We start from the raw sequence: 144,179 nt of genomic DNA on the forward strand, positions 1-144,179 counted from the left end.
TTTATCGGCAGCTGAGAGGAAGAGGTTGGATAAACTCATCAGGAAGGCCAGCTCTGTTCTGGGATGCACCCTGGACCCAGTGCAGGTGGTGGGAGACAGAAGGACTCTGGCCAAAATAACATCTCTGATGGACAGAGTCTCATACCCCATGCATGTAAATGTTGCTGAACTGCAGAGCTCCTTCAGTGGCAGACTGCTGCATCCTAGATGCATGAAGGAGCGTTTCCGCAGGTCCTTCCTCCCTACAGCTGTCAGACTGTACAATCAGAACTGCTCCCAACAAACATAATGTTTACATCAGCACTGTAACTGCAATAAGTTAACCAACCGATTCGCACTACAACCTGGTTTGCCTCTTACTTGTAGTTATTTTTATTTAATTTAATAACTGTACAATACTCTGTATATAGTAACCATTGTCCTTAATGTAAATATTTAAGAAAAAATTGTGTATGTTTCTGTTCTGTGTCCTGTTTGTTTGTATATGTGTCTTTTTGGCTGCTGTTACAACCAAATTTCCCCTTGTGGGACAATTAAAGGATTATTCTATTCTAAAATATTTATTATTAATATTGTGTCAGGTGGATTAGGGGAGTGTGCTTTACTTAGTAAGGCCTTGTATCTATGAACTGGAACAGATTTACTGAGCTTAGTTTAGGCTGGTGGAGTAAGGTGGGTGCATCCCTGATTCTGGGCTGGCTGTGTGGATTTCACCTGTCTGTACTGTAACTGTAACATAGGACAAATGAGAGTGCAGACACACACAGGTAATAATACATTTTAGCTGAATGATTTATTTATTATATATTCTTTTTTATTATTCATATGAAAATACAAAATTAAGATACATGCAATGGTACTGGCATAAATACAGTAAAATCAACATAAAAATCAATTATATAAAAATACTGGATGAATTAAAACACATGAAAGCTTCCTCTGTGACAACTCCATTAGTTTGGTAAAAATATGCTTAGCACGTCATGTCGAAACAGACAATATTCCACTTAAAAGATATTTCAAAGCAAAGAAACCAAATATACATTGTATCACATATGTATAAAGTTTGGTCAACACACAAAAACACAGGAGGCAAGATTATAATTGCAGTTATCAGCGGACAGAAATATGCTAATGCAGTGTGGAGTATAATACACAAAGCAGCATTAGTGATCATAGTGGAATAGTCATTTAAAAAATAAAACACATTAAATTAGTGGTAATAAATGTAATGTAATGAAATGTAGTGGACTAAAGCAGCAGCACAGTAATCAGTCACTTTAGGACAAATAAATGTGTGTACCATAGATTTCGTCTGCTTGACATCTAACAATAAAACTTCATCCTGCTGAAGTTCTTCCTTACAAAAACCATCCAGGACCTCAATTCCACACTAGCGTACTTTCTCACCACTTTGGCGTTTTGTATGTAGATGCATGTAGTGCTAAAAAAATATAGATAAAATGTGATTAAAAGGCACAAACACACATCTTTAGTTGATAATGGATCATACATGTCATAACCTTTAAGAAATTAGCAGGCAAAATGTACAAATACGTTGGCGTTTATTTAACACGTTACCTATGCTGACACTGTTGTAAACCCGGCATCTGCATCCATTCAGAGAGGGGCTGATTAGTTTGGTTTGTGCGAGTGTGGCTTGGAATATTAGTGTCATTTACCGTGTAAGTATAGCACCTTGGAGCTACACGAAAAGCCCACAGAGCAGGCAATTCATCACATGTGTATATATTCACACATGATCATATGATGCATGCATGCACATCCATGCAGATTTAAGACCTGAGAATGCCCCATGAAATGAAATGAATTCATTAAAAAAAATACCTTTAATAGATTATGAGGCATTTCATAATCTAGAAATGCTTTTTTTCCCTGTTTCTTTGGAAATATTGGAAATATGTATACAGTTTGTATAAGATGTTGAACACTGTAGGGCATAATATAGAGGCCAAAGTCAGCTCTGGTTTAACTAATGCTTCAAACTTACATTTAAAAAAAAATCAGAACAAAAAAACTTTATTCTTCTCTGAAGACAGTTAAACTGTTAAACTGTCCAATATCTGCCCGCAATTTCACATGAGAGCTCTGTAACACAACATGAAGTGTTATCTGTGTAACACAAATGCACACAATCTTCATCCAGGAGGAAAATAAGGAGCTGATACTTATATCTTCAAAACCCACAAAGGACTGCAGCATTAAAAAAACATGAGGCCCGTACATCTGCTTCACTACACCATGAACTGAGTGTATCCCTCAGCGCCTGTGACGATCACATCCATCCAGATCCTCATGGCTTCGGGAGAGGGAGCAACCATGTAGTAGACCCTATCGTGAGTCTTCACGCTGAAGGTCAGGGAGGGGTTTGGGCTCTGAAGGAGGGAGAGAGAATGAATGGGGAATGAAGAAGAAAGAGTTATGATGCACTTTTTGTATCAGTGTTGGAGAATGCATACCTTGTGTGCATTCTTCAAGTGATCGTAGTATACTTCTTCAATAGCTTGGAAGTAAATGACTCCTTTCAACTTGACTTCGTGCTTGTCTGGAGAGAACATAAGAGTACATGCCAAACTATAAGAAATACAAAACTTTAACATTCATGTATGTGATTCTATCTACACACACAGGTTTTTTAATTGTTTTAAATCAGACTTTGCTGTGTGTGGTTGCAAGTGTGCGCTGTCCTTACCTGCGTAGTAGGATAGTGTGCGTCTGTTGCGGTCAAAGACGAACCAGCGTTTCTTCCACGTTTTGATTTTGCCTCCCATCTTGACCAAGTAGCCTCGGCAGGTCTTTTCAGAGATGGACAGGTGGAAGCACGTGTCTAGGCTGTGGCCCGCCGACTCAATGTGAGCCCGCAAGTCAAAATCGTCCTTCCTCACAGGCAGATATCGAGTAAGAGGCCGGGACTTGAGGGAGAGGAATCATTTGAGAGTGTAATGACAAAGATGTATTTACAATTTCTTATGAATTCTTTTGTTTTTACAAAATTCCTATAAAACACAAAGATTTACAGAAAGTCATACATTAGGAAACATCAGAGTATGGGACTCTTTGTTCTGCTGCCAACATTTGATGGTCCAAGAAAAAGAACTAAAGATGATAGATGAAACTTACTATGAGAACTGTCAACACAGACATGATTAAAACCATGCAGAAGGAGGTGCTGTAAGTATGTCTGAAATGTATAAAAGTAAGCTACAGAAACAAGACAGAGTGCACTGTCAAAAGAAGGTAAAAGGTTAGCTCCCTCAAAGTTCACAAGTATGTTTTGGATAAAGAACCTCTATTATCCACAGCTCTTCCCAGATGTGAGTCTACAGTTATCAATAATCAAGCTGCACACACTGACGCATGAGCCCGCTCATGGCAAACGTGTGCTTCACTTCATTTTCTGTCTTACCTGCGCCCTCTGCTTTTCTCGAAGCTTCACCTCGCGGTCGATCAGTTTCTGGCGTCTGTTGGTCTCCTCTTGTAACCTTTTCTCCAGCTCCTCTCGTCTCCTCCTCTCCTCTTCCAAGGCCTGCTTTCGAATTTCCATTTCCCGCTCCTTCAGATGCAGCCACAGTTTATTTAATGACACACACATAAAAAACACAACAATTTTGCAGTTTGGGCAAATGAAGTAGCACCTCTATCTTTTAAGGTTTGGAATTATTAGAAAGATACTCAACTGATCTGCATATTGGCTTTAACGCTACATATCTCTCTAACATTAAATAAAATGTGAAAATATGAATAAATCAAATAGTGACCTTGTGTTCGAGGAGGCGGTTCTTCTCGGCCTGCGCCTCTCTCAGCAGGCGCTCCATCTCCTCCAGCTTGGCTACATTTGACGTACTGGCACTACAGCACAAAAAGCACATACAGCAATCATTAAAGAAAACAATGTATCCTTTGCTTTACATCAAACACTTATAGAAAAACAAACAAAAAAACACACTTTGGGATTTTCCAAAAATGCAAGGGAGTAGCTCGCGAGTTAATAAAAAAAAAAAACAGTGGGAAAAGTGGGACATGAGAAAATCAATGAATTTGGACTTTTCTTTGAAATTTGATGAATAGGGCTCCAACTATTGATATTGTTTTAGTACTCGAGTTAATCAAGTAATCGGATTAGAAATACTTTTGTCTTATCACCGAGCAATAGTAAGTCAGTGAAGAGGAGCGAGCATGTCAGCATAAAAGTGACATTCTGATGGTACAACTGTTAATAATTAATAATAACAATTAATGCTAGTAATGATTCAGTGTGCAACTTAGCAGTTTTATTTTTTATATTTTTAAATATTATATACAATACCATTTAATAAATAAAACACTTTATTTATTTTTATATTAATATAAATCTGCAAAATCATGTTACTAAAATCTTCAAATAAATATGGCCTAGTACACCCCGTGCCCACCTTTAGACTCACCCCTGCAGTTAACATTGTGATAAAAAGTGGGACGGCTTTAGTAAGCTGCCTAATTTAAACAGTTCATCTACATCTTCTATTGCAGCTTTATTTGTAGTCTCTAGCGTGGGTGAAACGCTCACATTTTCATGGTGACAACTGAGCCCTAAAGAGTTGTGGATTAAACAAAACATCAAAGTGAAAAACTTGCATCGAGGATTTTTTCATAAAGGAGTTTTTTGAGTTAGTCGATGAATGGTTGCAGCGTGTGTACATACATGCATGCAACACATGTAGATCTACAGCCAAAAAGAAGAACTCTGTTTAACATTCCAAAGTAAACACTAAATTGTCCTGAGAATACTGATTATTCACTGCTTGTGTGTGTGTGTGTGTGTGTGTGTGTGTGTGTGTGTGTGTGTGTGTGTGTGTGTGTGTGCGTGCGCGCTAAATCAAAGAGGAAATCCATTAAGAAAAGAGGCCGCGTTGCCAAGGCAATCTAACAACCAAACCATCTATATTATCTCTTTAGGTCTTTGAGGCCTTGTCTAATTTAGGGTCTCCCAAACTGCATATGGTCTACACATGACACTCACTCCTGACATCACAGCGAAAGGATCTATGTATGTATTTCTCTGTCACGTCAAGCAGTAATTCTTTTTCTCACACTAATTTTCTTGCCAAGTCTATTTACTCTCACAAATGCACTTCTGGTACTACCGCCGTGCTGACTTACATTCATTTTATGAAACGTTACCCAAGCCTTGAACATAACTTGCTTTACCCTAACCTTAAACCAAGTCTGAGCACTACATTTTAAATATTTCTGTTATTGGAATTTGCCTTTTTATACTCAGGGGATGGCCAATTCCCAAAATATGACCGTGTAACCAGATTTAAGCAACATAAGCAATGTACACACACACACACACACACACACACACACACACACACACACACACACACATGTCTGGTTTGCTATCCTCGTGGGGACATCCCATTGACATAATGCTTTCCCTAGCCCCTTACCCTAACCCTAACCATTAAAAATGAATGCCTAACCCTAACCCTTACCCTAAACCTAACCATAACCTAATTGTAACCCTGACAGTAAAACCACATTTTGAGTGTGAAAATTGCTTTCAACCCCGAGGGGACCTGGATTTTGGTCCCCACGGTGCAGAAAGTCCCCACCAGGATAGTAAAAGTCAGATTTTGGTCCCCACCAGGATAGTACGAACCCGTACACACACACACACACACACACACACACACACACACACACACACACACACACACACACACACACACACACAGCTTCTTATCTGGATCCAGGAGGAAATGAATACCCGGTGTTGATGTCACAACAGTGCTAAGAAGAATGGTGCACATCAGACTGAACTATAAACAAATCAGGAAGCGAGACAGGGTGGAGAAATGTGGAGCAGCCCGAGTGCAGAGAGGACAAAAAAGGAACGGGAGGGAGGGCATGAAAAAAACAACAACAAAAAAACCAGAACATTTGCAAAAGGGAAAAAAAACCCTTTTTTTTTTCCCACTCCCTGCTATTTTTTCATTGTCTTTTTCATCAGTTTCCAGATGCTTTTTCTCAACGAAACACCAGCAAAGAATCCAAAAACAGTAACAAGTCGAATCATTTTGAAAGAAATTAGAGCGCTTGTTACTATTAAATGAAAAAGTACTTAATTATGAATGAATATCAACATATCACCAAAGTCAAATATGAATTAAACAGTACCACCGATGGCATTTTTCTTACCTCAATCGACGAGAGGTAACTGCACTCATTTTCAATATACACCCGTGCAGTTCCAAATGTATTTATTCGAGTTCTGGACTACTTGGGAAAAAAATTGTTCTAACACTTCTATCTCCCGAAACAGAACTCATCACTGCAAATTAACAAAAAAAATCCAGCTCTGGCATAAAACTGATCCACATTCCCCAACGTGACTTCCAGTGCAATATAACCTCATGCAGCCTAATCTGAGCCAAAGCACAGTGAGAATAAAAACGCGCAAAACAGAGATGTAACTCTGCAAATGGTTTAAAATCTGCTTGAACAAGACCATACCATTCAGAGAAACAAGAGGAGGGGAGACAAAAGATGTAAAAAGGACTGAGGGAAAGCAGGCACACATGGTTTTACTCCAGTCGGGGGGCTGAACCCCTAAATGGACCTCCACACTCATGCTGGTTTGCTCAGTTAATCTGAACCTGAGGGGGCTGACTGGAAAGGCACCCGCGCACACACCCCTTTATGTTTTCTGTCTTCCGTAAGCTGATCCCTACAACTCTAATCAACAGAGTCCTCCCCCCTTAACTCATGCTACAACGCTCAGTTCTACACATCCTATTCTCCAAGGAGGGAACATGAAAGGCAGGAAACTCTTTTTTTATTTAATTTTTTGCTAGCAAGCCCTCCCCACTTCATCCAACTTTCTGTCCCATTTCAACTCATTCTAAAGACGTCTTTAACAGTTATTTTCACCAGCGCATACACACTGCTGACAGGCCTTTGTGTCACTTACCTGGAGACGTTGTCAGGTGAGCAAGCAGAGATGCTGGTTTCAATAGAATCACTACTATCCACACTCATTGTGTCAAAGGCCTGGTTTTCACGGTACCCAAAGGCATCGAGGTAGACGTTGGTCTGAGAAGCAGCTCGGGAGCTCGGCTGACCTGGATACACACAAACGCAATGAAGATGAAAAAGGATGAATTCTCCAGTAGCAACCAAGGTTACTTACTCCTCCTGCCCACGCATCAACCCGAGTCTTCTACCTGTCGGTGTAACTTCTTCTGGGACAGACTGCCCAGATGGGTTCAAATTTTGATTACAATGCCCCGCCACCGTTACACTGTGTACTCACACGTCCCAGGAAAAAATATATCCAGGCCTTAATGCTACGATTAGGTGAAACTGCGGCCTAACAGTAAGACACTCAAGCACACAAAATAAATGGAAAAGAAAGAGGAAAAAATATTTTCTGTAAAACAAGCACAGAAACAGGTTTTGAGATTTAAAAATGAATAAAAACAGCAGCCTGAAACTGTCCAAAGACTTCTGGAAAGACAAAAAGATATTCTCAAGAAGCTGACGGATGAATGATGACAGATCTACAGTGCGGACACTTTAAAGAGAGACTAACTAAGCCTCCTGGTACAGGAAGAAACACACACACACACAAAAACTGATACCATCAGCTCTGTTTACTAGACCCACCCATCAGATGAGCCAGATCAAGGGAATAAAGGGGCCAAGGCATCAGATACACGTGCCAGTTCCCAGAAAACAACAACAGTACTCTTACAACATGAGACACACAGTACTTCAAAATGATCCCCCAAAATACTGATTTGTTGTCTGAAGGGCAATGAAAAATGTATTTTATGAAAGACTAAACTACTTATTCTTATGTCTAAGTAGGTGCAAATCTAAATTTAATTTATAATAGCGATGCCTATGCAAAAGGTTGCTATGTAGAGGAGGCATGGTGTCCTTGAGGTGGCATCCTGTATCTTTCTGGGCCAAACAGCAATCATCCACACAGAGTGCAAACGCTTTACACTCTGTGGTGTGTCATATTTTCTTAACAGTGAAGACGTTACAACAGCTCATGTAAATCCCCACGAAGTGATGGAACGCTCACATTCCTCCACTATCTCCACTGACAGATAAGCAAATGTGGAATTTATCAAAACACAATGAGGTGCACACCCACAAACAAAGCCTCTTGCTGGGATATTGTCTCCATATAAGGTGCATTTTCAAATCCCAGCTCAGCGATTAATGTGGTTTTGTGTGTTTGTGCGATACATGAGAAAAAAAAAAGAGTAAGATCAAGTGAAGTTAAGTGTATTTGTGTGTGTGTTTTACCTTTATGCAGACGTCGAGATTCACTTTCCTTATTGGATAAACTGAGGATTCTTGGAAGAATACTCCCACAACTTGTACTCTGTACCAGAGGCTGATGGGACTATAAAGAATCAAGAAGACGGAGAAGAAATGGGTGCTTCATATTCTATTTATAATAAACACTATAAGTCAAAGACCAAGTGGTGAGGCCGAAAAGTGATACACAGACCAAATTTGACGTTTAGTGGTAAATTTGTAAACCAATCATTTCCAACATAGTTTTCGTAAAAAAAACCTTTGTTTTCTGACGAGAGCGAGACGATAACTAAACAAAAACTAATGCACAAGGACAAAAACTATGATGAAACATACTGACACATTTGTCAATGAATAAAATGAGATCCAATCAGAACTAATTAAGCTGCGCAGAAAGGCGGGACGAGTTTGGAAGTGATCCAGTCAATTGTGCAGTGAGGTTAGACATGCACATCACGAATAGCTCCCATGCTCCCGATTTCTCATGAAAACGTGACAAAATGTCAGCACTTTGGAGGAAGAGAAGAGCAGACATATGAACACATCTCGCATTTGATGTCAAGGAAAACAAGATGCTCTGTGAACTCCAATCTGTAAAAACACCACAAACCTTCACACTAAATCAACTTTAGATTTAATCTAATATAATCTAATCATATTTAGTCGGAAGTTGCTGTCAATATTTTTTTTTTTAAATACACAATCATCTCTGTTTGTACCTTTGCGGGGAAGCTGCGCCCGAGTGTTGCACACATAAACTGGGGGTTCATGGCGGTCGCGGTTTTCTTCCTAGGTAATGTATCACTTAGATGTGAGCCACTTTCTTTCTCAGACCTCTTCCTCTCCTCCAGCAGACGGAAATGCTGATGAGACACACACACACACAGAAAACATGAACACAATTACCGACTCAACTTCATTTAAAAATGACAATTATTCATTTCACTTTCAGTCATATATCAATCTCCCCATATTTTAAGTGTAATCCAAAGTCTTCGTGTGCAGGATTTAAAATGTCTTACTCTGGCGCCATCTGCTGGTAGAATCAATAAGTCACAGAGGCAGAAATGCATTCTCCCTTTTCTTAACCCACATTCCATAATTTTACTCTTTAGACAGACTGATCTAGTTTCAATGTAATATGCTTGTGATATAAAAATAAAACACAGATGTTCTCACAGAGAGAACACACACACACAGTCGTGTTTTCATATGTTTGTGGGGACATCTAATTGACATGATCTTTCCCCTAGCCGCTTACCCTAACCCTAACCATCGAAAATGAATGCCTAACCTTAACCCTTAGCCTAAACTCAACCATAACCAAATTGTAACCCTGACACTAAAACCACATTTTGAGTCTCAAAAATGCCTTCAAACTTGTGAGTACGGCCATTTTGTCCCCGTAATGGCTGGGAGTCCCCACAAGTATAATAGCATGCCAATTTTTGGTCCCCACAAAGATATGTAAACATGGTATACATATGCACACACACATATTACCTGCCTGTGTTGCTGATGGCGCTTTTTGACAGGAAGGGGAGGTGGGGGGGAGTCAGGGAGAGGAGAAGGGTCTCGATATGTCACCATGTTCTCTGGCCAGTGCACAGAGGGCGTTTTTGGGAGGGGGCGGGGATTTAGACGGGAGGAAGAAGAAGGAGAGGAGGAAGAGGAATGACAGTCGGCAGGTGAGGAAGAAGGACAGAGCTTCGGAAAAAGAAAGGAACATTGTCAGAAAGCTGAAATGAGCGCAGAAACAGGAAGACAAGCTGGGGGAGAGAACCAGCCGCAAACTTTGCACCATCCGCCTCGGCGTACTTATCTACACACGATAAACCTGTCACACCACTACACACACCTCATCCTCCGCTGGTTTGGGGGTGTCCTCATCAGGGGAAAGGGTTGCCTCGGGCTCAGGAGAGGCTTTGGTCAGAGTGGGGGCAGGAGCAGGTTTAGGGTCTTGCCCAAGCTGTGAGTAAAGCTCATTGATTTCACTGACTGTGACATAGCCCTGCAAGGTGTCATGTGGAGAGAGAAGGGGTGAGGCATAGCGGGAAGTGAGTTAGCCGTGGAAATTAGTTGTTAGAACAATGCAAAAATTTAGTGGCAATTTCAGAAATAAGTTATTTACACACAACACTGTTAACATGAGACAAAGGACACACTAAAAAGATTATGTCAGCATTAACATACAGTATGTGGACGTAACAAAATCAGCTTCATCTCAAATTTCTGGAACTTCTAGTCCTGCGTTACAAGAGCTAGCAGTTAGAACAAGAGGCTACAGTGGCAAAACAAAGAAGAAGACTGGGAATAAAGAGAAAAAATGGAAACCGAAAATAAAGTGGAACACAAAAAGGTAAATATTAGCTCAGGAGGGCAAAGTACCTCTGCGTTCTTGAGAAAAATTGAGGAAAGGAGGGAGCGACACACATCAGCCAAGGAGGCTGAATCCTAGCAAGCGGAAAAGGAAATCATAGCCATTAAAATCAGGATATCGCCCGTTCCAGGACTCGTAAGTAACCACAGCAGCCGCCAATCACACCTACCTCTCTCAGGGTGAAACTCCGTCCACCGGTGAGGTCAGGGTATTTTCTTTCCAGCACAGCCAGGCTTTCTTTCTCCTGGCAGACGGATACAGACACAAAAATGAACTTTTCCCTTCATTAATACAGAGCACAGCACGCACATGCAAACATAAAATCTGCCATACTCTCTGCAGCATGGACTCAAGGTTGCTCCTCTCCTTCAAGAAGCTCTCCTTCTCTCGTTGAGCCTGCTGCGTAATCTGCACCGCCTGCTTCTTCAGAGTTAACAGACGCTCCTGTGAGAGGGAGAGTGGAACAAACTTATCAAGCGCCTCTAGCCTACGTAGAAAGTATGAATCAAACATTCCTGCTAACGCTGCAAATCTAAACAAATTTACATTTAAAGAGCAAATTCAGCTTCAAACAGCAGATTAAACAGGCTGGATTTTTAAATCAATTTTAGACATAACAGCCTTGTGAGAGACGACAGTTTTGCCCAAGTTTGACTTCGAAGAACAACTGAGAAGAGAGCTGATACCTTGCGGGTGACGGTGCTGCGTTGGTAGTCTGCAATCTCCCGAAGAAGCTGCTGGGTGTGGGTCTCCTTCTCCTCGTCCTGCCTGCTTTCTCTCTCGAGTTGCTGAAACTCCAGGTCCTCAAAACGCTTTGTCTCTGCCTCAAGCACTTCGCAGTCCTGATACACACAATGAAATAGATAATACAAGTGTACACTACTGCTCACAATTTTTTCAGTGGCCACTGGGAGTAAGTGTATGATTTCTGAAGTCAAAGCAGCACAGTACCCTGGGCAGTACAGCTTAAATCTGCTTGATATAGACCGCTGTGGCGGGCTTTAATTATCTGAAGATCTAGGGCTGGTACCCTAGGATCACATGACCAAGCAGTCAGTCTTCCTTTGCTACTGATGTTTTAATTCTTTTTTATTTATTTTTTGAGTACAGCAATGTACTGTAGCACATCCTGCAGTCTGTCATTGCCCTAATAATGACCTGAAAGTAACACAGGCATAATAGGTGGTAATCTGCATAAATGTAGGAATATGGGTTGTCTTTCATGGCTAAACTTACTTCCAAAGCTGATGCTGCGCTCTCCTAAACCCTTTCACTAAACTTGAACTTCGGAAATTGCAATAAAAAACTAGAAAAACTCCACTAATCCAAAACTTTGCATGCTTTTGTAGCCCCCACATTAGAGAAAGAACATCAAGTATACGTGCAAGTGTCCATAAAAGAAACCTTCTCACATAAAAACCCGCATCTAATAATATTAGCAAAAAAATGCCAACATACTCAAATACGACAAATAATCGTTTATCAAATACGTCTCATTCCATAACATACGTAGACACGGGTGCAAACCAGACTGTGAAATCTCTAATGTGTGTGTCATCAACACTAAACATGCAACAACACATCACTACCGTTTGGCTAAACATGCAGCATGACACACACCATAAGCATTCGCCCCAAAGTGAAGATTATTTAAATGTGCCGCCTCTTTGATAAGCCGTTTCAAAGAACAGTCGCTCATCAAACACAAAAGGTGAAGCCTTTAGACATTACACCCGACTGTCAGAGTGAGTCTGTAAGAACCAAACAGGTACCAAAGCCTGACACTTTAGAGATGATATAAAATATAAAGATAAAGAGGGAATGATTGAGAATGAACGTTAGCTCTGAAAGTGTGCCATGCTCACATGCAAGTAAGCAAACATTATATAAACGAGTCTGTCATGTGAACAAATGTTTAGAGTCAGTGCTAGTATTTACCGATACAGCTGTCCGATTTCCCATTTATGTTGAATATTTTCTCCAATATGCATGATTTCCATTGGCTCTTCCACTATATTTTTCTAAATATATGTATGTGCGTGTATTTGTGTGCATATGTGTGTGTGTTTGTGTGTACTGACCCTGGCTAGCTGCTCCTGCAGGGGCTCCTTGGTGGCCTCAGGACAGCTGTCCAGCTGGGAGCGCTGCTCACACACAATCTGAGCCAACCTTTCTACTCTGCCCTTTTCTGCCTGCAGCAGCTTGCACGCCTGGCAGGCAAACGTACGTACACACAGATGCACACACGCATTCCCACACGAGGACGTACACCATGTACACGTTTGTTTATGTGTACATATAGACACAAAAAGACGAAGACACACACATACACACACACACACAAAGGACAGAGAGGATGGCAGAGTTAGTGGGGATTGGGGAGCAAAAGTTAGTTACTACAGCGACCAGGTCAGTACGGATAGCCTAGTGGGTGGGGAGGGAGGGAAAGCTGGAGGGAGCGCAATGGAAAACTGATTAATGATGTTATGAGACTTCACTTCTGCCATTTTATTTGTTTTTTTATGAATGCAAATGATCGAAATGATTAAGTAAGAAGAGAGAACGGGCATGTATGGAATGGCGCAGCAGAGGTTAACTATCACACTGATGGCCCTTTCTATAAAATACACAAAACACACATTCTCCTAGAATCTGTGCAAGCACTCAACTTCATCTGCTCTTCAACCACAGTTTTTAACACTCGAGGCTACACGCATCTACCCAATCGCTCGCTTTTCTTTCCCTAACTTGAAGATTTACCTTCCGCTGGCAGATGCCGGTGCATGGAAATTTCAGAGTGAGTCCAGGACTCAGTCGAACACAGGCCAAACCAAAGCACGCGCACACACGGATACACACCAGAAATACCGTCCATTTATCCGCTTACACCTCCCACTCTGTCAATAATATCATATGGTGTCATAAATGTAGAAAAAATATAGGCACACTTGCTTCCCTACACTTGCCAAACAGGATCACTTGATGACCGCTACTCCTCGGACAGTCTTAGCAGATATATATTTGGACCAGAGAGAGCATGAGAAGGATTAACACCTACCGCCTGAGTCTCTCAGTTGCCTATGTATTTTTAATGCCATTCAATGCATGTTGCTAGTAAAAATATAGGCTGTATGAGTGAATGAAGATGGCTTTTCAAACACCTAAAAGAATTTTTCCATATGTTAATGTGTATTTCTCCCCCTTTGGATGACCATATGTATTCAAAGGCAAAGTTAAGCATATTCAAAGGGACCTCTAACTTTTAACCCAGCTGGGTTAAAGATGATAAAGAGGTCTGTAAGCATACCATTCTGAGTGTATCAACTTGAATACCTTTTCTTTTTCCTGCTGGGATTGGGTCTCTAGGTCAGCCATCTTGTTGTGAAGCGCTTCTAAAGCATCTTTTTCGTGTTGAAGAGCTGCTATCTCGGACTCCTGCTCAGCTTCAACTAAAGCTCGCTCAACCTCGACCTTTAAAAAAAAAAAAACATACTCAGTTTTAAACCACTACTTTATATCTGTGCTTTCATCAAAACATTTTCATTCATCTTCTATTAATCTTGACAATAACTCAATCAATAAAGTAAATATCATCATCTTCTACGTACCTCTTGGGCAGATTCCTCAATTTGATTGTCCAGCTCTTTGATCTTTTGTTCAAGCTCCTCCATGTTGTTCAGGACCTGGATTCTCTCCTCTTCCACGCGCCTCACTTCCTCCTCTGAAGGGATCGTGTCCTGTCCACGATGGCGAGCTGCATCCTCTAGAGCCTGGTAACATCATCATCAATGTAGTCGCTGATTTAACTCCTGCTAACATGCACTTACATTGACATATCTGCGAGACCTGTAATAATAATCACTGATGCCACAAATGGAAAGGAAAGCGTATGGGCTCCATACATACACACAAATACTAGCTGTCAGTTCCAAATGCTAACACTTAGCCTGCTCTAATCTAATAAATGGACTGTAAATATCTCCCATCTGTGCTTGTGTAGGAGGTTTATGTCAATACTTTCTAAGTATTAGGAGGAGGGATCCTTGTCACTGTTATGTTTTCCAGGATGAATGGGGGGCTAAAACACTTCCTGCATAAATCCTCATTAATATTTTAGTAAGATGACCAAGGTCAAAGGTGCACGGAGAAGAAAAAACATACATCTATCATTTTACCAACTCAACAGAGACTAATGTTACAGAATATTCTCTTGCATGAAGTCTTCAGAGTGACTAAAGTCTGTAGACCATCAGGGCATTGCATATTTCACTGTATTTATTTTATACTACCGGAATATTTTTTTTTAACTTATATTTTCTCCTACTTTTTTGAATGAGGGTCAAAAGTTATATGATTCTACTGAACAAACACAGTTCTGTATACTAGTTCATCTTATACACCAAATAACATTTGTTTTTGCTCTTGATAACACCTCAGTGATACTGCACTCACACATGGAGGGCATTTCTGTGTTAGCATAAAGTTCTAACAGTCACAAAATAAGTGTCCTGTGTCTTATACCTCATTTGTCCTATGTGCACGTGGTGAAGGTGTAGGGGCAAAGCTTCGCAGACTGATGGCAGGCGATTCGGCCCTGTTGTCTCGGTGACCGCTGCTACGCCTCCGTCGTACCTGCAGGTCATCATCATAGTAACCGTTCTCCGATCCAGGGGAGGTCGTGTGCCCGTTTCCGACTATTCCACTAACAGCTGAAGAATCGGAAAAGACAGAAGGCGTGTCATCATCTTCGTCGTTCAGCTGCAGCTTCTCAAGCTCCTGGTTGATCTTCTGCAGGTCTGCAACAGCTGAAGTGGAGCTGGTGGCTGCGGCGCCTCCGTCCCTTTCAGCTCGGCCCAGCTCAGAGCAAAGAGACAAGATGGTCTCGAGCCGCTGTCGTTCCTGAGATGATGGCAAACATAAAGGCACACACGTGTATGGGTTATGTGTATGCAGTGTCAAATACTATTTAAGATCACCTTTTTTAATGTTGACATGTTGCTGAAGTTTTACACAAATATAATGCAACCCTATAGTTATTGAGCTTAGTCAAGTTTTAAATAATAGTATTACCTCGGGAAGCATCACAGAAGTCAGTCCTTCTAAAACTTTTCCGTTTAGTCCAAAATAAAGAAAAGTAGCATTTACTTAGTATTCAGCATGACCCTTTCCTGTATGTGGATCTAATTTGGTCTAATATTTGCAGATTTTAGAAGAAACATTTCTTCTCACTGGGAATCCCTGGAGTGAGCACTTCTCCCTGCCAGTGCATAGCTATATGTGGGGCACTACGGAGGCTGCAGAGAGTCAAAAATGCCCTCTTGCAGGTTCAGCAAATAATTCTCTCGATGGTTACGTATATGAGCCACACAGCCAGCCTGTGTTAGTAATATTAGATACGGAGAGGGGGGGATGGACAGAGGCGTGTGTGTGTGAGTGATAGAGAGAAAGAGTGAGCTAATGAGAAGGTGGTCAGCTGTCAACCATGGTCATAAGTGTGCACAAGAACCGGCTATGACTCCAAAGTAGGAATGTGTCTATGAATGTCACCGTGGAAACAAGATGCTTTCCAGGGAATTCTTCACAAGGAGAGAATCGGATCCAGGTGAAATTTGGATTGTGGAAATCATGAAATAGTTAACTGTGTGTTTAGGAAAAGCATGAAACACTCACTTTATAGTGCTTCTTAGTTAAACAGTTATTTCAGAAGCAACCTATAACAAAGCATTAAACACATTTTACCATACGTAATTAGAGTAAGACTTGTTCAGGGACAGAATCTTTACACAAGCACACATACAATTATAACACGTAACATAAACCAGGAGCTGGCACAAAACGTGTCCGTGTCAGTTTGTCACCTTCCGCTATTCTAATGGGCATAAGCTTCTGTGGAGCCTCTATAGTAATCAGCTGTCAACTAGAGCAAGAGACAGAAAGAAGAGAGGACAAAGACACGGACAGATGAGAGGAAAGCTGGAGAAAGAACGAAAATGAAAGACAGGGACAGTGAAAGACGGTGAAAGAAGCGAAAGACAGGAAATGAGCTGGGAAATTTTCGGACAACATGCCTTGCTTTCCAGTTGAAATAAAACTAAAACCTTTTCCGACGGTAACTGTGAATTCATTTTTAAAAGGTTTGCGTGCCTTTAATTAACACAGACATGAATTTCAGCTTTCTTTTTTAGCATTCTCTTGTTTCAGTTCTGCTCCTTTGTTTATCCCGGAAGCTTCAAAGTTATTTACATGCATTACACAAGCTACTCTGCTAAGTGCAGATACATAGGCATATGTAGTCTCTACATGTGGTTTGAACCTTACTAGTGTCTTCACATATGTTGCTGATAATTAAGATATATTTACTATATTTAATCAACCAAATTAATTTTCAGGAAATATAGAATTCTATTTTCTAAAGATACCACTAGGGGGCAGACAAATACAAGACAATAAGGCTAGACTGAAATGCTACAAATGATGCTACATCTCACCTTTAATTATCTGATTAAGGTAGAGATGCACGTGATTATAACTCCCTGTATAATGTGGCTCATCGATGATATTTAACACCAGGGCACGCACTAAAACAGGGAGTCAAAATAGTTTCAACCCAATTAAGTGCAACACAATTCATTCCCCCATCTTCATACTGGCAAAAGAGAAAATCTTCACATCATGAAAGCTCAAAACCACGCTCATAAGAATTTGGAGGCTTGTCAAAAGCCACCATCAAAACTGTTCTTTAAATCAGAGATACTGAGACACTTTAATTGTGAGAACATGGCTGAGAGAAACAGAGAAATAGAAAGAGAGGGATCACGAGATCAGTTGTCATTATATGTTGATAATATGTGTTTATCCACCTGCTACACTATAACTCTGTAATCTTCTTGGATTCTCTTACCCACATCTGACTGATGTGTTCTGTGGCTCCTTAGCACAGCAAACCACACTGGGTGGACCTCCAGATGACTGACATAAACATGAACCTCATATGAACACACATACACACACACACAATCCAAGTACAGGGTTAAGAATAGTGCTGTTAGTATGGGCTAACTGCCATGAGCACCTGTCAAGTGGTGAACCTCACTGTGCGCCTGTGTTAAGCTCCCTGGGAGAGTATGTTTGAGAGAGCAAGGAGCAGGGAAGCATTCCTACACTCGTTCCATGTTTGGTGTCTTTGAATGCGTGCACAAAATGACATTAAACCTTAAACACCCTGCTCTCCTGCCTATATTCAGTCTATCTGAATAAGCTTAGCTGGAGGATGCACTCTATGTTGATAAGTCAAAGAAAAAGCAAATACTAGATGGCACAGTAAAAACAGCAGCTACAATGGTTTAAATACAGAAGCTAAAAGCAATTAAACTCACCAGTCTCTCCACCTCCTGCTCACGGAGTCTCTCCTCTTTTTGGCGTTGGTGGTAGTCTGTCAGTTCTTCCTTCCCACTTAGGGAGCTGATACTCCCCCTTCTTTCCCTGAACCCCCCTGGCGGAGTCACCCCTGCTTTGCCAAATGACTGCCTCCTCTCCCCCAGACCAATTCCAGTTTCCAGGCCGGCCTTCCCAAATGAAGAACTCCTCTCTCTAAGTCCTAGTCCCGGTGCAACGGTGAGTTCAAGGCCCACCCCTGGTTTTTCTTGCTCCGCCACAGACATTTCTGCTCCTGAGCAGGCTTCATTGCTGCTTAGCCGTTCTTGTTCTGGAGGGCTCGAAGCTATAGAGCTGATGGAGCCTATTGAGCTGGTGGAGGTTAGGCTGAGTTTTTTGGCAACACGAGGAGAAGAGGAGCCCCCTGCCCTGGATGGGATTGTTACATCTGGTGGAGTGGATGTGGATGTGGAAGAGATGGAGTGGGAGGTGGAGCAGGAAGAGGTTCTAGGGGAAGAGAGGGAGATCGACACGACACCTTCACCTTGAGCTGTGGTCTGGCCTTTAATCCTGTTTGCAGCTTGCTGACTGGAGTGACTAGACTTGTGGTTGAGGTCAGCGTTTTGGCCGTTGCTGTAATGCTCTTTGCTAAATTTGTAATCCCCAGCAGTATCAGACCGCCGTGGAGGCAGCGTTGACAAAGTTAGCACTCCATTATTATTGTCACGGGGGGACGGGGAGGGACAGAGGCGTGGCAGTGAGCGGCTGTGTCCTCCTGCTGTCATCCCACTCAGCGAACCTGCTGAGTATTTCCTGGTTCGACTAGTGGGTGTCGGCTCCTGGTTCCCCTGGTTCCCATAGGTGCGGCGTCCTAGACGGGGGCTAGAGGGCATGCTGGCAGCGCCCCCAGAAGATGGAATGTGGGATGAGGAACAAGATGGAGGAAGAGAGAGGAGATAGTTCTCACTACTGGCAACAGAAGTGGAAGATCCCCCACCATTCCAGGTGGAGAGTAAAGGAGAGGAGCTCTGACTGTGCAGTCGTCGGCTATCGCTGTTGCTAAAATTGTCCTGACTGCGGCCAACTGAAGAGCGCGAGGCCAAAGAAGAAGAAGGGTCGGAACGTCGCCCGGGGGAAAGAGGGGGAGCAGATTTTAAAGACAAAGAAGGACGATCGGAGCTATAGAAACGCCTTGCCTGTTCCTGATAGGCTGATGAAGATGTGGCAGGACTGGAGACAGGTGTGGTGGGGGGAGACTGGGAGACAGAAAAGAAAAAAATGTATGATTAGAAATATATAAGAATTCAGTTTTCCTGTGGAAGCTATAGACAGAAACAAATGAAGAAATGGAAATACACAAATATGATCATTTTGAGGCTTTATTAGATTCAAGCATTTACACTGTAATATAAATTACAGAAACACTGATATTGATGTATGTGTTGATGAATATGTGCAGCATTGTGTTTGGAGAACACAACGATGTAACAACTGGTTCATGTAATGAGTGAATATCAGTTAGAATCATTCACAACCCCTGTTAAAGTGCTCTATAGAGAGGTAATGTAGGACCTAAAGGATGACCGACCTGTGTCACACTGAAGTAGGAGGGGTTGGCATTCCCGTTGGCTCTCAGGCTGTTTTCAAGGGCAATTTTCTTACGCTGCAGGGTGTCCATCAAGTCCCGAAGCTCAGATGCTGATCGCATGCCCCTAGCACTACTGGTGCCACCCACAACTGCATGGCTATAGTCACTGCTAAACTTCAGGTAGTCTGGATGGGGAGAGAGATTAAATGGAAAAGAAAATGAATCTATAACATGGGAAAGCTAGGTTAAACATAAACATAAGCTATCGAATGACTAGATAGAAAAGTAGATACAGAAAGGGGAAAGAGAAACAGGGAGAACAAATATGGAAATTATGTGTGAAGAGCCAGGTGAAGACAGAGGAAGGAAAGAGGGAGTGGCGAATGAAAATAAAGAGAGCGAGAGCGAGAGAGGGGGAGAGATTTATGTATAGTTAAACCTGCAGCTATTCATAAATGGGACCCTTGGCAGAACAAACTCAAACCAAACAATCCACAACTAACCCTATCCCCGAGAATAGGAAACAATCCTGTCCCACACACACACACACAAACTGCATGCAAATACACACTCACACAAAACCATCCATTAGATCCAAGACAAACAGTTTAACTTGAGTTCAGTTCCTCAGTATAGGATTTTGTAGATGAGATAAACCACAAAATATTCTGGAATACCCTCATGAGGCTCCCCCCGCCCTTCCTTAAGTCTTGTATTTAAAGTAGCTTCAGCAGTGAGGGGGTCTTTTTTTCTCAAAACCTCAGCTGAGTCAATTTTTACTTCCTTCCTGCTGGATTTACAAATAAACTATCATTTGCTTTCAATAGCATAGCTAAGATTGGCAGCAATGCTAAGTATAAGTATGTCTGCCTGATAGCTCCGGTACTATTTTGGTGCAAAATCCCAAAAAGAAAACAGTAAATATCTTCTGAAAAAGGCCAAGCAGGTGAAAACACTTAGGGTAAAGCAATGTGCTCAAACCTTGCCCAGTTTTCAAAATTATCTGTGGCTTTATGTGGAAAAGGAGCTATTACAATGTTCAAGCTTAGACCACCCAGTGTTTAACAACCACATACACCCACGCACACACATATACACTTTCCTGCAACTGTTGCTCTGCCTGTATGTTCCATGTGTAAAAGAAAGCGAGAACCTGGAGCACCTAAAAGTGCATAGACAGATTATAAATGAATATAAGCCTGTGTGAGAAAATGTCAAACCCTTACATGGTGGAGTGAACTGAGGCAGAAGGTGAAAGACATCATAAGATCTAGAAACATGCAGACATGCTCACACACACACACACCCAGGGTGTTTGTGTCCATACATGGGCAGATTTACACCGGAGGGCTGGTGTGCATCAACTCTCTCCTTTCATGATTGTTCTGCTCTAACATATTCAGTTGTGTTTGTGTGGGAGCCCTGTCTTTAGTTGGACGTCTTTAAAATAAGGGTTGGTGACGTTGAAGAATATCTCTGCCCATAATAATAATCTGTCCTAACACACGTGCGTGAAGCTGTGGAAGAAATGAGCACCTTCCTTGTGTCTGCCTGTTTAAAGAGCGGGATTTCCACTGAATACAGCAGCCTCATGCATGCGCGCACACCTCGGGCACTGCTCGATAAATCGCCTAAGAGACAGCAGAGTCCAGATGTATCGCTGTGGCAATGGACAGACACCATATGACCAAAACATTCCAATATGCTTTGAATTTTAGGTTTTGGAATGTGCGTGAAAGTGCATTTGGGAAAGACATATGAGAAGACTGAGAGAAACACCTGCCCCCACCCTAACACTGACTCTTTCCTCCCACCACTTTCAGGCAGCAGCCATGGTTAATGTGATCAGAAGAGTTGAGCTCACATGCATTCTCCACTTTTTTTCCCCTTGCCAGTCAGTTAGATGACATCCAATCTTTGAAATCTGAATTTATTTACATTCTTTATGGTTCAACCAGGTCGTTAAATTGGGTCAGTGTGGTCCTCCAATTGGATGTAACCCGTCTGGAGTGTGACTACCTGTAACTCCATACTGACATAACAGTGAAGTGACTAGTGAGAAGAGCAGCAGATGTTACATCAGCAGCTGGATCTAATGGAGCACTGAAGATGGCAAAGAAGTGAAAAGGTAGTAAAGTGATAATCAAAAAGGCCTACATGTATATTCTGGAATGGCAAAACTAAGACACAGAGGAGACAAACCAAAGAGGGATCAAGCACAGCTTAGGGTCAGCCCCTTGTGTGTTGTACCTGTGTTGTAGGCTAAAGCCGATACAGGACTCTTTTGGGGAAGCATGCTCTTCATTCTGCTGGCTTCCTCAGGATGGTTGAACCGGAACAAATAGGATTTTCCCAGACACAAAGAATAACCTGAAAGGGAAAACACAAACAGACTGCTCAAATTCCTTAGACGAATGATTCAAAATCTACAGGTAACCAGGTAACATGTGAAGCTAGTTGATACAGAATACACCATTACAACATCCACATTACAGCACATATGTGAAGAGGTAAGTCTTAAGTAGAGCTTTAAATTCATAAACATCCTGGTGTTTATTCACAGCTAGGCACACTTGCGCACGCTCACGCACAGCAGACGACTGTGTTTGCCCTGGCCATCAATTAGCCTGAGAGGGCCAGGTATTAAACAAGATCTCAGGGTCACAACCTCTGTAATACACACAGGCAGCCACAGCTGTCCAAATACTTGAGATGGCAACAGAGAGGAAGAGCGGCGCTGACACAGATACAGGAGGTCTTGTGTGGGAAAAACAGAGAAAAAGAATAAAAGAATAAAAACACCGAACTGATGCACTTTTTGAGCCAAGGAGGAAAGAAATGCTGAGGGCCAGTTTTCTTAAATCAACAGGTCAACGCGGGTCTTTCTTCTACTTCCATTGTTGAAAAGCCCTGTTACAGTAAAACCCCCATAACGTTATGTGTAAGAGGCTAAAAAAGCACCTCCTTAATAGCTCCATTTCAGTTACATCAGATTCTTTGGACCTGAAGTCAGACGTAACCACTGAGGCAAGAGGAGGGGGGTGTGGAAAAAGACTGAATGGAAAAAATCCAGATTGTTTTCATCCTCTCGTTTTCTCTCGTTCTCATTTCATTTTTTGTAGCCTTTTCTTTCTAACACTTATGTCAAGTCTCATAAACATCTCAGGCAGAAAAGCTGCATTTATAGCCGAATTCAGCATTACAGTTGAAATGAAAGAGGTCGAGCCAGTCTAGATATTACCTTAGAGCATTTCACAAGCATCCCCCCCCCCCCCCCCCCCCCCCCCCCCAATACACCCAGTTCTCAGCATAGTGGGGAGATCCGATTGCGGCTGTGATGTGAAGTGGGCAACACAGGCACACACACACCCGAAAACAGTGTAAGAAATGTTTAGTCTGCACAGCTGGACTGTGAAGCTCTCAAATCCATACTTATATAAACATGAGCTTGCAGGTTTGGCCACAACCTGTGAGGAAGTGGGATCATGACCGATAAAAGATGTAGGGCCTCCGTGAAGAGATTGAGGGCAACACACACACACAGACAAACGTCACTGTGTCAGCGAGTATGAGTAAGAGCTAATAATAAGCGCTTCTCCTTGCCAGACGTGAGTAAAGGTGTAAATCTTCAAAACGTCTATCTATCTGTGTGTGTTGGAACATGCCTTGTAACAGGGTCTGCCTAATGAATCCCAGTACCTCTCAGTATTTAGCGTAATGGCAAACACAGACATGGGCTCACAAACAAACACACGTACACACAGCAGTCAGTGCTTGTAAAAATCTAATTTCCTACCCTCAATAGCCACTTTTAAAGTGTATGGTAACGTGTGACGTCTTGATTTGTTAACAGGCCCCGACCCTCCCGTCTTTCTAATTTCCTCTCATGTCCTTAGCTAGCAAGTAACTCTTAATTATTCTCTCCTCATTTCGACCCCCAGCATAAACAAATAGCTATGAAGATATGAGTCTACGCAACAAAGGCAAACAAACTCCATGTGGAAAAAAAAATCACATCTAAATTCATCTTTGATTCAAGTCTGCTGTCTTTAATAACTTCGGTGGGGGGGTGCACTATCGACAGAGACACCATCCACAACAAAAACTGCTCTAATCTCATTCACGTGTTCACTTGTTTACCAGCAAATTAAGTTTGCCCCCCCCCCTTTCCCCCAATGCATGCACTCTTCCCCGCGCACACACATATGAGCAGACCCTTTCCAACAACAACAAAAGCTGAAATTAGCCTGTATATACATTTATGGGATAATTTAAAGTTTGCAATCTACAAAGTCAGACCTCAGAGTCTTTGAGGACGCAGATGGAGCCTGAGCTGTACGCCTGGAGCCAATTTCTGTCTCCATGTAGATCTGCGCTCTCTCGCCACAATGTTATGGGAGGAGAAACTTAAATCTGCTTCTCTGTTTGGTTAACATCAGAGACGGAATTGCCAATTTGAGACCATTAGGCTACAAGGAAAAATAAACCAATTTCAAAGGTGCAAACACATGCCCGGATGAAACCCAGCTACCTGCTACTTGATCAGGTGTGACATCCATGGCAATCATACCCGACAATGGTGATGCAAGGTCAACTAAAACTATCCCCAAATTTGAAAGATATTAGAAAAATGCTATCTTGGTTATGATCCCTAGATTATGCACGGTGTTGACATTAAATCTCAGACTGAATGTATTCACTCATGAAATGAATACACACACAAACAGGTCCCAGTGGGAGAGGAAATTGTCCTCAAAACCACAAATTAACCCTCTCCCAGGCACAAGGGCATAGTGGTAACACCATGAAAAGACAGACTGGTGTTTCTCAGGAGAGTCAGAGCAGATTAGTCATTCCATCTCTCACATGCTCACACTCACGGGCCTAATTTGTCTCCTCACAAACTCTGGATTGTCTTCTGTCTGCTCTATCTCAAATCTTATCAACAAATAATCAACTTCCCTCAAGCAAAGGATGCAGACCTGTGAATAACCTCTTAACAACCCTCTAATTAACTGTATTTCTCACCAAGTATTTAAAGAAAAGAATAAAGTGAACAAAAAAAAAGGATACGTTTCATCCATTTTACGGTGTAAAACTGGAAAAAGACAAATCCAAATGTTCTGTGGGTGGGCAGGCATGAGAAAGATTTGTGAGGATAATAACATCCGTGACAAAGAGGGAGGTTTTATTTTCAGGTGTCAGGTATCCTGACCACTGAGTCTGCCTTTCTAACCATGAACTACATTACATCTGCACTGGCACATGCGCGTGAACTCACCAGCTAACTTATAACCACGAGACAGGCACACAAAGTTCATTTACATTAAAAAGGTGCAGACAAAACGCTGTGATGGAACACTGCCAGAATCTGGCTAAAAATAAGAAAACAAACCACCAAGTGAGCAACACGGGTGAATCACACCTCTAACCTGCTGTAATAATGATGCACGTGATTTACTGACCCGTGCAATAATTACAGTGTTTCGCCATTTCCAGCAAGCAACAAGCAAAGATCAGCACATCAGGTAACAGTTCAGTAACAGTGTGAATACGATTGACCTTTAGACTAAAAAAATCAAATTGAATTGAATCATTTTAACCAATCGGAAGGACTTTTTACCTTTATATCAGCTGCTGAGCAAATGCTGTTTATCCTGGCTGGTACAAGTGCTCACTAGTGTGCTTTCTGTAAATAAGCCAGTACACAGATCGATTGATGATAACTTTAACGCCGGGATCACTGGTCATTCAGTCCAAAGAGCATGCTGCATATGCATCAGAGTAAGCAGGTATTTCCCTTAGCACATACATAAACAAACAGATGCCCAAGCAGTATGATGATATTATAAGTGAAAGTGGAATATAAGCTATGAATTGCATTTCTCATCCTCACATTAAATAGGCTAGATATACAGAGAAACAGCCTACGTCATAGTTTAAAGCTCGACGTGTGTTTTTCATTCTAAAATATTTCCCAACTCTTACGACAGTTTCTGAAACATTGTGTAACACAAAGTGCTTCAGATGGATAAAGTTCAGTAAAGCAGAGGTTTGCCAACACAAAGGCTGAGTAAATTACAACGTTACTTTGCTACTAAAGCAAATAAAATCCGTTACAAACCTTTTCGAGAAAATTTGTTTTCCTTCAGCGTCTTATCATGACAAGAACTATAAGAACTTCTCCCTCACGGGCAAAACAGATACAGACAGATTATATATCAGCACCACTGTCCGCCTCTGTGCTGCCTCCCTCCTCCGTGATGTTCCGCCTCCTCTTGACTCCGTGTGGAAGAAAGTTGGTTCACAGATTTACCATCCACTAGAGCCCGGGACTGTACCAAATGTCGGTAAAAAGGGGGAGGAGGAGGAGGACAGGTCAATAAATAACCACAGGGAATAAGTTATAACACGGTAAATATAACGAGTGATGGCTTCTTACACCGAAGTGACACTGTAAAGAGCAAACTGATGAGTGCACGTGACTAAAGACCAGCTTTAATGTAACAGCATTACCCGCCACGACCCCTGTGTGTAGTCGGTTAGTTCAAAGACAGTTCGGCAATGAGGTATTTGGTAGACACCCCCCTCCACCCCCACCTCTAAAGCTTTCTTTGTCTACCTACCTCTTCAACAGCTCTTTGCTATGAAAAACACTCAGCTGGTTTATCCTTAAAGCAGGTATAGTGTGTAGAGTCGGACTTACTGAGTCTAAAATGAAGAAGTGACTGCTTAGACTTTATGATAAAACAGCATAGAAACGGTATGCAGTAGGCAAGTGGAAGGTATTGACTGAGAAAGATAACGCCAAAAAGTAAATAAGAAAAAAATAAAATAAGAGGGAGGACTGTGCCTTCCTGTCTGGGTTAAAGGTTGTTCGTCTGTTTTGCTTAGATGCTTCATTTGCAAGCATTTCTACCATGACACGAACCTGTGGACAGCTACTTTGCCCTTTATCCTGTGATCATCCTGTGCACACAGTAAAATAAGATAAAACAAGAGAGCAGATATTAGAGCATCATGTGTTTTGTGCAGCAGCATAGATGTGCCATAGATTTGCATCTGCTCCCTTCCAGTGTAAATGTTGAGAGACTTAGTTTTATGACTACAAATCCACTGAAATGTGAACTGAAAAACTAACAACGTGGAAATCTTGTACAAATGGAAAATAAAAAAACACGGAACAGATCTAAAGCAGTAATGTTCCAGTTAACAGATCTTATGAATAAACTAACAATGTACTTGTGGAGTTTGTTTGTCAGCGGCTTTCTTGCTCAACAATGATTTCCTTTGTCATTTCCACCTCTGTTGAATAAACATATTGCTACTCTACAAGTGTCCTCCAGCTGATGTGATTCCAGATCAAGCTCTGAATTCCAAAATACAGAACAGATCATTTCCTAAACACAGCTAATCATCTCCAGACTAGTGTGCATGAGTGTCTGTGTATGTGGTTAGACCAACTCAACCCAGAGCAACTGAGGCCAGTGGATAAAAGATGCTCTCAATCTTTTTCCTTTTTTACTATCGTTTTCCTACGCATACTCTTCTGACTTTTTAACCCTGTCTTGTTTTTTTAGTCTCTTTTCCCCACCTCTGCTATTTTGCTGTGCCTCAGCCTTGTGTGTGGACCCACCAAGATGATGTCAATATTTGACTCAGCCAGGCACAGCGGGAAGTTAAATAGGCCTGTCAATGTTTAACTTAAACCGTCCAGGCCTTTTCCAGGGCACAAGAAAAAGGAGAAAACTGTAAACAGAAAGGACAGACAAGTGAGTGTGCTGCTTGTCATTTTAAGTAGGACAGGGAAAGGTGAAAGAAGGACAAAGCTGTGGAGAAAATGGGAGAGCATACTGTGACTGAATAAATGACGGAGCAATTCAGAGAAGTGAAAAGAATAGAGGGAAGAAAGGCCAGAGATAGACAGATTAAGATACTCACAGACAAAATATAGACACGTCTACGTAGGCAGGCATGAAGAGCAAGATAAGAAGAGAGATCCATTTAACTTTGGGTGACTACACTTTTCTTTTGGTTTTTTTTGAGAACATTCTGCAGTCTCCAATAACAATCCAAAGGGTTGTGCATGCTCTGCAGTTGCTGGAAGCTGTGACTCATTGTAAGAGCTAGCTGTTCCAAACCACTACGAATTACCCAAAGATACACACACAGACACACACACACAAACATACCAAAATGCATCAATACACTCACATGACTACATGTGTGTAGCTGTACATGGACACAAACATATTGCACACCCTGTTGTTTGCATGAAGAAACTTAACTGTGCCCATATGAGTCACACAGACAGACTGGAATGTGAGTTAATCAATCCAAAAAAGAAAAAAAAATATCCCCCCCGAGAAAACTAACCACTGTCTCACTGTTGCACACCAGTTATGAAATGCTAAGTATCTACAGTCAGCAATGAAGTCAACTTTCAATTAACTCCAGTACTACTAAGGACCAGTAGATGGCAATATCTCAAAGTGTGTGTATGTGAAAAGACCTGTATCCTGATGTATGCTGATACCAATGTGCAGTATACAGGCTTTTTCTGAGAGCAGGCTGACCTACACTGTGTGCATGTGTGCGTGTAGAGTTTACCCTGAGTGAGTGGTGTTGGTACAGTGACCTGGACTCCATCAAGACTGCAGAGGTGGCCACAGGGGTCCAGGGTCACCACCCCTCCTGTTGATAATGAGGAGATAGTCAGGGGAAATGAGTAACAGTGAACTACCATTCACTACAACATTACACTCCAACATGAGATAACTGCCTTAATCATCCCGCTCCTACACAGCATCCTCTGAAAGCATGCAATTTCCCCTGTTAATAAAAGGTACTCACTATTCAGATTTACTGTAATTAAAACAAAGCTTCACACAAGAACAAAAACAACAGCGTAATTAATCATCCAGTTCCTCCCTTCTCCTCACAGCTATTCTATCAAAAGCCCAAAACGCCACAGGCTAAACGCACCAACAGGTATCCAGCTCGATGGCTTTCTCAGTCTTATATTCATTTTGAAACAGTATATTTCTTTTCTTACATTATTAGAATTTTAGGCTTTAGAGGATTGAGAAAGTTTATTATTCTTCCGCTGCTGTTTTGTCAGAATAATCTTCTAAAAACAAAATAACAATGATTGCACTTGGGGATGGTATTAAGCAGATCTTCTAAATGCCAAATATAATCACATATTTGATTTCATTGGATTTTACTCGAAGTAATATTTTAGGATTCAAAAACAAAGATTAAAAGCTTGCTAATGAAAGGAGGAGTCATTTTCCCTTTCCCACGACATGATGTAAAGATGTAAGCACTCTTGCCAGTGTGGAAAAGACAATAGAGCTGTGTTTATTCTGGGGCCTGCCAAAATTATGACGTCATTTCAGAGAAAGTGAACCAACACAGACCTTCACTGATGATTAGACAATGCTCTGCCTCGATGCCAGGTCCTTGAATGGTAATATCCTGAGGAATTGGAGCATCTTCTGTGCCTATGCGCGTTACCCCTGAAACATAAAGAAACACATTTTTTTTGCAATCAGCAGAATATATAAATATAGGGGATAGAATTAGATTTATCATGTCTATATAGGTGGTGTGAGTCATAATTAAAGGGTCTTATATCTAATGCTGTTATTATGCAGACACATTGTGGAGTACAAACTCAGTTTTCCTAAAAGGTCTTATTCACATTCTTAGCATTCTTCAAAGTGTGTCAAAGCAGTGGGCAGCGATGATGAAGTGGAAATGTCACAAAGCTGACTCTGACGTCAAGGTCTGCCCTTGTACTGTTTGTAAGTTTATTTCTGCATTAACCCCGACTAAGGGTTAAGTGTCAAATCCATTCATATAAAATGCAGTGTGCACTGTTCTCATTGCAAAGAGAAGACAAGACAAGTAAAAAGACATCTCTGGCTCACTGGGGTATAATCAGAGCCTTGTGATCTATGCAAGACACATGAAAACTACAAGTTTATGAATGAGAGTTATCACTGTAATGCTTGTAAGGGCAGATATTTGCTGTCTTTTAAAGCTTTTAATATAATGCCTGTCAGTTTGTATTAGTATTCAGTGTCCTGTCTTCAGGCTACTAAATAATAATCACTAGTACAAGTGTGCCTCTCACTTTGATTTATAATACTACCCGAATGAGTAATGAAGCTGTGAAACCTGTGGCTTGCTGAACTGATGTGTGTGTGTGTGTGTGTGTGTGTGTGTGTGTGTGTGTGTGTGTGTGTGTGTGTGTGTGTGTGTGTGTGTGTGTGTGTGTGTGTGTGTGTGTGTGTAAGAGGGTGAGAAATTCTAGAAACCTGTGGATAGCTGATAGTAGAGGAAGTATAAATAACTATAATACTCCACCCTTACAGTACAGGAAATAATATAATGTATTTATTAATTGTAGTCAGTTGTTTGTTATGAAAAAACAACTGTATACTGGCCTGATATAAATAGCAGTGAACATTCCAAATAAAATCTCTGGATTTAATAAAGCAAGTGCGCTCGCTCTGCTGCATGAAACAGAGTCATGAAACCACGCGATGTGTGTCATTTGTGTTACTGTTGTTTGGGTTGTACTCTGTTGCCAAAGCATTCTCTTCATTTTTTCATGGCTAACTGTGGGTTCAGGCTGTGCCTTAACCAACACATGACAATGAATGAATGTTAATAAGCAACAGTAACCATGGAATTGGATTGAATAACTTGTATAAATATGCACTGGCTCAATGTTTGACACAGTATCACTTTTCCACAGCATCACCCCCCAACTCACTTCTGCAGTAACCACAGAAATGAAGTGACTTGTCCTGGGAAAAGGGCCAATATTTGGGAGAAAAAGAGTGGGGAAAGGTGGGCAAAGGTAGGGATAGAACTGTACTGACCTGGTTTCATTTCAGGTAACAATTTAAAGTAACTAATGAGAAATAAGCAAGAGTGCTGACAGGGACTAGAAAGAGAGGGCATATTTCTCCCATAGCGGCTTCTCTTCATTAGCTCTCTGCTAAATTCAGAATCAAATTCAAAATCCTTTCTCTCACAAGCAGGGTCTTGAATAATCACGACACATCTCATCTTAAAGATCTGATAGTGCCATATTGACCCTCATTGTACCATAACAGAGCACTTTGCTCTCAGACTGCAGGTTTACATGCTGTTCCCTTCAGCTTTCAAATGGACTGATTCTTATATAGCACTTTTCTACTCTCCCAGAGTACTCAAAGCTCTATACAACATGCCATATTCACCCAGTCACACCCATTCATACAAGCACTTTCTCTATACTTAGTGCTGTCTAACTACATTCACACACATTCATACTGCGACGGATGCATCGGAGAGCAACTTGGGGTTAGTATCTTGCCCAAGGATACTTGACATGCAGACTGGAAGAGCCAGGGATCAAACCACAAACCTTCCGATCAGTAGGTGACCTGCTCTACCTCCTGGGCTACAGCAACCCAAACAGGCCCCTCTTCTATGGAACCAGGTCCCAGTTTGGATTCAGGAGCCAGACACCCGGTCTACTTTTAAGATTAGGCTTAAAACTTTTCTTTGTAAAGCTTAACATATAGGCTGGATCAGGTGATCCCAAACCTCTCCTTAGTTATGCTGCAATAGGTCTAAGCTGCTGGGGGCTTCCCATAATTGTACTGAGTGTTTCTTCTTCACTCACCTTTTTTTAAACTCTCTTTTACTTCTCTAATGTGTGCCTTTCTCTTATTTTTGTATATATTTCTCTTGGTTTGTATATATCCCTCTTGATTGTATATATTTCTTCTTTTTGCTATTGATTGCTGCTGTCTACTACTTATATTTTATTCTGGCACAGTTGATGTGGAGCACCCACAATTTTGTTGTACATGTATAATGACAATAAAGGGCTTTCCATTTTATTCTTCTATGTAATCATTAGTCAATATTAATCTCTGGCTTTCTTCCACAGTGTGTCCTTGTGTGTCCTTTGTCCTGTCTCCATGCCCTCATCCTTAACCGGTCATGACAGACAGACAGCCCTCCCTGAACGTGGTTCTGCTGGAGGTTTCTTCCTGTTAAAAGGGATTTTTTCTTTCCCACTGTCCACCATGTGCTTGCTTATAGGGGCATCTGATACAAAACACCTTGAGATATCTGTTGCTTTGATTCAAAGCTATATAAATAAAATTAAGTTGAATTAACATTTGAAGATGTGAGAATGTGCTACATTAGGAATGAATGTGTAAAATTGTGGCTACTGACTTAATAACCTGCCCATGCTGAGTTTGTGTATTTACTGTAAATTGTGTCTGGGTTTTTTTGTGTGCGTTACCCTCTTTCAGCGGCAGAACAGTAATAGCCACACTCAGTCTCCCACTGCCCAGGCTAACCAGATGAGGAGTTGCTGTCTGGACTTTTAGTCCTTTCCCTGTGTCGATCAGGTCCAGGGGCGGAGACTACAAGCAAGAGTCAGTGCAAAGGTCATTTTAAAAACACAGTTTATAGTCATAAGACTAAAATGAATGTGCCATTGTGCGACAGTGTTCATGCTGGATTTGTTCAAAAACCACATAAAACTTGTGAATGTGTGTATATGTGTTTTCCTGTGTCTGTGTGTATTCTGACCTTAGGTTCACCTGGAGAGATCTGATCAGACTCTGGTTGAAACATCATCTCCGATTCCTGTGTACACATTCAGGCAGACACATAAATGTAAACACAAACAATGCAGACATGTAGTAGTGTACACAATTATGACAAAACTTGGGAATGACCTGCGTGGAATGACCAAACATAGAAACACTCAAATAAAGAAACCACACAAAAAAAGAAAAGAAAAAAATGAAAAGAAGGGGAAAAAACTGCCCACAGCTTACCCAGCTGCCACGTGAAATGAACTCTGATTCTGAAAATGTTCCAAGTAGAAAATGAGAGGAAAATAGATTTTTATTTTTTTTTGCAGTGGGGAGAAATGAGAGAAATGTTTCATGAAAGCAGACTTCCCACAAACTGTTAAAGTCTGCCATCACTCTGCTGCAATGAATGTGTCTGGATAAAGAGAGATACAGAGTAACTAATAAGGTAACTGAGTTTCTGTGTGCATGCTATGAGCAGTATACTACTTAAAGTAAATACACAGCAAAGCTTGTGCTTGTGCACGGCCATGGCGGTGACAAAGCAAGTGCACATCATTTACCCAGGTTGCATGACTTTAAATCTTGACCATGACTTGGGTGGATATTCATGGCGGCCAGTGAATAATTCTTCTTAATTTTATGTCACCTGAAATTTTTATTGTCACCAAAAAATGTTAACATGCAAATAAGCATGCCGATGAGAAATATTCAGAATGTGCTCCATTAAAATATAATATATATGTAATTGAAGCTGCAATGTCTTCCTGCACAGAAAACCCACTTCTTACCATTTTCTAAGTCCTGTTCAGCGTTTATCAAACAGTATGGCACAGTTCAAATTATGTCATAAGCAAGGCATCTCCTAATCTAACAGGCAGATTGAGCTCAGCTATGCTCCCAGGGTGATAAACTTTTTATTTGGGCATATTTCCTCAAGCATCCATCTCACAGCAAAACTGCAGTGACTGTGAGAGTGGTTTAATTTTGACTGTTCTTATTTTGTATGGACTCAATGTTGAAGTCCAAGCATTCCCTAATGGTGGGAATATGCGTGATGCAATGGAAAAAAAAACAAGGTAAAGTACAAAAAAATAAAGGAACGCTATGACAAACTGTGAAGTGGAGATAAAAGAAAACTAAATCAAAAATGCCCAAAATATGTGAATGTGTATGTTTGAGGAAACACACTCAGATCTTGTGCCAAAAACAGCCCATGGAGTACTCTGTAATTTAACAGAGAAGAAGAAGAAAAAAACAGTCTTGCTACTACTGTATTTGTGTCCACACACACAATCAAAAACACAAACATGCACGCACACACACACACACACACCAGTGGATGACTTAAATGCTTCTCACCATACAGAGATGATTACAGCATATAAGAAACTATCACAACCACATGTCATTTTCCTGCTCCTGTCATTTCCTTTTCTCCCTTCCTCTTTCAAATCCTAATGTGTCATTGCTTTAATGATTTCAGTGATTCCTTCCTTTCTCTCGATTCCCCTTTTGGATTTAATCTGTTTTCCATACTAGGTGGCCTTCTTGGCTTCTCCTCTTCCTGCCTGTCCTTTTTGCATTTCTTCTTTCCTCCTGTCTTTTCGCCTTTTCCTCCAATCACCATGAAGGGAAACACAAATCAAAGTCAGCTCTGCACTTCCTCTAATTCAGCGCTAAGTTTCCGCCCTGAGATCACTTCCTTTACTGCTTGGACACCCTCATTGCTCCCACCACACACACACACACACACACACACACACACACACACACACACACACACACACACACACACACACACACACACACACACACACATACATTCTAGCAGTTCAGCCACCCTTACATCCCCTATCCACACACAAAAATCTACAAATAACGTCACACACCAGCTCTTTTTGCTATCGCACCAAGGTATCGGCCCACATTCTACCGATTTTTGTCACTGCTGTAGACAAAGCAAGTACTCAGTGTGTGATGGCAACATCAGCTGAATAAAGGTCACAGAAGCTTGCTGAAAATTAGGCAGAAGTGCATTTCAAAGACCCTTTTATGTATAAAGGCCTCACTACCTTGCATTCCTACACACGCTCCTTGAAGTCTATTCCCACCTCCTTGACTCTCCCTTGACTTGTTCTTTCAGAAATGGCTCACTCTATCCCATCATTCCTCTTCTTTGACTTTCTGTGGTTCTTTTTGTTTTCAAAGCCCCCTTCCGCCTTCACCTTCTTTTACCAGGTGAGCTCTGGCTTAGGCGGGTCAAGACATGTCTGTGGCCCTGTTTACTCTAGTTAAAGCAGAGCAGTGAAGTGTGTCAACCCCCATTCTGAGTATCCAGACTCCAGCGCTTTCATCTTCAAGGTGTTTGATTCCAACAGCAGTCACTTTGCTATCAGGGAATTAACATGTGAAAGCTAAAGTATGGGATTACCGAATGATATAAGTATTTGTACAGAGACAGAGTCCCGTAAATACTGAGCATGGAGGATGAAAACTAATGCTATGCAAAAAAAAGCATGATGGTTCTTTATCCTTAATTAAACAATCTTAACCAACATTTCCCAAACTGTTCTCAAACAAAACAAGCACTCAGTGTTTAAGTGTCCTCGTTTGTTTCCTAATTCTTTGTTGCATACATGTCTCTGCTCCTTGTCTTAACAGTACATCACATTTTCACCCATATTTGTATAATGTTTGGTGTCAAGGCAAAGACTTGTTCATTTCAAATATAACTTTAAAAAAAATAAATGTTTATCATGTTTATCAAACTACAAAAAAGTCATGTAAGGATGGATATAAAGTTCTCTACTCAGCCATGGGATGTGATTGAAACCAGATTCATTTTCCAACTTAAAGGACAAATTTTCTGGTGTTTTTGTTCCAGGTCTTCTGCCAGAATCCAATGTGGGAAATACAGAAATACATACCAAGCTGACTCAAAGAAAGTCTAATACAGTAAATGTATAAGTCGAAGATTTCTACACAATGATATGAAACACTGAGAAAATATTGCCCAAAGGAACATATTCCAAGCACACATCCTCCCACTTACTTTTTAATACAAATTTTAATCCCAGATTTAAAATAAACCTTCTATTGGAAAATAACTGAACTGACCTCACAAATACACAATATAGCGTGCACAAAATGGAAGAAAAGCACAAGCACACACAATTTGTCTTTGATCCCATCTGTAAAACAGCTGAGTCTCCCCGAAATGCTTTGTTTGCCCTACATCTGGAAACAGAAAAGGAGATAGAGGGAAAGAGAGGGTAGTGTGGGGTAATGAAAAAGAAGATAGCAGTGGAAGGTAGAAGAGAGAGAGGACTCATAAAACCAAGAGGAAAGACCCAGCATTCTCAGACTGTTTCAGCTGGGTCATTTTTATTTTCTCCATCCCATCCTTGCTTTCCTCCGTCAACTTCTTCCTCTTTTTGTATTTGCTTTAAACGGTTTTTGCATTTCCTTTTCTTTCAGTTACTTTCCTCATCACAGCTGCTGTATGTTACTGCAGACAGCATTCTCAAACCCACATTCACAGGAAAGGTCCTGCTCTTAAAAATGTTCCCATGTTAGAACAACTCTTAATGCACTAGTTGGAAAAATTAGTGCATAATATGTCTCTTTGAAAAGGCCAAATCAAATGTTATGATTTTCATAGTATTGTGAATATTGCCATCATGAACTGGCTTGGGCAATTTAGATAGGGAGAACCATAACATTACATTTTTTTCTCAGGTCCTTTGGCTCAGTTGAATGGCAGTTGGAATATTAAAAAAATTATTATTATTTGCATCTATGAAAAAGCAGTTTGGGGTAATTTACAGGCTTTTGCTTTCTAGCTGAAAACTCCAAAAACGGTGGGAGAAGTGTGCCATCAGGATGGTTCTTTCATCATTTTAATGCATATATTTGTTTTTGCCATCTTTTTCTTCTGTGTATAATTTTTTGAAGTGGTAGTGTTGGCCTTAAAGACAGGCAGCTTGTGATGGCTACAGTCTGTGGTACAAACTTGACCAAAAAGTGGAGCTGAGGGTGGTCTCAGTCTTACACAAGTTAACATCAGCTATGTTGTATTTGTCTAAAAATGCTGTCTTTCAGTGCTTTGCCTAGTTATATTTCTCTCTTCTGTCTTTCTCCATCCCCTCCCCTTACATTCCAGCATGACCCTCTCCTCCTCCCACCTGACAAAGCCAGCATTGTATCACAGATGCTATTTAATATGGAGTCCCTCTCTCAGTGTCCCTCATATGGGGCAATTCAGGGTTATCTTCCTCCCTTGTCCTTGGTAAACAGTATGTTTGCAGTAATGTCTTCAATAACATTTTAAATCAGATTAAAATGTCCCTCATACATTCATATATACATGGCTTTTCAAAATACTGTATGCTTAATAATGTGCATCCCTTGTCCTTGGTTGTGCATTGCTGTTGTGTGTTTGCATTTGTTTTGGTTAAAACTGCTGAAAGCCGATTAAAACGTGTCTGTGAACCGCTTGTTAAACAGCACAAATATCTGTCACGCTCAAACTCTCTCACATCCCTACTGGCAGTTTTTCAGTCATTTAGCAAAGTGCTAGATGACAGGAAAAAAGTCCATTGTTTTTGCAGCTGACTCAAAGCTGGAGGAAATGTAAGTTGAATTTCTAGTGAGGGTGTGTGTGTCTGTGGAAAAGCCCAGATTACTTTAACTGCCACATGCAGGGGATCAACTCATGTTTGGTTTCCACAGGGCCGGATATGACAGCGAGACAAGGGGAGACAGTGAGCTGGTGGACGGGTTTACTAAAGCACACATATCTTCTTGTATGGTGAAGTGAGCTGTGACTGCTGGAAAAGGAAAGAAAAGATGGAGTTCGAGATAACAAAAGAAACAAACTATGTGTGTGTGTCTGTGTGTGTGCTTGTGTATTGGGGTATGGGGGGGGGGGGGGGGGGGGGGGGGCAGGTAGACACAGATTAAAATGCAGACTAAAGAATTCAGATATGAGGAAAAAAGATTAATGGTGAAAAATCCCCAAGTTGCACCAGTGGCCTCCAAACATAATATGAGCCTACACAGCACATATAATTCAAGCAGTTACCTTCATAAATCAGCATTACATACTGTTTCCAAAAATCTTTGTTTTTCTTAAGCTATTGGCCACTTCTGTGCTCTCCACACTGACTTCTGCTTTTCCTTTTTCCAGCTGGCAGATACCCAGTGAAATAAAAAGCAATCATATAAAAGATGTTTTCAGTGTTACGGTTGGCAACAGTATGTCAAAAAAATTGTATCCACCAGTTGTTTTGCATCACGATAGATAGATAGATAGATAGATAGATAGATAGATAGATAGATAGATAGATAGATTTTGTGGCCTTGCCATTAAAGGACATGTAGCCATAGGGCTTCAATATCACTGCGTACTCTGCGGACTGATATTTGCAAAAAATCTTACAAAACGATATCTTATCATTTCAAATTTCTACAATATTCCAGTTAGAGCTGCCATCATCAGCAGCGTTATTTTTGTAGTCTGTGTTTTAATCCTCGGTGGAATCACGAAAAGTACACCTACATTTTCACGTTGTACCTGCCCGCTAACAAACAAAAAGGTAATCTGCGTTTGATGTTGCCGAACAAAATCCTCAATTGAAGTCAGATAACGTTACAGCTTACTTTGAAAGTATTACAGCGCTGTGAAGCAAAGCAAAAATAAACCTAATTTACAAGAACACATTTTGATAATTAACATACATTCTTCCACTTTTTAAATTCACAGCCTATAGGTACAAAAACTCACTCACCATTACTGAAGCGGGGCTGGCCACTTCTGTCATTGTGCAGGAAAGGACGCAATTGCGAAACAGATCCAAGATCGAGAGGTATGTTGTTTGCACAAAACTCCCCCAAATAGAGTTTTTAGCCTATTTCTGCCTTTGCTGTAGTCGCAGCTTCTGTCTTGACGGGCGATACATTCCATGCACAGCACAGGCAACGTGCAGATCTCTAGGAAAGACTTTTGATCCCGGTTGTCACATTCACAAACACACGCACACACTCCAAACACACACACACGCGTAAAAAAGGCCGTCGGCTTTCCGACGGGCATAGGAATGCAGCAACAGCTGGAAGCAGAAGTGGATAAGGAGCAAGGGGAGGGAGTCTCTCTCTCTCTCTCTCTCGCTCTCTCTCATTCACTCACACACGCTGAGTTTAATGTGCAGGTGTTAACAGACTACAGAAAAGTACACTTGACCTTTCATCAAATGGTTCAAGCCTCTAACAAAGAGAGGGGAGTGAAGGATAGAAAGATAAAGAGAGAGCGCATTATTTCAGCCTTGGCAGCTGATAAGGATATCTAATGATTTTACAACATGCATGCATGCAGTCTCATTTCACTCCTAATACTGAGAGTTTATCTCTATGAAGAAAAAACAAACTCGGGGGGATGTTAAACGTGGTAAATGGTTCATATATTAAAAAACATTTAGGCCTTACAATAAAGGAATATAATGGTATTTAGTGAATAACAAGCTTATTATATAAAGTCATATAGATATAGGGATTTATGGTAGGGTTGACCATGAGTCACTCATATAGTGTGACACTGTAAATATCCACACTCAAATCCACTACACAAGCATATCCATCTTGCATAGAAAAGTGATAAAGAACACTGAAGGTTTTCTGGAGGTTAAATTCATGTTGAGGCATATTTCTCAGCTAAGTAAAGCTATTGTGGTTTTTATTTCCATCATTAATTGCAACAATATATTTGTGTAACCATAAAAAAACCCTGGCATACCTCATGGATGCAGGTGTAGTAAAGAAAGAAATGTGAACGCCTCTTGTGTGCACTTAATCCTTAAGTCCTTGTTTCCTCTCTGACAAAATATTGCTCGTAGTTCTCTGTGTAAATCTACTTCTAGATAATCTTTTATTATTTGATCTACACATCTGGAACTGCAAATGTCTAATAGGCTGCTGTTTGCATAAGCTGTGTGCACCACTTGAAAAAATTCAGCTACATGTCCGGTCATGCAGCTCTCTGAAGACATCACGAGGCACAAGAAGATGCCATCAGTTCTCGATCACACAAAAGCAGTTTTACTTGGCAGGATTCTCTGCATTCGTTACAGTTCATAACAATGATTGCATGAAGCAACAACAGGAATGATCCAGAGCCATAATAAAACCTAAGTCATGCAGAACTTTGCTGAGGACAGAATGCATGAGGTATTCTTTTGGTTAGAAAACGATAAATATAGAAGTGAAAATGGTCCTCTGGTTTAGACTAAGGTCAAGGAAAGTTTGCTGACACACACACACACGCACACACAAAAAGTCCATGCTGACATAGGATATTCATGGATTCTAGATTATCTTATCTCTCAGGCACTGAGTGGACCCCTTAATGGATAAACAGGAAGAGAACTTGTGCACCCAGCTTGCTCCACTTTCTCCACTGCTTCCTAGCATTCCACGACACCTCGTATGTATGACACTCTAACTGACCAAAAGCACACTAAAGAATCTAAAATATCAGGTTTACTTTACATTAAATTAAGTTCATGGACTTTTTAAAACTTTTGTTGGTACCAGCTAATGCATCCATCAGTCCTGAATGAGAAAGAATTTAAAAAGGGAACAGCTAAAACCTTATCTGGGTAATACTGCCGGAAAATTGCTATTCCTTTTAGCTTTCTTTCTTCTCAAGTATTTCCAGAAGCTCTTAAGTGATTATGTCTGCATGGTTGCCTAGAAGCAATGAAAGCTTCTAACCTTTCCCAGTGATATCATCCCAGAGCATGTGGGTTTCAGAAGGCCACCAAATGTTAGACGGCATTCCTGGATGGATTCCACAATTCTCATGTGACCCCAGGAGGTGTAGCTGGAGCACTGGAGCTCTTTGGAAAGTCATCACACTCTCCCAATTTTGACAAAACCTGAATCTGACTTTTTTTAAAAAGTCCGAGCTGTCAGCTGTCATTCAACCCGAACTTCTATAGGCATTAGATACAGTGTCAGATGCATTTTACGTGTGTTTTAGCACTCTAGTCCAGGGGTGTCCGGAGGCCTGAATCCATCTGGCAAAGACTCCGATCCAGCTTACCGGACGTCTTTGGAAAACGCAAAAGAGGGCATAAACTTTTGGATTTGTAACTGTATATTTAGGAGTTTTACAGCTTTTACTGCTGATAATGACCCCTCCCCCATGGCCATTCATATTACACCAAATTAACAGTAATAAGCCATTAAATGACAGAAAAGTACCAGGTGTTTCACCATTTACTATAGAAATGTCAGTTTGGGGATTTGTTTTTTAACAGTGGTTTCACAATTTAAAAAAAAAACAAACTTGTGAATTAATAAAAACTTTCTTTGTTATAATTACAGGACAGGATGGGCAATGAAATACCAGAATTTCTTTGGTAATATTTCACATTTATTTCTCACAGTTAAGCCCAAAGAGTGATGCTGACAGATTTCTTTATCTTTATCATATAAGAAAACTGAGACATGCTGTCTTAATCGAAGCAATTTATGTTATATTAAGATATGTCAGAGATTAAATTTGTAGTTGAACCTCTGTGCACTGACAGAAAGGGGGTGTTTCACTGGTCTGGCCCACTGGAGATCAAAGTTGGCTGTAAGTGTCCTACGATGTGAAATTAGTTTGACATCCCTGCACTAGTCATAGTGGTTTTAAGGAGAAAATTAGCAAACGGGAGTGTATAAGGCTGGTTTTGGTTAAAACACTTCACACCACAGATGTACCAGAGATTTAATGAATGGAAACCCTGATTACTCATATGTGAAACCACTGCCTTGCACCAGTTTAACACACGTGCCTTGTAACCAGAGAAAATATTTCGGCAACTGAGGTAGATGAGGGAAGTTCTGAACCTGGTAAGAGAGAAATGATATGAGAACATGTGAAGTGACAGAAATACCACTGCTTAAAGTGGCCCAGTTGTAGAACTATTTCAACTATGGTGCCCAACAGGAGCCCAACCAGTTTAGGAGAGCTCTGTGTCAGTATTGCCACCATACTGGGTAGAGAGCAGCTTCAGAACAGCAGTCTTTATAAACGGCTGGACAGAAAAAGTTAATACTGCAGGACTTTATTAACATCTGAGTGATTACGCTTAGATCGTCTTCTCCTTTGAAACCTGGGAAGCCAACAGGGATACAGTGAAGTGAGAGACTAAGGGGAGAGCAAAAGACAGGACCAATCTAAACAACAGAGGAATGTTCTCAGCTCGAGCTGCTGCTCAAACTGCTGCTCCCTGCTCTCCCACTTGCCTACAATGGTATGTGTAATTACTCCACAATTAAAGTGCCTTTGCTTGTCTGTGTGTGGACCTCGCAGTGCCTGGTGACCACACTCAACCTTGTCAACAATGTGGCCTGGACACACCAGGCTATTTGACATAAGTGAGTCGGTGAGTGACAAAATGAGGACAGGGTTAAAAAGTAAAACAACATTTCCCTTTTAGATGATGCCGCCGCAGGAAAAGGCAGCTGTTCTGATCGCTCTCTTGCAACAGGTCCACCTGCTACAATTTTACAACTTCAGCTCTATTTTAACTAAATTCTTCCCTTTTGTTTCAGATCTTTCATGTCATCTACCTTCATTTAAAAGTCTATTTTTGTTACCTTTCTCTTTATATGACATTTCCTCTGCTGTCTCATTTTCTTCTCTTACTCTAGTCTGACCACAAGAATGCAGGGTGACTGTCACTGCTCTACTGTCCACGCATGCATAGTAATCAGTGGTCCTGACAGGCACACACACACACAGACTGTAAATCACACTGGTGCACATGCACACTATCAAACAAGCAAAACATTTAAGACCTCAACGGTTGGCATTTGGTTTCATTTTAAGCATAACAGTTTTTAAATGAACCCTCATCCACATGTTTGCATATACTGTACACAACCATATACTCTTCACTTCCTTTCCAACATACATTTATTGGGAGACTAGTTCTATTTCTGCACATTTAAGCACTGTAAGTGGAAACAGACCAAGGGGGAAAAAATACGATAAACATAAAGATATATAGCTATTTGTGTGTATTTGCATGTGTTTTGTGGGAACTGCGGCACAATTTCCACCCATACTGGGCTTTTCCTATGCAGTCCTCCTAAAGGTGCCATAGTCCGCATCGCTTGTTAAATTCAGTAAGTAATGAGAGAGCAGCTGGCTTCTCTTTCATTAAAAAAATGGCATTGCTTAACATATAAATAAAAATACCAAGAAAAAATTTAAGTATGTGTTTTTTTACCTCACGTTCATTTAATTACTGGAAAAAGACCAAGTCTACATTTAACAAGCCAACCCTAACTCACTGGTCCAGTTTCAACAATCATTAGTATGTTGGAAATACAAATGAGTTCCATTGCAATCATATGAAGAATTTCTTTTCACACAGAGTTTATCTTGTAAACAAACAAAGAAGCTATCCTAATCCCTTGTGTGCTGTTCATACAATAGTGGCTAAAATGCCTACAGGCAGCATTTTAACATGCAATTCTGTCTCTTATCTTAACTTACAAAGTCAGTAATTTCATAAGACCATTTAAAAATACAAATATACCAAATTTACATCTGTAATAATGATAAACCATCCAAATAAACTTCCACATAAGCACCTGAGAGGTTAAAAGTCATATAATCATGCAAGGGAAAATGTACAGCAGCTACCAATCTGGTGACCTGCCTGGCAGTCCCATTTAGTAGCAAATATGAGATGTATTTCTAGCTTTCCCTCAAAAGGGAAAGCAGAAAAAGGAATCTGCAGATGCAGCCAGAACTCCAGCATGACACGACTCAGTCTGCCTTATGAAGATGGTAAAAAAATGCAGCTGGGCATGCCTGGTTTTCTCTCATCTGAGCTCTCACTTCTTTCCCTCTTTTGGACTGTCTTCATTGAACTGAGGCTAAGAAAGTTATCTACAACCAAATCTCAGACTGAAAGTTAGCTGACGAGCTCCTTAAAAATTGAAAGGCTTTATTTTAGAGGACCCAAGCTCATACAGAATCCATCCCTGCACGTCTTAATGCTGAGTGTCCTTAAGCAAATACACCGAAGCTCTACCAGCAGCACCAGAGCCGTTTATGAACAATATAAAAAGAGAGGCAGGGAAAATCTGCCACTAGACTCAAAGCCACCATGTCAGTCTTCCTGGTATGAAAACATGTGTCATCTTGTTTTGCGGTTCTGTTCAGACAACAGCAGGTTATTTAGCTTGATTACAACGTTGGCAAAATCAGTGAGGTCCACAAAGTCCGAGGTGATGATGTTGACTCCGTCCACCCCTGGCCTCTGAGCCTCAACCCAGGACATGATGGTTGGCAGGTTTCTAGAGCCAAAAAAGAAGAAAGTCTTTATCAGCAAGCAAAGCATTACGGCAATTATTGTTGCACCGAACATCCTGCTATTTAAATTTGAATCAAAACCAAATTCATGACCTTGCAAATACACACCAAAAATATCCACTGCCAAGGTTTTGTCTTTTAGTTTTATAGTTATGGCTACAACATTGTCGAAAATCTAATCAGTAGTTTCTTACTTGACTCTTTCTGTGTGCCAGATTTTTATTAAGAGCTGTTGACTGACTTTTGAGATACGTCACAATGTGGGAGAAAGTGGACATATTGGGGAAAGAAAATTAAAGGGACGGACCTTTTTGTCCATCTGTCAGGGAGACAGTGCTTTGCCCCCATTCAGAATCAATGCTTTCCATATTTTAGTTCCTGGCATAGACACACAAACACAGCGACGCTGTAGCTGTATCACTTCTAACACCCTCTGATTCTTCACTATGTTTCAGTCACCAGCAGAACAAAACCAGGAAGTCACATTGTTTATCCAGCAGTGATAAACAATCCCATTTCCTCGGAAGTGCAAAATTAGGCTACCTCCTGTCTCGCCGTAGTGTCTGTTCAGAAGTTTTATACCCTGATATTGGTGCCCGGTGGCAGATGTAAGGGCATGGAGAGCATAATACCCTTAAATCAAGACTTCCACTGACGATAAAAAAGCCAGATGACTGCAAAAAAAATTGTGAAAATCATATGCCTTTGCTTATGAAGAATACAATCTGTTAAGAGTTATGAAAAGTTTTGATTTATGTTTTGTGCACTCTAGATTTGACTGGAAATATCACTTTTTTTCCCCATTCAGTCAATATAATGATACATACAAAACATGTTCTTATAACTTACTGTGTTACAGGATGTGTTCTAAGATCTGTAGTATTTCTTGCAACGTAGTTTTTCAATATTTTTAGAATTTCTTCTGTTTCTGGCCTTTTAAGGCATGTGCAAAGCCAGCGTTTGACTTTGTTCCATGCATTTCATTAGCACCATTAACTCTACTGACCTCTACTGGCCACAAACTATAATAAATGAATGAAGGTGCGCAGTAGAGGAAACAGTTATTCTTAAGATTTTTTTTCAAAGTTGTTATGTTAAAACTGTCATACAAATATGATCCATGATTCCCTCTACACCATCCAATCGCAGTCACGGACCTCTCCACCAGGTAGCTGCGTAGGCCCCAGAGCAACCCCTTAGCCACAGTGTTGACAGTGGGAGTGAGGATGGCCTGGGATACATGGAAGGAACCCTGCTTGTCTCTTTCCTTCAGTGTAGTTTCCAGGAACTAGAAGGCAGAAATTTGAATGAATAAATCTCATGTGAATAGAATGCATTTAAATATCTTTAGTTAGAAAAAGAACAAAATGGAGACAGCAAATGATAAAACACAATTACAGTATTATTTTCTAACCTCTATGAGCTTGATGGGCTCAGTGGTGTTTGCCCAGGGAGCAGGGATCTTGTTGCCAGGCCACATGACAGGAACGCCTTGGGCTGAAGGATGATGGTAGAACACAATCACCTTTCAAGAGAAAAAAAAAAAAAGCTGGTGATCAGATGTCTGCAGACAAAAAGACTTTAGGCGAGTTCTGTGATCCATTTTGCAGTGCAAAACATAAAGTACCCAAAAATATATACACCCCCCCCCCAAACCAATGAACCTAGCATGGTGAAACACCTGACCTCGAAGTCACTGAATGATTACAGATAACTGAGCATTCATGGTGGTATCTGCATGTTTCACCCTTACTGGAGATTTAATATTCAGCAGGAAATCTATGTTGTAGCTACGTCATAACCACAAACCCCTCTGAAGCCCTATGCCATGACCTACGAGGTAACCTCTGCACCTCCCTAGAATACACGGTGGGTTTTGTTTCTATCAGCTGTATCCAAAACACTGTGACGGGACCACAAGGTAACACAATTCACCAAACACAAGCACAAACACCAGCAACGATGTGCGCCACTGATGTGTCTACAAAGAATCCTCGCAGAAGTCTCAATCTGGGCTTATGTGTAACTGGAAACACATCTGACCAAAACAGTCTTCATCCACAATGACTTGGCAGAGATGCAATAGAAAAGTCAGAAGAAGTTTGAGTTGTGGGTTTCCAATAATGCCAAAAAGAGTGAGGAGGAAAGCTGCCCTTTTCACCTACAAACTGTGCACTTCCTGCTCTACTCTCACTGTTGTGTTGCTCTTCACTGTCTGCCCTGCACTTCATCTCCTTGTTCTTTGCCAACTAATCCAGTTACAGATTAGGGTCATGGGAACAGGAATGATAGTATCTGAACATAAACATGCACTTATTGTAGTAATGTAATGCAGACGCAGAAGAACTCACACCTGAAACACAGAGCCCACACACAGCTCCATCTAACATATACCTGTGTAGCAGATATTTAGTATATATATATATATATACACTAAATAAAGGCAAGCCAGAGAAAGAAGAAAGTTAGTCTGAGTACAGAAAAAACCCTCGCCCTTATAAGAAAAAGGTTTTAGCTGGAGGTAAGAATATGAAAGAGAGTAATATGGGAGACACAAAAAGACAAAGAAAAATTGAAAAGTTTTTAGCTGCAAAAATCTGAAAGGATAAATGTAGGTTAGTTTATGGAACAAGTGCTAATAGGATGATACTTGCCCTGGAAAATCACAGTTGGAAGGGATTACCTGTACACAGAGGTCACGCTAACACTCTGCTACACGCACACCTGCCTACTCCTTTTACTTGTAGGTGTACACCACACCTAAAAGGTTTGTGTAAGTCACTTAATATGTGCTTTTTATAAATATCAAACTGATTAGAGATAGGGCACCATGGTGGTTAGCACTGTTGCCTCACACCAAGAAGCTCCTGTTCAAATCCAGCATCTAGTCACAAACTTTGGAGTTTTTATGTTCTCACCATGTCTGAGTGGGTTCTCTCCGGTTAGTGGGTTTAGGTTAATTGGTAACTCTAAATTACACATACCCACCTCTCTGTGATAGTTATGCGACAGTTCCAACCAGGGTGTACCCCTGCCTCTTACCCCTATGGCGGCTGTAATAGGCTTCCTTACAGTGTACAGATTTACATGTTCATCTAAAAAGGAAAATATCTCCAGTTCGATCCCAGGAGGAGACACATACATGCTGTGACCCCTTGTGGCTTTTCTCGAATATCTACTTTGCCACACAGAGGCACATTTTAGCAGCATCACTTCAGATGGTGATGCTGTTCTAAGTATGGTCAATAGATGGTTAGTAGATGGCAAAATATCACAGTGTAGTGCTGTGGAGAGGGAGTCAGAACAACATGTGTGCTTATTACTTGGAGCATCTCACCATGAGTCCAAGTTTTGAGGAAATGGATCAAAAAGATGAAAATCTGTGAAATGTGGAAAAAGTGAAGGTGCTGGAGGACTGCTTGGAGTCACGTGATTTAAGGAGATCATGAAAAAAGAAAAACTATCACTCCATTTTGCAATGCCTTGCCATAGTCTGTGACACCACTTACTTGGAACCACTTTCCTCCTCCAAAAGGCCAATGACCCAGACATAACTCCAAATTGCAAGAACTATTTAAGGAATAAGTCAGCTGACTGTCTGCACAGTGAATGAATCTCAGCCCTGCTGAGCTGTCATGGGAGCAGCTTAACACTATAGCCAAAAGAAAAGTACATCAAACCAGTCCAACTAGTGGCAGCACCCTTATAAGGTGTAGGCTGAAATGTTCCCAGATGACTTCTGTGAAGGCCAAAAGCCTGCAAGGCTGTGATTTCTAAAGATGGGAGATTATTGGAAAAAGCAAAGCTCAGTTTTTTTTAAAATTGTTGTGACTTATTCCTGTTCACTCTGCCACTCATATAATGAATACAAGTATGATATTTCATGAAAACATTTGACAGATACATTTGCCTGTTGCTACATACAACATGCACACAAACATTTTTGCAACAAAGGCCATCAGTACTGATGCAGTCTGATCGCACCTGGTATTTCTTCTCCCAGAGATAGTCCAGAGTGACGTTCTCCACCGCACAGTTATTGCACAGTTTGCTGCCAAATACTTCTTGGAGCATGCTGATGAGGTAAACGTGGTGCTCTGCCTCCATTGCATAGTAATGGTTAAAGTCCAGGAACACCACCTACATAAATTAAACATCAAACATAATCAGTTAGTAGTGTAAATGTAGCTCATTTATTAACATGTTTTACGTTAAGAAATTTTTAAAATGTGCTTCTCACCTCTTTCTTGTGTCTGCCCAGGAAGGAGCTGATTTCTAACAGGCCATCCCTCACCTTTGTGAGAAAACAGGGTGAAGAGCCAGAGTCAGGATACAAATCTACAAATCTTAAAGTCTCTCAGTCATGAACTGATGCAGAAAGGCTACTGCTTTTTTAAAGTCAGGATATTAGAACGCCAAAGAGCAGCTTAAATATTTTAGTGAGTGCAGCACTGCAAAACTCCACCAAAATATTTCACAAAATAAATGTTAATAGAGTCAAATATCAACTGTATACAGTTACAGCTGCTAATGCCACTGACATCAGAAAAGCCTGAATATGCATTTCTTTATTAAATATTTTTCAGTCACATGGTCAAGTTATGACAGAATCTTTGTAATGAAAGAGTTCCTCGTGTAGGGAAAAGAATCGCCCATCTTTATAGCTAAACGCTACCCTCTGATCGTTGCTTAAGGTCATCTCTGCCCACTATTAGCAACATCAACTGCAACACAGTACTAGAAGAAAACAGTCACTGTTCATACTGGGAGAAAATGAAAGCTTGGAGCCGTATTCAAATGTCATTTTAGCATTCTAGGACTGAAGCTGGCACAAAAGCATTCAGCACAGAAGGAAAATATCAGATTGTGACAGATTAAAATAAAAAAATGTAACAAACAGTGAGACACATAAAAATAAATGAGGGAGACCAGCTCAACAGTCACAATAACAACCCAAAACGGCAGTAAAAGTTTACTCCTCCGCTCACCTTGTGTCCAAAGAGGCCATGAATGAAGTAGATTTCATTTCCAGGCTCGCCTGGTTTTGCAGACACCCTGAGGTCAAAGTAGCGAATTCCTGCATCCAGCTGCTCCTTAAAAGTCAGGTTCTGGCGACACAGACCACATCACATTATACATAATAAGAAGCTGAGAAGCACAGACACTAGACTGTAAAACACAGATCTCAAAAATGCATCATTTAGGCTATTTTGTGCGTGTGCGTGTGTGTGTGTGTGTGTGTGTGTGTGTGTGTGTATTGCAGTGATTTTGAGTCCAGTACCTGTGTCATGGACCACCTCACCATGACTTTCTTGGCTAAGACACTGAACATGGTAGCCAGATACTTAACATAAACCTTTTGATCGGGGCCCACGGGAGCATGCACATCCACCCAAAAAGTGAAAGAGTCGTGAGAGCCTGGAAAAAAGAGGGAGAGCTGCTGCTGGTGATGGAAAATTAAAAATTTAAATCGAAATCAAAAAGGAAATCAAGGTGAAAAAAGAGAGGATTCCGTCTGCATCAGTAAGTGCTGAAGGAGTCAGCAGTGTTTTCCCCCCTATTATGCTGGGCGTGAGGGTGGGGTTAGATCTATTTTTAGCCAACATTACCACAGTACATTTTCCTTCTTCCGTTGACTAAATATCTTTACGCTTTGTGGACTCACCTGGCACCGCTAGATGTTTGAGGGGCATGGCACTGAGCTTGGAGGGGAGCGAACCCATCCAGTCGGCATGGACATTGCCGATCCCCGCGGGTCTGGTCTTCATCTCAGGAGCCGCCTGTCAGCAATAACTCCCTCAAGAGACTGCTCTCTGGTACTGATGCACTCCCGGTGAAGGATTTCCATGCGCTCCCACCATGTAAAATCTACCATAGGTCATCTTGGACTGTCACGATTGATTTTGCGCTGCTATGATATGCATCATTTCAAGTTCAACCGGTTTCGTTGCCGAGTTTCTGGGAGGAAAACTGTACTTCGTTGTTGTCCGTTGGACTCCAACCGGCAAACCGGCATGCCTTGACAAAGCCAGCGGGCAGCTAACGATCGCCGCAATCCTCTTAGGGTAAAATCCCTCCTCCCCTCCCGGCAGGTTAAACACACTACCGCACTAGGCAAACCATGACATGTAGGACGGGTAGAATGCCACTAAGGCACTAATTAGCTCACTGATCACGTGACTGACCAGGTGACAAATGACATAAGTAACACTTGTAACCTACTTCAATGTTAAAAACCATTTTATTCATTTTTTTGTACTGATGACATAGTGATATGTTTTGTATTTAACTTGTTAGTTGTGTAATTTTTTTAATTATTAGAATATTTTCCCTACACAATATACACTGAATAAACATTTTTAAACAACCAGTGACATTTTTGTTCCGCTAATGTGAGCTGTAGGCTATGTACATGCCATACGAAGTAGATTTGTACTATCTATGTCACTCCACGATCATACAGCGTCATCTACTGGTGCAGTCCTCGAATTGCGACCAAGTCGGGGTTTTTTTCCTCCTTATTCGAAAGAACATTCGTGTTTTGAAAAAGTAGAATAAATAATAAATAAATAATAAAAATCATGCGTATAGCTCTCACTTTAGTATTTGTAGTTCAAAATATTTTACATTAAAAAGAGTCCACATTGAATAGGCATCCCTAAGTTACGCTAGAAATGTTAGCCTATTTGAATACAGGCTATTAACGCCATACCACTCAAAGGACAACAAAGCCCATAAAGCACTGCGGGCGCCGTCTCCACGCTTGTCACTTGGCAGCTGTGTGTACGTTTCCATGGGGAGAAATCACGCTCACACGCGCGCGCTCACCTTGTAAGAGCTACGTTCGTTTTATCTGAAGCTATCAGCAGGACAGCAGCCGAGGAAGGCACTAACGACCCTACATGGTGAGTTTAAAAGTGAGGGAAAAAAAGAAGGGACACATAAGAAAGAGTCTGCACAAAATGGTCGAGGAACTGTACTGTTAAGTCTGTCAGCAACAAATGCCAACTCACCTTCTTTTCCCGATAAAATAGCCTGCTTAATATTTTTACATTAAGCAGTCTTAGCTTATAGCTTTAGCTTTAGAGTAAAGCTAGTTTATTCGTTTCATGGAAAGACTGCTGGGGTTGAATGCGTGTGATAGCTGTTAGTTAACCAAAAGTTAAGAATTATCTGAGTAGAAGTACTGGTTAAATCTAACTTACTCGGTTTCTTTAACACTGCCTGTAGACGTGAGTTTTTAATATCGTCGACCTTGATTAGCTTTCTAATGTCACGTGGCCTGGATACATCTTAATTCCCTTTAAATCCCTTCACAACAGATCGCCATATGCGACTGCCCCCTCCCCTTGTTTTCTTGCTTATTTTTACTCAGTGACAAAATGTGACATTGCAGTGTCGCATTTTGAAGGTCTTAGTTGTATCATATATTAATATTTTTTGTAATGATTAATACGTTACAGTGGTTGCATAATGACTCCTTGAGGAAAAGTCAAATGGCCAGAGCAATTGTTTTCCAGTGCAATTAATTAAGGAGTCCCTATCGCACTAGCTATATAAAACTCTGTGTGCTTATCTCACAGCTTATTTTAAACATTCAAGTCACATTTTACAGAAAACGTGTGATTATGATCCAGTTGCGCAAACTTGCAACCTACAAAAGAAGATAGCTGTGCGTTATTTCCGAGAAGAACACGCAGTTTGTTAGTTTCATTAAAGTACACTGCTTAGCACACCTATTAGACCACCACCTGCTAATTACTAAAATCGTTTTTTATGTTTCTGTAATGGTTAATCCACTATTACAGAAACATCATTAAAGCAGACACATTTTATTTAAAATTATATTTTTAATCCTAAATTATAATGATTGTCATTATCCATTCATTTTCAATTTACTGTTTTACAGAGAAACAGGGTGAAATAGCAAAGCACATTATTATTTTTTGAGTAAGATGCCCTTTACAATTACAGTTATTTACTTGCATTCATGAAGAGAAAAATTCGTTTTTAGCATTTGTGTTATGTATGATTAATTTCTGACTTCTTAGAGAAGTCCAGTATGCCAGCTAAAATATGTTATTTGCCTAATAAATAACAAGTTTATTTTTAGGTTTTGGACAGATTTCTAAAATATTTTTGTGTTTGCTTTGTTTTCTTGATGAAATGACAGGTGATCTAATAAATTTGTTAGGCACTGTATATTAGTTGTAATTGTAAGTTTTTTGGGAGGTCTGTATAGCTGAATGTACATCAGGCCAGTGATTACGATGGCCTGTGGCGTCATTCAAATCCTCTTGCCAGGCAGGGTGCTTGAGCAAGGTAGTGGATACCGGTAAGCATGATGGTGATGTAACATCCTATTTACATCCCTGTTGGTCTAATCTGACTAGGGTTGGCTTTGTCATCTCCCTTGGGTGGTCATGTTGAAGCCTCTAGTGTGACACACACCTAATCCTACCACTGAGGGAAAAACAAGAAGTAGTCTTAGCATGTCTTTGTTTTTGCATTGTTTAAAAATCCTGGTCGACAGAGTTTTTTGGCATGCTATTGGATTTATGTGATCTTTTGTGTTTGCAGTTGTATTTATTGCTGACAATTTTTCATTTTTTTCTGTCTCTTGGCTGTTAGTTCAACTGCGTGACCGAGATCCCTACCTTTTTACATGGATCAGTTACTGCAAAATGAGCTTTAAACTCCCAGGATTGGCTGACAAAGACAAACATTGGCCAAACTACGATCTTTTCTTTTGGGAAAAAAGAAGTGAATTCTGGCTGATGAAACAAAGACTGAACAACACTTGAAGGAAGAAGAAGGATATTTGATTGATGAATCGGCTGTGTTTTTCTACAGCCCATCTCACACAATAATAAAGTTAGCTGATAAAGAGGCTGATGAAACTGTTTTGAGAAATGATGAATCGCTACACCACCCTGAAGCAGCTGGGTGATGGCACCTATGGCAGTGTGATGATGGGAAGAAGCAATGAGTCTGGAGAGCTTGTAGCCATCAAAAGGTGAGGATGTTGCTCATTCTTTAATTTTTTTGGTTGTCTCTCCCTATTTAGCCTTTATATCACATTAATATAATATTACTATTATGAGATTTATTGTTGTGGTGTCATGCAGCCCTATATTATGTACATATTTTATCAGCAATGAGCCTTAATAATGTCAAAATAAAATCACAGTCTTGTTTGCAATATAGTAGATATATAACTAATGCTAACGTAGATCCCCTATTGCTACCAAAGAGCCTTTATACTCACAAAACATAGTGAAAAATCACATTTATATCAAGTGTTTGTGTATCTGTTAAAGCTTTTACATATAGATGTTGATTTTTGATTACATTTTTTTTTTCAAATTTGTGATCCAGAAAGAAATTGTTCCCTTTTCCATGAAATCAAAATATGACTGTTTTCATTTTACGTCACAACCTTTTTCTTTGTTATTCTCTTTAATGTTTGTTGTGACACTATGCAGCAGATGTGCTGTAAAGCTAGAAACCCCTGACCTGCCATCACCAGGGCAAACAAACTACATTGCTTTGTTTCAGCAACATAGCAGCAGTGTTCAATAATAGATGCGAAACTGGGGACGTGCGTCCACTGGTTGATCATTTGGTTACCATGCAAGACAATACATGTGGTGACGGTGAAAGAGAGTGAAAGTAGAGGGGTGTGTCGGGTTGCTGACATTGTGTGACCAAATTTAGACGGGATAGATATCGGCTCATTCTGTAACTCTTATGTAATTCCAGAAGAAAGGACAAGTAATGTTGATCAGAGAACCCAAGCGTATAACAGCAGGTGTGTTGTTTTTAAACAAACACACATTGGATAACAGTGAAAAAGCCGAGTAGGCCATCAGAATCAGAATATGTTTTCATTTTAATTTAAGTACAGAAAAATCTTGATTAGAATATTTATCACATTACAGTCATCACTTTTCTAAGTTACTGATGGAGATGCACAAAGGAGTCTTGTAAATGCTGTAATAAGTAATAATAATGTTTATTAATAGATATGGCCTGAAAGGATTACATATGTGATGATCTGATAATAAGATGTATACATTCCTTAATGGTCTTCCATAGAATGAAGAGGAAGTTTTATTCATGGGAGGAATGTATGAACCTAAGAGAAGTAAAGGTAAGCATGGTAATATTAATACACCTGTTTGAAGCACCTTATAACAGCATTACTCGCAGACCATTGTTACATAGATTGACCAATAGATAGATATGTTCATGCAAATGTAAATTGTCAAAATGTATAAAAGTACAATGGAAAATTAAATGGTGGCACTCCACTACTACATTGGAATCCATTAAGAAAAGCATTGATTGAATGCACTTGAGATATAGCGCCTTCAAAAAAGTGCTAGAAGCATTCCTCAGAGTTTTTGGTCCACATTGACATGATAGTATCACAGATCATGCAGTCTGGCTTTTCACCTATGACCAATAATGCCCAGAGAACTGCCAAATATTTCCTCTTTTTCTGACCTTTCTCTGTAAACTCTGTAGATGGCTATGTGGGAAAACCTCCGGAGATGAACACTTTCTGAAATACTCAGATCAATCCATCTGGCACCAACAACCATGCCACGTTCAAAGTCACTTAAATCACCTTTCTTCCCCACTCTGATGCTCAGTCTGAACTTCAGCATTGAGTTCCTGCTATGGGACTGTCTGATTAGGTATTTGTGTTAACTATAGGCTGAATAAGTTTACCTAATAAAGTGAGCTGTGTTGAGTATAAATCAACACCTAATAGAAGCCAGGCTTACACACTGAAATGAAGCCCAGGAAGAGCAATTCTTGTTAAAACCATGCACCAGTGGAAGTTGCTACACTTCATCAATTAGTACATTAACTATTTTGATATCTGTATTAAAAGTGTTCTTGTTATATACGAAAATTTTCGCATTACATGAGACAGTTTTTCTTATCTTTCCAAACATGCGTCACCCCAGTCACTGAAGAAGCTGAACCATGCGAACGTGGTGAAACTAAAAGAGGTTATTAGAGAGAATGACCATCTCTACTTTGTCTTTGAGTACATGAAGGAGAACCTGTACCAGCTTATGAAGGACAGGTAAGAAAAGAAAAATCATGTTTCACAATACAAATGTTTGCAGAATTTGTTTAACGCAGTTTTGTAGTGTCATTGACAATTGGCCCACACACTGATTAACACCAGATTGATCTGATAGGCTCTAATGGTTGTTAATTAAGTCTGTCAATATCATCCTCTAAAAGATTTGTAAGTCCTCTATATCAGGCTCTCTCTTGCAAACAGCTTCCACCTTCTCTGGGAGATGCCCTGATGTTTTTGCTAGTGTGAAAACCTCCTACAGTGCAAACTTGATGTTTTTTATTTGCAAAAGCAAATAAGTCAAAAAGACAGTTAATGTTTTAAAGCTGCTCAGATTTGTGGTCAAATGTATTTATTTTACAGATTACTGTATAATGTAAGAAAGAATGGTGTTAATGTTATGTTGCTTTCATTAACTGGCTCATGGGAGGTATATCGATTTTATGTTTACAGAAAAAAATTGTTCCCTGAGTCAGTGATAAGAAACATAAGCTTTCAGATTTTGCAAGGCCTGTCGTTTATTCACAAACATGGTAGGTGTACTGTGTTTTCTTCATGACCTGAAAGCGTACGAGAGTGTGGGTTCATACTGCAAGATTCACTGACCATTTCAACTGTCAAAGGCATGCCAATATTTAAGAATCTCACAAGCAAACAAGGTCATCATACATTAAATTATTTCAATCAACGATCAAAAACTCTTGTAGTATGTGAACCCTCCATAAATGCCTTGCTTCAACACTTGTTTTACTTACTGGTCTGTATCGCTGCTGTGTAAAGAATGGATGTATGGATGACTTATATCTATGCATGCACACTAAAAAGCACTCTAAACATTTGACTCTGAATTTTTTTTAATCAGGCATGGTATGATCAGCTAAACAAAGCTACATCATAAAAGAAAAGGCCCTGGTCATACAAACCTTTGCATGTTTTAATGTGCACATGTGCTTCCATATATCCAAAATGCAGACTTTTCCACTTTTCTTTCTCTTAACACTTTGATTTCTCTTCTCTTCCATCTTTCCTTCCTTTTCTATCTCTGTGGTTTGCTGTTAGAGAGAATAAAATGTTCTCAGAGAATGAAATTAGAAACATCATGTTTCAAGTGCTGTCTGGGTTGGCTTTTGTACATAAACATGGTAAGAAGCTTTCCTTGGTCATCCTTTTACTCATTCAACAGTAGATTAACCTGTAGTTTGTGAGTTTGGGTGTATGTGATATTTAAAAAGTCTTGTGACCCTTGGGTAGACCAAAAGTATTATATTGCACATGCATGTGTGTGTGCTATGTTCTCTATTGCTAAAAGGTATGTCCTTGTATTTTCTTAGTTGTTTTCTGTAGCAGCGCAGTCCAAAATGTATTTTATTATGACATCAAACTTTATAACTCCTTCAGCTATACTCGATTAATCAAGAGTCATTTGGTTTTGTTTTACTTAAATGGGTGTCAGTGTAAATCACATTTGGATTATATGCCATTGTTGCTACTGCATTTAAAATCTTCCATCATAGGAAAATATTTTGCATCAGCAGAGTACATTTTTAGTAACGTGACATGGACTGCCTTTTTTTCAACATCTGCACGAGTAATTTTAATATTTAATGTTACTCCAAATTATACTGCCATTGTGTGACAGCTGCAGTACTGAAGCACTGTAGCCCTGGTACTTGTATATTTAAAATGATGATGTTGAAATACATTGAGCTCTGAATACAAATGCCTGTTAATGTTACAGGTGAGGCAAACATTCACCCATTCACAAGTAGTTCTGTCTGAATCATGAATAACATTTTTATGTATTAGATTTAGAATACCAGGAAATAGTGCCAGTCTGTTGTCATGATTTGAGTGGAGTCTATTAATGTAGCTAAAAGTTTGATATAAACCTTTGTACAGGTTTCTTCCATCGAGACATGAAGCCAGAGAATTTGTTGTGCATGGGTCCAGAACTGGTCAAAATAGCAGATTTTGGACTGGCCAGAGAGATCCGCTCCAAACCTCCCTACACAGACTATGTATCAACGAGATGGTGAGAGGAATTTCCACACAGTGGTATACTTTTAAGATAGAAAAGAAAGCACTGGTTAGAGTGAACTAAGCTAAAGTTAACATGATGGTTTTTATGCTTTCTTCATTGGACCATATGGCCATGTATTTTTACACTGACTTTTACAAGCTGTTTATCTAACTGCTCTTGACTGTCTGTCAAGGTACCGAGCTCCGGAGGTCCTGCTCAGGTCATCTACCTACAGCTCTCCCATTGACTTGTGGGCTGTGGGCTGCATCATGGCCGAATTGTACACACTCAGACCTCTTTTCCCTGGGAACAGTGAAGTGGACGAGATATTTAAGATCTGCCAAGTCCTGGGCACCGTCAAAAAGGTAAGACCAAGGTGAAAGGAGAGAGGTGAGAATGCTTGAGCTCAGTCGGTGAGCTTATTTCATGTGTTCAATCATTAATACTCTAAACTTATCAAGTGCTGAATTTAACTGAAACATTATTCCTAAAGATGAAAATCTATATTTAGTGTAGTTAAATCACATTAGAATAAATAATATGTAAGCCTACTTAGTTCTCTAAGGTCTAAAGAGTTTTAAGTGTGGTTCAATTTGAACAAATTGACACTTGATTAAAAAGTCTTTCCAACACCATCACTATTAACTCTGTTTGCAACCTGCTATAACCTGGCCAGGAGATTAGTCTGTGACATCAGCCACAATTCACAATACAGTTCAGTTTTATTTACGTGGTGTTGGCTCATAACAGCAGCCACCTCAAGGTATCAGACGAGGTAAAAACCTTGCCTCAGACTTTTGCTATTTTAAACTATTAACATTTAAAAAGACAAAATAAAAATGTCCAGAACAACCTTTACACACCTGAATAATGATAATATGTAATCAGTTGATTGTGTCCTCCATTAGACCGACTGGCCAGAAGGTCACCAGCTAGCAACTGCCATGAACTTTCGTTTTCCTCAATGTGTGCCGACCCACCTGAAGACCCTTATTCCAAATGCCAGCAATGAGGCTATTACCCTGATGAAGGACCTGCTGCACTGGGACCCCAAAAAAAGGCCCACTGCTGCACAGGTAGGCATGTAAAGTCTTACTCCAGGGTTAATTTGCCAAAGTTCTCTTTAACAAAGACCCTTTTTAGCCTGCTCTTTAAAATTAATCTGTAACCTGTTCTCAAAGAAGCAGTTTCCATTGCAGTGCAACACTCATCACTTCATGCAGATTATCTGTATTTCCACTGCAGGGATTGCATTGTAATCCTACACATTTTAAATAGTCTCTAAGCCATACTTCATTCTCAGTTCTGCTGCAAAACATTTTTCCTCTCTGCATATGTGCATACACATTATGCACATTATATGCCCATCATATTGTTGACTGTAATTTACACTCCAGAGAGAAAGTTAGGCCTAACACTGTTAGAGGGAGTGACAAAGCTTTTCCATTTCTACCTAAACAGCTCCCAGGTGGGTGGTTCTGTTCAGAAGCACAGATGCACATCTAATTTTAGCTCATTCAGCTCTTGTCTGATTCAGATGGTGGAAAACTGTAATTGCTGAATAAAATACACCCTATGGTACACAGGGGTGTTTCTAAAATGCCCTGAGATTTAGGTTTGGTGTGCATGTTTGCTGTCTTGTGCATGAAAATCATCCCTGCAAGTTTAAATGACTCAAGTTACACAATGATGTGCTTTATTTTGTTGTTTTTTTGTAAGTACAGACTGTGTATTATTCTTGTTTCTAGAGATATTCTTTCAGTGTAATTGAATATCCTCAGATTATTCAGAATAATAATCTGTGTTCCTTCCTCTCCTTTGCTAGGCCTTGCGTTATCCTTACTTCCAGGTGGGTCAGATCTTGGGGCCACGCCCTCAGAGCCAGGAGGTCAAGAAAGTCCAGAACAGGCCGCTTGCTCAAAAACAGGCCTCTGAGTACAAAGTTGAACTGCAGCAGTCTTCCTCTGAGTCTAAAGCCTCCACAACCTCCTCCAGAAACCATCAACAGCCTCTGCAGCAGATCCCCTTACCCCAGGCTGAGAGTAAACCTGGAGGCCTCAGCCATGCAGTGAGTAGCTTTATTAAGTCAGATTAAATAGTTGCAAAAAAAGTTTTTAAAATAAAGTAGTCAGTTTGGATTAAGTGAGTACTCTTAAAGAGCAGAAGTTCTGGCGCAGATGCAGTGGTTGAAAGTAGAACTTAATTCAGCAAGACTCATTGCCCAAACGTGACATTACTATGTTGTGCAGAAGGCGCTGGGCAGTGAGAACAATGCTGGTGGCGTCGGGACGGGTGTGCTGAAGAGCGGTCGCCGTCGCTGGGGCCAGACAGTGGCCAAGACCTCAGACAGCTGGGAGGAATCTGATCGTTCAGAAACATCCGCCTCCAACTCCAAGAAACCCAGCCTGGTGAATACAGAGGAGGAGAAGAGCCCCAAGGACCAATGTCCACAGTAAGCTTAAGAAGAGTGGAAACTTTGCTTGGTGAAGCATTTGCTATGCTATGTGTTGCTATACTATGTGCTTCAGTTTATAAATTACAGTATATATATATAAATAAATGTGCAATATTGAATACATTTCATATTTATCATACATTCCACAACATCCATATTTATATTCAGAACTTACTGTAATGCCTTGTTTTCAGACACCAGGAGCAGAAACCTCTATACTCCTTCAGTAGCGTTACCAAGCTACCAAACAATGTAAAGACTGGCCAAATGGACTCTAATCTTCCAGGATCTGCGGCCCGCCAACACTATCTCAGCCAGTCTAGATACTTGCCTGGTAAGACTAATAGGTAGTCTTATCTGTATTGTTTAAAATAGGTCATTGCTTCCCTGGTTACAAATAAATAAATAAAAGTTTAATTTTTTTTTTATGGTGGTTTGAATTATTATTATAAAATCCAATTGCTTGCATTTTAATCAGTTTTGTGAAAATAGCACTTTCTGAGGGCTAAATTTTTAATCTTGTAATTTTGTTGGCTTTAAGGCTTGATCAGCAAGAATCAGACCTCCTCTGGAGAAAAGGAGCTGACTGGCATGACACTGCGGGACCTGTGGGAGAACTCCTCAAACACTGTAAATAAACCACTTGGTCCTATTGGGGGAGGATTATCTGTCACCAGAGCCAATGCAGGTAAAGACTGATGATGTCTAATGCAGCAGTGTTAAGAGGTTTGGCATAGTGCACAGTAGAGGGGACTCAAGTTTCCAGATTTCAGTAACACATTGAAGCAGCCCGACAGCGTGTAGATTTTTTTGTAATGTACGAAGGCAGAAAAATACAAAGCACATACAAAAAATATAATATTCAAGCATTGGATTTGACAACAGACAACAAACCTGCTCACTCAGTAGATTAAATAATGACTACACCATGACTTGCTCTGGAAACCTGGCGGCTGTCAAATTCACCTTGTGTTACATAATACGACGGTGTCCTCTTTCTTATACTAAGGCTCTAAGTGCTGCTGATGAAGCTAATATCACCTGGTCATTAGTTATGATAAAGAGTTAGTGAGCCTAGGCATGTGCGACTTTGGAGAGCTAGGACACCATAAATCAATTGTCACGTAGGCAGGCACACAGTATGCGTCCCTCGTCTTCTCTCTCTGCTGCTGTCTCTTCCTGTTTCCTCGTCTCTACCTCTCCATTGCTTATTCATGAGATTAAGACTGTAGGTATAAGATCAAGTGTTCCCTAAATGGCCTGCAGCTGTAGACCCCTCCCCCATCCATTCTCCCAGCACTGTTTGTTTTAGTGCTGCTTGCCTGTTCTGCATGAAAATGTCTTATTTAGCATGAAAAGTATTTTTTTTCTTTTGAAAAAGCAAAAATACTTTCAGTTTCCCTTCTTCGCCTTTACTTCATTGTTTGTCTTTTCTCCTTTCTCTCTGATTCCATGCATCTCCTCCAACTCTACTTTTTTTGGGGGCCATGTGATTAGAAGATACTGCTGCAAAGTGTTTGGATAGCCCACCAGACAAAACTGTGGTCAAAGAAAGAATACTGGAGAAAATTGATCTCTCCAAAGGTATTTAAGTGAGACTGGGTTTTTTGTTGTTGTTTTGTTTTGTTTTGATTTTTTTGCTTATAGCTTGAGGATAAAATCAAATAAACCAGCAACCAGGGTGGTGGCTGATGCTGATGTAGCAAGTTTCGGGTATTCAAACAGCCACTTTGCATGTGAAAGAAACCGGCCTCTTAAAGCTCTGCGTGAAACTAGGGTGTAAACGTGCAGGTTAACATGAGAACGAAGAACTCCAGTTGCTTAACAGAAGATAAATAATACTACAACCACAACATCTTAAGGGAACAATGAAGCTTTTGAGTAATTATGGAGATAAAAATCTCTGACTGGTGGTGGAGAGACTCGATGGTGTTCTTTGAAATGTTGAATGACAATCACTCGACCCTATTCCTCCGCTTGTGCCCCTCGTAGCTTATGGGTATGCGGTGGTTCCAGTATGTCACACGTGTTCACACATATAATTAGTGGTCGTAAAGCCACGTGTGAGAAGATCTGTGTTTTCAAGATCAGTTTTTTGTGTTTTTTAAAATGTTGCATTTTAGCAAATAAATACATAAACTCAATTGCTGGTTGGACATCTGGGGTGTGCAATAATAAGATATGCAGAAATTTCAGACCTTTGGTTGAATTCTGTATTTATTTTCTTAAAGGGAACTTTGTGAGCACCAAGTACAACCTCTCTGGTGGTTACATCTCTTCATTTCAAAAGAAAGAGGTTGGCTCAGTGGGACAGAGAATCCAGCTTGCCCCCTTGGCTGGCCAGCATGCAAGTAAATAACTCTTTTTTTCTATATAAACCCAACAAAATAACTTGTGAGACTTTTAGCCAGGTACTTTTAATCATTTATGTTGCTCTGAGAGAACAAAAAATCAGCACTCTTTCCCACGTGTCTGAGAGATTGCTCTGTTTCTCTAATCATAAACATTAATTCTGATATTATAGTTGAACTATTCTGTTGTATGATCGTCCTGTACTCTTTTCTAATTTCCTCTGTTTAAATCTGCATCACATTTACTGGGAGTATGTTTCCTTTCTTTCTCCCTTTTCTTCACTTTTAGTAAATCTTTCTTCTTCTCCTGATAATAAAAAAGACAACCCAAAATCTGCAAAACTCAAGCCCATATCCAACTCATCATTAAAAGAAACTGGTGAAGGTATTGCCATTTTCAAATAGTTGCTGTGTTTTTTTTTTTTTTTTAAAGCATCACCTATAAAGACGCTGGTGATTAAGAGAGACATTTGTTTTCTCTAGAATATGAAGCCTGGAAGAGGAGGACAGACAGCTCTCAGATGAAGGGCAGTAGCTATTCATCAGCACTGGGAAAAAACTCCGGAAACCTCCTGACCAGAGCTCCTGCTGTGCAGCCCGTCCATGGGAGGGTCGACTGGACATCCAAATATGGCGGAAACCGGTAGTTTGGGGGAGCACATGCTACAACTACTACAGCTTGTTAGTCTTTGGCTGAGAAATTGAATCCTGAGCAGGCTGCTTGACTATGCTTACGCTCAGATATCAAGGTCGAGCACATCCCACGTTCTTTGTTATGTTTGTACAAGTAGCACCAAAATGTATGTGCATTGAATCTCTGTGTTCTGGAGATGATGGTTGCCATGATGCTTAACCACGACCGGTATTGTCCTCAAGACAATCCCACTGCATCCTTCAGATACAGTGGGAGCCAATTTCATTGTCATTGTTTGGATTTTTTTTTTTTTTTTTTTATATAAAAGTAGGACTCCAGCACAGCATTTCAACTTTTATTTTTTAACTTTAGATTTTTTTTTAATTCATTTTCTCTAGTTTCATATAACAAAATGTCTTTAATGAATGGTTCCTGTAATGTTATATCCTCTCTGCTTTTATTCAGCATGTAGTAGGTGACACAAAAAAATCCTGAGTGTCATAAAAATATAGCAGACTCTGAAAACTGTAAGGGAACTGCAAACCTCTTTGTAATATATCAATGAGTAAGCTGATTTTTTTAAACTTTTTTTTTTAACAAATAAACAAGTTCAAAGGTGCATTCACTGAAAAAAGACAACTATTTACTATATAAACAAGAGGGTACATTTATTTCATAAATCTACACTTTTTTTAAACAAAAGGACATGATTCTGGACATAAATGGCAAATGCTGAGAGGGTGCTTCTGAAAAGAGCCACAGGAGCTGATGGGAACTGATATTTCTTCCATGATTTCAACATATTAACTTCATCAGGACTGTACAGGTTTCTGGAGCAACGCCAAGCTAAGCTTCCCCACCATCAGAGCACTGAAACAAAAGGATTACATTAGACCTCATTCAAAGAGCCAAAGTATACAGTAAAAAAAAAAATACAGATTACTGGAAGTGGGGGGAAAATAAAATCCTCTGTAAAATGTGGCTTTCTTGGCTACAATGTAGTATATAAATAGAAATGAGGACAAAATTATTAGTGCCTCGATGATATTAAACGTTTTTGTCATAATAACTTTTTTGTAAATGGAGCAAGGGATTTATTAACATAGCATTTCTAAATATACTAGCCTTCTTTAGAAATTATTTCTATTAGCACACAATAACAGAATTATTTCAGAAAAAAATAAAAGTTACCAGGGTCAATATTAATGCTCCCCCTGACATGTGCAATGACATGCTTTAACTCTGTAATGCTCAAAGACTGGAAAAATATCAAGTTAAAACTGAAGGTTGTCTTCTTATTTACACAGTATAAAAACTTCAACGGTTTGAGCTGTCAAGAAATCAGTTTAAACTTGCAAAAAAAAAAGAAAAAAGAAAAAAAGTTGTTAATGCTCAAGAAGTAGGCGACGGATACACAAAGTTATCAAATGTCAAGAACTGGCATGAGAAATCTCATCAAGAAATTCAGAAAGAGCCACACAAGGCAGAACAAGCCTGGCAGAGGTAGGAAGCGAACGATTTCAAAGACTCTGGGAAGAAAACTAGCAAGCTGTATCCAAAGACCCCCAGAACAACTGCTGAGACACAAGTGAATGACTCAAACAAGTCTGAAATTATAGTCTTGAAGAGGACAATCGGTAGAACCCTGGTTTCGGACTAAGAAATATTTATAATAATCAAAATATTCTAAATAATAATATAAAAATAGAAATAATAATCGTTTGGATATGGTAGTTTTTGTGAAATAATTTTGTTTCTGTGTGCAAAGTAAGTAAAATAATATTCCAAAATCAAACTAAGATATCTGGAATAATACTGTCCTCATCTGTGGTACTTGATAACAAGTAATGGCTGATTGGACTTATACCAGACCTTGCTACAGCCATCAGACCAGCTGGCATGAACTTCCTCGATCCATAAAACCGCTTCCCCATGATACCAGTCAGTGCTCCTGATGCAGCTGGCAGACAGCAGGAGATGGAAAAGGTTAGTGAAGGCACTTGCAATGAAGACATTAGATATTCAGAAACTGTTTACTTACATGCAGAACATACAGCTGCTGTATGCAGTTTAGTATGTGGGTCCACATTCAAAGAGCCAAAGTATACAGTGGGTCCACATACTAAACATGTTGAGTGTATTTTTTTGGTCATAAGGCATAAGAGAGGTATTCAATTAACATTCAAGACTGCGTCTTAAATGGCACAGCAGTGTTCAAACTTTACAGCTTTTTCTGACATGATGTTTTTCATAAGCTGAGGAAAGAGGAAAGAAAAAAAAGTTTACTAACCTAGTGACACCCAAACATTTTTAGGATCATTTGAGACCTGGTAAGCTCCAAAACCTGCAAAGCCCCCAAACAGAAGCCCAGCAGCTAGGGAGGGAACACTGCCTGACAGAACAAACATACAGGAGGTCAGAACCTAGGAAAATATAAACCAACGAGACAACAGCACCAATAGTAACACTTGCTGTTATAGAAATTGGATTATTTAACTTAACTATTTTAGGTAACACATACCTGCTTTCACGTAACCAATGACTCCTCCAGATGCTACAAGCGTGGCGTATCCATATCCTACCCAATCCACAGTCATGTTGGACACCTGTCAGGACCACAGCGTGAAGTTATGCGAGTCAACAAACACATTATTGGCGTTGCACATCGATTATTCAATTAAAACCTCCTCCTGATGTGAATCTAATTTGACCTACTGGTGTAAAAATACTTAAGGAGCTGTCCGAGTCCTGCAACACAGAGCTGTTACTGAGCATTAACGGAACCAACAGAAAAAGTGAAAACATTGTAGGAATGTTCCCGCTGTCACACATCTCAGCCGTAGTTTGTCAGCTTTTGATCAGAAGTCGTTAAAGAAAAAAGGGGCGTGTGTGTGTCTGGCTTAGTAGATAAGCCAGACTGCTTTACTGAGCCTTAGCATAAACTAGCATCACTGCTGCATCACACACTCAGAAGTTACACAATATTGCCGAAACCACTGTTAACAGTCACCCCGTAAACTTTGAAAGTGGATTAAATCTTAAGCAGCACTCTAAAACACTGACACTGTCGGGTATGAAAGCTGAATTAAAATACAAACCGACTTACAACCTTAGTCGTTCAGTTTGCCCTCTGTCTGTCACTGACATAAACAGTGTGGTCCCTACCAACGGCAGCTTGTTCTCCACCGAGCACAATTTATTGCTGCACTGTACGTTATGCGCTCGCGGATGCCGCATGCGTAGGCTTACAGTTCTGAGCAGATCTCTTTATGTTGCCAAACACATACGGCTGCGCTTAATAATAATAATAATAATAATAATAATAATAATAATATGGTTTTTTTATCGTTTATGTTGGTGCAAATAAACACGGCCGATGACACTTAAAAGCTATTAAACTATTTTCTCTGCGGAATCACTACTGACGATTTATTGTCCTGTACTCTCCATAATAAACTGAGTCCTGCTTACTTAACGTCGTCGTATCATGTCAACCACTAAATGCACTCAATTGAGTAACCCCAACGCCACTCGGAGCTCTTTTGTGATAATTGACGGCCACTAGATGGCGCCACAGGATTATATTAGGTTGTGTTTCAAGTTCAAACTGCACCCCTCATACCAAGAGCTTTTTTTCAAATAGGCATGTACTTTGATTTGCATGCATCCGAAAAAAAAATGGTGTCTTCTGTTGGGTGACTAAAATGATCAAGTTTTAGCTTGACAGACTGATTAAGGTTAATGAAGAAACACAGGTAAACACAAGCACCCAGCGTATTGCTTGTTAGGAATGCATTTGTAATATTTGCAAACGTTTGTATTCCTGACAATTCGTGCAATTTCATGTAGCCTTTCCTTTAAAGCACCTGTGTTTCTGACTGGCATCGGCTCTGCAGATCTACTTCCTGGAATGCTCCCTGCTCACACATTCTCATTTGGTTTCAATTACCTGCGATATTGACTTCAATCCACCAGCCGCGCTTCCTCGCTCTTATCCAAAAGCAAGGTGGCGCTATAACACAAGTTATCTTGTTCAGATAGCAGCGTTTCTAACGTTGGGCCCGAAACCGTCTCAATTGAAAAATATAAATAGATAAATAAATCACGAATTTTTATGAATATAACCATGCTGTGTGTGGCTTTGGAGATCTTCGCCAGTAGGACACATCCAGCAGGAGCTAGAGCGTGGCTGTGGGAAAAGAATATTTGTTGCAAACTCAGCATTTCTACGAAATGATTTACCAACTTCATAACTTCATAACGTTTGGGGGATAAGAAAAAGTGCTCCTGTCTTTGATCAGCCTTTTTTAAAGAAGAAGAAGACGAAGAAGAAGAAGGAGGAAGTCTTTCAGCCATTTCAAGCAATGAGAGAAGGACGCGTAAATTACGCACCAAAATCTGTCTGTGTATTTAGGTACACTTGATAATAACAATAATGATTATAGCAATACTACTACCACTACTACTACTACTACTACAACTACAACTAATAATAATAATAGTAATAATAATAATGATAATAATAAAATGTACAAGATGCCTGAGGCGCAGTCGTGGCTATCGCCTTTTAAACACAGCTGGCGGTTGGGGAACATTGCCGGAGGCCCGGTGCTGTGTGCTGCTGGTTGAAACTAAGCCCTAGACCGGCTAGATATTCAAAAGGGACCCCGCTGCAGAACAAGAGTAACCTACTCTCAGACAGCTCTGCTTTAAAACTTCACTCCTCCCTTGCGCAGAGCCCCAAACAATATTTCTGATTCCCCCTCCCCACCTTCCTCTCCTTTGTCCAGGCCTGGTAAGGTCTATATAGCTGCAGGTATTGTGTGTGCAGTTAAAATGTGTTCGCCTTTGAAGTCAAACATGAAGGCTCGTTTAAAATATTAACGCCACAAAAATCTATAGTCTCCGTGTGGAATTTTGCAATTTAGAAAAATACAAAAAAAAAAAAAAAGTGTTAAAGCAAAATTAATTGTATTTTTTCTTCCCCCGTTAAAAGTTTGTCCACCAGCACCAGTGTTACACTTCACGCTTATAACACGCTGTCTTTATGTGTGTGATATGATATAGTGAAAGGATCAATGATGCTATCTGCCAGCGAAGTGCCCCCGCGACTACGTCCATAGCAGCCAGTTTGCCTACGTGTGTGTGTATGTGTATGTGATGCGTATTACTTCAAAGAGGAGAAAGGGGGTTTTGGACAAAAGATTTGGCCATTGTCACCCACGTCAGCGCACGTGTTGCTCTGCTTTCTGTGTGCGTGTGTGCGCGTACCACGTGGAGGGGGAGGGAGGGGATGGGGGGGAGGTTGCTCATTCGCTCTTGGCCCGAGGGGTCTACATAAGTATGTATTAGAAATAAACAGTGGATAAATAAATAATGACTCTCACAATAGTATGGTAGCTTTCTGTGTAATGATGTTGGCAGTTAACCTTCAAGTTTTTTAACTTGACACAGTTTCATTTGCACTGACAATTCATGTTTTCTACCAAGCAAGACAAATCAGAGAAGAAAAGGAACGGAAAGGTTAACAGATATGTCCTTTTTAGTTTTATGCCAGGTGAAGACAAATATAACCTTTATAATTATATATATTTATATTCGCTTTGTCCCACGCAGTTTCCCGTATTTTCTCATATGGAACCTTTATTACTATTATTATTTTAAAAAGCACATCATAGTTTATCACACTGTTTGTACGCACAATAAACCAAATTATTATTTGATGAAAAATCATATAAAATCCTCTGTTTTTGTCAAAACATGAAATGGAAATTTTTATTCAAAACTGATCTTTAAAAATATATTATTACAGATGTATGTATTTGTTGGGGTGTGTTGTGTCTGCATCAGTCACGTTAAATAGCCTAAATAATATCCATACTTTCAGCTCGTCACTTGTGAACGCTGTTGTTTTAAAAACTAATTAACTATGACAGCTCAGACCTATTCAACACACAGACACAGACAAGCTGTTTCTTTTTTTCTTCCCAGGTGCTCGCCACTCTCTGGTCCACACCCGGAGCAGTGCGCATGCGTCGCCAGGTGGCTCCACACCGTTTTTATGGCCAGGTGAAGCGATTCCGGCCCAGGTAAAGGTTTACTTTTGCGAACGAAGGCTTAATGAAATAGACGCGCCGTCGGATCGGACCAAAACAAACCGCCAAAGGAAGCAGAGGATAAAGAATGTCAATTATGGGCAAAATGATGGAATGGCAGGTATGTATTGTTTACCTTAAGAAAAAGAAAACGGCTGCAAAAAGGGGGGAAAAATACATAAAAACAGTCAAAGTATCGACTTGTTGGATGAGGCTGCATGGACGCTATGAAATCCTGTAGTAAAGAGAAGCGGCACAGTTCTGTAGAGGCTCCTGGATTTGATCACACAGGAGATATTTTGGAGTCTTTTGCGGGGAACTATAGCCTGAAGTGTGGAATTAACCATATTTTTTGTTGTTGTTTTTTTTATTCTGAATGTCTGAAGGTATGGATCGTTTGTTGCAAGGAGATCGTGCGCGTTTCAGACACACGGTGATATCCACATTTGTTTCATCATAAGTTAGACATGTATGGAAACAGACTTGAGGTGCTTTGTTAGGTGGAGGTGGAGCGATTAGAAAACAAAACCCGTGCTCGAACCTTGTAGTTAGGCTTTAAAGCAGAAAGAACAAAAACAAAGAATAACAATGATAAACTTTTCGTGTGCTTTGCAGCTGTTCCAATTTTGCATGGCGTGAGCATCTCACAGTGGACTTTCTGTACAGTCTCATTTTTAAAAAATGATCTGGGCTTGACTCAAAAGTATGGCCTCGGCTTGTGGATGCGTTGGGGATTTAAGATACGACCTGAGATCTTTGGTGGAAGACAAACACTCCAGTTTCAGGCGAGCAGGCCAGGTCTCTTTTGCACGGATGCATTGCTGTCGTTGACAGCCGCTCCACGTTCATTAATAACAACTGTTTGTTACAAAAAAAAAAAGGGGGGGGGGGGGGCGGTCTCCGTCCCACCAAAAATACCAAACAGACTTTTAAAAGGGGGACAACGCCTTAAAGCGCCGTGGACCTGTCTGCTGACCCACGACCTGGTGAGGTGAAGGCTCAACCGGCGACAGGACAGAGCCAGGCTCCCCCAGCCGCTCATTCAAATGAAACAAGGCCACGTTGTTGTGTTAATTATTGACACCAACCTCACCTCCCTCCCCCCTCCTCGACTCCCTCACAAGCCCTGCCAGCCTTACAGGTAGCCAGTGGACCTGTAGAGCAGCTTTGAATAACTCACCCTTTTTAACATCACACTGAAAGAATAGCCTCTCGAGGTCTCAATAGGATTAAAATAACACTTTGGGAGGGTTTTTTTTGTTTGGTTTTTTTTGCAGAAAAAAAATCAGGGTTGGCCCCACGGTGTGTGTGATGGGCTGGTTTTTTTTACATCAAATTTAAAGTTATCAAGAAGTGGATAGAAGGGAGTTCAGTTTAGACAAAAAAAAAGTCACAGAAAAATATATTTGACAATTTGTTAAAAATATACAATTTCTCGAGGATTCTTTAGGATGTGCACTTTTCCATCCTCCCAAATATGAAATCAAAATGATTGTAGAAAGTGTCCCAGGTGCAAGCAGGTCCCCATGCATGACCGTACCCTCCCTTCCTCTCAATAAAACAAAAACCACACACACACACACCTCATTGAACAGTAGAAATAATAACCGTGTGTAGCGTCTTGTTGCTTTTTTAGTCTTTACCTGTAATGCTGTCCATTGGTGTTGTGTGAGCAGATGGGGGGAATCAAACGGCTGTTGATATGCTAATGAGGCCCGGTGCCAGTGTTATTACAGAGCTGATCCAGCCCTTCACTTCCACCATTAGAGGGAGACCTCAGAGCGCAAGACAGACAACCAACCCACAGCTTCAATAAAAGTAGTTTTTCTGAGCGGGGAGCACAATTCACTGAGTGAAAACAAGACTAAGGCGATACCTATACTCAATATCCACCTCAACAACCCATGAAAATGCTCTGGAAATTAACTGATAACATTAAATATGAAGACTGCGAGGTAAGAGGCTCGTTTTTAATTTACTAAATTTGTTGTTGTTATATTATTATTATTTTTAAAGATTCAGTAATTATTTTATGGCTGCTTTTTAAAATTGTTTTGATCCAGCTGTGAGATTCTTTTGACAGCTGTTAGAGAACATATTTAACTGCAAGATGAATAGACTGCATCTTATGGCTTTTGTTAAGTAATGTAATAATAATAATAATAATAATAATAATAATAATAATAATAATAATAATAGAAAGCTGTTTTTAATATCGTCTGGCTGCATAAAAATCACAGCATTTTCCACTTTAAAACTTACATTAAAATAAAATAAATACGACTAAAAAATTCTATTGCACGTGAAAACATTAAAGCATTAATGTACACTTACCATGGATTAAATTAAAAAATAATATTTTAAAGCAGTGTGAGTTCTGGCACTGCCTGGTTCATTTTGCGCTTCAGTTACAAGCTCTTGGACTCTTCAGGTTTTTCTGTCACTGCAGAAGCCGTTAAATTCTGCGTGTGCGTGTATGTGTGAAGTGCATACACTGAGTGATTGTTGTTGTTGTTGTGGACACAGACGAAGTTTGGCAGTAATACCGGTGGTTTGTTTAAGGAGTGGAGAAGCCAGTCGGACGTGTTTTCGCCCGCGTCCTGTGAGGATAGAGAAGGACGGGAGCAAGAAAGCAAAAAAACAGAAAGAAAGAAAGTGGCACCTCCGCGGTAGTGTTAAATGGATTCTTTTAATTTACAGACAAACGGTTTGTTTCCTCCGCTGGTATCGAGGCAAAAAAAGAGAAATACATAAACAGATAAATAACATTTGCAGTCGCGGTCCAGCCGAGGCCCCAGTAAGTGCTGTTTCGTAATTTTAAAGTGCATGATTAGGCAGGAAGGGGAGTGGAGCTATTTCAAGCCGCGCGCAAAAGTTACAGAGCGCAGGATCCAGCGGCCCTGTCTCACACTGTGGGAATTTTATTTTGCTCCATCTTTCCGGGTCAACGTTAAAGTTAAAGTCGGCGTGACTCTGGTTTTTTTTTGGAGTCGAGGACGGATCGGTGGATTAATTCGGCGGAGACGGGAGAGGCAGAGAGAGAGAGAGTGAGAGAGAACCATGGAGGACAGCTCGCTGTCGGAGTCTGAGGTGGAAAACAAAGGGACAAGCGGTAGAAATGAGCCGGCTGGAATGCCCATAGCGTCGTCTGCTGGATTTTCACCCAGTTCAGAGGTGCACATTGTTTCCTTCCCTGGCTTCTTCATTCCTGTCTGTGGTCCACCTCCCTTCCCATTCCTGTCTTTCTTTCACTTTTGCGCTTTGGCCTGGGACTCTTTTAAAATGCCCCCCTCCTCCTCCTCCCTCTCTCTCTGATTCGTCAGACGAGGTGAATGTCCCTCTTTTTGTGTGTGCCTCTCTCCGCACACTCTCTCACTCCCTCTTTCTCTCTCACTCCCCCTCTCTCTCTCCCCATCTCTGATTAGATATACTGATTCCTCCTTTCAATGGACGTCATTTAAGCGCAGACTCCTGCCTTGAGTTGCGTCCTCCGCTTCACGCCAGATTTCCGTCTATTCTTTCCTTGTTATTAAGTATTCCTGTGATATTAATTGTAATGAATGCGTTCTGGTAGGAGTCCGAGAGGGAGACGAAGAAGCGGCTCTTTTTTTGGGCTAATATGAGCTCGAGCGAAGGGACGGTAGCACTGTGATAGAAGCCCGGAGAACAGGGGGGAAAAGAGGGTTTACCAAGAGAAACTTTTCAACCTCGATCGGCCAGCACCGCCGAATATCTGCATTGTTAGAAGCAAATGAAGGGCAGCTGGGATCTAACCATTTATTTCTGATGGATTATCGTCCTGCTACCGAGGCACATATCTGATCGCCGGGGCCATCGTGATCTTTGCAGGAGAGAAGAGTTTTTTCGGGGGCCTTGTTCTTTTTTTTTCTTTTTTCTCTTTTGGGTTTTGCTGGTTAATTCCTTTTGCTCTTTCCCCCCGCCCCCCCAAAGACTCCGTGTTTTTGTGAACTGATTATTATAATAATCATTTTTTATTATTATTGAGTCCCACCAAAAATCCTTACAGATGTTGGTGCACAGTTTTTCCCCGATGGTAAGTTGCTGGAGTCTCCCACTATCAGATACTTTCTTTCTTTGCTTGTTTGCCTACGAGATTTTTTTCATTTCTTTTTTTTTATACTTTAAGTTTTTTTTTCTCCCAAAGCGTGCATGCTTGAAAAATCAGCTGAGCGTCCTCCAAATAACAATTTTAAAAAAAATGTCAGGACTTTCCTATTTAATGCCGTTTCATTTTCTGTTTTTTTAAAATTATTATTTATTTTGCTCATGTGCTGTCAGGTTATTTTCAATTCCCAAAACTTTGCGGATGTGTTGTGGGTGTTGTTGTTTTTTTGTTGGTTAAAAAAAAATCCCTTTCCCCAATTAACTGGAATAATTCAACACAGATTCCACACTTGAGCTAATTCGTGTCTTCCACTCAGGGGCATATTTGATAATGCCCGCAGAGCATTCACATGTAAAAATATAGACGGACGTTTCGCTAATTTATGACCGTGTCCTTTATTTTTATTTTTATTTTGAACGTATTCAGGCTAAAACGCACTTTTCCTTTTTTCCTTACCTGCCAGGATCGTCACGACGGCACCAGCAATGGGACAGCCAGGCTACCTCAGCTGGGCAGCGTGGGCCAGAGTCCCTACACGAGCGCCCCTCCGCTCTCCCACACACCGAACTCGGACTTCCAGCCCCCGTACTTTCCCCCACCCTACCAGCCCATCTACCCGCAGTCTCAGGACCCTTACTCGCACGTCAACGACCCATACTCCCTCAACTCCCTGCACGCCCAACCGCAGCCACAGCACCCGGGCTGGCCGGGCCAGAGGCAGGGTCAGGAGAGCGGCCTGCTGCATCAGCACCGCAGCCTGCCCCACCAGTTGTGCCGGGAGTATCGCAGGGAAGTGCTCCTGCCATCCGGCCACGGCATCGAAACGGGACTGTCGGACTCTATCCCTATCCATGGAATACACCAATCTTTAGAAGACGTGCAGGTGAGGCAGCGTTTACCTGGCTTTCTCTTTCTGTGGAATTACTCCCTTTAAGAAATGAAAATTGAAAGAAAAAAATGAAAGAAAGAAAAGGAATAATGCTGTCATTAAGAGTTCGAGCACCACGGGTGCCAACCCGCTATTATCAGTAAGAGTGAGGGTGTGTGTGTGTGTGTTTTTTATTTAAATAAATAATGAAATTTGTTCTGTCACCCCGCCTTTAAGAAATCAGGTACTAGTCATAGCAGTGCTGTAACTGTATCATGTTTATCTTATTAATATTAGCTGATACAAAACACGACTGACACGCAGTAAATTAGGTTCGGGGAGCTCATTGTAGCTCTTAAAATAGCAAATATACAAAACAAATAAATGCGTGGATTTTTTTTTCAGTATCGTCAAGGTGGTTTAAGACAAAGCAGCACTGATTTGCAATTTATTTCTGTCATGAAATATATTTCAAAAAACATTTATAATGCTGTTCGTCGACACATGGCTTTTGTTCGACATCTGAAAGTAAAAAGGCATGAAATACATGAAAATAATTGATATCTGTATTTTCACGAGTAATTGTTTTTCGTGTCGTTTGATTTTTATTTAATTTCTCTGTTTAAGAAAAAATAAAATATATGAAGCCGACGCTTATTTGAGAACAATAACATCAGAGTATACTACATGCACATTAACAAGAGAATATTACTTTGCTGCACGGAGCTCAGGCAGACGTTTTACTGAAGGTCTGTGATGGACGAGCTTTTAAAATTGTCAATAAACTCCATTTATAATAAGAACATTACACAAAAAATCAGAAACAAACACCAATAATTCGCTAATTAGTTCATAGGCCTTTAATAGGCAGCGCCGCCGTAATTACTATCCAATCTAGATTAGAAGTTTCCTTGTGAGTACAGCCAATCTGAGGGCGAAATTAGGTCAGGATTATGGGGCGACACAGCTTCGTTATTTAAGTCTGCGTTTGTCATCTAATCAGTGTAACCGGTCGAAAACACACATGGACAATAATAACAGGTATGGGGCCTCGGGAGCCTCCATGTTGGGTGATTCTGGCTGCTAATTGTGTCAGGCTTTGTTCCTGCACCGCATCCTGAGGTGCGTTTACGTACGCAGGACCGAGGCTGACATTATTAGGTTTTTCCTTCTCTTTCCTGCCTTTGTGCTTAAACGTATACTTTTTTTTTTGCATTTGTGTCATAGCCTGTTGAGGATCAAGGAATTCACATCCCCGACCAGACTGTAATTAAAAAAGGTAAGCAATTTCCTCCGAGATACAGTACCATGCATGTTTCTTCAAGCTGCACACCACTAAGCAACACACACACACTCGCATACACGCACACGCACAAACGCCATTCACTATTCTGCTCGAGAGAGCTCGATGCAATGCGGTAATGCCTGACTGATCCTAATACGCAGTAGCCTATTTTTCATTACATGGTTTCCAAGTGCGTCAAACTGGCTGCACCTTTTTTTTCCCCTCGCTGATGGAATTTACTGTCAGCGTTTCAGCGCAGCGGGGAGATGAGTAGAGCTGGTGGGCTTTGTAGGCCCGCGTGCTATTGATGGTCAAAGATACAGGCCTCATAGACGATCCTGGCACTTCAGGAAGCCAATAGCTGCAATCACGTAGCGTGGTCAAATCTAAAATGGGAGTTGGTACCGCTGGATGGAGCACAGGCCTGCTGTGTGTAGGATGATAGTCTGTCATTCAGTGAGGGGAATCAAAACTAGGCTTGGGAAAAAAATAAAATCACTTGGCTGGATGTTTAATATGGTGAAATGTAATTGTTTAAATATATATTTAGGCTACTTTGGTGAAGGTTGTTGGATTGTGCTGCTGCTGCTTCAGTCCGTCGTGTTTATTTGCTGTTAAAATTCAGTGAATTGTATTACTTGACACAACACGAGGAAGTCCCATTCTTTTCGTGGCCATGTTTAAAAAACGTTTTGTCAGGTCAAATTAGAACTCGCTGGATAAGATATGGAGTGATTTTGCTTCCCCATTTCTTCCCTTCCTTTTTTCGTTTTTTACTTCTTTCTTTCTTCTTTTTTTTAAAAATCTTTTTAAACATTCTTTCTTTTTTAGTCTGTCTATCTGCACATCAACATGATAATTGGCTTCTTATATTAGTAATCTCAAGAGTTCGTTTAACTCCTATTGTCTCTATTAGGCTCCCTTGAGCCATTAATGTCACAAGTGATCTATCCAAAGGCGCACAGTCCCCTTTGTCTCCGGTTACTGCACACCAAAACGGTGTAAAGCCCAGCACTGCTGAGCCCCCCCTCCACATACACATACACACACACACACCCCTAACCCACTATCCCCCCCCCCCCCCTAGTGTGAAATCACACACGGGGTACGGTGTTTTGCTGGATACCCAGGATATGTCAAAATAGGTAGACTTTACAGAATCTCTCGGTTGGTATGGTTGCTTTGTGCGGAGATGCTGTTTAGTGCGCACACATCCTTTTATTTCTCATTGTCTGCTGCATAGTTGTCTACATAATGTCATTGACTGGTGTTTCTTTTTTTAAAGTAATAAAAATAATAATAAAACAAAAGAGCACAGACGAGCGGAAGTATTCTGGCATTCAGGCAGGTATATTTGAACGGAAATCAGGTCTCATAGTGCTGATTTTACTGATTCTGCAATATATTATTATTATTATTATTATTATTATTATTATTATTTGCCAGTCTTACCGAACATGTACACATGTTGTGCTAAACTCCAATTCCGGGGCCTAACCTCCACCCCCCTTCTCATTTAGTTAAGGCTCTGCATTGCATGAAATTCACTGAGCACGGTCTCTCTCTCTCTCTCTCTCTCACACCCCGCAATCCCTCCCTCCTTCCTTCTCTCCATCCCGCCATCCCTCACTTTATCTCCCCCTCCCCTCTCTCTCTCTCCCTCTCCTCCTCCCTGGCTATAGGTCCAGTGTCTTTATCCAAGAACAACAACGTCTCCGCAATCCCAGTAAATAAGGACGGTCTTTTCGGAGGGGTGGTTAACCCCAACGAGGTGTTCTGCTCAGTTCCGGGTCGCCTGTCCCTTCTCAGCTCCACATCAAAGTACAAGGTCACGGTGGCAGAGGTGCAGAGACGCCTCTCGCCGCCCGAGTGCCTCAACGCCTCTCTGCTGGGCGGGGTGCTGAGGAGGTGAGTTTGACTGGGAGGCTGAAAAAAAAAATCTCCTCTCTCTACTCCCTCTTTACCTGTGGGTTTGTGCGCGTGCGTATGAAACTCGCTCTACTCCAATCATTTCTTTCAGCGAGCGTGCATCTCTCCCTTTCGCTCTTGCTTTCCCATTCTCTCTCTCTCTCTCCTCTGTACCAAGAATAATTAAAATCGACCAACCATGACACCTAGCTCCTGCATTTAAAGCAGGGGGGTCTGTTAAATTCCATATCAACTTCCCAAGCGTACTGGGTATCTCTCTCTCTTTCTCTCTCTCTTTCTCTCTCTCCCAAATTAATGTAGGCCTAGTCTGTTTCAAGCCCAGCTCTATAGGCCCACTGAAGGCATTACACATGAAAACATTGGTCTCCAGTGAACTGTCTACAGAAGTGCTGCAGACACACAGCCAGTAATAGCGCTGCCTATTAAGTAGGACTTTATTTATTCAGTTTGTACAGTATTTGCTGGTAGAAAAAAAGGCGGAGGGGGCTCTTTTAGTATTATTTATTGTTTGTAGCTATCAGATATGTGGAGGAGGGTGAAGTTCACGTCCGACTTTAAATCAAATCCACTGTTAAATTAGCCAAAACATATATACAGTTAATCATTAATAGTTATGCATTAATCATTACCTTTATATATATATATATATATATATATATATAAAATATTCTTGCTCATATATTAGCCTCCCTTATACAAATTCCTCCACATGAGCAACACTACAATGAGTTTCTGCTTTGTGTTACTGTCACAGGGCCAAGTCTAAGAACGGAGGAAGAAGCTTAAGGGAGAAGCTGGATAAAATCGGTTTGAATCTACCTGCGGGCAGACGCAAGGCAGCCAACGTAACCTTGTTGACGTCACTAGTCGAAGGTAAGTCGGATACCGTAAATCACGTTCCCACTCTTGTTGCTCCCGCGATACCAGGTGCTTGCAAACTAGGTTTTTTCTCTCCTCTCTCTTTCTTTCTTTCTCTGTGTTGGAAATCAGCATATGCGCTCATCCGTGTAATGTGGACCGACTTTGCCTCGCAAGTAATAAAGCATGAAGGATGTGTGTGTGTATGTCTGCGAGTGTGTGTGAGAAGAGAAACACACACACACACACACACACACACACACACACACACACACACACACACACACACACACACACACACATATATGTGTATATATAGTGAGAATGGTGCTGGTAATTCTAGTGGCTTTGCAGCGTTGGCCTTCGCTTTCAGGAGCACACTTGCAGGTCCACGGCTGGCCTAGTTTATACACTGGATTAATTTGTGTTGAAGTCCAGTTAATTATTGAGTGCTGCTTGTTTATTGGGCACCGCTGAGCTGTTTCACCTCATGGATGAGAAGTCGATTGATTTATTAACCCTGCATTGTTTCAAACGTTAATATAGTCTGGATATAACAGTACAGAGCTGATTTTTAATGGTGACTTAATTCTTTCGTTAATAGCTTCCCATGCTTTGGCTTTCGGTGGAATTTTTATTGCATGCAAATGGCGTGGCGCTGACCTATTGGGAGCTATATGTTTTGGGCCTATTACAAAATAAATTAGTCAATTATTGTGCGCAGAAAAGATGCCTTTTGCGCGACTGGATAAATCCATTCTGCTAGCAGAGTTGAACCTTATTATTCAGTGCAGTGGTATTTGGTGTGCTGCTGGTTTCCAAAGGTGAAAGCCTGCGATGCTTCATTGGTCCCCGTTAATCATTATTGCAGAGGAGCACCGAATGCAATATTCATTGTGTTTCGTAGAAATTTGGTCCTGTATTGTAATGAGCCTGGAGAAATGTTTGATTGTGGGTAATAAGAGGGTGGCACGTGGGGGGTTGGGGTGGTGGATGACAGAGAAGGGTGGGGGGGACTGAGACAGCCGGTTATTTATTGAAGGGACAGTGGGTTTTCTGTGCTGTCATTGTTTACGATCCGCTCCATTTTATGGAAAATAGCTTACCGGACTTGAGCTTTGATGCTAATTGGCGCATGCGTTCTTCCGGAGCAGAGGCTTATGGGCAGGAAGCCCCGCAGTAAAAACTCAACTGCTTCAGGAAATTAAAACCAAAGACTTGGAAAGAAAAAAAAAATCCACCAACAAGAGAGGCGAGCTTGGGACGGAATTAAAGCAGCAAGTCTCATAAGTGAAGTTTGCAAAGGCAAAGTGAGATTTAGGTGTAGCCTTTTAAAATTGCTGTGATGTGCTGGACTTTCAATAATGCGCAGGCATTGGTAATCAATGACATGGTGTCGAGCATGACGCTCCGTCTATACTTCACCTCCACTTAAAGGTTCTCCTCCATCTCTTAAGTGTTCCCACGGTGTGACGGAAAGACGGGGTGCACTGACAGCTCGCAGGGCCAGCTTCATTATCATTATGATTATTATTATTATTATGTCGTCATCAGCAGCAGCATCATCACTGACGCTGCTGGGAACGCACAGGTGCCTTAACCCTGCCGTCTGAACGCACAGACTGGACGCTGTGTTCGGGCAGGGAGTGTGAACTTGTCTATGCTTGATGTAACCATGCTTTATGGGCAAACACATTCAACCTCATTTCTTTTCGTTCTCAGGCGAAGCGGTGCATCTTGCCAGGGATTTCGGTTATGTATGCGAGACCGAGTTTCCAGCCAAGGCAGTAGCTGAATATGTAAACCGTCAGCATTCCGACCCAAACGAACAAGTCCAAAGAAAAAACATGCTATTGGCCACGAAGTAAGTGCTATTATCACATTTCACCATGTCACACCAAATGCATGCCGCTCTGTGCCAGCACAGAATTTGATCGAAGTGCTGCTTTTTTATGCAGTTTTCACAGGCTGAATATTTTATTTTCTATTTTTTAATTAGAGTACGCTACGTCAGACACGTGACCATGATAAAAAATAAAAAAAATAAACAAAATAAATAAACTACGCGTTTGCCTCATACATATCGGGCTAGTGTTACCGAGTAACAATTAATTAATAATTAATTAATTAATAAACTTTTTCTTTTTTTTTTTTTATCCCTACGCTTCTCACCTGTTTTAATTATAGATTTAATTCACTTCCTTGTTTTCTTTATTATTATTATTTAAGCAGGTGCCTCTATATGATATCATAAATTATAATTACAAGGCTTGCTAAATATACCGCTGTTCAATATGGGCCTTTCGCCTCATCCACTCGCGCAGCAGCATTTTGTTTACTGTGAGATTTCAGTGACACTGACACATAGCTGGTTTTCATCCAGCACACTGTTGGTGTTTACTATGTATTAACTAAAACATGGGAAGTCCTTACAGGGCAAAGAAAAGCAAAGGCAGCATTTAATATTGATGATAGGCTGCTATAATCAAACAGCTGTTAGCCATAACTGCTTATTATAGGCTTTTTTTAATGCTAATATACAAGTGGCATGATATGGTGAGTGTATCTGTGTTAATCCACCCTTAATGCTGGAGCCCCCCTAAAAGGAATATATGTATTTAATAATTTAATGTCATATATTGCTAAATCGCTGGTTTTAAATGATGAAAATAAAAGGATGAAAGCAGGAATTTCTTATTCTTTTTTTTCATTTCTTTGTCTTTCCTGTTTGATAATCAGCGACTAGAGTTCACAGTTGACGCTGCAAAAAAAAGAAAAAGAAGAAGTTCATTATATTAGCAGATCTTTCCTTGTGTAGTTGCCTTGTGTATTATGATTTTTAAAAATGATTATTTATATTTTAAAGTAAAATATTGCAGCTAAGAGATTAACTGTCACCTGTTTGTAGCTCCAGGACATTTTCTTTCCCCAAATGTTATTTTTGGAAACAAAGCGAAGGAAACACGGGCTCACACAACAGATTTGTCCACGCAGATATGAGAATGTGATGAAATAAGTTTCTCTTTTAAGCTCCAGCCGGATACTTTTAACTCGCTTTAAGCAAGTTTAGGGTTTACAACCCAGCACTCCCGCGGGGGCATTTCGTTTTGCAGTGTGTCCATTTGAATTTAGCCTCTTTTTCTTGTATTATTGGAACATTAAATTTGCAAGCAGGGATTTTCTGTCTCGGTCATTAACACCTCCTGTCTCTCTGATTTTAGGCAAGTCTGCAAAGAGTTCACAGACCTGCTGTCCCAGGACCGCTCGCCGTTGGGAAACTCGCGGCCACAGCCCATTCTTGAACCGGGAATTCAAAGCTGTTTGACCCACTTCAGTCTAATTTCGCACGGTTTCGGAACCCCTGCACTGTGCGCGGCCATCACGGCCCTGCAGAACTATTTGACCGAGGCTATCAAAGCCATGGACAAAATGTACCTCAACAACAACCCCAACAGTCACTCAGATAACGGCACTAAAGGCGGAGACAAAGACGAGAAGCACAGAAAGTGATTTTTTTTTCTCTCTCTCTCCATCCCATCTTCACCGAGGGCCAAACCGCCCCCCCACGCAGGGGCCCTTCTTCTGCACCGACCCCACACCCTTCCGCCCCGGCGCCCCTCTGCCCCCAACCATCCAATATAAATATTATAAATACCTTATAAATATTATTGATAAAGTTAAACGTGCCACTTCCTGATCTTGCGCGGTTTTACATGTTTTTTTGTTTGTTTGTTTGTTTGTTTGTTTTTACATCCCACTTTGGATTCAGGAGCAGGGGGAGGGAAAAAAAAAGAAAAGTCGCAAGAATCTTCTTCCACCACCTGAACCATATGAAATGTTATTTAAAAAATAAAAAAAGAAAGAAAAGAGGAGGAAAAAAAGCTGCAGAGGAACAGCTCCAGGGCGAGGAAAAGCTGTATTGCCTCACCCAGAGGACTTTTTATGTACTCCCCTTATTTTTTATGAGCTGCAACGGATGGACTGAAATCCAGCGACCCCTCTATATCTCAATTTTACGATTGTGACAAAGAAAAAAAGAAGAAGAAGCTAAAAGAGGACGAATTCTTATCAGTATTGTGAATAGTAAACTTGAAAAACAACGAGAAATCCCACAGATCTCCATGCCATGACTTCAGTTGTAGACTCTGTCTCTCTCTCTCTCTCACTCTCTCTCTCTCTGTCCAAGCGACCAACTTGAACTTTTTTGAATTTCAACACGATTCACGGTTATATAAGGGAATCAGTGTTCATGTATGTATATATTTATTTATGTGTAATTTAATGGGAATTGTAAATATGGTGCGTCTGTTGAAACTTCTTTTTTTTTTTTATTTATCTGGTGCCTCCTGTTTTAGTGGGTTTGAATATTCGGTTAGTTCTTCATGTGATTTTATGGTTCTTAGAAAAACAGAAGTTTGGGGTAATTTTTCATTTCTCTGGGATATTTCAACTCAGCCCTCTTGTAGCATGTTGAGGCGACATTGAAGCAAGTGAACAAATTTAATAGAAATAAACTTCCAATTTTCTCTCTATATATCATCCTTATTCAGTTTTTTTTAACATTTTATTTCAGACAGAGCATAAGTGAGCCCCCCCACCCCCACCCCACCCCCGAGGAGAAATGTTCTTCTGTGTGTGTGTGCGTGTGTGTTTCTATTTTTCGTTTTTATACGAGCTTTTATGTGTTGTGCCAATCAGAAATACGTTCCCACCTCTTGTTCTCTCCTTGAAGCACCATAAAAGCAATAAATGGAATATTGTCTTTTTTTCAATGTTCGAAGACATTCAAAAACATTTTTTTGGGGACCACCTGATATCTTGTTATGTCCGATAATGTCCGAAAATTGGAGGCGGTTTTAGCTGTATTGTATAGACCTGTGCTGGCAATAGTTCCTATGCCTGTCAATGTATTATAGTCCTTTGTTGCCCAGAAAAAAATAAATATTTGATACGCTTCATCTCGATTTTATTAATATCTTTTAATTTTTTATTCACTGCTTGATATACCCGGGTGTTTTTTTTTCTTCTTCACGATTTTTTTGTCTTGGTATTTTTCCCCCCTATTCTGAACGGCTACAGTAATTGAGTTTAAGTCTCCCCTGACGATTGCTCCTTGCAATAAGCAGCTGAACTCACTGTTTCCCTCAAGTATAATAAAAAAAATCTTACTTTAAACTCCCTAGTTCAGAGCACAGGATCTTATGCAGGCCAAATGGCTCACAACAATGGATATATTCGCGTTTGAAGTGTGCAGCGCCACCCCTCCAGCTAAAACCCTCTGAGATGTATATAGGCCTGGTGTGCAATGTTTTGTTGTTATAGGCTATATTTGGCTCTTCTTCGTTGATTCTGTGCCGGATCTTTATTCAAAGACACGCATCAAATATTTGTTATGTTGTTTCGCCTCTCAGTGTAATCAATGAACAATCAGAGAGCTCAGTGTGGTGGATTTTTATTTATTTTTTTTCACATGTGTCTATTCTGTGGCATAATCGTAACACTTTTTTTTCCCACTTTTTAACAACGAGTCTCCAGCTCTAAACTACAATTTCGCCTGATTTTGTGGCTGTGGTTCTGAAAATGTGGCCATTTTAAAATTTGTATTTATTTATTTATGTATTTATTTTCGTACTTTGTGATGGCAAATCTGGCGCTAGCCTCCCCCCCCCTTTTTTTTCTTTTTTTTTTTTTTGTTGTTGTTGCATGAGCTGCGCAGAGCGGCCCATTGCATAACATTTAAGCTGCGTTTGATTGTGTGCTGATGGCCTGGCACCTATAGTTCCGAATCAATCTCGTCTGCGGCGTGAATCAGTCTGGTGATATATGCATTCTCGTATTGTTTCTTGCTTTTCCCCATTTCACTGTCTGGTAACCATGCAGTTTAAAATATTGTAACACTGGGAGATATGGCACCCCACACCCCACCCTTCTCCCACCCTTCCCCTCCTTCTCCTCTTCCTCCTCTCCCCGGTCTCCTCGGCAGTCGTATTTATTATCTGCATGATTTTCGGGCCTCAGTTTAATTCTGAGGCAGTTGTTTTGCAGGAGGGTGAATGAAGCCTAACTGTACATGTCCTTGGCATAATTGCGATGCACAGTGCTGGAGCAGGTGAAGCGAGGCATTGTCTGTCAGGCCCTGTTTTTGTTGGCTCAGTCCTCAGATTGTGTGTGGGATCCTGTCCTCAGGCACAATAGCTCACTCATAAAGGAGAGAGACTACCCGGCTGCTCCTGCTATGGTGGATGTGAGGTGGTGGTGGTGGTGGTGAGGAGGGGGACTAGCATAAATAGTCACTTTAAGGGGAAAACAATCGTATTAAAACGGCATTCATTGGCATTAGCGAAAAGGAAGCCCCTCGCGTGTGTCATTAATGCTAATGTTATTTAATAAATTTATCGGGGCCGGGCTGAATGAAAACAGGTTTTTTGACGGTGAGACAAACGCATTAGAAATAGTCATATCGGTGACAATGGTGGAAATTTGTGCTCGTTATTAGCAGGAGTTGAGGAGGATCGAAAGGCCCGTAATTAGAGCGTGTTTTAAATAGAATCGGGGTGTTAAAGAAACTCGAAATCCCATTGTTGCCTTTGTTTACACCGATACCGGGCCTGCAATTTGCATGGATACCTTAAAAAAACAAAATTGGAATTTTACCCTAATTTGATCTTAAACAGGTAGAACTAGTTTCTCAAATGCCTCACAGCAAAAGTCATTTACAAAAAAAAAAAAAAGGCGGGGGGGGGGAGGGGGGGGGCTGAAATTTGAAGAGCCAGTCAGCAGCAGAATTTGGATAATTCAATCCCTAACTGCTGGTTGTCTCAACTAAACCAATTACAGCTGATTCCCGTATAGTAATTAATAAGTGTGAGGCCTGTTGTTATCAAATATATTCTGGGAGAATATGTGAAACAAAATATATTCCAGGGGTTACACTGATAAATTTGTGTGATAGAGCGTGATGGCGCTCAGGGGAGAGAAACAACAAAAAAAATAGAAGTGTTATCTATTTATTTCATACAGTATGTGTCTATGTGGCTCAGTGCAGGGCTGGTATTTATAGTTTGCAGCAGAGATGTAATGAAGGACAAACACAGACAGAGCCAGTCAAACCGCCTGTTTGTGTGTGTGTGTGTGTGTGTGCGCGCGCACTTTAGCCACTCAAATCTAAGTTTAAAAGCAAAGCAGCAAAATTTAAATAAATGACGCTTATACGGGGGTTTCATTTAGAGGAGAAATGAATGCTTGTGCGCTGATACTCCAAACATATTTATTTTTTCCACGCTAGTCGCCTTCGATTGATCGCCGTCTTTCGGGGTTATAACTTTTCATCTCCAACCAGCTGCACATCACTGCTGCGCTCATCACTCCTGTACAAATGTGTCCCATCCACTCTGCACGCTGGGAGCCTTCTTTATTATTATTATTGTTATTATTTTGTGGTCAGAAAGTATTTAGTTGATACTGCTGAGATCATTGCTGGGTGAAGGGACTGTCTGGATGGCCTAATTACCCCGTAGCGGCATCACTACAGCAGTCTGCACTGTAACGCTTGGAGGCAATGCTTTGGAGCTTGCTTGCCTGCATGGGAAGATATAGGGCAACAGTCTATGAGGCCCAGATTCTTTCTCTGCACTGACAGAAATATTATATTGGTATGACTGGAATTTGATTCAAGTCCAGCTGTGTTCCTGACATTTAAACAGGGGGATCTGAGTATTATGGAGATGGAATACATAGTTTAATGTTTTTATTAATTCATTTATTTATTATTTCGCACAACTTTATAAAAAAAAAAACGGGTCCTCCTCACCCAAATTTTTTTTAGTACCCACACAATGCGGGAAAGTTTTTGTTGATTGATGGAGCAGAGGTGTTTTGATAAAGGCTTTTGATGGACTAAACGTGTTGATGTTTTAGAAGTAGTAAGAGAGGGTAAAGTCTCAAATAATAGCAAACAGATGGTCATTTTATCCACTGGAGTCTGCTATGTAGAACGACTTGTATCTTATTTTTACTATCGGCGCATTTCAAACTGCCGACTTAATAATAAGTAGAGCGGACAAGGCGCAAAAGGTTCCCCTAACAGACATTTGATACGGCTATTGGCGCAATTGAATTATGTGATTTTTAAAGTTTGCAATGAAGCGCAAAATGGCTAATTGTCGTCAACTCTGACATCAGCCGTCATTTGCAGCTTATCCCCCCCACCGCCTGGCTCTGACCCCCTTTGGGCCCCCTTGCCCATTCAGCAAGCCAGGGCTCAGAAGCCAAGAAAGGTCAATGACTTCACCAAATCGCCCTTGATTACTTGAGACATTAGGTAATCGATTAGAAAACATTAAGTGACTTTGAATAAACAGAGGTACTCCTGATAGGCATTAGAGCTCAATAGTTCCACCTCAATATGGCTCATTCACAAAAATGAAAATGAGAGGTGTGTGAACATAAACAGCGCCCACACTTTTTTCTGGAATATATATATATATATATATATATATATATATATATATATATATATATATATATATATATATATTCTTCTTCTAACAAGCATTGAGATGAAACCGAGCTTGTATATCTCCAAATATATGGAAGATGAGCGGATTAAAATTGTGTTAATATTTCCCCATTCGGTTAACGCAGTTTATTTTCTAGTTTTAGTCATTCTCCTTCTCTCCCTCTGCCTCTCTCCGTGTCTCTCCCTGAATCCTCTGCAGTCAGCCGGGGGGGAGTGTCGCCCCGGGCCAAACATATGCTTCTTTCCATTGCACTAATCCAAATGCAGCGTGGAGGAATAATTGCTCGAGTGGCCGTGGCTTCGCAGGGGCTTTGTCCCTCACTGGCTCCCGTCAGCCAGGCACACGCCATTTCAATCAACTCTCTCTCTCTCTCTCTCGCTCTCTCTCTCTCCCTTTCTCTCTCTCTCTCTCTCTCTCTGCATCAACCTCCAGATCTTTTATCAAACCAGACCCTCACGCTTCTCAAGCACAGAGCCACATCCTTTAAAATGCCTTGTTGCCTTGCCTTCATGTTGTTGTTACTGTCAGGTCATCATATTTGGAGCATCGTCTTCATTAATATTGACAGTGCACCCCGTTGGCAGGCTTTATTGGCAGAAACGGTCGCATGACTACAAATGACGTTTTGGTGAATTCTGTCAGCATCTCAGATGATTTTAGTCATTTATTATCATTATTATTATTTTTTTTACAGTTTCTAAGCAACAAGCATTATCTAGTCAACAAGAGGAAATCATCTCGGCCGTTCAACCAGAAAGTTGACAAGGCTGATTATAAGTTAATGTGATTTGTGGATGACTGGAAACCAATATAAAAAAATAAAAAAATAAAAATGTTAATATCATCTGAAGAGTTCAAAAGTAATTACGCTTTAAATGGTTTTTCGTTAGACTAGTCGTAGAAATAATAATAATAATAATAATAATAATAATAATAATAATAATAATAATAATAATAATTTGATATTATTTCAAAATAAATCTAAAAATTACTATCCAGGGCAGCAGCAAACCATCCCAGTGTGCTAAGTTTTTCGTTCTGACTTCATTGTGGGATTAACAGCAAAATATGATTCGATAAGGAAACTGAAATTCATTATTTCCTGTGCTGAAATCACAGACATGCACTTTTTTTTTTTTTACCCCTGTGAGTGGAAAAAGTAAATCAAAATGCACACGGACCTCTGTTATGCCTTGTATACAAACACGCAGAGTTTAAACACCCCATGTCATCGTTTGCCTTTTCTGTTTTCCCCCCAGTGAATCGACGATGAAAAATCACTCTAGTAAAATGGAACATTTGCTAGGAAATCACATATTTCCACGGATAAGAAATGAAATAAGACAGAGGGAGAGGTGGGGTGGGATGGGTAGCGACGGAGAGCCGTGGATGTCTGACTGAATTAATAGACATGATAATTTCACACTATTTCATAGTGAGCTATCTGTTCCATCACAGCAAAATAAAAGGGTCACTGCGCAGCTGTGGCAAACCCCAAGCGTTATTATGAAGTTTGATGATAGACCCCCCCCCCCCTCCCTCCCCTCTTTTTTCTTTTTTTCGCTCTCTCTCTTTTTTCCTTCTCCCTGGTACTTCGCTTCAGGCCAGCAATAGCTCGAGGCCACGCCGGTGCCTCCCCATGATAAAGGACTTATACTGTGTCTGTGCGCAAAGAAAGCTGCAGCAGCTTCTCTCTCTCCCGAACCTAATCAACTCACTGGCTTGGCCCTTTAACGATTGGTATACCCCCCCGCCCCCCGCCCCCACACACCCTCAATCTCTCTTTTTCCCATTCCCTCTCTCTGTTTCCTTCTGTGTGTTCTGCACGTATTCATGAACATGTATTAACTGCATTTAGTTAATAATAATAATAATAATAATAATAATAATAATAATAATAATAATAATAATAATAATAATAATAATAATAATACAGACAGTCATATGCTCTATAAGATAAGGCCAAAGTAGATTTCTTTTATAGTTTTTATATAATTTGTTTACACCTGTTCAACAACCACACAGTTTGCTTCTGAAATTTGCCTGAACCCATTACATGAATGAGGCATAATATAGTTTCCTTTCTTTGAATGGTACTGACTTAAACGTAGGTGATGCTAGGTAACGGGGTCTATTTTCCTCAAATGGGGTTGCAAACAAACGAATAAATTCTGATGCACTGACTACAGTATTTCTTGATATGAGAAAGCGTGGGACAAACTCAAGGAATGCTACTATTATTATTTTGTATTTTTGGTGTTGTTTCTGTACCTCAACCACCATCAACCACCAACATCATCAACATTTAAATTTTTTTGTGTGTGTTCTAATCACTGATACATTAACAAAAGTATCAAGGGGAAGGAATAAATAAAGAGATAGAGAAAAAAAATGTCTGTGACACGTGACAAAGGTCACGAGCCAGTTCCAAGCCAAGACTCCTTCCAGCAGTGAGATGTGGGAGTTTGAATGTCTCACGAGAGTGTGGTGGGTGTTTTCTATAGCGTTATTTATTTTTATGACAAGAAGTAGCAAATATTTTTGAACCAGGCTTAAATATGCTTAAATTATTACTCTTGCCCTAATAGAATAGCCACTATCTGTAAAAAGCAGTATAAAGGAGAATAAGAAGAAAAAAAGCCACTTTGAGGTAGCCAGTTTTTTCATTTTGACAATTTTTCTGCTAAGCTATACTCATTGCCCTTATTAAACATGACTTAGGTGTTTTTAATACTGCAAAGTTTCACTGTTTAGTTCAGAATACCACACATAGCTGAGAGCGACCGGGCATAATAGAACATGTTAAAGTAAAAGTGTGAAACTAATGCCTTGACAGCACCTTAAGGCATGCTGGTCGTTGTGGGTATACAGTATTTAGTCTCAGAGGACACCATTTAAATCATTTACAACAAATTAGGATTTAAAGAAAATCAAATGAATTCACACAGATGTGATGAGGGTATGCTTTATAGAGCTCTGTTACAGTGTATTCTTTGTTTGAGTATTCGTTAAAATCACAGTTGTTTTGTAAGGGGAAAAGATTTTTGATGTAGCATCTAACAAAATATAATTCTTTACTAAAAACACTACACTTCAAGTCATCTCAGGGAATTTGTGATCATTTATCATCACTGTGTGAGTAGCTTTTCATGCAGTTACAGTTTCATTTTGTTTTGAGCTTTCATAGACGACACCGGGAAGTGAACATTAAATACTCTGAAATTTAGATGCGACTGTATTTTTAACAATCTTTAAAAACTTGTGTGCAAAAAAATTGTTTGCTGACTTACTTTACAATCTCCTCCTTTCTAATGTTTTTGAAGGACAAATGCTTTTTATTTCTCGCACTGAGTTCATCTTCGCTGATTGTCTCAATGTAAGTGATCTCATGGACACAAAAATAGATTTACATAAAAATAGCACGTGGCACGTCAGAAGCGCAGTTAAGTTTCTCTCTCATTTTCAGTAGAGCAGCTGATAGTAATGTAATAACTTAGAGATAAACAGCCACGTTATTAGCTTAAAGGAGAGCCTTGTGTGGCTGTGAGAGTAAGAGAGCTTGGTCTGGCCTCTCAGAGCCTGTGAAGAAATGGTTTTGATCTCACCACAGGCTAAACACTGCCAACAGGACTTGACATTGCAGAACAATTTCCCAATTACCTTTTGACATGCATATTGACACAAACGCACAAAACTGTAATTTTCTCTCTGAATTTGTTAGCTTGAGGGGCTCACTTTCATGCCAGTGGATTGTCAGATGTGCTGCTCTCTCTCCCTTTCTCCCACTAAGTATCTCTCTCTCTCGCTCTCTCTCCCCTACTCTCCTCCATTATGCTTATATGTCAGTGTCCAGAAAAAGGATTTCCCCCTGACAGCTGTTAAATGTACGAACCAAATGGAAGAAGCATATAAAGAAAATATGGTTGAAAAAATGTTTTTCTTTTAGTTATTTTTCAAGTTTTTTTTTTATCTTCACAGATTTACAGATTTAAATGTGATCTGATAGTTTGCTTTCACAAACAAGTTTTATGTAATACTGTTGAACACTTGTGTGCCAAAAACCTCAACCTTTCCCAATAAACTTTGCAAAGCTCACAAACATGTTGTCTCCACACTGTCAATCTCAAGGTTCTGGCCAAACTCAACATGCCAGTTGACACTGAAATGCCATAATCACTGGGATGTTTTCGTGCTTTTGAGATGTCCAGGCAGCAAAGGAGAGGAGAGTGGACGATGGCCGTGTCATCATGAGCTTGTCATCGTGGTCGGCTTGATTGGCACATGCTAGGCCAGATTACAGGAGCTGGTGCTGATGGAGGGTTACCCTGAGACTCCCGGCCGCCTGCTATCAGGAACCCCTGAAAACTGGGTCATTCTTGGGCTTGGCTCTGCCTCGAGCCCCTTTGCCCCAACGCTGGTCCCAATGAAAGAGTGGAAGAGAAGGATCAAGCCCCAGGCCTCGGATGAAGGCCAAAGCTCAAGCCCTCTCCCAACATAGATTTGTAAAATCAGAACCATTCTTTCTTCTTATTTGTAACTAAAAATATACATTTATGCTTAAATGATCACTAAAAACACTTTGTTTTTGTCATGTCCGGCACGGACCGACTTCACATCTTTCTTCGGCCTTTTCAAAGATATATATTTTTAAGCGTTTATCCTTTTTTTCTAACAAGCAGACTAAGAAGCCTTTGTGTTTATTGGTTTGACAGCCATGGCTCCAATCTGGTGACAGAACACAAATTAAATTGATTGTGAATGGTAAATATAAAAGGAAAAGAGACAGAAATAATAACAGATGTTCAACTGCTTTGAACCCAATATTCATACATAGTGCAACATATTAAGGCCTCATGGTAACTCGTTTTTGACCTGCCAGAGTGTTATTAGACAGCACATGTAAAGCAGAAAAGACTAAAAACATATTTTAATGCTTTAGGATAAACAAATGCTTCAAATACAGAATACAGAGACCAGTTTGTTTGGTGAAGAAATCATATGACATGTATAAAGTTCACACTGGTCTTACTGGCAAACCACTTTAATGACTGTGGTGACAGCTGGTGGAGTTTGACATTAGAGTGACATTCAACCACAAGTCATTTAAAACACTGGGGCTCCACTGCGGTGGCTCAACAGATTAAAATGTGCATATAGTTAAAAGTGATTTCGGAGGTACTTTTACTTCCTTTGATAAAAAAAAAGTTTAATTAAGTGTAGATTAGTCCTAACCTCTTAGATGCAACCTGAATAAATGAATCATTTCCTAAAGAAGTGGCAAATCGGATGCAAATGAGAAAATGTTAAAGCAGACTATGTGAACTCACTGTGGGCATCCCCCTTTATCTCCCCTCCATGGCTCCGCTGCACGCTTTCAGTGAGTGTGTAACCCAAATGAGCTCTGTCTTCTTTCACCTAAATTAAAGCAGCCACAACTAAGGGGGCTGGTGCTGAGCGCCAAAGCTTTGCAGTGGCAGCACCGTGTTTAACACAAGTTCCATTAAAAAGAGCCCATTACTACTACTGAAGGAAACGGTGCCCGGGGCCTCTCTAAAGTGTTGCGAAAACCTCATTGATAATTAAATGTTGGTTACCCCTGGTATGCATCGCTCCCGCACTTTGCTTACCAATCAAATCTCCGCCCACCACTGCTGCCATTTGCTCTCTCCCTCCTCTGTTTATCAAGAAATCATACAGCCCTCTAATAGTGCCAATTAGAACCAATGGGGGCTCTGGGGTTAATTATTCCCAACACATTATTTGATTGAGCATATTTAGAGCACAACACAGTGGTGGGAAGGACGGGGACAGTGGTGGCGGCAGATAGCACCTTAGTCTTTATTGATGAGCACTCCACAGTCACAGGAAGAGAGTGACAGACACATGCATGCCGATGTGCACACACATACACACAAAGAGATGCAGACACAGCACTGTTTCCATGCATTGGCTTTCCTAGAGACTTACCCTAACCCAGTTAACCCTGATCTTCATCTAGACCTAGACGTAGCCTTAGCTAATGAAATTTATAAGTCAGCGTTCTTAATTTTAATCTGTCAAGGCTTCCTTGTTTCCTAACTTTTGGCCAGTTGATCTGATTGAGGTCCAAACATCATATAGTAAAAGTCCTTGCTTTGAATACTCACTCACAACTACATTTGTTGATCTCTCAAGGTAATGTGAGAATATTGAGAGTGCCTGATAAAAGAAGCGGCTTGTTAATAATTTCTATTGTTGAATAATCCCGCTCACACAAAATCAGAAATGCCCCCAAAGTATTAGACGGAGCTCGGTGCCGAAGCAAACAAACAACAACAAAAAACAAAACAAGAGAAAGTGAAAAATCGTTATCTCTTTCGCAGGTTCTTTCAAGTGCAACGTGGAGTGTTTCGCCATCAATAATACAATAATATAAGAAGAGGGAGAAACAAATGTGGATTCAAGCTGCTCTCCTTGAACAGCAAACACTGGCATGAGAAGAAAGTAAAGAAACAGAGAGACAAAAAGAAAAAAGAAAAACATATACACAATGAGCAGTAGGTATCTGATTTATGCCGGGCCGATAATAATCATCACGCCCAAATAGCGCCTCTCCTCAGTCACACAGCAAAAGAAGCAAAGACATAAAAGTAAGTTGAGAATGAAGCCTTTGACAGGTTGCTAATGGATCGCTTTAGGCCCATCTGTTTCACTCCAAATAGAGAAATGGTGGGGTTTTGATTTTGCTGTTGAAACTGTTACCACTGTCACTGTAAACAATAATTGTCAAACATATTTACCCCACAATCGCTTTAGCAGATGTTCCGCTTTTTGTTTCAAGCAGCTTTTCTGTGTGTTGTATCTCCCCTTTGCAGACACACCACATGCCCCACCACCACCGCCGCCGCCGCCGCTGCACCCCCAACTAGAATATTGAGCAGGTATTTGCAAAAAGGTGCTCCAGGGCACAGAGTGCAAGGGATTGGGTGGGGTGACTGGGAGAGGGGAGGTGAAGTGAGAGGGAAGGGTGGAGGGAAAGGGATAGAAGGAGGGAGGAGGAGATTATCTGGGCCCTTCATCAGTGGTTCAGCCTCCCTCCTTCTCCACCTCCCCCTCACGGTCCTGCCCATGGTGGAGCCCTGAGGGCCCGGGGAGGCGGCCCCCTTGCCTCACAGCCATGCAACCTCTTTATCACTCTAATCTGTTAATTGTAGGCGCTCAATTGGCACATGGTGGCTTTTTATTAGAGCCTCCCAACATTAACTAGACAGAGAATGTAGAAAAGCTGGTGTGTCCCTTATCTTTTTTTTAACTCCTTCTATTTACAACAAGAGCACACAGGCTTCCATACTTAGAATTCCACATTTTGAAAGACTTATAGTGCACTTAAACTCTTTAAAATAACAATCTGTAATCACTAAAATTAACATTTAAATTAAGTTGAAGCTGTTCATGGAAGACAGTAACTTCTGCAGTTTAGAACTGGCAACAATGTAGTAAAAAAACAAAACATAATTCATGTTTTAAATGAGTGAAACAGCGTATCCTTGTCTCATATCAGAGACTTGGCTCTTTAAAGGAGGAATGTTGAGATGACTCTTTAATGCAGTCAAGTGATCAGCAGATCTGATCTCAGGTGTTCAGCCCTCCTCCCTCTGCTCTTCCTGCTGTCTTTGTGCAGCTTGTTACAGTGAGCTGATCCCTTACTCTGAGGCGACTCTGAGGGACGGCTGGTAGAAGGCCAGAGGTCACCCTCCTGTCCCGCACAGACTTGTCTGTAGCAACTGCTCTTTTTTTTTCTTTTTTTGGTTCCCCTCCCCAAGAGCAATTTCTCTGCCTCCTTTTTTCTTTTTCTTTTCCTTTTCTTTCCTTTTTTGTCTGGCAGCTCTATTTTAGAAAAGAGGGCTGTCCAGGTGACGTAAGCGCAGACATGAATGGAATTTTCATACAACTTCAATGTTTTCTGTGGTCCAAACAGCTTGTGTTTGTTGTCAAAAGACCGATTAGGAAAAAGACCCCTCTCAGCTGGCTCTCCCAAGCCCTCCTGAAAAGGTCAACAGCAGCTAAATTATGATAAATTAGTGTGTTTTTCTGCAAACATTAATCTTAATATCAGCATCCCACCAAAAAGCGTCTGCTAAAGGGCCGCGACTAATTTACAATGTAGTTAAATCATATGCCACAAAAGGAGACATTCATTTTTTATTCAAATTTGTGAAATGTTTTTTACTCAGATTATTAGAAGGGAGCCGAGTGACTTGGAGAGACGTCGAAATTCAAAGGGCAGTTTGCGCCACGGTGCATGGTTACGGCTCAGAAGTTCATTTTCCAGTTTCACAGGTTCACAAGGAGTGCCTGGCGATTGATGCTTTAAATGTTTGATGCCATAGCAGAGAAGGAGGTGGGCGCCGGGCCGGTGTTGCGCTCTCAACAAAGTTTTACCTCATGAATCCCGCTGAGAAATCCAGGCCTGCGAGTTGGTGACAGAACAATGGAGTGAGCGATTTATGGCCAGCTATTAACAACTTCTGCTTTCAGGCCCCATACTGCAAACAGGTGTTTTACGAATCCGCCCCCCACGCTGACACCACTGTTTATTTCGACCAACTTCCAGGGTTTCCATTTCTACCCTCGGCTAAGGGTTAAAAAAATGAAACCACGCAGTAGATGACAGCATCAAATCACATCGTTTATACTTTATTTTCCTGTTTGGTTTTATATTTGCCTGGGTTCCAGAAAAAGCAAGTCCTGAGGAGAAACACTGGGCCCTTGGCAGTTAATTGATGAACATTTTCTGTATTATGACCGATCACCAGCTAAGCCTCTTTTTAGTGGTTTCTTACCATGGCAAGGAAAGAACCTAAGAATTAGCCTGCAAGAGCAGCAGTGGAGGTTTAACACTGACTCACTTATAACACTGCAAACTGATTTATGTGTAAACATGTCAGGGTAAGAATGATCAGTTCCCCAGTTACACCAGTAACAAAGCCGCCCAATGTCCAAGAGGGCTTTTTCTGTTATCTTATCATTTGTGTTGGAGAAAGAAATAAATGCATCGTAATAACAAATTGAATCTGGACAAACTGAAATTCAATTTGTTTAACATGCTTCATTTTTTTTTATAGGCAGGAGAGACATGTTGCTGTTGGTTCAATGGAGTCTTTGTGCAGGGACAGCGGTCAAAGAAGAACTTTTGGGGTAATAGACTTTTAGCTGAGCATGAGTAAGCATTTGAACTCCTACGTCTTTTTTTTTCCTGGCATGCATTTGCTTTGAGTCTGTGTTCATAAATGCATTAATACAGCATTTAACAGTTACTTTATAGATATTTAAAGTATCTATACTGAAACATCTGCCTCACAAAGTGCAAGCTTTTGTCTTTCAGTCATAAAGGTTTTTTTTTTTTTTTAAATCTTGATTCTGTGGCTTGGTCACAAGGACTGCATGAGGCAGACAACACTGGGTGTGATACAGAACTAAATACGCCGTGAATCTGTCTATTTTGGGGCAATAGCTCCACAGAGTGCAGCTGCAGAAATGTTTTCAAGATTTATATCTTATCCAGTGACCGAATGAAGCAGAGGATGAGAAGAACAAATGTAAGTTTATAGAAAATACGCTAGAGAAATCCCAGCATCCTGAACCTTGTTATGTACTATTAGTTGTAGAAGCTTTGGTAAAGTATCTATTTTTTTAATTCTGTGGGAAAGAAGGAGGGAGGATGTGAAGCATTTCCTGAATGGATACATTTTCACGTTATGGCGCAAGACAGAGAGCAACTCTGCCATCCTGCATGAAGTGAAACTAATCTAATTCACTTTGAGGAATGTACGTGGGCCAATGCATACAAGGTGTGAGGCAGCAGCCTGTAAACAAAACTCTTGAAGGGTTTAATTAGAAACTGACACGCAGACAGTATAGCTTTTGAAGGCCTAAATATAACCTAAAATTGGTACTTCTGTGACTTTAGCAAATTGCTGAGGTTTTATTGTAATGTCTGTGTAGACAGGTTTTAAGAAGACAATATATCCCCAAATCCCAAACAAGTCCCCTTAAACGCGCTGTGTTAAATTGCTTCAGAAATGTCTGTACTTGTATGTAGTCGTCAGGGTTTACAATGCGGAGAAGGACAAAAGCTGGCTTGGAAGTAGCACCCTGTGTTAGTAGGAAGGAAAAAACCCCTTTGAAACTTTGAAAAGAAAAAAACTCAACCCTGATTGCAAACAGTTTAGGCATGTGTGATTTTCTTTGGGGATTTCTTGTTTATCCGTGTTTGCAGAGGACAAACAGTGTTGTATGTAACGTTATGAAAGTGTAAAGTGGGACTTAACCAGTGTCTATATGTGTGCGACTTGAGCTGTGGCTTAAACTAATTGTCTGTGTAGTGAAGCATTAGCTGTTTCCTGTTCTGCTGACAGCTTTGTCATTGGCGGTCAAACTTTGCAGTGGGCTAAACATGCCACGCTCCAGACCGCACTCCAGTTAAATAGCTTTTATTGGGTGACTTTTCGCCAGGCTAAATGGGGATACATTTTATTCGCGGTGTTTGGGGAGAGCCCGGGGTGTGTACGGCCAACATAAGTGGAAAGGCTTTGCAACTTAAAGGAGCCCTTACCTTCCGGCACTTTTTTATTACAACTACTGTTTACATCTCCCAATACATCCTAAGTATTTCCATTATTAAGTTTGGACAAATCATTTGCCTGGGGTTCAAGGTAGTATGCCATTGAAACATGATCCTACTGTTGATCTTATTACTGCCAAACCAAACAAGCAGAAATCAATTTCAGCAGGAAAGGTAAAGGAAGAAGGAAAAAAAAAAAGAGGAAATTAGATCAAAACGATTGGGGCCGGTGGTTGCAGCTGTGGATTGTAGGAGAGAGGTGGGGCCAGGAGGTATATATGCCAAGAGTGTTTGCTCATTGCCCAAACAAGTCGACAAACAGCGAGCGGTAAATTTTTTTAAGCATTAAAATATGAGGCCTTTTTACAAAGCTGCCCCCCCTCCCAACACACACACACACACACACACACACACACACACACACACACACACACACACACACACACACACACACACACACACACCTCTGCCCTGAAGGTGAAATCAGACACCTCGGATAACATTTTTTTTTTCATACTTGTCACATACTGTGCATGGATTTAAAGACTCACTTCACGCAGTGAGAAAGTATGTTCCAGCTGCTTTGGCACTAATAAGGCTTCAAGTTTGATTGTTTGACAGTTCAAAGAATTTTGTACACCATGTTTAAAAAAATCTCATAACGTGGATTAAGATTAATAGAGTGTTAGTGAAAGTATAGATCCTGTTGATCTTTGGACTGGGCATCCTGTATTCATTATTAACTGTTGGGAAGAAATTAATGAAAGCATAAATAATAATAATAATTAATAACAGACTCTAAATACATACTGCACACTGGTTTTTTTGGGTTTTTTTTTTTTGTTTTTTTGGGGGGAAATACGTTACAGAAGTGTCCCAACTAAAGCCAAAGACAATATGCACCTTTGAAGAAGAAAGAGTAAGAAATGGGTGTGACAAATTAGTAGTACAAGGAAACAAAACGCAGGGGTTCTGGCAGGAGGCCTTTTGGAGCTCCTATAAAATACTAACACTCATAGTATATCTGATATCTCAAAGAGAAAAGGAAAGCGGGACAGTGGGAATACTATTAACAGCAGATGAGTGATGTCATGGAAAAGGTACCACGTTTGGCAACTTTTATGTCTTCACATCCTACGCCTTCTTGAGGAGGTGACAAATACACCTTTTAACTGTGTGTTTGTGTGCAGCTACAAGCATGTGTGTACATATGCAAATACACGCAAGGACCCATATACATAAAAACTGTTAGGTTTTTTCCCTTTAATTAAGTCTCCTAGTTTAACCAACCTCTCTTTCTGAAAGTACTCACATTGTTCATAAACTAAGAAATCTCATTGTGTGTGTGTGTTTGTATGTGTGTGTGTGTGTGTTTGCGCATGTGCATGCAGATTTTGGCAGGATGTTGTTCTGGATATAATTTGCCTACGGTGACAACAAAAAGATAGATCGGGGTGAGAATTGCATTGCAAACTTATTTCTAAGGTCATTATGCCCCATATTACAAAACAAACAGGGTCATTGTACTTTCCCATTGGTTAAACCCTCATTTGCATAGTCTGCTAAAATGAAAGATCACACACGTTCGAATGTGTTAATGTACCAACAGAATATATGTAGTGCGGTGTAACTGCAAAGTTGCTTAAATTATCATTTGTAAAACAGCTTGTTGCATTTAAAAAAAAAAGTAAAGGAAGAAAAATGGTTCCTCTCCAACTGCATTAGCATTGTGTTAGGCACCGCAGTGTTTCTGGTACCGGTTGCGCAGGCTGTGCAGAATTCTACAGACTTTCCCCTTTTACAGCTTGCAACAGTGACAGCAATCAGTCATCAGGTCGGTCTTTCTCTCTGTGTGTAAATCTTTGGGAATGTGCGGAGGCCCTTTGTTAACACACAGTTGATTTTCTGGCTTTGCTGCTTTATATAGCTTTGCGAGTTTGGCAAGGACCACTAGCAAGCTGCAGAACATGCACATACAGTTGCAAGCCAGAGTGCATATGCACACAGTAAGAGTTACGAGAGACCACGGAAACTGTGGTATTGGGTCGGAGTTACGTAAAGTTTTAGCAGAAGGTATTTGGACATTAGAAAGCAAAGATATATCAAGTAACACACTAATGACTTGAATGGCATTTCAATAACTCCAGGCAGTTCTAGACTAACTTTGACTTTAATTGTGTCAATTAAAAGCATATACTGAGTTAAGCCAATCTACCTTTGATTACATGTTATGTAAATGGACTGGTATTTATATAGTGCCTTTCTAGTCTAACTAACAGTACAAGGAATCACGTGCATATTTTTTCCATTTTTTCTCTCTCTATACTTTAGCGCTTTGGCTAACATTCGCATATAGACTTAAACACATCCAGTGAGGGCAACTCAGTGTTCAGTATCTTTCCCAATGATACTAGAGTAGCTGAGGAGTCAATCCACCAGTCTTCCAAATGGTACGCAGCCCTTTCTACCTTCTTAGCCACCGCCATATTGTGTGCTCTGCTAACAAGTTTTCAATCAAGCTGTCTGCTAGCATCCATTTTTCTTGTTTAGCATTAAAGATAAAGATACCTTCATATTTATGTATGTTAAACAAGGGAAACAACAAGAAAGTTATCTCACATTCACTTTTCATTTCCGACAGCATACAACTTTCAGGCACGAAAACAGCTTATTACAGGAAAAGCTAAATAAAACATATCAACAACTTGTCAAGCTAATGTATCTCTCTACACTCAAGTCAAAATATATTTATCTTAAAACTTTAAAGAACAGCTGCATTTCATCAAACAGGAGCTTGGCCTTAAAGCAGTGTTCTTACCACTCCTTTTACGACTCACAAATCTAAGAGAAGACAGCGTTTTCTTTTGATGCCAGACAACCCAAACAGCAAACATAATACTGTCTGCAAAGTGTGAATATTTGTATCTTTTTTTTCTTTCTCTACTCTTTTTTTCCCTGCCTGCCCTGCTGTCTGCCTGTGTTGTTTTGAAGCGGTGAATAGATTTAAAAGATGCAGGATGACAAGACAAAGAGCCAGGGAATAGCCCCCGGGCACTTGTGCTTTAAGTCATGCCATTTCCTTGCATGGCAGGCAGCCCTAAATAAGTTACTTATAAGCATTTATTGATGCACAAGTGTGGCATCTGTTCCTAGGCTGTGGTTCTGGGTGTAATTAGCTCAGAACCTTACGCACTTCAATCAAGCGACACATTTAGAGACCCCCACCCCCACTACCTCCCTCCTTCAGTGTTGTTTCCTCATTCCCTCTTTCAATCTCGCTCGCTTGGGTGTTTTACTCATTCACACTGTGTAGAATCCTCTGTGCACAGTAATTACTCCACGATAACCTCCATCATCATTATCGTTATCCTCTTCAGCATTCAGCCAACATTGCTTAACTGTAAAGCCGGCGAGGTGCTGCCGTGGTGCGGGGCCATTCTGATGACATCAGCGCCGATAAAGAAATGCTAAACAATCAAATGGACACATGAAACCAGTCGCTGGTTCAGGCGCGAGCTATTTCACAGAGCCAGATTTGAAACGACCCCTGAAATTCTTTTAATAGGGTTTGTTTCCCTGTGTGCGGGTCGCATTGTTGCCTCGAGAGTGCACGCACACAGACACGCTGTGGTGTGTGTTTGTTGCTGTGTGTCCATGTGCATGTACTTAGGCTCAGCGCAAAGAGGAATTAAATTTGATTAATTTCAGACGGATTTTGAAAATATAAACTATTCATTTTGTTATGTAGAACACAAGAGAAGGTTTAAATCTAGCCCAAGGGTAGAGCCTTTGTGTTGAGTCTTCTTTGATATTACTGAGGGCTTTTTTATTGAGCGCTTGACATGATAGATAAACCATACAGTGGATTGAATGGCCTTCTTCTGCAGAACCCAGTAAATGCCATTTGCCATTAACAATGCTGCACTGGGGTACATAAACCATTAATATAACCTTTATGACCATGCGGTCTAACTGAGCATGTCTACTATACACAGCTCTTCTTCTGATGGACGTGCTAGCTGAGGCCTCCTTGCAATACCACTAAAAGAAGAATTTAATTGCACCAAACAGATGAGATGACAGACATTAGCTTTTTAAAGGCTGTCGTAAAATGGAGACGGGATGAAAAACATAAGAACTGGTACACCTATCTCCTGCAATCTCCAAACCAATAAAAACTGTACTTCAACGTGGAGGGGAAAAAACCAAAAAAACCAAACAATGTTAGCTGCTGTTTCAGGTTGACAAAGCCAGCAACCAGTAGCAAGGAGTCTGTGACCTGCTGTGTGGGTTTAATTGAGGAGACAAGATGAGTGCCTCTTGCAGTCCAGGGGTGTGGAGAGGGTGGAGAGTGACAGGCAATCACTCTCAAGATGAGTGGGCCCAGGACGGAGACCTGTGGGGTGCCGCAGACCCTCGGCCACTCCAGCAGGGCCCAGCCATTGATCATTACTAGCTGACTATCGAGGAAGGATTGTGACTAAAGCAGGCATGCATGGAACAATGGTCCATAGTTTAGTCAACGTGCTTAAGCAGCTGGGTGTCAGTGCCTTTAATAGAAGGGGTAGACTCCCTCTATATGGTCCACAAAGCATTGTCTGTTTCCCCCTCTGACAGAAAAGGTGGTTTCTGTGAGGGGCCATACCCACAATCATGTGGTGGCTCAACCCCCTACCCCACCACCCACCGCCCACCCCACCCACAGACAGCCGTCTCCGTCAGCTGAATGGACTTTGTGGGTGACATGGTCTATATGTTTGTGTGTGGATGGAAGAGGTGGGGGGGAATCTCCAGAGGAAGAAAGCAACCCATTGACTCTCATAGCAAGGGGGGGAGGACACACACAGCATATCACAAGGGAGCATCTGGTAGGAGGAATGTGTACATGATGTCAAATGATAGTCCAAAGATAGGCCTCCCTTCATAAAAAACGGAGAGGGTGATAAAGGGCGTCCCTGACAAGAAGAGTCAAGAGGAGGAGAATCTTGTTTGTGTTGCCTTTTAGGAGAGTTTTCTTAAAGGGGTTCGTTTGCAATGCAGAACAAGATGTTAGGAGGTCTCGCGGTCTCGTGACAGATGAGTCAGAATGTTTCCAGAACCGAGTAAACTGTCTGACTCAAACTGTGTGGTTAGCTAGAAGAACAGACAACACAATAGTGTCCTCCCCTCCCACATCCTGAAAAGACTACATCAAACATGCAGTTCTGGAAAGAAAAGAAAAAGAGTTTTGAACAGCATGCGTGTAAATCCACCTTGATCCATCCTCTGAATGCACACTTACTGTAAGTGTAGGCCAAGGCATGTTCAGACACATGAGGAGCTATTAAGAATCCTGCAAACACCTGCTGTAATACTCTACAGGTTTAGTGTGGCTATAAATTCACCACCTTTCCATGCACAGGTATTAAGGATGATAAGCCTTATTTCATTAATGTATTTATGTGTGCTAAGACTGCATTGTGCATACCTGTTAGAAAGCAGGATATCCATTGACAGGCCTTTAGATTCAACGCCTAAAATCACAGGGCTTTCTCCAGCACATCTAGTCAAGTGTCACAATACAAAAGTTACATCACTGATGCAGTTTTCTTAATGTGCATTTCTGCTTTTTTATACTCTGCGCCTCTGAATCGGTTTTGGGGAAACATCTTGGATTTGCTGTGGCGCAGTGCCAATGCAGGGTTTTTCTAATGCTCAATTTATAGCATAACAGAGTTGGGGGTGTTTGATGGTCTGTAGCACATAATTTAGTTTTAATTTGTTACTACTCTCACCACCTATACCCTGAATCAACTGTTTTAGTTCAGCAATATAGTGTATTTGGAGTAATCAAAATCTTTCTTTAATCATGAACATACTACATGCATGTGTCATAAACATAGACGTATTGTATACATTTTCTGAAACACTGACACTTGGTGGTTAAGAGTGTTGTGTCTCCCAAAACTGGAAAAAATCCTCGGCTAAGTTAATGAAATCTAACTCTACAACCTAATTTTGGGTTAACATTAACCCCAAATAGAAGTAGCCACAGAGGAGATTTAACTAGATTGTGCTGTTGTACTGTCTTAATGTTAGCTGTTAAAAGTTTTCATGGGTCTAAACTCTTTCAGCAACTGGCCGGGATCGTCATTAGGACAAATTGGAAGGATAAAGCTGCAATTTGTGACTAACTTCTCAAATTTTGACCTTTTTACCGCAACCCTAGGATTCCCATTCATGCACCCACATTGCATCCAGAATAATTCAGAACCATCAGTGTGTTTATGGATTGACACACACACAGCCTGAAGACAGCCATGCCAAACTGAATAGTGGTTGTAGGCAAGTCATGGGCCAACACTGAAACCCCTTGCTGGTTGACCTATCCACCTACCTCTGAGCCTCTGTCTCTCTCTTTCTCTCGCTCCCTTGGGGTCTGGTGGACTGGGATCTTCCCAAGGGGGCTCTCTTTTCAGCCACCTGACTATTACCTGTGGACTGAGCTGTCACAGTTAGCTACCTGCATAGGAGAGATACAGCACATGCACACACTTTAACAAACTCACACACAGTCAACACGCACACTGGTGGTTGACACCCTGAGGGATCTTTGTGGTGGGGGAGAGTGAGACAACCCAGGGACCTGGCAGCTCTGGGGAACGAGAGCATGCCATCAGTCAAGAGTTGGCCATGTGCTGGCTGTGACATGAGCAAAGCTGCTGTATGGGCAGCAAACAAACAAAGTCTAAAGGTGATACACGGGGCGATGCTTTGCCAGGAATGGGAATGAATATGAGCCACATGAGAATCGAACAATAAGCAAAAGAGTATTTAGGAATCATGCAGCAAAAGTAATTTAGCAAAGTGCAAGAAAAAGCTAAGTCCTTATGGCTTTTATTCAGATAATCTTAAGTCACTGATTTCCGTGACACCTGAATGACATCTATTCACAGTAACACTTTTGTATAGATAAGATTATTCATCTTAACTAAACTCACAGCAAAAGATGAGAAAAATAAATAAATAAAAGGAAGCATGTGTGGGTGTTTTCATCATCATCATCAATCACCATTAGTGCATCACATATCACTTATTTGTTTTACTTTGTCCTGGAGCCACTGCTTAGTGGCTATTTTTTTTTAAATGCTAAGTATTTGAATAGACAACCTTGCTTTTTTTTTTTCTTTTCTTTTTAGTACAGGAGGATTTTAGGGTCACAGAAAAGCCCAAGTGAATCATTAGCTTGGTTTGGTGCCAGCCAGGACTAACTCATTAGCCATGTCAGTGATCTGCCCTCCAGACAGACTCTCCTTTATTTTAAATACATCAGAAATGTGTCATGTAGGTAGGATTTTGAATGATAATTGCATTTCATGGCTTGGTTCAACCTCACTAGGTAGTTTTGTTCTGCTCAGTCTTGCTGCTCTGACTCTGGCAAAGTGGAGGTGGAGGTCTTTTGTCCCAGCTTGTTAAACCCCTAATGTGCTGGCTTTTGCTGCCCAGTGAAGGCAGATGTCTTAGGGCCACTGTAACTTTATTAAGCACAATGCCAACTCTATGAATCGCCCAAGACAGGGCAGGCAGGAGGTGACGTGGACAAAGCAGACCATTGTGGGTGAGACTAGAGGACAAGTGTGGAGAACCACATGTTCCTTTCCCACACTTATCAGTTAGAAGCCAAAATCTGAAAATAACAGCTGATGGCTAATAACAGCAAGACCCCAGGAATTAACGGTTGTGATAAAAATGGATAGTTATTACTCAGTAATCTGCTGTTATTATATTTATATAAGATCAGAGCAAATGCTGGCTATTAAATTAGTGTTTTAAGATACAAAAAACGTAATAGACAGTAAATACTTTTCAGAAAAATTTCCTGCATCATAAACAAAAATTTGATTTTGGTCAGTTTGTCATTTCTTTCTTTCAGTTTGATGCAAACACAAAAAAATATCCATGGAGCCAATGGGGAGAGCTCTGATGATTTATATATATATATATGTATATTTTACATTGTGAAGTACATTTGCACAAAGTGATTTTCTACTGCAAGTGAACAGTGCCTTCTCCCTGAACCAAAAGGTTGTACCTTGATGCAAAGCATCGAGCAGCAGGGTCTCTAGACAGTGGAGGAGAGAGACACAGAAAACAATCTTCTTCTTGTTTCTGCCTTACCTCTTCTGACATGGCCTGACCCCTCCATCGATCTCTGCTCCACACAATAGGCTTCCTCCCGAAGAGCAGACTATGTGTGTGTGGATGTGTATATGTGTGCTGTGTGTCCTCTTTCCTGACATGGTATTTAGTTGTTACCAACATGCCCACAACTCTCCAGGACTAATCTCCAAGGTGTTTTTCCAGAACAGTAGATTCTGATGTTGATACAATGTGGCTACAGAGTGGAAGTCATACTTGCATGCTGATGTATTTTGCAAGAAAAGAAGACTTATTGGGATTTTCACTAGCATTTACCCATTTTACCAGCAGAGAGAGCAGGTCTGTATTTATGCATGCCAACCTCAATGACAGAAAGCAAGTTGAATCATTTTACAGCAGACACACACACACGGGCTTGTACGCACACAAACACTGCCCACTCGTCTTATCTTACACAGCTACACTGCTTGCAAGAAGTAAATACAGTACAGTAAATAAACCAGGAACCCTGCCAAAAATGAAAAGAAAAAAAAATGAAATGAAAATGAAATACAAAGAGAGAGAGAGGGAGGGCGAGGAGAAAGGGATGGAGATGGAACTGTTCGGGTTTAGAAAGTGACTTGAGATAAAATAACTAGTCATACGACACACACAACAGATCTGGGCGCTGCTTCTCTTGCCCTGGGGCTCAGCCTACCCAGCCACCACTATGAGAGAGAGAGGGGGGAAGAGAAAGAGAAAGGCAGAGCAGGGTAAAGTACAGGTGAGATGAAGAGATGAGGGCAAAAATTAGAAATAGTTTAGAGATTTGGATATGTGAAGGACTGCATGCAAGTGAAGAAGGGCGAAGGTGGCAGTAAGGGACAAAAGTGTGTAAGGCTAACAGAGGGAGGTGAAAGGGAAAATGTGCAGGCGTGATTGTAAGTGCATGGGCATGAAGAAAGAAAGCAAGAAAGAAAGAGAAAGAGAAAGAGAAGTTTTGTTTGTGTAAATGCTTTCTCGCTATTGTACGTCCTCTTAAATATGCTTCAGGGAAACCAAGAGTCTTTTGTGATTAACTGGAAACAAAAACATTATGAAGTAACAGAAACAAAAGAAAGAAAGAAAAAAAAAACCCATCAGTATAAAACAGGAAACATATACAATAAGGTGGAATTTGCTCTTATCTGGTGTTTGCTGGCAGTAGGCCCTCAGCATATGTGCAAGAAACCCAAACTGACCAAATAAAAACAACTGTGTGTAAACCGTGTCACAACTGTTGTAATATTGTTATAATATTTTTCCAACCCAATATATACTTTAAAACATCCAAACAAGAGAAGCTTCACTCTCATGTCATTATTACTGAGATACTGAGAACTTCCTACTACAGCTACCAATGTCAGTAAGAATCTGAAAACCTCACAATGTGCTTCCAAATTGAAAGTATCCAGCAGAATGTTTTTGGTATTTGAATCAACCCTTTAAATCAAAGCAATTCTTGTCCAAATAAACACTGTGATATCTTTATCTCTCCAGCACAGCTTCTGGCAGGTGTCCTTGGGAAAAGATGTTCTGCTACTGATGTAAATCTTGTGAATCTAGACATCGGTAGGTGCAGCCTGTGTTGTCAGCTTCCCTCCCACACAGCTAACCTGATGAATAGTCCAAACACCTCCATTACTCGTGGGGATCTTATTTTAAAGTCCATGGCTAACAAACAGCTGCGGCGAAACGTCTCCAGTCCCGCCTCTGCAACAGCGTAAAAAAACTTTTATTTTTCAGTCAATGTACAACTGACTGACAACAGTGTGTTTCTATCCTGGCGCCATATGCCGTCCATGCTGCTTAACAACCTCGTCAGTGGAGTCCGCAAAGGACCATAAAAAATAGGCGATCACGGATAACGCCTGATGGCCATTCTTGGCATCAGGAGGGGGGCTAATTAACCGACAGGCTTATCTAATGATACCCCTATCTCTCTCTTTCTCTCTATCCCTCTCTCTCTCAGCTTGCCCCCCCCCCCCCCCCCCCCCCTCAACACTTCTCCTTGCACGCTGACATTGTTTTCTATTATTACTCAGGCACTGATGCCTCGGTAAGTAGTAAAAAGCCTGTTGACCATTCAGTGGCCACTGGAGAAGAGAGCTGGGGGTGTGGATAATTAAAAGTTCCCCAGGTCTCAGGCCCTCAGGGGTTAACAGGAGGGGAGGAGCTGGGGACTGACTGAGTGAAACGGGCGCTCTCAGTAGTAGTGATGTACTAGCCACTCTTTTGGGTGACTGCACCAGCATAACAGATAGAACAATCAATGAAGTGCAATTAAGTTGTGTCCCAATTAAGTCTGACTTTTAGAAAAAAGCAGATTAAAAAAGGAGAAGATATGTAGGTTCTTATGCTTTATAGGTACATATATTACAAGTCTGTCTTGATTCACTGGTTATTTTGAATGGCTGGTGTTTGTGAAGTCATCACAGAGGGAAAAATACACCCACACACACATAGACGCACACACATGCACACACAAATTCAAGAATCAGCAACAGATTTTTTTTTTACATATCGGCCTATAGAAACTCCAACCAAAAATTCATAATGAGAGACGCACTGAAACAAAACAGTTATTTTCATATCGGAGACTTGCCCAAATACAAAAAAATACTAAAATAATTTAAATTTTAAAAAAAATGCACAGCATTGTAAAACTTAGGGTAGTCATTTACCTGAAACCCTCTGGTTCAGGTTTGATGTAAAGGCTAGTCTGCCTTTTACTTATCCCTTCCACCCTGATATGTTAATCCAGCTCTGGCTTTAATATGAAAATATTGGGTTTTTTTCACTTTATTTTTCTTTCTCTTTTTGTGCACTGCGATCCATGTTGATTGTATTTATTTAATGACGTCTCAAACACATAATTCATCCTACCTGGTGCACCACACATTACAGCAAAGTCACAGTGAAGCGAGGACTGTAGCCACGGAGACCCTCTTCTCCGATCGATCAGCTGATTAACCCTCATTACTGATTGGCTCTGAGCTGATTGGATCCCATCATCAAGAATTCACCTCTAGCCCCGAGGCGTGTGTGTATTTTGTGTTTGTGTGCTCGTGTTTGGGTGAGTATATATGATGGGGGCTGTCACAGTTCACTCGATTACTGGGAGGTGAGAAAGGAAATGGAGGGGGGGAGAGGGTTCGACCATTGCAACACACAAACACGCACACACAGAAATGTACACACCAGGGGCAGAGAGGTCAAAGCAGAAGGCCAAAAATTTCATTGCATGTCTTTTTTTTTTTTTTCAAGAATCTATATTGGCTGGCCGTTCTCATATACCCTTCCTCCCTCTCTTTTTCCTCCTGCCTTCTTCCCCTCCTCCTTTTTTTTGGTGGCAGATTTAAGCTGGGTCAAGCATAAACGCTAGCCCAGTTTCCGCTGCTATGGCCGATAAGGCATTGTACCTTGGCTCAGTAAACAATGGGATGCCATCTGTCCATTAGTGAGAGCACTGCGAGAGGAGAGAGAGAGAGGACCCATTTGTGTGTTCAGTGTGAGAGCAACTCAAAACACATGGAGGAGGAAGTAGACTCTCCTCAGCGAGGGGTCAAGCAAGTTGGTGTAACATGTGGGTGATTAGGAACGAATTAACTTTGCGCATGTTTAGTTTTTTAATAAGTTATTTCACCATATGCTCATTTTGTCTTATTTTGATGAAAATGTTACGTAATACAAAGAAGTTTCTTCTTTGGTTGAATGTGGTACACATTAAGGCGCTTTGGAAAACTCTCAATATGAAAATAACTTTGTCATTAAAGTCCAAATAAAACAAAACTTCAAATCAAACTGACTTTAATATTTATAGAATTCAGTGAAAAAAAACAAAAACAATAACAGAACAAAAAAACAAAAACAGGTTATAGGCCCCTGGGGGTAAACACCAAGTTGTCCGGGGGGCAAAACATGTCTGCCTCTGGCAATAACCCCAAAGAGATCTTTGCTAAAATTCCCAGAGGGTTACTTACTCAGGACCTTCAACCAGAATAATTTCAGGTACCTTAAAATAAGTCTCACAGCAGTTTCATGATGAAAATTATCAGTGAAGACCAGGATTAAAGAACTAGAAGTGTTGGAGTATGTATCAAGTTGGTGTGTGGTAACTAATTGACATTTTAATACGGGGTGATTGTTAAGAGAACCAAAAATAAATGAAACCCTTAATAATACTGGCCCACATGTCCCACGAATTCATATATCTACAGATAAAATGTGTTCTTTCACTACGACGCTCAGTATTTTAGTTTTTGACTCTAACTCTATTTAGAAAAAAGTTTTTCTTTATGATAATGTTGAGCCTTGTGTTCCAACACTGCACTGGCATCAGGCTTCTGTTCCCCTTTCTCTGTCTCCCTCTGTCTGCACCCATCATCTGCCATCCTCCTCTTTTCTATCTAAAGCCCTTTCTGTGCAACTCACTTTTCTCCCTTTCACACACAAGCCAAGGAAACTGCTAGAAGTGGTATCATCACAGCTTCTCATCAGAGTGAGAGAGTAACAGGTGCAAATGTCTGCTCTTTAGATGACACTGTGCGGTGCAGTCCTGGCACTCTGGGGACACTGCAGAAGTGCTGCAAAGAAACTGATCTGAGAACTGTAGTGTGTGAGTGCGAGACCTTAAGAGTGTGTAGATGTGAGTGTGCAACTACTGTACATTCATGCATATAATAGGTGTCTCCAGGTACGTTCAGGTGAGTGTATGTGTGAGTGTGTTTGTACGTGGGGGATTTGTGCATTTCGGTATAAAGGTGTGTGATTAGTGTGTGGATGTGTGCGCATGCTTTTGCGAGCCTTGGACTGACTGTAGGGGGGCCACACACAGATCTCACTTACTCCCTTAGGCAAAGGAATTCTCCCAGAGTGTTTCCACTAAACAATCTATTTCTTGCTAAGGTTGTAACTCCCACAAAAAGAGCTGTTTTCTGCTGCTACATTTTGACAGAGTGTAGTACATGCTTGAATCATGGCACACCTCTACAAGCCAGCAGTAGTGAATGAACTAGGTGTGAATGTCAAGCATATTGGAATGGTATACATGCTTTATGGTAGATAATACCGTAATAAAAGTTGAAAAAACTTACTTTGATTGAGAACAAGGGTTCCATCAAAAGCTTTTCAGGATTTCTACATTATTTCTAGTAGGAGAAAGAGGCAACATCTGAACTTTTTTTCAGTGTCAGCTCCAAATCAACTGACACCAAGTCAAAGAAGTTGTTTAGCAACATTTTGTTGAAATGGAAGATCAACATGTCTTTTATAAAAGTTGCAGCAATTTGCTTATTACACCTCAGCCATCAAGGAAAGGTATTGCTAAAAACCGTAGTAAATACATTAGATGGTTACCTAAGTAACTGCTGCGTGGAATGTCAACTTCAAAGTGATGCACAACGAGTATCCACTGGAAAGGCAGCTTGATATTACCTTTGTAACGGCACGCTAATGCAGCAACAAGTTCAAGTCTCTGCAGCTACATCCCAACCAAACCGCCTCATACAATTCTTATGATTCATAAACATAATCAACAAGATTAAAAATGATTCAATATAATAATAATATTAATAATAATAATAAAAATAATAATAATAATTCACATATATTCACAAAACATCTTGAAGCAAAATATTATACAGTTACAAAAAATGGAAAAAACTGGGATTTGAATATTTGAAATGACAACAAGAGACGAATTGCACCTAAGTGATATTTTCAGAGAGGAAGGGATAGAAAAGGGAAAAATGTGTCTTAAGAGAAAGAATGGAAAAAAAAAAACTCCTACAGACTGACAGACGAGGGAGAGGAAATTAGCCCAAGGGAGGATGGGGAAGAAGAGGGAGGTGCAGGGATACCTGCTGCGAAACTTCAAAGTCCATGCTCTCACTTACATTATTTGACCTTTCACCCCCTACAAACCCTGTCATCATATTGTTGTCCCCGTGTGTTACATGTGTGTGCTACTTTCTGGTAATAGAGAAGAAAAATGTGTTTCTGTGGAAAAAGAAGAAAAATGCTAGACTAGATGGGACAAGATGAGGATAGAACTAGAAATTCGAAGATTCATTTGTCTGTTGATTTACATTTCTGTATGCCCTTTCACTCTTTGTCGTGCTTTTTTTTTTCTTTTTCCTTTGCTCTGTTTTGCTACCTCCAATCTCATTCTATCTTCTAGTGATAGTGGTAAAGAGAAGATCCCTTAAAATGATTAGAGTTAAATAAACAGTGATGTGGCCTCAGGGCCCAGAGGCAGAGCTGATCTGAAATTAGATGCTATCAACCAGGTGAAACTGGACTCACCTGGCTCTGGAACAACAACAACATGAATTGCTGCCATGTGCACAGCAAAATTAGGAGGATTTACATATATTTCTTCTTAAATCCGGAAATGGGCAACGCATAAAGTGCAACTAAAATGCAAATGGAATCTTGGAGTTCATCCCCTTCCACAGAAACGATAAAACGTAGAGTACAGCGTAAAGTGTCCTTTGCTTTGCTTGTAAGCTCCCACCAGCATGCATATATTCTGCAAAATATAGTGTCATCCCTTATCTGATCAAGTTTTCACCCAGCTTATCAGTGTGAACAATATGCAGGCAGAATGTCATAAGTGAAAAATGATCAATCCACAGCAAAGCATATTTTTCTCACGCTTGGTCTACTGCACAGATATTCCATGACTGCTGATAACAAGGTGACGAACACTGCGCTGGATGACACAGGCAGCAGAAACATTCGTGCACAGAGGTACACTTGATATAGCATAGCAGTTAAACTCTACCCATGCCAGTATGGTTGAGAAAGGATTATTACATGTTCTATAAACTCATACTGAACATTTCAAAATGCTTAAAACCGTATAATTAGGCACCCACGTGTATTACAGAAATATACTCTCCAAAATACTCTGAAACTACCAAATCTATTCTGGCTTCTGTTTAATTCACAACTGGGAAGAAGCTAGTCATGGATTAGGTGTGACGTCATCCCCGGGTTGTCATCTATCTACTATGAGTTTGTGTGTGCGGGTGTGTGTGTGTCCTGTGCATATGTTTAAGGTCATGCCTGGATGGCTATCTATCTTTTTGTGTAGCAGCACCTGAGGGGAGCTACTGAAATCTGATAAGCCAAGCAGGAGTGTAAATACCTTGCTATTTTAACATCACTGCAGAAGAGAACCCACATTGTTGTGCCTGTGAATGTGAGTGCGTGCATGCACGTTTCGTGCATGTGTCATGGCTGGAAAATCATGTGGTGCTGTTGTTCACAGTCTTTTAGCAAGTCCATACGTCTTACACTGAAAATGCTTGCATAACTCTGCTTTTATATGAATAATACATTTTAACCAGTATACTGAAACTTTATTCTAAGTGAAGCTGCTCAACTTTTCTGTTGCTGCTCTCTCTATTAGAGCTCAGTCCAGCAAATGCTCCTAAATATTGATACATTTTTTGTACATATTTCAAAAGCTTAGAGTTTATGTGTTCTTATTTTATTTTGCCCTTTTTCATGGTTGAAAGTATAGAGTAACCACATGTGTAACATTGTCACACATCTGTCTGAAGTGACTGAATGTCCATGTGCTTGTCTGTCTTTAAAAAAAATTAAAGAACGTTCATGACAGACTTTGATGAGGCCTCATGAGCCTCTCCAGGCCTCACCAACGCTGCAGTAGAGTCTGAAGGCTTAGTAAAACGTACCTGTGACTGAGGGCTACCTGCACCAAACTGCCTCATAGCAACATGTTAACTCTAGATGGCTGTGGATGAAAAACGCTTATGTTTTCCTAGCAGTTCTGTGTGCCTATGTGAAGACACTTTACCCTCAAACTGCTTCATCAGATCTATTCAGTGGTGAGCAGGGCATGACTGGTTATACTGGGCAGCTCTCTGGTGGGAGCTGGAGTGTGGTCTTTCCACAGGCTATTGCTATAAATGAGGAAAAAAAAAAGTCATAGTCAGTTTTTCACTATATGCACAAACATTTATTCATTGCTGATGACAGAAAGTTGGACAGGATTCTATTCCCTTTCTTCACTATGTTTAAAATTGTGTTTGCTTGCAGGTTGTTTGTGTAGACCTGGAGAATGAACACTGGCAGTTAAGAGTATAACTGTGTATCTATGTCTGACAGTGCATCCCGAGAAGTAAAATCCAAAGCCTTTTGGTTTATGCACTGCTAAGTGTCTAAATCCAGGAGAGCAAGCTTGGGCAGGTTCTTTAGATGGGGCCCTTTTTTTGTTCAGTCATTATTGGCCGCTTTGATGTGTGACCTCTGCTACATTTGCTGGAAATTGAGAAATTATCAGCTAGATGAGCTCACAGAGTGTCATTCTGTGTCTCAATAAAATGCTGCTACACGAATACTCGCCGATGCATCTGCATTTACTCATATATACAAACACACATGGAAAGATACACTGCAGAGACACATATGCAAGTAATCACACATGTATACAAGCACTTAGCCTTGTCCAGCCTATGCTTAAAAGATGCTGAAACCCATGTTTAAATTTTAGTCAGATGGTCCTTCTGCCTGGGAATCATCTGAGTTGGGTTCTCTTAACTCAAACATTTGCAAAACTTCAAAGTATTTAAATGAAAAACGTTTTTTCTACTCAGTTTTAACAAACAATGCCAATCAGCAAAGCCTCAACTAAAAATCCTGTGACTTCTTGTAGCTTACCATCGACTCTAACTGCTCGTTTCTTAATGGCCTTCCAAAGCAATCCAGTTCCCCTCCCCCCAGTTCTCTGACCCTTCTCAGGTCAAACAGTCAAAAGGCTGCTGCATGAAAGAATTATCCTCAGAAGCTGGAGTCATCAGTGTCTATCCAAACAGCTAAATGCTGGTATTCTCCTCTAAGACACGCAGATGCAGACTGGCTTTGGAGACACCGCGTAAGTGTTGAGGAGGTGGATTTGCGGGGGGAACATTGTCAGCCTTTCTTTCCTTACTACCTGACTAAGTCAGGTGGGACCAGAGCATTACCGCAGCACTTGAGTGTGTGATGATGGTGATCCACGCAGAATGTGAACTCATGACCCCGACCTGCACTTCTTCCAATCAAAAGCAGAATCCACCCTTTTGAGCCTCTTCAATGACACACCAAAGCCAGTCTCTAATCTACCTTGGCGCTGTTTTAGACAACACTGGTATCTTAAAGAGTTCTGTAGCACGCCATCCTCCTTCACCCAATGCCATCAGCTTAACAATTTTTAAAATTGACAGCTTTAAAGTGCCTACCTAATCACTCACCCCACCTAACTTGTTATGGACCCAGTCGCGCTTGTGCCAAGCGTGCTTCTCCATGCCGGTGCAAGCTGTGTCTCTGTATCGGCATTGGTGAGGATTAGAGAAAGAAGTCACGGATGCCAGCACACTTTATCTTTTATGGAAACACATGTGGATGTCCATGTGCAGAGAGACACTGCTGACTTTTGTTTACATGTCTGCAGATGCCGTGAGGAACAATGAGGATCTATTAAAACCACATTGTCGATACATGCAAATGTCTGGGATGAATTGAGGAGGATATTTTTAATACTTTGCGTTTGCTCTTTACCTCGCATATTTGTGTGTGTGTGTGTTTTTTCAATGATCCCCATGTCTGATCCCACAAAAACTACTTTTCTGTTGGAAACCTTAACTGCATAGTACTATTTAAGGGCATTTAGTGGTTTGTGGCAACTGACTCTAAATTGCAAAAACATTTGCACGGCAATACTCCCTCGCCTCGGAAAGTAGTTTCTAGATCAGGGTTTTATTGTGTTTGTTGATGACTGCCGTCTTTTTATGTGTTTTGCTCCATTGCTTCACTCCTTGCCCATTTTGGAGGAAAAAACAAAGGGGAGAGAGAAAAAAAAAAGCATTCCACTTGTTAATTCGCTGATCTCACCAGCAATCGATTCAGATGCGTTTGTCACTGTTACGGCGGATTGAATGGCCCAAAAAAAAAGAACATGGAAGCAGTAAAAGCAAGGTGGGTTTAATCTGAAGTTGTGAATGACAATATTGATTTGCCTTTTCTTTTTTGACAGGGCGGGATAGCGACTCCGAATCAAATGTAATGGGGGGCTATAACTGTTGCAACGTGCCGCTTTTCTTGTCTCTTCTCCTTTCTGTATCAGCTTTTTCCTCTGTTTATGGTGTGATATGTTTTCGATAGCTCATTTATTTTTGTCAAGGGGAGCGAGTCGGTGTCAAGGGACACGATCAGAGTTCTCAATATCTTGTGTGCTACATCAAGTTTGTGAGAGCAAGAGAAAGAAAGCAGCAATTCCATAAAGATGGCGATTGAATTTTGTTCCACATTTTATTAACCTTAAATGATGGTGATGATAATTGTGATAGGTACTCAAACAAAATGGCATCCACCAAATGACCAAATGTAATCAATAAACATTAAATGTTACCCAGATCTATGTGTACAGACATTAGCATTTAATTCGAATGCACAAGAGTGTTGAAGCGAAGCAGAGCTCAGTGCAGCCCGCACCAGAAGGAAACTCATCTTTGCGAGTGAGAGTGGAGGTATTTGCCTTTAGAGGGCCTTGTGGACACATTAAGGCCTATTTGCATGTCCATAACACCAACAGAGAACCCCATCTCTGCACTTAGGCTCACTGGAGCTGTAGGTTTAAATATTGTAGGGAAGCAGAGCATTGAGTCTTTTACTCAACAAATAATGAGTCCCCACGATAGCTTGTTCTGGATGATTTAAAACACTGCTAACTGTCTGCGTCGGGCTTCTTTGTTATTCCTTTCTCTCCTTTGAAATTTGTACAGTATGCATTCAGGACTATAGGCTTTGTTTGAAATGCTTTTTTGAAAAGTCGTAGAAGGTAAGGCAATCATATAATACCAAACCTGTGATGTGCTTAATTGACCCCAGGTGGAATCTTTAGCTCTTGTTTACACAGGTATGTAAATTGTGGCCTTTTTGACCATTCGCAGAGCCCCTCCCCTGCCACTTTTTTAGAAAAATGTTACCTTTTTCCTTTTGTCCCGACCACCACAATTAAGGGCCTTGGCTCTGAATAACAAAACCAGGACCCCTCCTTGCATAGTAGCCTTAGGTTGTGTTTACACTCGGCGACATCAAAAGCATTGCTGAACTTTTCCAAGCCCCTCCTGCTCAGGTAGTAATCCCAAAGTATAATCTCTTTAAAAACTGTAAAACCCATTAGGGTGACACCATCCAAATCCTCAAAGAAGAAGATAACGGCAGAGAGAGAGTAAAATAAGCAAACTTTGCGGGCCTCTAAATTGTGACAGGGGGCCTATCAAGTGGATTTATAAACGGGCGATTGCATGTTTACTCTCAAAATTTCCTGGGATATATTTGCAATAATTGGCTGGATGGATGGTTGCTTCCTGAGCAAACATGCTACATGTGGTTTAAACAACATAATGTGTGTTTAAAGAAGAGATGTAATGGTGTTAATTTGGCCTAACTGACTCTAAAGCAACAAGTGAGCTAGTAAAACAAACAAATCTTTTTTAGCTGCCCTGCCCTCAGGGGACACAAAACATAATTCAAACTCAAATAAATATTCTGCAGCGTTTGCAACCATCCTATGCATTTGGGCCCGAAGTAAGCGCTGGCGTTAATCTTATTAGTTAAGTGGTCATCTTAAAACAGTCTGATTACAAGGCTTTTGTACAAAACTCCAGTGCTGGATCTTTTCTGTGTGAAGAAATCTCCTGACAGTGTTTATCAGTTAGTCACAGGCAGATAATAAACTCAAGGGGTTTCGTTTGCGCATAGTGCCAAAGAGGTGACAACACATTACGGTCCCCCTCCCTCTATCCTGTCCTTCATGTTCTCTTTCTTTTTTCAACACTCCTTTATTATTTATATACGCCCTCATGATTTTCTTGTCTTTATTTTATCACACGTCCATCCAACCTCACCTTTACACCACATTCCTTCTTGATTGTGCCACGCACACAATTATATAGCGTGCACATACATGCATGCACGCACGCACGCACTGTCCAATCACCCCCTCCACATGCAGCGAACAGCTTTTCAGAAGCCATAAATCCTGGGATGACGAAATATTCCATTTCTACAGCCCCTTACTGTGCACCATCCCCCTGACCCAGCCTCTGCCAAGCCATATCGCAATCAATTGCACAAGTTACACTGTAGTGAAAGGTGCTGTGAGAGGGTCAGCTCAGCCCACTTTGACTGCTATCAGAGCGTGAAGTACTTACATTCAACACCATGTCCAAACTAGCTGCCACAGGATGCCTTAATATACCACCTTCCAGCACTGAAACGCTTTGGAACTCTGGTCTTTGAATGCCAGATACTGGAAACAGACATTGTGCATTTATGTATTGATTTTCATTTTGTGTATCATTAAATTTGACCTTTTTAATGCCAGACAATTACCGGATTCAGCAGAAAATTATTCTCATCAGGGTTAAAGCACCTAACACCACAGCAGACTAATGAAATGATTTTAGGTGGGTTAGCAGCCGCTCAAGGCAGGTTGACCCACCCCATTTATTCAGCCGTACAGGAAACTCTGGGATACATCATTGCCCTTAGATGAGGAATTAATTTACAAAAGACATTGTTGAATAATAGATGACTGTATAAAGTGTGGAAAGAAAATGAAGTTTTACTGCAGATCTTTCAAAATGTTGTGGTCGGGAAGGAAAATTCAAGAGACGGGAAGCGTGCAGTTCTGAGCAGCAGATTATGATGTTTGCTGAAAAATGAAAAACGCCCTTCTTTATCTTTTTCTTTGTATGATCTATTCTCTCTTTGATTTCCTGTTATGCACACAGAGTAGGAGAAAAACATTCTCCCCCTTTTCCCCTCACTTGTCCCCCTTTTCTTTTCACCCTCTCATTCTCCGTAAATCCATCCAACTACCTGTCTGTATCTCTTTCCAAGTATCTCTCAGCCTGTTACCATCAAAACCCAACTGGTGGTAATGGAGTGAAACGCTGCTTGTCTCGGAGTTGAACACAGAAACAGAAGGAAACGGAGAGGATTTTATTTAATAAGCATGATGAATGTAAAGGTGTTCTTGTAAATCATCACATGGTTTACAAACTCAATAAGTAAGGGCTTCCTGCCTCAGCCAGGCAGGCCAGCACACACCTAAATTATTAACGAAGCTGGGGGCACCCAGAGGCACAACTTTGATGATGTTATAAACAGGGGAGAGGACAAGGTGCCTTCTCAGCAAAAGATTATAGGACCTCCCACCTCCCCCAAATCCCCGACCTCAACACACTCACTCCTAATTACCCACCTCCAATGGGGAGCGGGAGAGATAGAGATTTAGGGTGGAAACATCTAAATAAACTCGACACACTCCTTTCTTTCATATTGCTCTGTAAACCAACAGAGACCACTACAGCACTGTGGTGCTTGGCCATGCAACCAGGAAAAAGCCAGTCAAACTTTTAGCACTAACATCATAGAATAAAAACTGCTTTTAAATTCAGTTTTTTCCTCCTAAAGATCTCTATATATTTGTAAATCATGAATATGTTAATGAGGAGTGCGTTCATGCAAATAGCAGTCTGTTCAGGCACCCAAATGATCACACCAAGTTCCTCTGCCAGATTTTTTTTTCCTTTTTCCCCTCATAGGATAATTTTGTCTCTGGGCAGTACTCCATTTTTAAATCCAAATTCATTGAGCTTTGGTAACAGCTGATGCAGCATTTCATTGAGTTAGGTTAGGGAAAACGGTGGATTAGGAAAAGAGCTGACCATACTGAGATAACGAAAACGTGAATGAATTATTGCAGATTTTTTACTGTATGTGAGCAACAGTCACAGAAATGAAGGAGTATGATTTCATCCTGTCTGTTTGTAAAATCAAATCGAACACAAACGACAACAACATGTGTAAAACAATTAAATAATTCACTTACAACCATTAGTTTCTTCTTATTACTCTATAACTCAACTTAAGGCTAACATATTTGTAGGCCTTGTTGTATCGCGCTGTTAATAAACTGAAAAGCAAGAGGCAAAGTCTGTGTTAAGATTGTGATAACAAAGCATGATTTCCCCAGTGCAAACATGTTCCAAATTAAAAACTAAAAACAAGTCCCCAGTGACATCGCGCTGAGTCTGATAGCAGGTCTGATGAATTTGTCATTAAGCAGATCATAAATTCAGCAATTTCACTGAGAGAGTTTTTGCTGTAATAAGGTCCCGCTGAAAGCTTGCGTTTGTGCAATGATCTACTTTTATGTCGTTTCTGCTCTGGTGATTAGTAAAACGAGAGGAACTGTGACAATACAGGAAGTCTGCTTGTCTGCGGTTGTAACGTATCTCTCAAGCTGGACGGAGACCCATTTGCTTGTTCATTACTATCTCCAGTTACTTTCCTGCTGCTTCAGGAAGAAAAAAGGTTTAGTGCTCCAGATCAGATGTTTGAAAGGACAAATCTGACACAAGTGTTGGGGTCGTTACACAAAAAATTAATGTGTTACACATTCCCTCTAACTTTTCCTTAAAGTAATGCAGTATGTTACTTAATTACTCGCCGGAGAAAGTAATTTGTGATACTACTACTATTCCTTAAACTGACAAAAAACAGCTGAGGTTACAAGACAAATCTCTATCCTAATGAGGACACACTTACCATCTTTCTTTGACTTTTAACAAATGAACATAAATCCGACAACACAAAGCAAAGACGAAAATGAGCACATAGACACTTCAAAGCCACAGTGATTCCACTGCAGAGACATGTACGGGCAGAAATGGAGGCTACAATGCTGCGAGCCTGAGTGCTCATTACTGCTTTTGTTACCTGCTGAAGTTCAGGGTCTGGATGGCGTCGGTTTAACATCATTCTGGGTTCTTGGCTAACTTAGTGTTAGCATCCTGTCTGTACAGATGCTCGCAAACAGCTTAAGCTGTGTTAGCATTATAATGCAGTTGCTAACAGTTAGCATTTCACCGCCACCTTCTTGTAAGTCCTTTCATGTACTGAAGATAAAAATAAAGTTTCTTTGATTTTTTCTTTCTATCTGCGGTGAGCAGATAACTGAAGAACCTTTGTAATGCAAGTAACACCATAGCTATAAATGTAATGTAATTACTGAATGTAGCACATTAGCATGTTTCATTACTGTGTTACTGAAAAATGTAATGCAATTTGGAGTCCAGCACTGCCCAACACACACGCAGAAATTAATCATTTGCAAATAAAACAGATAAAACACATAGCCCGCCCTACTTTTTAGAGGTTGTGTGTGTCCGCCACGGCTTCCAGACTAGTACATTTTTTTAAGTTGCCTGTTATGGAAAAGCTGTGCATTTAAAATAACACTGAGGCTATAACATCGTGTCTATTCCACACCAAATGCTGCCTGTTCAGTATTTTTCTGTTCACATCATCACCATCACTTTTCATGTGTCCGGTCACGTTGGTGCAGTTAGCTAATGTAAGGTACTTGTTTCCCCCTTATGCAATATCATTAAAAACACAGCATCTCCGCAATGTGAAATATATATTTTTTTCCAAATGCCATCTGTGTCTCTTCATTACACACATGGTATTCCTCAGTGTTTAGAGACCTGCAAAGTCTGAGGTAGGATGCTGGAGTTGTCATATTTTAATAGCATAATGTTAGGACTGTCCTTTTATGCACCTTGAATTTGCTCTTTATTTTACTTGCTGATTGATTTGTTTTTCACTCATCTTTTTCTTATGCTTTCAGTTGGTGCTCAGGTTTAGGCACTAAAAACCAGTTGGTGTGGTGACTCACAAGTCTGTCTCACTAAAGCCATAACATGTTCTCTGAAGCTCTGCCACAACAGGCAAGCTCTGATTGGCCTGGCAAAAAAAAGAGAAGCTTTTTTTTCTGACGATGACGTGTTTTTGTCTTAAGCATGTCTTAAGCAACAAACTGCAGAATGCCGGGATATCCATAAGTGAAATAGGAAACTTACAGACACCCAAAAAAGTGGAGAAAAGTCAACAATGTGAAAAAAACAATTCACACCAACACGTGCTCCTGAAATGGTCTCCCTCAAACGTTCTCTTCTGCGTCCTCCATCTGTGGGAGTCTTGGGCAGCAGTTGCCACTCGACACAGGGCCATCTGTGAGGGATGAGCCTTCAGAAATGCACAGAGCAGGCTTTCATACATTTCCCATCACAGTCAAGCAGAAAATTCAGAAAATTGTGTCAAAGAAGAGGGAGCTTCCCAAACTCTGGTCTTGAACTGTGGTTGAGTAGAGGAGGCAGGGTTGAGAAGTCATGGTCGTACACAGGGCCTGAGCGCTACATTGCTCTGGAACGCCAGAAAACATAGACGCCCCGAGGGGATTTGGTGGCATACGCGAGTCTCTGTCTTTCTGTTCTCCCCTCTTCTTTCGTCTTGAAAATAAGCGTGGCTGTCATACAATGGCATCAGATCAGATGACTGTTGGTGAAGTAAACATCGTTCTCTCTTGAACTTTGCGTGTATTTTATCTCGCTTTCATGCCGTTCTAATTTTGGCCAAACGTTATGTACTCTATATCACAGTAAGCAATTTAGTGTGGGAACACTTTGTGTGCATGATTTCATATCAATATATTAAGATATACAAGCATTATATAAAAATAGCTTTTCTTATAATGAGTTTAACTTGAACCAAGCTGCTATATTGATCATTTGTAAAAGACACGATGGAGCGGTAAATTTTGTGCTCCATTGTTTGCTTGTTTCTATTTTCTGGTGGGATGCAGAAGTTATGATTAACCCTAAGACATATAAGCTCAAATCAAGACTCACATTCCCACTACAATAAGTCATCTGTTGAATTCCAAAATGAGGCTGATGACACAGATGTCAAAGTATGCACACTGAGAGGGAAGTGATGTCACTGCTGCCTACTAAAACTGTATCTGTTCAAATCAAATTAGATCTACGGCGCCCTGGCACATTCAATTACCCAAAATACCCCCACCCGAAATACCACCAAAGACGCTGTGATTTGACATCTACAAGGATAAATGGAGTGCTAACAAAGTTTCTTACACTGAGAGCAAGTCATCCAAATAGACTTCCTGTCTGCATGGAGTGGCAGACGGTTTTCTTCAGCAGTGTCTGGGTCTGAACAACTGTACATACCAGAGGACGGAATGAAAAAAGGCAAAATGACAAAACTGTCGAGGGAATTTTTACGCCATGACATGATACATGTTTTCATACATGCCATGAACTTATTATCCAAAAGTCAATACGAGCAATAGAAACTGAAAGTCATTTTTCCCGAGCACTTTAGCTGTTGATAAAGTTAGATTTTACAAGTCAACACAGTTCTGTTAGTCTAAAAATTCACAGAAAGTCAATGACATCAGGCAGACAAGTCAAATCCCTCAGTCCATCATCTTTATGGTCCGATGTATTGATCAGCTGCTGTCATTGTGGCTTTCTGGCTGGCTTTATAGCAGTGACACTGTGTGTCTTGGACAGGGTTAGGTGTGAGAGCTCCTGTGCCATAATTAGCTTGCCATCCAGGGGAAAGTTAATATTTCTCAAGTTGAAGTGAGGCTTATTTGTTTTCTGGACAGGTTGTAATGGATAACCCAAATGTGGACAGCGTGCACTGCATACACACTTGCGAACAGAATACACAGATGAAAACACAAACATACGCCCGCTCCCCGGGAGGCCTACAGTCAGACAGAGAGTGACACACAAATCTATCCCCATTCCCTACATGACAGACTGTGCCGGCTGGTTGAGCTGCAGCCTGATCAATAGTCATCAGTGACCTTGCCCATGTAAAAACCCCAACTGTAAGGCACAAATAAATCTGTAAATTTATATACCCTTTGAACATATATTAGTGTGTGTGTGTGTCAATACAGAAATAATTTTTATATATGCAAAAATATTATATTAGCCTGTTCAGGTATCTCTCACAATCTTAAAGAAAGAAAACGCGTGTGCTTGCTTGTGCTTGCACATTGCTAAATATGCATCTTTACAGCAAAAACTAACAGGGTGTCAGAAGTACAGCAATCGATTGCTTGCTTGGGTCACTGATCAATTGTTACAAATGCCAATCAAAATCTAATTATTCATACTTTACTGTTATCGCACAGTCAGGCAGTCGTTTGCAGCACCAACTGCTTATGAAGCCATGATTCCTTATGATATCCTTCAGATTGAGGCTGTTGGACGTCTTGAGGCGAGCCTCTGCAGTGTGCACAGAACGTTTTTAAACCTGCATTTAGAGGCTAGACGGACGTTCTTTTTTTTACTTGTACTACTCGTAATGTAGTCACTCATTATACTTCTCGCTTCCAAATTATTCTCTCGTGGTCGACTACACAAACTGTCTACATTAAAACTATACTATATTCCCTTTTCATTCACTGCATTTTCCAGTATGTACTCCATCAAGAAAACTGTTATACTTACATGCAAAGATATTTACTGAAAAAACGGAATCTACCAAAAAAAAAAACAGTTCATTTTAGCAACATTTTTTGCAACATTTACAATATGTAGTTGCACTAGAGAGCGGGGACCAAGGCAGCTAACAATGCCACTACAACAACAACAACAAACAAATGTTTGCTGATAAATAAAACATATTCAATCAAAGCATAAATGCTAATGAAATGAGAACTTGCAATCACACGAGCTGAACGTGTGAGCTCTGGCACACACAAAGTGTGAGAGAGAGAGGTGTTAATTGCTGTGCTAATTAGGTCCTGATTGCATTGCTCTTGTTTTGCACTTGCAGGTGATTAAAATTTCAACAGAGCACATTATTTGGCACTGTTAACAGGTGCCAAGCTCAGCACACAACACAAACAAGGAAACACACACAGTCACACATAAAACCACACTCATACGTGTGAAGCTGTTGTAAAAGGTTATTATGTGTTTTGCTGCTTTCTTTTCTATAAGGGGCCAATTTCAGTTCTAAACATGCTGTTTTTTTCTTGTTTAGTTTGCAAAGACTTTGAGAATACTATCATAGGCATATGAATTTTACTGCAACAATGCACAGGAGCTGCAGAAAGAAAAACCAGGATAATAGACAATCAACTGTAATCAACCATGCTGCAATGATTTTAACTTTGCACACACACGTTTCCCATTTACCCTGTATGTTATTTTTTATATGTTATATATTTTTTGGATACATATTCCTTGAAATATGGACAACACAGAGTACAATATTCTGTAATAAGTAACAGTCCAAACGTACAGACATAACCAGAATTTTCGTGAAAGTAATGCATATGCCTAAACAAATGACCGGACTGAATTATTTAGTTGTTGATTAGAAAGCTGAGATCACCTGTATACTCTGAGTACTGTTGGTTAACAGGAGGTAGTTCAGCGGCTGGGTATTTGGCTCGCTGCACAACTGACAAGTCTCCAGTGGGACGGATGAAGAGTGTGTGATATGTTCTCTTTCAGAACCGTTGGGCTGCTGTCCCTATTGAGGCATGCGTGTGTGTGTTTGCATGCATGTGTGTGTGCACTTCCCTGTGTTGATGCAGGGCCTGGGAAAATCTGCATCTGTTTTTTGAGTGGGATTGCAGGGCGATCTGAGCTGTCAGAGTGATAGTCTAGTGTCTTATTTGTCACTGCACGGTATCTATCTATCTATCTGAGCAGGTACACATATACAAATACAGCATAAGGAGATAGACAAACAAGCTGCGATCCAGACGGACAGTTAAATATGAGTTCATAAATGACATTTGTTTGTTCTAAAGGACTTGGCCTAAAGCAGCAACTTTCATCACTGGTGACAGAAGAGTTACTCACACAAGAAACCTACCAGGAGGCACAAATCCCCAAACTTCAGAGGCATTTTGTTTTAGTCATCATATATCAATGTGCGTACGTCCTCCATAACTCAACCGTAGGAATTAAACAATGTCAAAGTAAGTTTAACAGAAAATCTCTACGGCTTCCGATGCCGTGTGATTATTGGTGTTAGGACTCTTGATTACAACATAAACTGTTAAATCAGATGGAGCAGGGAAAAAAACTATAAAATTCACAGATACGTGGCACTGAGAGTATTAAATATACTGTAAAAATAATCAGTCCTAATTACTTAATAACATGCCTTTTATGGAGTGAAGAGGGCACAGCGCATATGGATTCACTCAGTTGCGCTATAGAAATGTGAACAAAAAAACCCCTCCTTTCCCTTGGCAGTATAACTTATCTGACTTTGTAGTAAATGTTTGCATGCGAGTAGATATTTGCTTTTTTGTTTTTGCTTTTTTTTAATAAAGCTAAAGAAACGCAAAGCTTTAGGGTGGCAGTGCTTTTTGTTTTAATGATCGGTACTATAGAAACAACAATAAAGCGTTCCCTCTTTAATTTATGCATGGTGAAATAAAAAATTAAAAAGTAATGCCAACAATATTGAATACTATGCCCCTGGAACAATATACACATATTTAAAAGGTTTAGAATACATCCTGGGTTGCAAAAATCAAATGGATGATTCGATACAGCCAGCTTCAACCCAAATTGTCTTTAGTGAAGGCTCAGTTTGTATTCATTACCACAAAGTCATGACCTAGAAGGGCAGAGTGCTGGGGCTTAAACTCTGGCAAGAAAGCCCTATTACACCACACCGTACACACACATTCTTGGTGACTTTCTCTGACTTTTAGCTACTACTTGCCCCAAAAACCATAACCATACCACAAACGTAAACCAAGTGGTCACTTTAAATTTAAAAATCATTATTTCTGTTGTGAGTGTGACTGTCCAAGCAGATTCAGTACCCCACAACATGAGTAATCCTTCACGCACGCACACACGCACACACAAGCACCCACCCACACACAGTCTAAAGTCTTGACCAGCTGCCTTCTGACCCAGAGAGACTACAATGCTCAACTGGGACACCTGTCACTCTCCCATGGCTGGCACAGGGAGACAGAGAGAGTGTGTCTGGTTTATGTTTAAAAGAAAGAAACACACTGATGATGACAATGTGTTTTCTAGTACTGTTTTTTTTTTTTTTACATAATCACTATGGGCCACATTTACTGTCAAGTGGGATTTTGCAAAACAAAGTACTGTTAATATTTTAAAACAGGTCACAGTGACACGATTGCATGTGAGAGGTGGGAATTTAGAGATTTTGCAACTGTTCCTGTTGCATATGTATTTCTGAGAGTTCCTTTCTCATGGTGAAAAGGCTGGCTTTCAGACAGTATTTTGCCCTGTTTAGTAAATTTGGCTCTAAAATGCCCTTAAAGGAAAAGAAAGTAGCACTTTAAAAAGTAAAATTTGATGGTTGCAGGGATTTCCAGAGAATGTCTTTTGTCCTGTTTTCCTCCCCTCACCCCCAACCGGTCGCAGCAGATAGCAGTCCCTCCCTGAGCCTGGTTCTTTCGAATGTTTCTTCCAGTTAAAAGGAAGTTTTTCCTTCCCACTGTCGCTAAGTACTTACTAATTGGGTTGGGGTGGGGGGGAATCTGATTTTTGGGGTTTTTGCTGCATTATTGTAGGGGCTTTACCTTACAATATGAAAGTAATTTGAGGTGACTCTCATTTGGTGCTATTGAACTAAAATTGAATTGAATTGAATTGAATTGAATTTCCAAACCAATCTAAAACTTCAATTTCTTGGACTTTCCTTAATTTTAAAGGGGCAAAATTTACAAAAAGTGACACTTTGACCAGTAGATTTCGGTTTGCTGCTGTCTTAAATACAGTCCATAGTAAACCCAGGAAGTGCTTAAATTCCGGATGTCGTTTTAACATCTTATGGTAAAACAAATAGATCTACATTTAGTATCTATGCCGAGTGGGTAGGCTACAGCTACTAAGACAAGCAGACTACCCACATGTCCCTCAGAACAAACATTATTCTTGCTTTCCACAAAGCTGCATGTGGGTAGATAAAGTATGTTTTGCTATCAAATGAAACACAGTGATGTATAAAGTTTCTACCCCTGCATAGTCATTAAATGTCTGAGCATCACTGTGTTTGCTCAAAAGAAATCCACAAGCACCGAGAAACAGCTGCCCTATTTTTGCCCCAGAAACTTAACTGTTGATAGAGATCAATGGCACTGCTGATGATATAAATTCTGAGCTACCAGTTTGTATTGATCTGGCTGTAATGCTTTTGGCTCTCAGGATGGCGGATGGTGCCAGCAAAGAACTTCAGAAAAAAAAGAAGAAGATTAATATCATGGGCCTACCCATCTATAGTTTTGATAAAGATTTCTACAAACCAAAAAATACAGTGTGCGACCGCAGGAAACATGAAATTTAAACATATGTGACACTTAACACATAAATGGAAATGAATGGTAACACTTGATTGTTCTTGATGGTTGGGAGATGTTGCATTTGTGCATCTCTGTCTTCTTTACCGTCCTTTTGTGCTACGTACCCCTTTTTTCATTTGTTCTCTTTTCTCCATCCGTCCTTCTCTGACACTCTGGTAAGTTGGTAGGGGTTATAGGTCATAGTATAGGACAGAGGACATTTTATCCACACAGATACATAAATATAAACTGCAACAGTTAGTCTCTTCTGCAAATGATATGGCAACAAGCAGGCAATGCAAGCCCATTACCACCTAAAAAGGTAAACTAAGAATATCTAACAATGATCGCCTGGCAAAACATGAGGTTTTACCTGCAACCGGATAAGTAAATTGGGAGCAATTACCCAGTCATTTACCCACAGTGCAAATGTAGAAAGTGTAGTGCAGAGCCTGCACCTGGATATACTTAAGAGATGTCACCTTCCTACCATGTACACACACACACACACCTGAAAACACACCTGAGCAGTCAACGCTGAGGTAATGATCACTGTCACTAACCCCAGCCTCCACTTGTCTCCTGTTCGACTTCTAAAACTCATCCCGTCATTATCCCACATCTGATATTCGCTCTCTTTTATTCAGTGTAACAGGTTGAGTTTCCCCTAATTGGGCTGAATAACACCAATGCGATTTACGAGTGCTTTTTCCCCCGTGTCGCCGCTGTTGCGGCACAGATTCTGGTTTCATCCCGCCAGTGGTTTTTGAAGGTATCATTTCTCTTGACTGGAAAAAGCCCCTGTTGAGTTGTCAGGCTCATTGCTCAAGGTGTGCGCTGGGTTTCAGGAGGGCCCGTGCTGACACATTCATAAATATGACACCTTGTTTTGTCCTTCTGGCGTCTTTTTGGTTCACGATGGCCTTTGAATTGGAAACAGGTAAGCTAATAGGGCTGCGTCTGATGCATGGGAACCATGAGCTTTGGGAGAAGGCAGGGTGGCCCTCGGGCGACACATGACAGGCAGATAATGACTGTATAGCTGTCAAGTCAAGGATACCTGTCTGCCGGTAAATACAGATTTGCCTTTTTGACATCATTTTTCCACCTCCTGGAAGATCAACTGAACGCAGTTTTCAGACTATTTCAGAATAGCTATCAGACTTTCACACAAGCACACACACATGCAGAAACAAAGGGACTATAAATGTCTTCGCTAATTGTGACTTTCGCTGACATTACGTTCCCACATAAAGCTGCGTGTTTGGTATATTTGCATGGCTAGTTAATATGATTCTGTTGTAGTCAGGCATGAAAGATAGAAAGAATAGAAATGTTTCTTCATCTATATGTTTTCGTGTGTGCCCATGCATGAGTATGTGTGACTAGCAGGCCGGCTGAGGCCTGTGTTTTGTGCGTTGCCCCAGGGAACGCAGGTGAAAGCAATCTTGGTCCATGAAAGCCGACGAGATGCGCCTTTCTGCACCCAGAGAGCTGGTGAGCTGATTTCTTTTTTGATAAACTCAAGCCCTGACACCACCTCCACCTCTAACCAAGCCCCCACCCACCCCTTCACTGTGAAGCAAGGCCAAAGCTCTGGTCATTCACATCTCCCCCATCTATTTGTAAATCAGTCTGTGTGTAAACTGTGTTGTTTTGCATTTCTCTCATGCTATAATAGCTTCTTTGGAGCCTTTTCTGAGATTGTGAGAAAAACATTTTCTCACAATCTTATTTGCACATGAAAAGACAACATGGCATACTTCACTCTCCCTGTCCCTGTCTGCTGTTACTGCTCTAACGTCTAAGCTCAAAATAGACTAACTGCATTAATTACGACTGTGGATGGGGCACAATCTGTAATACAAACCAGCTGTCGCTCCATCACACAGGTCCATTAGAGTAAGTTTGTTGTTATGAATTTATGATTCAGTATCACTGCAGATCTTTTTCATATTTAGCACTGTAAGCAGAGCCTTGTAAATTCATCCATCCATCCACAGGGGGCTGGAGCTCATGTGAGATCTCACAGGAAGAGCATTTTTGTAAAATCTATAAAATCCCTCCCTAGTGCACACACTTAACTATACGTACAGACATGCATGCAGACATGCCTGAACCATGCATTATGATCACATACAAATAGAAAACGCTCACAGGATACACAGGTAGGCACGCATATGTAGTAGGTATGTAAACCTGTACACGCAGTCCTTGGAATGATGATTGACAATTTTACCCTTGCGTTTATTATGCAGTGATACAGTCAGTGAGGCGGTTAAACAGGTTATATACAACGCACACCTTGCCAGTATTTCCATAAGAGTAAAACAAATGATTTCCCATTGACCAAAAATCCATCAGAATTTTCTTGAGTGGATTAAGAACAAATTTTTACATTTTCCCACTGGTCACCATGTAATGTCAATTATAAAATAAGTTTTATAGACAAGTTTTGGGGTAAACGGAGGCACTATTTATATTTTAAAACTTCTAATAGACACCTTTATACAATTTATAAAGAAAGACAACCTTGCACCCTTCTAGCCACGGGACTCAGTCACTCATCTTGCTGGCCAGCCAGTCATACGATATCAACCTCTTGAGCCCGCTAGCTAAAATGGAAATGTGTGTTAGTGCCAGTAGTTGGAGACTGTTGGGGGACTTAGCTTTCACACTGTTGAGATAAAGTAGCAGGTCTAAGCCTTGCCTGGTGAAATGACACATCCCCCCACCTTCCTTTTTTCTGTACAATCGCCATAATATTGTGTTTCTATGCTGGGCCTGTAACCTTTGATTAAATTAGTCCAGTATTGCCTGGGTCCTTTTCTAAACTGTAGGCACTGGAGAGCTACTTAACGGAACCTGTCCCTTGGAGGGAAGAAACTGCTTGAGCTTACAAGTGTACGGCCACAGAAATATCAAACCCCTCTCACTCAATTCTTTCTTCCTATCCCTCCTTCTTTCTCCTTCTTTCTCCGTCTTTCACTCTCCATTTACACCTCTTATGCCCTCTCTCCTTGTCTCTCCTCAAGTTGTTCTCCCTCTGTGTGTGTATGTTTATATGTGTGCACATCGGTAAGTCGATCCATCACAGTCTGTCACTCTCCAGGTGAAGCACGTATTATAAAATCTCAAAAAAGTGCAGTAAAATGACATTTTGTTGTTGTTATACTTCAAATGTATGAAATATTGGTGCTGCAGACTGAATGACAGCATAAATGAACAGATCAGAATTGCATTTTGTTCAAGTAAGTGGGATTAATGCGGGGACAAGGCAATGGAGACATGGCACTGGTCAAACGTCAATCACTTTTAAGCCTTGGTTAAATAAAATGGCACTTCCTGTCCACACTCTGTGTGTTATTTACTACAGAGTAGCAGCAAGCTTTTCCCTAAGGCTTCACATTTTCTTTCTGAAGTGTATGGCTTAATAAATTTTACATTGTTTTATCCATCAACCTTTTACTAATCCCATTATATACCTTAAAAACATTTCCACACTTTCCACCTTTATCTAGCCTTGCTTTGTATTGTGAAGCAAATCCTGAACAAAATGAAACCCCTCATCTTATATCCTAATGCTGAGTCTGAGACACAGACTATCGGAAATGGTGGCTTTAACAAACAAGTGAAATAAATAATGTAAATTCTTAAGATCCAACACTGTGCAGATTAGCCGCTGCAGTTAAAATCATTGAGTGACTGCATGGCTAAAGTTAGAGGTCTTCCCAATGCTGTGGCTTTAACAAGCTTGTCATTTGTCATTTGTGATCATTTATATCTCATCTGTTGAACAAATGTAAGACTACAACTTTACAAAATCACTTCCTTTATCCAAATATTTATATTCGCAAAAATGTCCTCAAAAGGCCTTTTATTAAAAAAATTTTTTAAAAAAAAGTTCAATAGCTTTGCTATTACGACACAGATTGATTAACTACATATCAAAAAGACCAAAATAATTTCAGAAGTGAGTTGTTGGGTTTGATGCAGTCTCTATAATGCAGATAATTGTGTTTTTTGTGATGTATAGTTTTTGTCAAAATGTTTCTCATGTAAATATTTCTGTTCTGATTTTGGCAAAAAGCAAGTGTTGATCGTAAAAGCTGCTTGTAGCGAGTAGAAACTTTTGGGAAGAGTCAGAATTGAAGGAGGATGATCCGGATCATGTCAGAGTGATAGAGAGAAAAGTTAACAGTAGAAAAAGGACTTACAGACTTCACTAGAATTGGATTGAGGTGATAGAGGGATCTGGAAAGCAGAAATATCACAACTACGGGGCTGATTGGATGATGGTGTGCAGGTGTGCTGTGGTTCAGGTGGCAAATAGGAAGACGCCACACCCCGGTACATGTACACAAATAGACAGGGAAAAATGGAAAAACAAGAAAAGCTAGCACAGGAATACACTGGAAGTTCCAGAGTTTTTTAAGAATCCCTCCACAAAGTGAAAGCGAAAAAAATATATTTTTAATACAGCTTGCATTTTTTTCCACTGCTGACTGACATTTTTCTTTCTTGACCAGCAGTCAAAGCTTTCTCAGATTCATGATTGTGGTTCTCTTCCCAGGGTTATCTTGCTAATTATTCCTATCCAGAGGCCAACTGATACAGGAAGGAATCACTTGTCAAAAAAAGGAGGAAAAAACCCGTCTTAAGATCTCTGTTGTGTGTGAAAAGGGTGTGTGTTTGAGTCTGAAAAAATATATTTGTGCATCTCTGATTAGGTGTGTGTTTGCATGTGTCTTTGTGATTACGGATGGTGTGTGAAATTTAAAACTCAAACAGGATGTGCAAATACACGACTCGCAGACAGCGCTGTTGTCTCCAAGTGAAATGAATCATCTTGTCAAACTGCGGTGGTACATGGCTCTGAGTGGTGAGAGGATTCACTCATTTAAAGCGTGAGAAAAAGAAGACGCACAGAGGTGAATTACAAGTTAATCAGACAGTGAAACTGCAAAGCCGTATGTCTTGGGGAGAAGTATCTTCCATGGTAGGGTCTTCACCATGTGAGGAGCGTGACATCCACATGATTGATAGCACAAATCTCTTTGGGTGACATAATGAAAGATAATCATTTTAAGCTTGCATATCATAGATTTGCTATTAAACGATCGACTTTATTAAATGATTGCCTGCAACCTCACAACTGGATTTTTAAGTAACTCTAAATAACCCTGGTAAACCTTTGAATCTGCATTGTGATGCCTCAAACATGCAGAACATTGGCATCAAAGGAAGGAAGAAAACAACTATTTTCCCACAGCTAAAGAAGTTTTAAGTATATAACATTTCCACATAACGCAGGCCCTGAAAAGCACTCCACTCAGTGTCACTCATGACCCAACTGCAGCTACTGTTGGTGTTACGCAGGTGTGTGCAAGTGTGTGTATACACACTGGGGACCTGATATAGTGAGATGGAGCACCACCAGCCTACACATCCCTAATGGGGAGGTCTTTGCACCTGGGTCCACACATACAGAGACACACATACACAGTCTCATGTCATATTTCACGTCAGTGGGCATTTGATTTTAGACATGGGATACGACAACATGACAGGGTGGAGCGGGCTTTTTGTACAAGGTAACATCACAGCGAATAAGGAGATCTGCTGTGTGTGTGTGTCTGTGTCCATGTGCATCTGTGTATGTTTCCATGCCCACACTTTTCACACATGTCAACACACAAAAGCCACATGGGAGGCGATTGAGAGCTGCGGCAGCTGTGGAATATGTTATTCAAATGGTGTGTGACTGTTTGTGTGTGTGTGTGTGTGTGTGCGTCGCGGCATTAATATGGTGTGCGCGCTTGCGTTATCATCTCTGCTTGTAAGAATAAACGGCACTGATGTGTCTCTGCGGGGAGCTTATAGAGAATCACTTACCTCTCTGCATTTACTGTAGCATAGCAATGAGTGACTCAGGAAAGATTTAACGGATTTACATAACACTTTTTGAATTAAAATAACAACAGTCAGACAGCAAACACAAGAAAAACATGTGAAAAAGTGGCCAAAGCTTATTCTCCCCCTTCAAACCTCAGTCTAAAGTCATGTGAGCTATGCTTCCTATAACTGAATTGGCTGAAAGGTTATTTTACATGACGTTATGCATAACTGGCAAACTAGATCAGTTTAGTTTCTTCCCAATATTCTACAGATTAGATCAAACTTGTTTTGGCCCCTTGTCTGTGTGTGTGTGTGCCTTACACCAGCTTTATTTGTTTGCTGCTGCAATGTTATATGTGTGTATGCATGGGATCCCACCCTTTGGGGTGTGTGTGTGTGTTTATGCATGCGTGTGTGTGTGTGGACTGCTGGCTCCCTAGCCTGTGTCTAGCCTTTGCGGCACGGTCCAGGGCTCCACGACTGCCCCGGGGCCACCATTGTCCCCGGTCTCCACAGCCCAGTGGCCACAGATGTTCCCCGTTTGATACCGTGCTCCTCACACATACACCCCGCTCCTCTAGATGTGTGGGTGGCCAAGCGGGGCGCCCTGTTGCGTGCCACACTTGCACACCATTGGTCGCCCAGCGCCTGCACGTGACGCTGAAAGGGGGAAGCCATCACGTCTACAGTTTTAATCCCGCCACCATGCATAATGGAACAGAAGTAGCCCGAAGTGGAGAAGAAAGCTTTGCATGAGGAGGTGTTCATAAAAGGATCATGGGAAAACTGTGCGCGAAAGGATAGAAGGAGAGCACACTGAGATGTTGTTCAAAGCACCTCAAGGAAGAGAAATAGACTTTGGAAGACAACTGACATCACTCGCCAATTGTGCGGCAGTATTGTGTGTGAGTTTGCACGTATGCGCGAGCGTGCGCCGGTGTGTGTGTGTGTGTTTTGATGTATACATTGCATGCAATGCACAAAGAGGGACTGATCAGGTGGCTCAGTGTTACAAACATGTTATAACAATGCAACAACAAGAATGAATGCTGCAGCAATGAATGCTGAGAGATATTGACATTAGAAATGAAGAAAAAAACTGCTTGCATGGAAACATCTCACTTTCTGAAGAAAAATATGAGACACATGGATATACAATATATTTACAGATCAATGAGTTACAGTTCAAGCTGCAGACCTATAACTTCTTTTTTGAATATTTACTTGTTTTTTTTTTTAACTTTAGGATATAAACACTTTAAAACTTTCTGCATTTTTTTACTGTTATCTTCACTAGCATATATGCAGCAAATTGCTTGAGTTTTCACTTTTCTGCCAAAGAACATAAGAAGTAACACGAGTTAAGGAAACAGTTTTTCCTCAGGCACAGATATACTGTTTTACCTTATCTATGCATGGATCTTTAACAAGTTTGATTGCTTGCAAACTGAAGTGTTTGACTTAGCTTTTCAGTTTTCCAGTCAAACAAGTGACATGCATTGCAAATGTACTATCAAACAAGGTGTGGTTTAAGATCCTTTGATGATACATCTCTTTCCCAGGCGCTGGAAAACAGGAAACTGCTTACTTTAGTTTGCTGATTGTGGCATGCATGAAGCTCTCTGGTGGTCTTGTGTTTAACTAAATGTTGACAAACGTGTGACATGCCACATCAATTCAGTTATGCAATGGTGTCTATTAAGCTGTCACTTCAGAATTAAAATGCATTCCAAAAAGACCAAAGAAATGAACCAGGAAACTGTCCCCTTTATGTCAAAACTCATATTACAGTAATCCAAGTCCACTGACTGGAAGCATTTGCAATTGTTTTAGATGAAAGGTTTCACTGTGAAGTTCTTGGTAAGGTGACAAATGATGAATGGTTGACAAATGATCTGTTTGATTAACATTCACCGCGTTGAAGGGTAAATGAGTCACAGAGAAATGGTAGATTGAGGCGTTTATGATCTGGAGGAGAAGCGCAGATGCACTGACATCACCACAAATGTACAAAGTATAAATTTAAATGGAGAGAAAGGAGCCGCCATTTTCTTCTGCTCTAAGACACAGCCCAGTCTTAATCAAAATCCCACACAGGAAGAACACTTGAGTAGCTTAATCAAAGATCAGCCTGCTCGGTATTAATAATAGAGCAGAGTACTGAAATGGAGTTTTACTTATTCAACACTGCACTTATTCGCCTCATATACCTTTAGAACATATTAGGCTCTGGGTGTGGCAGGAGAGGGAAGTGAAGCTAATAAAACTGGTGGAGCCTTTACCTGTTCTGCCATTAAAGTAGCAGATCTTAAAAACGCCGCGCATTTTAGCGTGCTGCCTCTGTGTTGCAGTGCATGCTGGGAATTCAAAACTATGGTAGCCATGACAATATCAAAAGTTGATGTTTTGGTGCTATTTTATTGATTTCAGATTGCATCAAATGAAATTCAAATCAAATTATATTGGTAAGATGTTGGGTCCACTGCAATTTTTAGAAGAGTGGCACTTTTCCAATCCAGTGAAATTATAACACATTATCACAGCCATTTGCGAATTACTCATACAATTTGATCAGTTTGGAAAATTCACTTCCAGCAACCCATTTTTTCTTTTTTCTTGTTCATGAAACACCACATTGTTTACACTGATTTATGTCCACATTATATTTATATTTTTACATTTATATTTTATGCAGGTGTTTATATTTAGGCTTAGGAAAAGATCATGTAGAGTCATCTAGAGTGATTACTTCAACATTACTTTTTTCTGTGTCTAAAGTAAGAAGAGTCCAAATGTGTATAAAATATTCTAGTAGTTTAAATACATAAGATTCAAATTTGGAATTAAAAACTAACAAAAAAAGAATCTGCAATCCACGCCATGTCCATTTACACAAAGAGATAGCATGTCTGTAACTATTTCATATTTAATATGCAACAACTACAAAAGTTTGTGTCACAATTAGAAACTGAGAATGATTTTCTTTTAGTTACTTTTGACTAAGTTCAGATGTTTTTGGCTGAAACTTTACACCAACAATAGATTTTAAAAGCACCACAGTTGGAGTGGGGACAATACTCTTTATATAAAATATACATAAATTGAAATAAAAATGAATAAATAGAAATATACAAAAAGCAACAAATAAAGAACGCAAACATGTTTGCTCATAGGATGCAAGACCTTTGTTAGCTTCTAGGTAAATTTGTTTGCGTGCCATTTAGCAAAAGTTGCTATTCATTTGTTGGAGGTTGAGTAATCCAGTAGATTCCATCAAACACTAATGAATGTGATTTTCTAATAAATAACAGAAAAGAACAGAAGTTGCATTAATGGCTCTAATCTTTTAAAAGTACCCCTGTGAGGGAACATTGAAGCTACAGCTATCTTGATGCATCTTTAATAATCAAAGTAAGGCAGTCCCAGACTGGTGAATAACAGGAACACAGAAAGACATATAAGGAATGTATAACTTACTTTATACTAATTGGTAAAAGATTTATACAAAGTTGCATAAATTTCCACCTCACTTCTGTTGGTGTTCTGTCAGTCTGGCAGCAAGTCCTGTATTTACTAAGTTTTAATAACTTCTTATCTGCCTTTATCATTAAACATTTGTTTTACATTCTTGTGCCTCTTATTAAACTGTCAACGGTCAACACCTGGCAGTTAGATTTGGACTCCTGAGTGTAACTTAGTTTGGAAGCATGGAGGGCTTTACCAGTTGCATCTCAGTATAGCTGGTTCTTGTCTGTTGTCTGCAAATATAACCTACTGTTTACACCACTCACATGCTGCACCTTTCTCTGGGTGCTCACATGTACCACCCAACTACTACAATTACCAATCAAGCACCACTCCCTCAGGTGATGTCCTGCTGATATGTACTTAGACTCGTCCTCTACTGTTGATCTTTACAAACTAACTTAAATAATTTCTTCCTATAAATCATCAAAAAGTCTACAACATTCAATATTGTTGATGATAACATTTTATTACATACTAGACTACAATACAATTATTGGTATTAAAGGAAGTGTGCTGCAGTGGTTTGTATCATATGAATTTGATGCTTGTAAATTGCGAGGGGGTCTTTTTCACCCACTAAGGTTAATTATGGAGTTCCACTGGGTTCTGTTCTGGGACCAATACTTTTTACATTACACATCCTTCCCTTGGGCAATATTATTAAAAGGTAAAGTGTGCATTGTTATTGCTGTGCAGATGATACCTTTCTGTATTTATCCATGAACCCAGATGACACACAAGAATTAGTTATTTTAGGCATGTCGCAAAGACATAAAGGCCCGGATGACCTCTAATTTCCTCTAAATTCAAATAAGGCTGAAGTTATTGTACTGGGCCATAAAATTCTTAGAAACATGAGATCTAACCACATAGTCTAAATGACATCACCTTGGCCTCCAGCAACACTGTGAGAGTCAGTTTTGATCAGGGTATGTCCTTCACTACACACACTAAACAAATATATAGGACTGCTTTCTTTGATTTGCGCAGTTTATCTAAAATGAGAAACATTATATCTCAGTGATGCTGAAACTAGTTCATGCATTTATTACTTCTAGGCTGGACTGTTGTGATTCATTATTATCAGGCTGTCCTAAGAACTCCCTAAAAAGTCTCCAGTTGATCCAAAATGCAGTAGCAAAAGTGCTTATAGTGACAAAAGGCAGAAACCATATTTTCTTTTACTGCTTCTCTTGAATTGAATGTAAAATCTTGCTGCTCACATAAAAATCTTGAATAATCAGGACCTGTCATATCTAAAATTATCCAATAACTTTATCCTAATAGAGCTCTACACTCTTAACTGTAGGCTTAATTGTGTGTCCCAAAGTTTCTTAAAGTAGAATGGGAGTCTGAGCCTTCAGCTATCAGGCCCCTCTCCTGTGGAGCCAGCTCCCATTTTGGATTTTGGGAAAGACACTTTCTCTACTTTTAGGATTAAACTTAAAACTTTTGTTATTGATAAAGTTAATAGTTCGGGCTGGATCAGGTAACCCTGAATCATCCTTTAGTTATGCTGCTATAGGCTCAGCCTGCTCCGGGACTTCTTGTCATACACTGAACTTTTCTTCTCCGCTCCCCTATTTTCACTCCCCGTGCTTTATATACAACTTCATCATGTCATTTTTTTTCTTTTTTCTTAGTCTTTGCTTTCTCTTGTCTTTTTCTTTTCCCTCACTTCCCAACCATTCAGTGCAGATGGCTGCCCCTCCCTGAGTCTGGTCCTGTCCGATATTTCATCCTGTTAAAATGGAGTTTTTCCTTCCCACCATTGCTAAGTACTTGTTCATAGGAGATCATCTGATTGTTGTGGTATTCTCCAGTAGGGTTTTTACCTTACAATACATAGAGCCTTGAGGTGACTGTTATACAAATAAATTTGAATTGAACTGAATTTTCTGTATTTCATCAAAATGAGTAAATGTGGTTTATATTTATGTATATATGTATGTTTTCTTTATTTGTAAATGTATAAATATAACATAAACAAAAATTTTATTATTAATAATAAATAATCAATGTGTCTGTCAATTATTTCCTTCCTTTTTCAAATTTTTAACAATGGCAGTTTTGGTCCTCCACACACACACACACGGGGGTGAGAATGTGAATCCAAATATCCAGAACCAGGATTTTGTGCTTTATACACAAAGAGCACTTCTTACACTGCAGTCACACCAAATTACATGCTGCAGGTAACTAATAAATGGTATAATAGCTTTTTCTATCATTGTCCTTGCATGACATTATAATATGGGGGAGCTTCTGATATACTTTATTAGACCCGAGTAGCAAAGCCACTGTTTATGTTGGCTAATGTCACTGGCAAAAATGGGGTATTTATCTTCCTCCAGGTCTCATAAGCACCTCATTTAAAGTTGTCTAGACACTATTGGTGGGCACCTGGTTTAACAGTATAGAGACATTTTTGCAAAGGAACTGCAGGTCGCAGTGTCCTTTCATAATGATTGACAGGGTGAGTCTGCCATCTGCTTTGGTACTGTAGCTTGCTAAAAGCAGCTGTTTTCACACACTCTCAAATGCATAACTCATTGTCAGATTATCTGTATATCTTAACTCCCCACACCCTTATTTCATTTCTAAATCCCAACACCCTCCTCTCAAGTGCTCCTGGAGAGAACAGAGGACATCTCGCAACATCACACCTGCCTTCCCCAAGGGCAAAATGGCTTGGGAAAATATCTGAGGTAGGCTTTGCCTTTCTCACTCCTCACTTTCTCTCTGCAGTCTCTTGCTGCAACTCAAGAGGTCAGCCCATGTTGGAAATTACTGTGTTTTAACAATATCATGACTAATTTTCCCAGCCAGTAGTCTGACACAAAGTACTGGATGATCAAAATAACAGACTTGCCCTCTAAATTGTCGCTATTTTTAATAGGCTGACCTAAATCTTGTCTGGGTCAAATAGAAACACTGAGTATATACTGTATAGCTCTCTGTTTAAATTCAAACAAAGCTGTTTTTAAGATAATCTTTCAGACGTGGCTTTAAGATATGCCACAGTCTTATTTAAATTATGAATCTGTGTTATTCTTGAAGGTTATTTTCAATAACTTGAGTTGTGAACATGGGGTTTTATCTCTTAATGCCTATAATTCCTTGGAGACAAAGGGCAAAATGGAGGAACTGACGGGAAATCAAACACTGTCTATGAAGCCGTGTCTGGCCATGTCACTTCAGGACTCACAACCTTAAGACAAAACATGCAGGCGTTACACAGGATTATTGAAAAGAACCTGGGCAAACAAAAGCCTGTAGCAGTACAGTCGGATAGAGATTCGTACAGTGACAGCAACAATGGACATGTGTGGTGTGAGATAGGCAGGCGTCAGCTAATTAGCTCAGTGGGAACACCCTATTGTTTAGGGTTCGAGGCAACTGCGCATCAATGGCACCTCACTTGTAGATTTTTATGCTGCAGACTGGGTTCGATGTGGCTGGGCTATTGTTGAGCTAAATGCTATTAACTTTTAAGCTGAGTGACGCATAAAAGTGAAGCTGGTGTAAATTACAATTCCCCTGCACATAATCCACTTGCTGATGGAAAACATTACAGGGGCCTTGTCTCTTGACAACAGATTACAGCTGTGGCTTTACCCTACCCCACTCGCAAACAGGAGAAACCATGGGATTTCTGTTTTTATCCGCCCCATCCCTTCTTCATCTTCTTTCTCTTCCTCCCTCCCTAACTTCCCCCTTTTCTGTCCTCTCGTTCTCCCATTGATCTCACAGTGGTATTCAGTATGTGCCAATGGTTCATGCCTGCAGGGGGGCCACCAAATCCATTATCAGGTAGGACAACAGTTTCCACACTGCTTCACTCACACTGTATACTATATGGAGGAGAGAAGACAGGGAGAAAGGGAAGAAAGGAGAGATGGGGGATGAGGTATACAATAGGTTTTCAAACCAGATTATGAGCCACTGGAAATATAATTTAAACACTGCAAATAACAGTTAAAAAACTGATGACTGTATTATCCACAGTGCAGATAAAAAAAGTGTGAGCCAGAATAAGGGAGCAGAATGTCAATATTCACATAAATCTAACAGATTTAGAGTTTACATATAAACATCATGGGTGTGAATATTAATTTAGACTTTGGATGATTCCTTTAAACTGTTCTTTTTACCAGCCCAAATTTACCAAGAAATTAGGAATTCTGATGAATGTATTTAAACTTATGACCACAACTGCACATTCATCTCCTAGCCATAGCTGACAGTTCCCACTGTATTTACTGATACTGTATAATGTGATATATAATCAAGACAAGCCCGTGCAAAAAGTTAAACAAGTTCAAATGTGTTCGAGGGTGTGTAAATCCTTGTGACAGTTGAGCAACTCAACATGTTACCTGCATGACTTCAGAGATAATATTAGATGAAGCATGAGCATGAAGTATGTCAAGTGGGTGGCTTTTTTTTTTAGCATTCCAACAACCAGATATTATAATACATAGCTAATGTTAGAAGGTCTATAATTACTCATTTTAATATAAGGATAGAACAAGTCACATCATATAAACAGTTGTCAGGATCACAAATCAGGAAGACGTCTGCTGATCTAAAGTAACATTTCTCGACCCAGACATCCACAGAAAGCTGCATCATAGTCTGATGCTGTGGGTTTGGTGCCTCAGTGGGTTTTGCTTGTTGGGACTGGTTGAGATATTGGGAACACTGAAACACTACCGGCAACTGGCAGCATTTACTTATTCTCACACACACACACACACACACACAGAGGCAAACTGCGGACTAACCAAGGACCAATGTAGCAGTACTGATGGCCAGTGTGCCAGCCTGAGCGTGAGTGTGTCTAATTCTCGACTAATGCTGTCTACCCCCCAGGTCCACTGTCCTTGGCTGCCTGCCACTCTCTCAGTACTCACTATGCTCTTTTAAAAGCCTTTCAAGGAAAAGTTCAGGGGCAAAAAGTGAGACAAAAAAAAGAACGACACAAGAATACTCACTCAACGTATATAAGAGACAGGTGTACTCTATGTACAATGTTTAAAACGACTAGCAGTATTGCTATTGGAGGTAGAAAAAAAAACAATATAGCAGTTAGATTCTTTTAGTAGATCTTTTAGTAAAACAACATTAAGATAAACGTTTACTTATCCATTCTCAATCTGAAAGTAGTAAATTAAAAATAAAGCTACAGATCACTCAAATCACTTTTTTTTTTTTTTTTTTTTTATTGTCACATCACATGTGCAGGTACACTGGTACAGTACATGTGAGTGAAATTCTTGTGTGCGAGCTTCACAAGCAACAGAGTTGTGCAAAATACAATAATGTAAAACAAGCAAAATATAAAAATGGCTAATCTAAAAAGTAATAAATATATGTACAATATGTAAAGGTATATACATTACTGAATGTGTATACTAAATATGTTTTTCTACGTGTGTGTGTTTGAGTGTGTATATAGTATGTATATACATGTTTTACAAATGAAATAAAGTAAACAATAAAATAAGATATATAAAATATACAGAGGTTGGTATGTGCAAAACAGTGGTATTTATATACAGTATGGAGTGCATAATGTTGAAGTTCCAGTAGTGAGGGTGAGGTGTCTATGAAGTGTTCAGCAGTCTGATGGCCTGATGGAAAAAGCTGTCTCTCAGTCTGCTGGTACGGGACCGGATGCTGCAGAACCTCCTTCCTGATGGAAGTAGTCTGAACAGTTTATGGCTGGGGTGACTGGAGTCCTTGATGATCCTCCCCGCTTTCCTCAGGCACCGCTTCCTGTAGATGTCTTGGAGGGAGGGAAGCTCACCTCCAATTATCCGTTCAGCACACCGCACTACTCTCTGGAGAGCTTTGCGGTTGTGAGCGGTGCTGTTGCCGTACCAGGTGGTGATGCATCCAGTGAGGATGCTCTCAATGGCACAGCGATAGAAGGTCCAGCAGGTATGCAAACTGTCTGTTTGAAGCAGCTGTAATCAAGTGCTTCATATTCCCCCACCTCTATATATCTAGCAGAAACAGATGCCATTTTAACCATCATTTAACCTGAAATTTATCAACTCTGACCGCAAACCTTTCACCTGTTCCCCCACTCCCACATAGTCAATATCCAACTGCAACACACAGCTCCAAGTTAACCTTGCAAAAATTCCCTCTTGTTGCTTTTCACCTACTCTCCCTTGCCTTAAGTTGAAGGCAAGTTTTAGCTACTGAGAGCGTGTATTCAGAGATTAACATAAATGTGTGTTGCGCTTAGGGCCCTAGGCCCTGTGGCTTAGTGACATTGTGCTGGAGGCTCTCCCTTATGAAACCTGACGCCTAGAGCAAAGCTTACAGATAATGGGTCAGCTGGAGGAGGGGGGGTGTAATGTAAGTTACGCAGAGCAAACTAACCAGTCGGGCCAGTGTGGCTCGTTGTTATTTTGTGTGTTTCCGTGTGAGAGCCAAGCTTCTGATTTTTCCTTTCATATACCCACAAGGTATATGAACACAAATGTGGCTGCACACAAATCCAAAGTCACAGGGTGCATCTGTACGCATACGAGCGGCACACACAAACATGCAATGTAGAAATGTAATTTGATAATTTTGCTTGCATCTGTTGTTAACAAGGCGTGTCCAGGAGCACACCTATCAAAGTGTGTCATCTATGGCACCTAAGGCCCTTTTTGAATCCTCCACTCTCCACCCTCTTTCTCAGGTTTTGTACTCTCAAGGAACCCAAAATAAATATGCCCTCCACACTGTTTGAAACATATTGTCATCACTTTCACCCCCAAGATATGAATTTCAAGGAAAGAACCACTGGCATTTTTTTGAGAGATGCCAAAGCATAAATGCTGCGCTTCAGGTAATGGAATAAGACTGATTATATTTAGAACAGTAAGATCCTTAGTGAAATTTCAACACTTGACTCATTCATTTTTTTCATCGTATTTAATCGTGTGCTTTCTAGTACGGGACTGCCTAAAAACACAGGCCATCTACAACAAAGACAACAAAGGGGTTTTGAGAGTGATATTTTAGTAGAGCAAGGCAAATGCATATTAAATCACATATTATATGTTGTTGCATGTTACAACTTAATTTAACCTAATAATGCCACAGAAAACATCTCTAAATACAGGGAATTAAATATTGTTTAGATCTCGTTTTCATCTCGCTGTCATATTAAGTATCTAATCTGACGGCGGATTGACAGATGAACAAACAATCCTGATGTCTCAGACCATAACAGCTGCACTTAATGATGCGACTACTGTTCATGGTATGGAAGGAATGATGATGAAAAATAATATCAAAATTCATTCACAATTATATACTTACATCCATGGGCACAAGTCATGTCTTGCAGATAAAACGATAGAGTGGTATATTTAAAGGTTAATGGCCTTGGGTGTCTACGTGCATGTGACTGTGCATGCACGGCTGTGTGTGAATGTGTTTTCATATGAACTTATGAGAAGATGCGCAAATGTCTGCTCACATGTGCACATATCGGGTAAGACAGATGAGGGTGACAGATGTGAGTGTATTCGTGCATGTGGGTGTGTGCGGGATGGGGTTGGGGGAGGTGAGCTGGGGTGGGGTGTGGGGTATTCGTGTGTGCATGATTGAAAAATGTCGAACAGACATGGGAGCACAATGACGGTTTCATCCGTCTCCCCATCACTGCCTTCATCCCTCCTTCCCTTACTTTCCTAAAGGCACAAACTCTGCCAGTTGTCACCGTAGAGTATTTCAGGCCTGCTGAAGCACTCCACTCCTCGGGAGGAGAATGTCAGCCCAGGCTTGGGGCAGTTTTGACAA

General features: G+C 40.6%; 5 protein-coding genes across 18 annotated transcripts; 2 read left to right on the forward strand and 3 right to left on the reverse strand.

Moving 5' to 3' along the window:
* Nucleotides 1-788: 788 nt before the first annotated feature.
* Nucleotides 789-38,595, reverse strand: phldb2b (pleckstrin homology-like domain, family B, member 2b). 8 transcript variants are annotated; one of them, XM_063483896.1, is made up of 25 exons: nt 38,095-38,595; nt 32,295-32,351; nt 32,002-32,125; nt 29,105-29,203; nt 28,293-28,376; nt 21,933-22,052; nt 19,683-19,867; nt 18,097-19,350; nt 15,242-15,619; nt 14,329-14,490; nt 14,054-14,191; nt 12,802-12,930; nt 11,407-11,562; nt 11,054-11,164; nt 10,890-10,964; nt 10,729-10,794; nt 10,199-10,351; nt 9,060-9,203; nt 8,326-8,425; nt 6,977-7,127; nt 3,780-3,870; nt 3,428-3,574; nt 2,714-2,933; nt 2,481-2,566; nt 789-2,396 (listed from the first exon to the last, which is right to left on the reverse strand). In XM_063483896.1, the coding sequence occupies exons 1-25, from the start codon at nt 38,125-38,127 to the stop codon at nt 2,256-2,258; spliced, it is 4,404 nt and encodes a 1,467-aa protein (XP_063339966.1). In that variant the 5' UTR covers nt 38,128-38,595; the 3' UTR covers nt 789-2,255. The 8 variants fall into 8 exon arrangements, with proteins under 8 accessions (XP_063339966.1, XP_063339967.1, XP_063339968.1 ...); XM_063483897.1 differs by lacking the exon at nt 10,729-10,794 and having other exon boundaries at nt 38,095-38,594; XM_063483898.1 differs by lacking the exon at nt 12,802-12,930 and having other exon boundaries at nt 38,095-38,593.
* Nucleotides 38,596-40,561: 1,966 nt separating this feature from the next.
* plcxd2 (phosphatidylinositol-specific phospholipase C, X domain containing 2) lies at nt 40,562-49,807 on the reverse strand. Its single transcript, XM_063483904.1, has 8 exons — nt 49,345-49,807; nt 48,961-49,097; nt 48,668-48,787; nt 47,920-47,973; nt 47,664-47,819; nt 45,094-45,204; nt 44,837-44,967; nt 40,562-43,663 (listed from the first exon to the last, which is right to left on the reverse strand). Exons 1-8 carry the CDS (start codon nt 49,445-49,447, stop codon nt 43,504-43,506), a joined length of 972 nt encoding a protein of 323 aa, XP_063339974.1. The 5' UTR covers nt 49,448-49,807; the 3' UTR covers nt 40,562-43,503.
* Nucleotides 49,808-50,458: 651 nt separating this feature from the next.
* Nucleotides 50,459-62,567, forward strand: mak (male germ cell-associated kinase). 2 transcript variants are annotated; one of them, XM_063483905.1, is made up of 16 exons: nt 50,459-50,584; nt 52,311-52,695; nt 53,778-53,832; nt 54,659-54,780; nt 55,840-55,922; nt 56,680-56,812; nt 56,994-57,165; nt 57,709-57,876; nt 58,626-58,868; nt 59,050-59,252; nt 59,450-59,589; nt 59,797-59,943; nt 60,753-60,839; nt 61,487-61,606; nt 61,896-61,991; nt 62,090-62,567. In XM_063483905.1, exons 2-16 carry the CDS (start codon nt 52,592-52,594, stop codon nt 62,251-62,253), a joined length of 2,037 nt encoding a protein of 678 aa, XP_063339975.1. In that variant the 5' UTR covers nt 50,459-50,584; nt 52,311-52,591; the 3' UTR covers nt 62,254-62,567. The 2 variants fall into 2 exon arrangements, with proteins under 2 accessions (XP_063339975.1, XP_063339976.1); XM_063483906.1 differs by having other exon boundaries at nt 59,053-59,252.
* A 316-nt stretch (nt 62,568-62,883) lies between these two features.
* tmem14ca (transmembrane protein 14Ca) lies at nt 62,884-65,445 on the reverse strand. 4 transcript variants are annotated; one of them, XM_063483908.1, is made up of 5 exons: nt 65,347-65,445; nt 64,762-64,846; nt 64,531-64,632; nt 64,113-64,200; nt 62,884-63,110 (listed from the first exon to the last, which is right to left on the reverse strand). In XM_063483908.1, the coding sequence occupies exons 2-5, from the start codon at nt 64,835-64,837 to the stop codon at nt 63,053-63,055; spliced, it is 324 nt and encodes a 107-aa protein (XP_063339978.1). In that variant the 5' UTR covers nt 64,838-64,846; nt 65,347-65,445; the 3' UTR covers nt 62,884-63,052. The 4 variants fall into 4 exon arrangements, with proteins under 4 accessions (XP_063339978.1, XP_063339980.1, XP_063339981.1 ...); XM_063483910.1 differs by having other exon boundaries at nt 65,350-65,430; XM_063483911.1 differs by having other exon boundaries at nt 65,339-65,380.
* A 4,662-nt stretch (nt 65,446-70,107) lies between these two features.
* tfap2a (transcription factor AP-2 alpha) lies at nt 70,108-82,359 on the forward strand. Of its 3 annotated transcripts, none has more exons than XM_063483912.1 (7): nt 70,108-70,290; nt 72,925-73,344; nt 74,557-74,608; nt 76,297-76,522; nt 77,298-77,416; nt 79,124-79,265; nt 80,623-82,359. In XM_063483912.1, exons 1-7 carry the CDS (start codon nt 70,240-70,242, stop codon nt 80,909-80,911), a joined length of 1,299 nt encoding a protein of 432 aa, XP_063339982.1. In that variant the 5' UTR covers nt 70,108-70,239; the 3' UTR covers nt 80,912-82,359. The 3 variants fall into 3 exon arrangements, with proteins under 3 accessions (XP_063339982.1, XP_063339984.1, XP_063339983.1); XM_063483914.1 differs by lacking the exon at nt 70,108-70,290 and adding an exon at nt 71,118-71,509; XM_063483913.2 differs by lacking the exon at nt 70,108-70,290 and adding an exon at nt 71,716-72,389.
* Nucleotides 82,360-144,179: the final 61,820 nt, after the last annotated feature.

The sequence above is a fragment of the Pelmatolapia mariae genome, linkage group LG9 (assembly GCF_036321145.2).
Source record: "Pelmatolapia mariae isolate MD_Pm_ZW linkage group LG9, Pm_UMD_F_2, whole genome shotgun sequence".
Lineage (NCBI taxonomy): Eukaryota > Metazoa > Chordata > Actinopteri > Cichliformes > Cichlidae > Pelmatolapia > Pelmatolapia mariae.

Excerpts from the sequence above, each read along its gene's own strand:
- tfap2a (XM_063483914.1), top strand. The coding sequence starts at position 71,396 with ATGGAGGACAGCTCGCTGTCGGAGTCTGAGGTGGAAAACAAAGGGACA. Across the intron at positions 73,345-74,556 it reads AATCTTTAGAAGACGTGCAG|CCTGTTGAGGATCAAGGAAT; the intron begins GTGAGGCAGCGT and ends TTTGTGTCATAG. Across the intron at positions 74,609-76,296 it reads CCAGACTGTAATTAAAAAAG|GTCCAGTGTCTTTATCCAAG; the intron begins GTAAGCAATTTC and ends CCCTGGCTATAG.
- plcxd2 (XM_063483904.1), bottom strand. The coding sequence starts at position 49,447 with ATGAAGACCAGACCCGCGGGGATCGGCAATGTCCATGCCGACTGGATG. Across the intron at positions 48,788-48,960 it reads TGAGGTGGTCCATGACACAG|AACCTGACTTTTAAGGAGCA; the intron begins GTACTGGACTCA and ends CTGTGTCGCCAG. Across the intron at positions 47,820-47,919 it reads TGGGCAGACACAAGAAAGAG|GTGGTGTTCCTGGACTTTAA; the intron begins GTGAGAAGCACA and ends TAATTTATGTAG.
- tmem14ca (XM_063483907.1), bottom strand. The coding sequence starts at position 65,072 with ATGTGTGACAGCGGGAACATTCCTACAATGTTTTCACTTTTTCTGTTG. Across the intron at positions 64,633-64,761 it reads CATTGGTTACGTGAAAGCAG|GCAGTGTTCCCTCCCTAGCT; the intron begins GTATGTGTTACC and ends TTGTTCTGTCAG. Across the intron at positions 64,201-64,530 it reads AAATGTTTGGGTGTCACTAG|CTGCATCAGGAGCACTGACT; the intron begins GTTAGTAAACTT and ends GCTGTCTGCCAG.
- mak (XM_063483905.1), top strand. The coding sequence starts at position 52,592 with ATGATGAATCGCTACACCACCCTGAAGCAGCTGGGTGATGGCACCTAT. Across the intron at positions 54,781-55,839 it reads TACCAGCTTATGAAGGACAG|AGAGAATAAAATGTTCTCAG; the intron begins GTAAGAAAAGAA and ends GTTTGCTGTTAG. Across the intron at positions 61,992-62,089 it reads ATTAAAAGAAACTGGTGAAG|AATATGAAGCCTGGAAGAGG; the intron begins GTATTGCCATTT and ends TGTTTTCTCTAG.
- phldb2b (XM_063483896.1), bottom strand. The coding sequence starts at position 38,127 with ATGACAGAAGTGGCCAGCCCCGCTTCAGTAATG. Across the intron at positions 29,204-32,001 it reads TGTTCTGCCGCTGAAAGAGG|GGGTAACGCGCATAGGCACA; the intron begins GTAACGCACACA and ends TTTATGTTTCAG. Across the intron at positions 22,053-28,292 it reads ACCAACACCACTCACTCAGG|GTTATTCTTTGTGTCTGGGA; the intron begins GTAAACTCTACA and ends TTTCCCTTTCAG.